Source organism: Rhinopithecus roxellana, chromosome 5 (genome assembly GCF_007565055.1).
Source record: "Rhinopithecus roxellana isolate Shanxi Qingling chromosome 5, ASM756505v1, whole genome shotgun sequence".
Taxonomy (NCBI): Eukaryota; Metazoa; Chordata; class Mammalia; order Primates; family Cercopithecidae; genus Rhinopithecus; species Rhinopithecus roxellana.
In genome coordinates this window covers 106883323-107027501 of record NC_044553.1, presented here as the reverse complement: position 1 = coordinate 107027501, position 144179 = coordinate 106883323, and the positions used below count along the sequence as shown (strand labels likewise).

Genomic DNA, 144179 nt, shown 5'->3' with positions numbered 1-144179 from the left:
TAGGCAAACAATGCTCTTAATTCAGTGCCCCACATCATCAGCCAAGATCCCATGGTCGTGAAATCTTTAGGCCTCAGATGGCAAGTATGTGTTGCATGTGCTACCATTTTGTCTTTGGTACCCAAGACAGACATTGCTAACTGATCATAGAATCTTTCCCACTGATCCCTGGATGCAGTTTCAGAATGCATTCTCCTCTACAGGGTTCCAGATCACCATTACTAATAGTCTGGAATTAGCACAGTTAATGAAACCTATTTGCCATTCCTGGTCTAAAGCTGGGTCAGTTTTTGTGATAAGTATTAGGCATATGTGAGTGAATAAAATAGCCTCTCCTCTAGAGAAGTTCAAATCTTATTGGTATGTGGCCTTTAATGATCTGGATGATATTCTATACATCTTCTAAGAAGTATCTCCCATTCCTGAAGTCACTCTGAAAGCCAGAAATCTCCTTCGTCCTTTAGGAATTTATTCAAGGAAAGAAACATTAGACATAAAAGCACTTAAATGGTGTTGATTTCAAAAATTTTAAGCCATAGTCCAAAACATATTTTTATTTTGAAATATTTATTCAAGTATAACAATTACAAAGATGTGAAAAAAATCTTATGTGCAGCTTGATGAATTAAAGTGAAGACACCTGTGTAAAACACTCCCCAGATGGAGAAATAGAGCATTGCCAGCATCTAAAAGTCCCCTGTGCCCTTTCTCAATCATCTCCATCTTCCTTACTATAGGTAACCACTCCCTGACTTCTAATACCATAGATAAATTTTGAACTTTTTGTAAGTGGCGTCACACAAAATTTATTCTTTTATGTGCCTGGCTTCTTTTGCCCAACATTATAGTTATAAGATTAATCCTCGCCGGGCATGGTGGCTCACGCCTGTAATCCCAACACTTTGGGAGGCCAAGGTGGACGGATCACGAGGTCAGGAGATCCAGGCCATCCTGGCTAACACTATGAAACCCCGTCTCTACTAAAAATACAAAACATTAGCCGGGTGTGGTGGTGGGCGCCTCTAGTCCCAGCTACTCGGGAGGCTGAGGCAGGAGAATGGCGTGAACCTGGGAGGTGGAGCTTGCAGTGAGCTGAGATCGCGCCACTGCACTCCAGCCTGGGTGACAGAGCAAGACTCTGTCTCAAAAAAAAAAAAAAAAAAAAGATTAATCCATGTTATTGCATTTGGTAGTAGTTTACCTATTTTTGTTCCCATAAAATATTCTATTATGTGACTATGCCACAATATATTTATCCATTCTAGTGTTGATGAACATCTGGATTGTTTCCAGGTTTTGACTATTGTGAATAATGCTTCTAAGAAAACTCTTCTACATGATTTTGGTGCACATATTTCATTTTACATACCTAAGTGGTAAATCATTTTATCTCCAGCCTTAGTGGATAGCATCTTCAACTTTAGTAAATAATGACATTATTTTCCAAATTGGTTGTACCAATTTACACTTCCACCAGCAATGGTTGAGAGTTTCAGTTGCTCCGTATCCTTACCAATAGTTGGTATTGTTACTACTTTTAATTTTAGTCATTCTAGTAAGTGTATAGCAGTAACTTGATTGTAATCCTAATTTGCATTTCCTTGACAACTTATGATCTCAGAACATTTCCATTTGTTTCTTTGCCATATGTCTAACGTTTTTTATGAAGTACCCATTCAAGGTTTTTGCCCATCTTTCTTTTGGGTTGTTTTTCTTATTGATTTGTAAGAATTATTTCTATTGAATATATCTTGCAAATATTCTCTTATACTCGTGGTTTGTCTTTTTACTCACACAATGTCGTCTGAATCCCTAATTTTAGTGTACTTCAATTTATCAATCCTTTCCCTTGTGGTCAGTGGTGGGGATTTAGGGGAAGGGGTGGGATATCTTATTTAAGAAAGTTTTGCCTTCCCCAAATTCCTCATGAACTTGTTATACTTTGCTATTTAAAATCATACTCTAACTGGACCTAATTTTTGCCTATGAGCTAAAAATCAAAATTCAGGAGGGGGCTGGGTGTGGTGGCTCATGCCTGTAATCCCAGCACTTTGGGAAGCCAAGGTGGCAGGATCACCCAAGGTCAGAAATTCAAGACCAGCCTGGCCAACATGGTGAAACCCCGTCTCTACTAAAAATACAAAAATTAGCCAGGCGTGGTGGTACATGCCTGTAGTCCCAGCTACCCTGGTGGCTGAAGCAGAAGAATCACTTGAACCTGGGAGGCAGAGGTTGCAGTGAGCCAAGATTGCACCACTACACTACAGCCTGGGCAATACAGCAAGACTCTGTCACTCACACACACACACACACACACACACACACACACACATATCAGGAGGGTAGGTATGAATATCTTATTGACTCAGGCCAATTTATTTAAGATATAGGACTGGGCCAAGTGTGGGGGCTCATGCCTATAATCCCAGCACTGTGGGAGGCCAAGACAGAAGGATCACCTGAGATCAGGAGTTCAAGACCAGCCTGGCCAACATGGTGAAACCCTGTCTCTACTAAATAATATAAAAATCAGCCAGGTGTGGTGGTGGGTAGGCCTGTAGTCCCAGCTACTTGGGAGGCTAGGGCAGGGAGAATTGCTTGAACCTGGGAGGCAGAGGTTGCAGTGAGCCAAGATTGCGCCATTGCACTCCAGCCTCAGCAACAGAGCAGACTCTGTCTCAAAAAAAAAAAAAAAAAAAAAAAAAAAAAGAGACAGGACTTTTCCTAAAGTGCTATCTTTGCCATAAGTCAAATATCCATATATGTGTGAACTGGTTTCTGATCTTCCAATTCTGTCTCACTGTTTATTTGTCTATCTTTATGTTAAATCTTCACTGTTTTCACCATTGTACTTTGACAAATATTGATATCTGGTAGAGTGAATCCTCCAACTTTGTTTTTCTTTAATAGTGTCTTGGCTATTCTTGGCTCTTTGCATTTCACATAAGTTTTAGAATCAGCTTGTCAATTTCCACACCAAAAAAAAAGTTGTTGGGACTTGAATTTGGTTTAACTGAAATCCACAGATCAGCTTGGGGAGGAATAACATATTTATAATATTGAGTCTTCCAATCTATGAAAATTATATATCTCTTACTTATTTAGGTCATCTTTAGTTTCTCCAAATTATATTTTATAGTTTCCTGTGTAAAGTTCTTACAATCTTTCATTAGATTTATTCCTAGGTAGTTGCATGATTTATAATCCTTTGGGTATATACCCAGTAGTGGGATGGCTGGGTCATATGGTACATCTAGTTCTAGATCCTTGAGGAATCGCCATACTGTTTTCCATAATGGTTGAACTAGTTTACAATCCCACCAACAGTGTAAAAGTGTTCCTATTTCTCCACATCCTCTCCAGCACCTGTTGTTGCCTGACTTTTTAATGATTGCCATTCTAACTGGTGTGAGATGGTATCTCATTGTGGTTTTGATTTGCATTTCTCTGATGGCCAGTGATGATGAGCATTTTTTCATGTGTCTGTTGGCTGTATGAACGTCTTCTTTTGAGAAATGTCTGTTCATATCCTTTGCCCACTTTTGGATGGGGTTGTTTGTTTTTTTCTTGTAAATTTGTTTGAGTTCTTTGTAGATTCTGGATATTAGCCCTTTGTCAGATGAGTAGATTGCAAAAATTTTCTCCCATTCTGTAGGTTGCCTGTTCACTCTGATGGTAGTTTCTTTTGCTGTGCAGAAGCTCTTTAGTTAAATCATATCCCATTTGTCAATTTTGGCTTTTGCTGCCGTTGCTTTTGGTGTTTTAGACATGAAGTCCTTGCCCATGCCTATATCCTGAATGGTACTACCTAGGTTTTCTTCTAGGGTTTTTATGCTGTTAGGTCTAACATTTAAGTCTCTAATCCATCTTGAATTAATTTTCGTATAAGGAGTAAGGAAAGGATCCAGTTTCAGCTTTCTACTTATGGTTAGCCAATTTTCCCAGCACCATTTATTAAATAGGGAATCCTTTCCCCATTTCTTGTTTCTCTCAGGTTTGTCAAAGATCAGATGGCTGTAGATGTGTGGTATTATTTCTGAGGACTCTGTTCTGTTCCATTGGTCTATATTTCTGTTTTGGTACCAGTACCATGCTGTTTTGGTTACTGTAGCCTTGTAGTATAGTTTGAATTCAGGTAGCGTGATGCCTCCAGCTTTGTTCTTTTGACTTAGAATTGTCTTGGCAATGCGGGCTCTTTTTTGGTTCCATATGAACTTTAAAGCCGTTTTTTCCAGTTCTGTGAAGAAACTCATTGGTAGCTTGATGGGGATGGCATTGAATCTATAAATAACCTTGGGCAGTATGGCCATTTTCACGATATTGATTCTTCCTATCCATGAGCATGGTATGTTCTTCCATTTGTTAGTGTCCTCTTTTATTTCACTGAGCAGTGGTTTGTAGTTCTCCTTGAAGAGGTCCTTTACATCCCTTGTAAGTTGGATTCCTAGGTATTTTATTCTCTTTGAAGCAATTGTGAATGGAAGTTCATTCATGATTTGGCTCTCTGTTTGTCTGTTACTGGTGTATAAGAATGCTTGTGATTTTTGCACATTAATTTTGTATCCTGAGACTTTGCTGAAGTTGCTTATCAGCTTAAGGAGATTTTGGGCTGAGATAATGGGGTTTTCTAAATATACAATCATGTCATCTGCAAACAGGGACAATTTGACTTCTTCTTTTCCTAACTGAATACCCTTGATTTCTTTCTCTTGCCTGATTGCCCTAGCCAGAACTTCCAAGACTATGTTGAATAGAAGTGGTGAGAGAGGGCATCCCTGTCTTGTGCCAGTTTTCAAAGGGAATTTTTCCAGTTTTTGCCCATTCAGTATGATATTGGCTGTGGGTTTGTCATAAATAGCTCTTATTATTTTGAGGTACGTTCCATCAATACCGAATTTATTGAGCGTTTTTAGCATGAAGGGCTGTTGAATTTTGTCAAAAGCCTTTTCTGCATCTATTGAGATAATCATGTGGTTCTTGTCTTTGGTTCTGTTTATATGCTGGATTACGTTTATTGATTTGCGAATGTTGAACCAGCCTTGCATCCCAGGGATGAAGCCCACTTGATCATGGTGGATGAGCTTTTTGATGTGCTGCTGAATCCGGTTTGTCAGTATTTTATTGAGGATTTTTGCATCTATGTTCATCAGGGATATTGGTCTAAAATTTTCTTTTTTTGTTGTGTCTCTGCCAGGCTTTGGTATCAGGATGATGTTGGCCTCATAAAATGAGTTAGGGAGGATTCCCTCTTTTTCTATTGATTGGAATAGTTTCAGAAGGAGTGGTACCAGCTCCTCTTTGTACCTCTGGTAGAATTCAGCTGTGAATCCATCTGGTCCTGGACTTTTTTTGGTTGGTAGGCTATTAATTATTGCCTCAATTTCAGAGCCTGCTATTGGTCTATTCAGGGATTCAACTTCTTCCTGGTTTAGTCTTGGAAGAGTGTAAGTGTCCAGGAAATTATCCATTTCTTCTAGATTTTCTAGTTGATTTGCGTAGAGGTGTTTATAGTATTCTCTGATGGTAGTTTGTATTTCTGTGGGGTCCGTGGTGATATCCCCTTTATCATTTTTTATTGCATCTATTTGATTCTTCTCTTTTCTTCTTTATTAGTCTTGCTAGCGGTCTGTCAATTTTGTTGATTTTTTCAAAACACCAACTCCTGGATTCATTGATTTTTTTGGAGGGTTTTTTGTGTCTCTATCTCCTTCAGTTCTGCTCTGATCTTAGTTATTTCTTGCCTTCTGCTAGCTTTTGAATGTGTTTGCTCTTGCTTCTCCAGTTCTTTTAATTGTGAATGTTAGAGTGTCAATTTTAGATCTTTCCAGCTTTCTCTTGTGGGCATTTAGTGCTATAAATTTCCCTCTACACACCGCTTTAAATGTGTCCCAGAGATTCTGGTATGTTGTGTCTTTGTTCTCATTGGTTTCAAAGAACATCTTTATTTCTGCATTCATTTCGTTATGTACCCAGTAGTCATTCAGGAGCAGGTTGTTCAGTTTCCATGTAGTTGAGTGGTTTTGATTGAGTTTCTTAGTCCTGAGTTCTAGTTTCATTGCACTGTGGTCTGAGAGAGTTTGTTATAATTTCTGTTCTTTTACATTTGCTAAGGAGTGCTTTACTTCCAATTATGTGGTCAATTTTGGAATAAGTGCGATGTGGTGCTGAGAAGAATGTATATTCTGTTGATTTGGGGTGGAGAGTTCTATAGATGTCTATTAGGTCCGCTCGGTGCAGAGATGAGTTCAATTCCTGGATATCGTTGTTAACTTTCTGTCTCGTTGATCTGTCTAATGTTGACAGTGGAGTGTTGAAGTCTCCCATTATTATTGTATGGGAGTCTAAGTCTCTTTGTAAGTCTCTAAGGACTTGCTTTATGAATTTGGGTGCTCCTGTATTGGGTGCATATATATTTAGGATAGTTAGCTCTTCCTGTTGAATTGATCCCTTTACCATTATGTAATGGCCTTCTTTGTCTCTTTTGATCTTTGACGGTTTAAAGTCTATTTTATCAGAGACTAGGATTGCAACCCCTGCTTTTTTTTGTTCTCCATTTGCTTGGTAGATCTTCCTCCATCTCTTTATTTTGAGCCTATGTATGTCTCTGCATGTGAGATGGGTCTCCTGAATACAGCAGACTGATGGGTCTTGACTCTTTATCCAGTTTGCCAGTCTGTGTCTTTTAATTGGAGCATTTAGTCCATTTACATTTAAGGTTAATATGGTTATATGTGAACTTGATCCTGCCATTATGATATTAACTGGCTTTTTTTGCTCATTAGTTGATGCAGTTTCTTCCTAGCCTCGATGGTCTTTACATTTTGGCATGTTTTTGCAATGGCTGGTACCGGTTGTTCCTTTCCATGTTTAGGGCTTCCTTCAGGGTCTCTTGTAAGGCAGGCCTGGTGGTGACAAAATCTCTAAGCATTTGCTTATCTGTAAAGGATTTTATTTCTCCTTCACTGATGAAACTTAGTTTGGCTGGATATGAAATTCTGGGTTGAAAATTCTTTTCTTTAAGAATGTTGAATATTGGCCCCCACTCTCTTCTGGCTTGTAGAGTTTCTGCTGAGAGGTCTGCTGTTAGTCTGATGGGCTTCCCTTTGTGGGTAACCCGACCTTTCTCTCTGGCTGCCCTTAAGATTTTTTCCTTCATTTCAACTTTGGTGAATCTGGCAATTATGTGTCTTGGAGTTGTTCTTCTCAAGGAGTATCTTTGTGGTGTTCTCTGTATTTCCTGAATTTGAATGTTGGCCTGCCCTACTAGGTTGGGGAAGTTCTCCTGGATGATATCCTGAAGACTGTTTTCCAACTTGGTTCCATTTTCCCCCTCACTTTCAGGCATCCCAATCAGACGTAGATTTGGTCTTTTTACATAATCCCATACTTCTTGCAGGCTTTGTTCATTTCTTTTTCTTCTTTTTTCTTTTGGTTTCTCTTCTCGCTTCATTTCATTCATTTGATCCTCAATCGCTGATACTCTTTCTTCCAGTTGATCAAGTCGGTTACTGAAGCTTGTGGATTTGTCACGTATTTCTAGTGTCATGGTTTTCATCTCTGTCATTTCATTTATGACCTTCTCTGCATTAATTATTCTAGCTATCAATTCTTCCACTCTTTTTTCAAGATTTTTAGTTTCTTTGTGCTGGGTACGTAATTCCTCCTTTAGCTCTGAGAAGTTTGATGGACTGGAGACTTCTTCTCTCATCTCGTCAAAGTCATTCTCTGACCAGCTTTGATCTGTTGCTGGCGATGAGCTGCGCTCCTTTGCAGGGGGAGATGTGCTCTTATTTTTTGAATTTCCAGCTTTTCTGCCCTGCTTCTTCCCCATCTTTGTGGTTTTATCTGCCTCTGGTCTTTGATGATGGTGACGTACTGATGGGGTTTTGGTATAGGTGTTCTTCCTGTTTGATAGTTTTCCTTCTAATAGTCAGGACCCTCAGCTGTAGGTCTGTTGGAGATTGCTTGAGGTCCACTCCCGACCCTGTTTGCCTGGGTATCAGCAGCAGAGGTTGCAGAAGATAGAATACTGCTGAACAGCGAGTGTACCTGTCTGATTCTTACTTTGGGAGCTTCCTCTCAGGGGTGTACTCCACCCTGTGAGGTGTGGGGTGTCAGACTGCCCCTAGTGGGGGATGTCTCCCAGTTAGGCTACTCAGGGGTCAGGGACCCACTTGAGCAGGCAGTCTGTCCATTCTCAGATCTCAACCTCCGTGTTGGGAGATCCACTGCTCTCTTCAAAGCTGTCAGACAGAGTCGTTCGGGTCTGCACAGGCCTCTGCTGCTTTCCCTGTTGTTTTTTTAGCTGCGCCCTGTCCCCAGAGGTGGAGTCTACAGAGATAGGCAGGTTTCCTTGAGCTGCTGTGAGCTCCACCCAGTTCGAGCTTCCCAGCGGCTTTGTTTACCTACTTAAGCCTCAGCAATGGGGGCGCCCCCCCCCAGTCTCGCTGTTGCCTTGCGGTTAGATTACAGACTGCTGTGCTGTAATGCCCAGACCCGCGATGACCCAAAAGCAACCACCAGAGTTCAGAGACAAAGCCAAGCGGCAGGGATCGCTTTATTTCGAGTTCGAACTCGGTTCCCTCCAGCTAGGTATCAGATCCTAGGCAGAGACCCCGAGCTCAGTGTTCAGCCGTCTTTTATAGTCAGACACAAACGAGTTACAGCAAGTTACAGAGTCACTGGGGATTTTTACAGTTGTAGGTTTATAATTGGCTGACATTTAAAGTTAAACATTAGTCAGTTGTTCATTGGTTCCCGCCCTTTGACCAAACCACAAACGGCCGCTTGCCCTGCTAGGGACTTTCCAGATAACCTTGTTGTTTTAGCATTAAGGGGAGTTTCCTGACTTTTCTGACCTCTGATATTCAGTATTTTTCCACTCCTCATTCCCCCCCTCTCTAGTATCTTGAGAGCCAATCTTGGGTCTTTTATGTCTGACTCGGAAGTCTCGGTGAGTACAGGTTGGTACTGGACTCTCAGGACCATAAGCTGGACAGTGTTGAGTCTTTCTTTTACAAAGTTTGTTAATCTGTTTATTATATATGGTCCTATAGTGAGTAAGAGAATTATACTTATGAATGGTCCTATGAGGGGCACTAGAAGGGAGTACATGGAGGAATTCCACCAGCTGTTGGCCACAGAGGTGAATTGTTGTTTCTGCAATTCTAGGCTGAGTTTATGTAGCTGTTGAACTCGCATTTCTACGAGTCCAGATTCATTATGTAGAAACAACAATCTTCTCTGAGGAAAAGACAGGTCCCTCCTTTTTCGGCCATTAACAGGTCTAGTGCACAGTGGTTTTGTAAAGTAACTTGGGCAAGGGAAGTCAATTGTCTCTGCAATGAGGCAAGGGATTCGGTGGAAGCTTCCATAGCTATGGAGAATTGATGAGAGAGTTTTGCAGTGCTGATAAGGGAGTGACCTAAAGCTCCCCCGGCTAGTCCTGCAGCAACTAAGGACGTGGTGAGTGAGACTCCGGCTACTAGGGGGAGGAATATAGCTCGTTTTGGTCTAGGGAAAGGGACAGAGTCCCACCTGGAAAATTCTGCAGGGGTGCGCAAGGTTAGTTGGGGGACTAGCGTGACAGGGAGACACAGTAGGGTTATAGTGGCCTGAGTGGAAAGGTTCTTGTATAGGGTCCCATTGCACCAGAAGAAAGAACCGGAAGGGGCAAAGAGGGTTGAGTTGGGAGTGGAAGTTGTATTACAGAGGGTAGTGCCGGCATTGGAATAACAAAAGGAAACTTGTGTCTGTCCAGGGTTTAGGAACAAGGGGACGTCAGTGATCAGGGGTGGTATGTGGCTATTGTTAGGCTTTAGGCTGAGAGAAGCGTTAGACGGGCCTGGAAGTGGAACTGCGGTTAACGGCGGTCGCCCTAGAGCCACGCAGAAGAAGCATGCAGAGAGATTGCCTAGGCCAGTGGCGTTTGCGATTTCTAACCCTTCTCTTAATAGGGATAACCAGGAAAAGGGGCGGGTAGGAGTTAAAGTTGAAAGCTGGACATTTAATTCCCTTTCCTGGTTCTGTATAGCTGCGTGTAGGGTGGTCTGTATCTGAACAAGGGAACGCCAGAGAAAGAGATGGCTACTAGGCCAGGTAGTTCCTCAAGTCAAGTACATAGCCCCTTTATGCTGGGAAGTCCAGCGGGGGTCCCAGGGGTCCCAGATAACCCAGGTGTAGCCTGATGTAGTTTTAAAGAAATTGTGTGACTGCCACGTTTGACGGGATAGGGACTCAGAAGTTTTTAGGATTTTAACAGTGTGGATTTTGCAGGACCTATATGGACAGCCGACACTTTGTTCTACCCATGAGTTATTACAATAAGAGAGTGTTTGGTCAAAGAGGAAACAAATTGCGGGTGCTGCTTTTCCTGGCTGGTGTTTAAAATCAGTGAAATTTAGATGGATGGGAGTGCTACAACCCCCAGGGTGACAGTCAGCAGTGCCTAATACATAGCCCTTTTGTTCTGTCTGAGCATAATTGGTCCAGTTCTCAGTCAGGAAGAAACGCCAAGCGAAAGGGGATGTTGCCGGGTTCGCCTGGGTCTCCCCACAAGGCATCCATAAGAGTAGAAAAGTTATAAAAGAGGTAGGTGTCATAGTTACAGTTTAGGTTGCTGATGGCGTAGAACAAGTTTTAGAGGGTTTTCTTTGGTCCGGTCAACTGTCCAGGTTGCTGCCTCTCCCATCGAGGATGTAACAAGGTCCGAGAGCAGGTCTATAGGCTTGGCGTGGGTGTGATGAATCCAGGCGGCAATGCCTTCCACTTTGAGGGCTGTAGGCATAGTCAGGATCACCTGGAATGGTCCTTTCCACCGGGGTTCTAGGGTTTCTTGTCGGTGGCGCTTGACGAGGACCCAGTCTCCCGGTTTGTATTGATGTGGAATGGGTGGAGGCCCAGCTTCATATAGTTCTTTTAGCTTCGGCCAGACTTCCTCATGAACTCTCTGTAGGGCTTGTAAGGAGAACAAAAGTTCAAGACCATTATCTGTGTCAGCTTTGAGGAGATTGTCTTTAAGGTTAGGGATGATAGGGGGTGGTTTGCCATACATTATTTCATAAGGGGTAAGTCCTAGTTTATAAGGAGAGTTACGTGCCCGGAACAGAGCATAGGGGAGGAGGACTACCCAGTTAGCGCCAGTCTCCATGGTCAATTTAGTTAGGGTCTCTTTTAATGTCCTATTCATTCTTTCTACCTGACCTGAGCTTTGGGGTCGATAAGCACAATGTAGTTTCCAATTAGCCCCAAGGATGGAAGCCAGTCCCTGACTTACCTTTGCGGTGAAGGCCGGCCCATTATCCGACCCTATCATGACTGGAAAGCCGTACCTGGGCAGGATTTCTTCTAGGATCTTTTTGGCCACAATCTGTGCAGTTTCTTTCTTTGTCGGAAAAGCTTCTGCCCATCCTGAGAATGTATCTATTAAAAACTAGTAAATATTTGTATCCATATTTTCCTGGCTTTATTTCAGTAAAGTCAATTTCCCAATATATACCAGGTCTATCTCTCCTGTGTCTTTTTCCTGTGGTCTGGGTCCCGTGACTGGCGTTATTGAGTTGACATACTACACAGTTTTTAACCGTGGCGTCTACTTTTTCAGGGGCGTTTTTAATTTTTAGTCCAGTGTGTTGAATCAAATCTAACATCCGCCGCGGGCCCAGATGAGTGCTTCGGTGGATTTGTGCTATTATTCGCTGCCCCAACCTGTCTGGGAGAATGGTATTGTTGTTAGAATCTTTCCACCACTGATTACTGACCTGTGTTCCGGGGAGTTTACTTATCCACTGGAGGTCTTCTTCTGAGTATTCTGGGTGAAAGGGCAACTCTCTGGGCCCAGAATCAGGCAGCTGGAGGGTCAGCAGCTGAAGAGTGGTTTTAGCCACGTCTTTTGCAGTCTGATCAGCCAGGTTGTTACCTCGAGTGACTGGGTTAGTGGCCTTTTGATGTCCCAGACAGTGGACGATAGCCAGCTTTCTGGGTTCCCAAAGGGCAGCCAGAAGATTTAAGATTTCTTCTTTATTTTTAATGTCTTTTCCTTCAGCTGTGAGAAGCCCCCTCTCTCTGTATATAGCCCCATGTATGTGGGCGGTGGCAAATGCATACCGGCTGTCAGTATATACTGTCAGTTTACGGTCTTTGCCTAGTTTTAGGGCTTGTGCCAAGGCTATTAACTCAGCTTTTTGAGCCGATGTTCCTGGAGGTAAAGGCTCAGCCCAAATTATCTCAGCCTCTGAGGTTACCGCCGCCCCCGCATACCTCTGTCCTTGGTGAACGAAGCTGCTTCCATCAGTGAACCAGGTGAGATCTGCATCTGGCAGCAGTCGGTCCTGGAGGTCTTCTCTGACTCCATGCACCTGGGCTAGTATTTCAGCACAGTTGTGGAGCGGCTTACTTAAGTCTGGGTCTGGCAGCAACGATGCTGGGTTTAGGGTTGTCAGGGGCTTAAATGTTATTCTGAGGGGGTTTAGCAACAGCCCTTGATAATGGGTAAGCCAAGCATTGCTGAGCCATCGGTCAGGGGGTTGTTGGAGGATGCCTTCGACAGCATGAGGGGTGGTGACTTGTAATTCTTGGCCCATGGCCAGTTTGTTAGCGTCTTTGACCATCAGGGCCGTTGCAGCAATCATCCAGAGGCAAGGAGGCCATCCTGCAGCTACCGGGTCCAGTCTCTTTGAGAGGTATGCAACCGGTCTGCACCAGGGACCTAAATTTTGAGTTAATACTGCTTTCGCTATGCCCCGGCTTTCATCCACGTATAAGTGGAAAGGCTTAGAGACATCCAGAAGACCCAGCACGGGGGCCGAGAGCAGAGCAGTTTTGATTTGCTGGAAAGCTTGCTCAGCCTCTTCAGTCCAATTGAAGGGCTGCTGCTCTTTGGTAGCCTGATAGAGGGGTTTTGCCAGTTCAGCGAAGCCAGGTATCCAGAGTCTGCAGAACCCTGCAGATCCCAGGAACTCTCTTACCTGTCGTGTTGACTGCAGTCTGGGGATCTGTAGGACAGTCTCTTTTCGAGCATTTGTTAGCCAGCGCTGTCCCCCTCTAAGTAGATACCCCAAGTAGGTTACCTCTGGCCTGCAGATCTGGGCCTTTTTAGCTGAGGCTCGATAACCCAGGTTTCCCAAGGTTTTCAGGAGGTCTTTGGTTCCTTGGATGCAGGCCTCTGGGGACGTTGCCGCTATTAAGAGATCATCAACATACTGCAAGAGAGTTATACTGGGGTGTTGGTGTCGGTACTCACCCAAGTCTTCGTGGAGGGCTTCATCAAACAGAGTTGGGGAGTTTTGAATCCTTGTGGCAGTCTGGTCCACGTCAGTTGGCCACTTATGTCTCTCTCAGAGTCTGTCCACTCAAAGGCAAAAATTTCCTGGCTTTTAGGGGCTAAAGGCAGGGTTAAAAAAAGCATCTTTTAGGTCTAGAACAGTATACCATTGATTTTCAGGACTCAAGGTACTCAGGAGGGTGTATGGATTTGGCACCGTCGGGTGTATGTCCATTACCCTTTTATTGACTTCTCTTAAGTCTTGTACCGGCCTATATTCTTTACTGTTGGGTTTTTGTATTGGTAGCAGTGGAGTGTTCCATGGTGAGCGGCAGGGGCATAGGACTCCATGATCTAGGAGTCGGCGGATGTGTGGTATAATTCCCTCTCTGGCTTCCAGGGCCATTGGGTATTGGCGCACGCGAACAGGGTCCATCCCGGGCTTAAGCTCAACAAAAATGGCGGGACAGTGCTTTGCCAGCCCTAGCCCTCCTGTTTCTGCCCAAGCCTCCGGGAAGTTCTGGAGCCAGGAGTCTATATTTTGGTTAGGAGGCGTTAACTCTTGGTGAAGCCGGTACTCATCCTCTAGAGTTACGGTAAGAACAGATAGTGGCCTGTTTTGGGAGTCAGTCACTTTGGGCCCTTCTGGTTGAAAATGGATTTGTGCCCCCATTTTTGTCAACAGATATCTCCCCAACAGGTGACAAGGGCTGTCAGGGATGACCAGGAAGCTATGGGACACTTTCCCGGTTCCCAAGTTTACTGCTCTCTGGGTTGTCCATGGATATTTCTTGGTTCCTGTGGCCCCTTGAACCCAGGAGGAGTTGGAAGATAACTTTCCATAGGGCTTGACTAAGACCGAATGTTGTGCCCCGGTATCGACCAGGAACTGGACCAGGGACCCCTCCACTTGTAAAGTTACCCTAGGTTCGGGGAGGGGATCCGAACCCCGTCTCCCCAGTCTGTATCTTGGGTAACTAGTATCGGCATAGATTTGGGCTGCCATTGTCCTTGGCCTGGCTGGCGCTGTTTCTTTTTGGGGCAGTCTTTTATCCAGTGACCAATTTCTTTACAGTATGACATTGGTCTTTACTCAGATTGCGCCTAGGGGCACGCGTGGATTGGGTGCTTCCTGGTGGTGCTTGTTCTTTTTGGACGACCGCTGCCAGGACTTTGGTCATTTTCTCAGTGGCCCTAATTTGTCTTTCCTCTGGAGCATCTCTGTTGTTATAAACTCTCTGTGCTATGCGAAGGAGGTCCTGGACCTGTTTTCCCTCCAAATCTTCTAATTTTTGTAGCTTTTTCTTAATATCTGGGGCCGCCTGGTTGACAAAGGACATAACGACTGCTGCCTGATTTTCAGGTGCCTCTGGATCTATAGGTGTATACTGTCTAAAGGCTTCCATTAGTCTTTCTAGATAAACAGCGGGGCTTTCTGTCTTTCCCTGTAAAACAGAATATACCTTAGCCAAATTAGTGGGCTTGCAAGCTGCAGCCCGGAGACGTGCCATTAGAGTCTGGCGATAAACGAGTAGCTTTCCCCTACCTTCTGCTGTATTGTAGTCTCACGTTGGCCTGGTCAAGGGAAATGCTGCACTAATGAGGTCGGGGTTTGCAGTCAGTTGACCGTCATCTCCAGGAACCAACTTTCTAGCCTCTACCTGGATTCTCTCCCGTTCCTCCGTTGTGAACAGAATGCGGAGGAGCTGTTGGCAGTCATCCCAGGTGGGCTGATGAGTGAACATGACACTATCTAGAAGGGCTGTTAGGTCCTTGGGGTTATCAGAGAACTGGGCATTCTGAGTCTTCCAGTTGTACAGGTCACTGGTAGAGAATGGCCAATACTGGAGTCTAGGGTTACCTGTGTCATCGGGGGGTCCTATTTCCCTTAAGGGGAGCGCTACAGTGGAATCGGGAACTCGCGGAGTTGCCTCACACTGGACACACCCGCGCGTTCGCCCTGCTGGCCCTCCCGAGCCATGTTCACTTTCAGTTTCTCCTGGCACTGCAGCCGCTTCTCGGCCCTCATGGCTTCCTGGGAGTGCAGCCAGTTGGGCTTGGGCATGGGGTCCGGGAGGGGGAGGTTAAGGCAGGGCTTCCAAGGATGCGAGGTCCTGGCTGTCAGGCAACACAGGGGGCAAGTGGGCAGTTGGAGTTTTTGGTCTTTTGGTGGTCCCAGTTGGTTGCGCGACTAGGGTTTTACAGGGTTCAGAGGTCAGCAGAAAGGGAGCTAGCCACGGGGGCGGATTTTCCACCAGATCTTGCCAGACTAAAATGTAGGGGATCTGATCTGGGTGTCCCGAACGACCTGGCAGGAAAACCCTTGATTTTACCTGGAGGATAATGGGGAGGCAAAGAGTTCCCTCGGCTGGCCAGCCTACGCCGAAGGTGGGCCACTCAGAGCGGCAGAGGGTTATTAATTTTCCCTTTTTAAGTTCTATACTGAGATCATGTCCCCTTGCTCTCACATCTTTAAAATTATTGACAAGGAGAGAAAGTGGTGTGGTCTGGGAGTTGTCCATTCCAAGGAAGTCCTGTTGATAGAAGATGGGTGGTAAGGGATATTAGTGCCTGGTACAGGACTGGCTCTGAAGCTCCTGTAAATCAAGGTAAATTAGTAGCAACAGATAACTTCCAACAACCAAGATATATTGATCGCTAGCGCGTCTCGGGCTTAGGACCTGACCAGAAGCAGATGGGCCACAGAATACAGAGCCCCAGATGAGTACCGGAGGACGTCTCCCACCGGCCTCCACTGACTGTCCTATAGCACGTCCGCCAGGACTAGATCAGTCTCATATACAGACCCCACGGGATTATTCAGAGGCAGACAGACAACATATAAACAGAGCCGGCTTACTCACTTTTGCGATGACCCGTTGGCCTGGGGTCTGGTGGGCTTAGGGGCAATCCCGGACGAGCCCCCAAGATGTAATGCCCAGACCCGCGATGACCCAAAAGCAACCACCAGAGTCCAGAGACAAAGCCAAGCAGCAGGGATCGCTTTATTTCGAGTTCGAACTCGGTTCCCTCCAGCTAGGTATCAGATCCTAGGCAGAGACCCCGAGCTCAGTGTTCAGCCGTCTTTTAGAGTCAGACACAAATGAGTTACAGCAAGTTACAGAGTCACTGGGGATTTTTACAGTTGTAGGTTAACAATTGGCTGACATTTAAAGTTAAACATTAGTCAGTTGTTCATTGGTTCCCACCCTTTGACCAAACCACAAACGGCCGCTTGCTCTGCTAGGGACTTTCCAGATAACCTTGTTGTTTTAGCATTAAGGGGAGTTTCCTGACTTTTCTGACCTCTGATATTCAGTATTTTTCCACTCCTCAGTGCTAGCAATAAGGGAGGCTCCGTGGCCGTGGGCCCCTCCCGGCCAGGTGTGGGTATAATCTCCTGGTGTGCCCATTTACTTAAAGCACAGTATTGGGGTGGGAATTACCCGATTTTCCAGGTGTTGTGTGTCTCAGTTTGCCTGGCTAGGAAAAGGGATTCCCTTCCCCCTTGCGCTTCCCAGGTGAGGCAATGCCTCGCCCTGCTTCAGCTCTCGCTGGTCGGGCTGCAGCAGCTGACCAGCACCGATTGTCCGGCACTCCCCAGTGAGATGACCCCAGTACCTCAGTTGAAAATGCAGAAATCACCGGTCTTCTGTGTCGCTCACGCCGGGAGTTGGAGACTGGAGCTGTTCCTATTCAGCCATCTTGCTCCGCCTCCTATTTATTTCTTTTTAAGAGAGCAGGTCTCACTCACTGCAGCCTCAAACTCCTGAGCTCAAGTGATCCTTCTGCCTCAGTTTCCCAAGTAGCTGTGAACAGAGGCATACACCACCACACCTGGTTTTTTTATTTTTTTGTAGAGACAGGGTCTCACTATGTTGCCCAGGATGTTCTCAAACTCCTAGTTCCCACCTTGGCCTCCCAGGGTGCTGGGACTACAGATGTGAGCCACTGCACCCAGCTGAAATCTATCTCTTTAGAAGCTTTAGGACTGTTTACATTTCTCTTTCTTCTTGTGTCAGTTAAGATGTGTTTTCTTGGGATACTGTGTATTTTCAAATGAAACTTAAAATTTTTAATGAAACTCAAAACTTAAAATTATCCACAATAGCCTTTTTGTTATTTTAAATATCTGTAAGATTTGAAACGATGTGCCCTTTTTCAACCTTCATATTTGTTATGTGTGCTTTCTGTACTTCTTTTGATCAGACTTGACAGAGGCTTGTCCAGTTTATTATTTTTTAATAAACCAACTTTGGGCATTTTTTATTCTCTCTGAAATATTTTTATTGTTTGTTAATTTCTGCTCTTCATTCTTTCCTTCTCTTCTGTGAGGTTTAACTTTCTGTTCTTCATCCTTTTTTTCTAATATATGTATTTATCACTCCCTAAACAGCTTTAGCTCATCCCCCATTCAGATACATTGTGATCCAAATATTATTCATTTTTTAAAACCACACACTAATTGTATTTAAGATTAATTTATTATGTTTTCCTTTTTTTAATTTTAGTTTTAGGGGTACCTGAGCAGGTTTTTTTTACATGGATATACTGTATGATTCTGAAGTTTGGGATTCAATTGAACCTGATACCCACATAGTGAACACAGTACCCAATAGGTAGTTTTTCAACCCTTGCCCTGTTCCCTCCCTTCCCCCTTTTTCAGTCCCCAGTATCTATTGTTCCCATCTTTATGCCTTGTGTGTACCCAGTGTTTAGCTCCTACTTATAAGTGAGAATTTATGGTATTTGATTTTCTGTTTATGCATTAATTCACTTAGGATAACGGACTCCAGCTACATTTATGTTGCTGTAAAAGACATGATTTTGTTCTTTTTTATGGCTCCATAGTATTCTGTGTATATGTACCATATTTTCTTTATCCAGTCTACTGTTGATGGTGACCTAGGTTGATTCTATGCCTTTACTGTTGTGTATACTACTGTGATAAACATGAGAGTGCAGGTATCCTTTTGGTAGAATGATTTATTTTCCTTTGGGTATATACCCAGTGAAGAGATTGCTGAAGTAAATGGTAGTTCTATTTTTAGTTATTTGAGGAATCTCCAAATTGCTTTCCACAGGGGATGGACGAATTTACAGTCCCACCAGCAGTGTATAAGCATTCCCTTTTCTCTGCAGCGTTGCCAATATCTATTATTTTTTGACTTTTTAATAACAGCCAGTCTGACTGGTGTGATATGGTGTCTCACTGTGGTTGTGGTTTGCATTTCTCTGATGATTAGTGATGATAAGCATTGTTTCATATGTTTCTGGCCTGTCTTTTTTTAAGACATGTCCTTTCCCCATTTTTTAATGGGTTGTTTTTTTTTCTTGTTGAATTGTTGAAGTTCCCTATAGATTCTGGATATTAGACCTTTGTCAGATGCATAGTTCATGAACATTTTCTCCATTCTATAGGTGTCTGTTTACTCTATTGATAGCTTATCTTCCTGTGCAGAAGCTCTTTAGTTTAATTAGATCCCACTTGTCAAAATTTTTGTTTTTACTGCTTTTGAGGACTTAGTTATAAATTATTTGCCAAGGTCAATGTCCAGAATGGTAGTTCCTAGGTTTTCTTCTAGGATTTTTATAGTTTTAGGTCTTACATTTAAGTCTTTAATCCATCTTGAATTAATTTTTGTATGTAATGAGAGGGAGGGGTCGAGTTTCATTCTTCTGCATATGGTTAGCCAGTTTCCCCAGTACCATTTATTGAATAGGGTGTCCTTTCCCCATTGTTTATTTTTGTTAACTTTGTCAAAGATCAGTTGGTTGTAGGTGTGTGGCCTTATTTCTATGTTCTCTGTTCTGTTCTACTGGTGTATGTGTCTATTTTTGTACCAGCACCATGCTGCTTTGGTTACTGTAGACTTGTAGCATTGTTTGAAGTCAGGTAATGTGATGCCTCTGGCTTTGTTCTTTTTCTTTTCTTTTCTTTTGGTCACCAGGCTGGAGTGCAGTGGCACAATCTCAGCTCACTGCAACCTCTGCCTCCTGAGTTCAAGCGATTCTCCTGCCTCTGCCTCCCAAGTAGCTGGGACTACAGGCGCACACCACCATGCCCGGCTAATTTTTTTTGTATTTTTAGTAGAGACGGGGTTTCACCGTGTTAGCCAGGATGGTCTCAAACTCCTGACCTTGTAATCTGCCCACCTCAGCCTACCAAAGTTCTGGGATTACAGGTGTGAGCCACCGTGCCCGGCCTTGTTCTTTTTTCTTAGGATTGCTTTGGCTGCAATATTATTTAATTCAAAATATATTTTAATTCCCATTGTGATTTCTTCCTTGACTCATAGGTTATCTTAAGTTAGGCAATAAATATATTGTTTAATTTCCAAATATTTGGGAATTTCCTAGTTTTCTTTTTTCTTTCTTTCTATTTATCTTATTTACTTATCTATTTTTTGAGATGGAGTGTCGCTCTGCTGCCCAGGCTGGAGTGCAGTGGCACGATCTCAGTTCACTGCAACCTCCGCCTCCTGGATTCAAACGATTCTCCTGCCTCAACCTCCCGAGTTAGCTAGGATTACAAGCACATGCCACCACGCCTGGCTAATTTTTGTAGTTTTAGTAGAAATGGGGTTTCACCATATTGGCCAAGCTGGTCACAAACTCCTGACCTAAAGTGATCTGTTTGCCTTGGTCTCCCAAAGGGCTGGGATTACAGGCATGAGCCACCGCACCAGGACCTAGTTTTCTTTCTGTTATTGATTTTCAGCTTGATTCCACTGTGGTCAGAGAATATACTATGTCTAATTTTAATAATTTGGAAGCTACTAGGACTTACTCTATGGCCCAGCATATGATCAATTTTGGTAAATGTTCCACGTGTATTTGAAAATAATGTGTATTCTGTAGATGTTTAGTACTTTATTCTAAATATATCGATAAGATTGTATTTATTATTTGTGTTGAGTCATCTATATTCTTACTGATTTTTTTAATCTACTTGTTCTATCAGTTCCTGAGAGAACTGTATTGAAACCTCCCGCCATAATTGTGAATTTTTCTGTTTCCCTTTTAATTCTGTCAGGTTTTTTGCTTTATATATTTTGAGATAATGTTATTAATGTATATAAATTATTTTATTTTTTCTGGTGAATTGACCCTTTTATTTTTATGTAGTGTTTCTTCATCTATAGCAGCAATTCTCAACTGTGCACTATTGACATTTAAGGCATGGGCAGGAGAATTCTTTGTTGGGTGGGAGGTGTTGTCCTGTGCAGTGCAGAATGTTTAGCAGCAATTTTGTCCTCTACCCATTAGATGGTAGTAGCATCATCACCCCAAGTCGTGACAATCAAAAATATCTCTAGATATTGCCAAATGTCCATTGGGGGGCAAAATCGCTGCTGGTTGCGAACCACTGATTTATAGTAATGTTTTATACCATAAAGTCTGCTTTATCTGATTTAGCAGAGCCACTTTCTATCAGTATTTCCAAAGTTTTTCTTTTTCCATCATTTTACTTTCAACCTTTCAATATTGTTACTCAAGATATGTCTCTTATAAACAGTATAAAGTTAATTGTCTTTTTAATCAGCCTGACAACCTTTTAATTGTAATTGGATTATATGTTCCTTTTACCTATAATGTAGCCACTGATTTACCTGGGTTTAACCTTATCATGTGACTATTTCACATTTAATTAATTATTCCATGTTCTTTCTTCTCCCCTTTCATGCCACTTTTGATTATGTGTTTTTTTCTTATTTTGTTATCACTCCATTAGTTGAGCATTCTTTTATTATTCTTTCACTGGTTATCTTAGAGACCACAACATACATCTTTAACTTATTAAAATGTAATATTCAGTAACCAAAACATCATGGTACTGGCACAAAAACAGACGCATACACGAATGGAATGGGATAGAAAATCCATAAATAAAGCTGCACACCTATTAATACAACCATCTGATATTTGACGAAGTCAACAATAACAATAACAAGCAATGGGGAAAGGACACTCTAATCAATAAATGGTGCTGGAATAACTGGCTAACCACATGCAGAAGACTGAAACAACCCGTTCCTTTTGCCATATAACTTTTATAAGTTTTAGATCCTTTTGCCATACACAAAACCCAAGAGTTAGTTTTGTCTATAGCAAAAGGATCTAAAACTTATAAAAATCCTAGGAAAAAACCTAGGAACCTAAATGTAAGACCTAAAACTATACAAATCCTAAAAGAAAACCTGGGAAGTACCATTCTAGCCATTGGCCTACACAAATAATTTATGACTAAGTCCTCAAAAACAAATGCAATAAAAACAAAAATTGACAAATGAGACCTAATTAAACTAAAGAGCTTCTGCACAGCGAAAGAAACTATCCACAGAGTAAGCAGACAACCTACAGAATGGAGAAAATACAAACTACGCATCTGACAGAGGTCTAATATCAGAATCTATATGGAACTTAATTCAACAAGAAAAAACAACAACCCCATTAAAAAATGTGCCAAGGACATGAACAGACACTTCTCAAAAGAAGGCATATATGTGGCCAACAAAAATATTTTAAAATGTTCAATATCACTAATCATTAGAGAAATGCAAATCAAAACCACAATGAGATACCGTATCACACCAGTCAAAACGGCTATTACTAAATGGTCAAAAAACAACAGACGTTGGCAATGTTGAAGAGAAAAGGGAATGCTTATACACTGTAGGGAGGAATGTAAATTAGTTCAGTTTGGGGATTTCTCAAATAATTTAGAACTACCACTCAACCCAGCAATCCCCTTACTGGGTATATACCCAAAGAAAAATAATTTGTTCTACCAGAAAGACAAATGTACTGGTATGTTCATTGCATCACTGTTCACAATAATAAAGACAGTGAATCAACTTAGATGCCCAGCAGCGGTGGACTGGATAAAGAAAATGTGGCACCTATATACCATGGAATACTATGCAGCCATAAAAAAGAACAAAATCATGTCCTTCCAGCAACATGAATGCCACTGTGGACAATTATCCTAAGCAAATTAACACAGAAACAGAAACAGAAAACCAAATACTGCATGTTCTCACTTATAAGAGGGAGTTAAACATTGAGTACATGTGGACACAAAGATGGGAACAATAGACACTGGGACTCCAAAAGAGAAGGCGGAAGGAAGCAATGATGGCTGAAAACTACCTACCATGTACTATAGTCACTACTTGGGTGACGAGATCATTCATACACCAAACTTTAGCAACACACAACTTACCCATGTAACCAACCCACACATAAAAACTCTGAACCTAAAACAAAAGTTGAAAATAATAAAAACTAAAATGTAGTATGTTCATATTTGTGTCACTTTCTGTATTATTCTGGGACCTTAGACCTTTTTATTTCACTTACCTCAATCTCACTACTTGAGCCGGGACAGGCTGTAATCCCAGCACTTTGGGAGGCCAAGGTGGGCGGATCACCTGAGGTCAGGAGTTCGAGACCACCCTGGCCAACATGGCGAAATCCCATCTCTACTAAAAATACAAAAATTAGCTGGGCATGGTGGCATGTGCCTGTATTGCCAGCTACTCGGGAGGCTGAGGCAGGAGATTTGCTTGAACCCAGGAGGCAAAGGTTGCAGTGAGTCAAGATGATGCCACTGCACTCCAGCCTGGGTGACAGAGTGAGACTCTGTCTCAAACAACAACAACAACAACAACAACATCCACCCTATCTGTGAATTTTTAATTCCCCATATATACAACCGAAGTAAGTGATCACCATGTAATTTTATAGTTTATTTTTCTTTAGATTTTCTCAAATATTTATTCTATTGTTTTTCATTTTGACCTGCATCTTGCTGTTTATCTGGGATCATTTTCTTCCCACCTAACTAGTTCCTTTCAGTATTTCATTTAGTGCAAGTCTGCTGCTGATAAATTCTCTAGGTTTATATTTGTCTAAAGATTCTTTCTTTTATTTGAAAGATAGTTTGCTTTCGAATTTTATGTTGCTAGTTTTCTTTCTGCTGATTAATCAGCTATCATTCTTTTTGCTGCACCTTTGAAGATAATGTGTTTTTGCCTTTGTCTTCTTTTTATATATTCTCATTGTCTATGGGTTTCAACAATTTTACTATTATGGCTGCTGTGTTTTTTTTTTTTTTTTTTTTTTTTTTTGAGACAGGGTCTCACTCTTGTCACCTAAGCTGAAGTGCAGTAGCACAATCACAGCTCACTGCAGCCTCAACCTCCCAGGCTGAAGTGATCCTCCTACCTTAGCCTCCCAAGTAGCTGGGACTACAGGTGCATGCCACCACTCCTGGCTTTTTTTTTTTTTTTTTTTTTTGTTAGAGACAGGGGCCCATTATGTTGCCCAGACTGGTCTCAAACTCCTGGATTCAAGTGATCTTCCTGCCTTGGCCTCCCAAAATGCTGGGATTATACGCACGAGCCACCACATCCAGCCTCCTATTATTTTCTTAGGAGTGATTTTTAAAAATATGTCATGATTGATCTTCAAAATACTATTTAATCTATGGCTTGATATATCTCATTTAATTTGGTTTGCTATAACAAAAATACCATAGACTGGGTGGTTTAAACAGGCATTTATTTCTAACAGTTCTGGAAGCTGGGAAATCCAAGATCAATGCACCAGCAGAGCTGGTGTCTGGTGAGGGCACATTTCCTGGTTTGCACCATCTTCTCACTGTATCCTCATAAGGTAGAAGCAGAGAAAAGAAGCAAGCTCTTGGCCCAGCACAGTGACTCATGCCTGTAATCCCAGCACTTCAGGAGGCCAAGGCGGGCGGATCACCTGAGGTCAGGAGTTTGAGACCAGCCTGGCCAACAAGGTGAAACCTCGTCTCTACTAAAAATACAAAATTAGCTGGGCGTGGTGGTGCGTGCCTGTAATCCCGGCTACTCAGGAGGCTGAGGCAGGAGAATCACTTGAACCCAGGAGGCAGAGGTTGCAGTGAGCCAAGATCATGCCATTGCTCTCTAGCCTGGGCAAAAAAAAGTGAAACTGCATCTAAAAAAAAAAAAGAAAAAGAAAAAGAAAAAAAAAGAAAGAAAGAAAAGAAAAGAAGCAAGCTCTTTTGTATCTCTTCTTATGAAGGCACTAACCTTATCATGAGAACTCTATTTTCATGACTTAATTACCTCCCAAAGGCCCCACCTCCAAATACCATCACATTGGGGATTAGAGTTTCAATGAATGAATTGGGGGTGGGAGGATACAAACATTCAATCCATAGCTGTATTGTTAATCAGTTTTGGCAAATTCTTGACCATCACTGCTTCAAATACTGCTTCTATTCCATTCTCTCCCTCTCATCATCATTTGGGACTTCATATCAGATTTTTCACCAAATCTCACAGAAAAATAATACTAACTTACAAATACTAGCTAATAGAAAGTTGGTGTGAGTATACTGTTATTTTCTGTTTTTTCCTCCCTTTTTTTTTCCTCTGAGCTTCTGTCTGAATATTTTTCCTTTTGATCCATCTTCCAGGTCACTGGCTCACTTCAGCTATATCTAATCTGCTATTCAACCCTGCTTCTGTTATTTGTTTCTACATAACAAAACAGACCCAAATTTTGTGGCTTAAAACAGCTGCCATTATTTACTTGCTCATGGTCTGTGATTTGGGTAAGGCTCAATGATGATAGTTTGTCTCTGCCACATAGTGTTGGCCAGGATAGCTTAACTGAGGTTGGAGAATCCAACATGGTTTTGCTCACAAGTCTGGCTTCCAGTCAACAAAGAGACTGGAAGAGTTGGGGACTGGTTGGGCCTCTCTCTCCTCTCTTTCATTTTTTATTCTCCAGGACCTACCTCTCTCCATGTGCCCCACTCTTCCTCCATACTAGCAAGGTATTTATGATTCTTTACATGGTAGGTCAGCACTTCGAGAGGGTGAAATAAAAGCTACTAGGCCTCTTCATGTCTAGGCCTCGAACTATCAAAATGTCATGTCTCCCACATTCTTCACTCTATATGGTGGCTCTTCAGATGGTTAGATATAGATACCCTAGCCTCCTGTAACACTACTTCATTTGGCATAGTTTTGATTCCTTCATTACTCCCCATGGGTCCTAGATCTAGAACACTATGATACATAACAGTACTCAACAAATATTTATTCAATAAATGAATGAATGCTAACGAATAATGTAATTGTAATCTAATGCTCCCTTCAGCAGCATATACACTACTACTGAAACAATACTAGCACAAATGGTAGGCAAACTTGCAAAAATCTTCAAACCTTCAATATCTTCCACATCTTGAACCCCTTCTCTCCAATTAGCTAGTAATTCAGTCAAATCACCCAGTTTGCTCCTCAGCCTGCTACACAACAGTGAAGAGGTGAGAATGAAAACAACCTCAAAGAAATAGTCCTTAGGCTCACAGTCTCAGAACTCCTAGGACCTAAAGCAATCCCTTTTTCAGTCCCCAAATAAGGTCCCAGGTAGCTCAAGCAGTGCCTTCCAAGACCATTAATATTTCTGGGGTTATGATTCAGGTGCCATCTGTATCTCTACTTAGTAGCCTAAATGCAGTTGCTGCTGTTACCCATCCCTACTCAGGCAATTCTGGCTGACCCCAACATTTAACCCCAGCCCTCTCCCTTCATGGCCCACATTGACTCTACGGTGCCTTTTATCAACTTAGAACTGCCCCTGATGCTCACACCAACATGGGAGTTGTCTCTGTCACTACAGGTAGTATATTACAGTTCTTTTATTTGACTCTCAAGAGTTAATATCTTACAGCCCTTTCTCTTTCAATATCTTACAGCCCTTTCTCTTTCAAGGAATGTGAGACCAGTCCCCTGGGATTGGGTTGAAAGACATTTAAGAGATACCTCTAGTGGCAAAAGTAATGGAAATGGACTCTGATGCAAGACCCAGGGAGCTCTCTTCTAACATGCTGAGTGAGTGTGTGTGTGTGTGTGTGTGTGTGTGTAACACCAAATGTTCCTGAATCCCTTTCCACAGTTCTTTTCACCACACCATGTAAGTAACAAAGATAACAATATCAACTAACATTTAGTGAGCATTTACTATGTGCCAGACACTGTTCTAAGTATCTTATATGTATCACCTCATACATAACTTGGACAAAGGAATAGATTTGAGGCAATTGAAGTATTATGGAATGGGTGAATTTGGGGGCAAGATTTGAAGGAACTATTAGAGTTTTACTAGGAAGCTAAGTGAAGATATGAAAGGAGAAAGTGACAACAGGATCACATCAACAATATACATATATGTGCATGATTGAGAAGAGGATGGCAAAAATAGATCAAGAAGCCAACGGCAGGGAGAAGTACTAGCCCACAGGGATTTGAGGATGCTGAAATAAAAAGTGATCAAAGAAAGCTGATATTATCACCATTTGTGAATGGATTTCCTTCTATGTTTCAGAAGTAAAATTAATGTATGCTATTTTGATACAGCAAATAGAGCAGCTCCAATTTTAGCCACATTGACTAAAATAAATCAGACTCTTCTAATGGTCCTAATCATATCTTTAAAGAGTTACATATTATCTGTTAAATATTTGAATAGAGCATTGTTCTGGAATAGCCACAGCTTAGTCCTTTTCATAAAGTGGAAGAACCAGTCTGAAAGCTCTGTCTGCAGTGAAAGCCACAGGGCAATGCTTCATCCCCAGTAGCAATGTGTTGACAAGGTGGTCTGCATCCATCCTGGCTGCAGAGACAGATGGGCTCTTAGCCAAGAGCATTAGGAGATTCCTGATGACGAGCCAGAGGGAGACCATGTGGGTGTATTATTAAGTCTGACTTGGTTAGATGAGAGATTGAGAGTCAGGCAAATGACGTGTGCTGAGCAAACCCGAAACCAAAGCCTAGATTGGGAGAAATTTTCACCTTCTCAAAATTACCAAACTCCATCAATTATGCACTCTGCTGGCTGCTTCTCCTCATTACAAACTAAAATTTCTCCTAGCCTCCACATTTTCACCTCTTACTCACATCTCAATCCACCACTCTTTGGTGTCTTCCCAATACCATTCAGTGAAAGTTCCCAACTCTTTCATCAGTGATTTCTCAATCACCAGGTTCAACATACTTATCTCCTTCCATATCACACCTGACCTCCTTGTGGCATCTACCCAGACATGTCCTTCCTTCTGGAAATTCTTTTACTCCTTGGCTCCTATGACACTACATTCTTCTTTTTTTTTTTTTTTTTTTTTTTTTGAGACGGAGTCTTGCTCTGCCACCAAGGCTGGAGTGCAGTGGCCGGCTCTCAGCTCACTGCAAGCTCCGCCTCCCGGGTTCACGCCATTCTCCTGTCTCAGCCTCCCGAGTAGTTGGGACTACAGGTGCCCGCCTCGTCGCCCGGCTAGTTTTTTGTATTTTTTAGTAGAGACGGGGTTTCACCGTGTTAGCCAGGATGGTCTCGATCTCCTGACCTCGTGATCCGCCCGTCTCGGCCTCCCAAAGTGCTGGGATTACAGGCTTGAGCCACCGCGCCCGGCCCATTCTTCTTTTATCTGACCCTTAGATGTTGGTGTTACCTGGTTCCAAAGTTGGGCACTGCTTTTCTCATTCTACAGTTTCCAGGGCATCCTCTGTTATGGTTTCAGTGACCACTTATATACTGCTATCACTCAAAAGTCTATATTCTGTCTTGACCACTTTCTCTAAGCTGTGTATTTAGCTGCCCACTAACTATCTCTCTGGATGGCCCATGGAAATCTCAACACATCCCAAACCACTCAAGATCTCATCTCCAAACTTGCCCATTCTTCATGGATTTCTGCACCCTGGTGAGTGTCAAAACTAATCATCCTGCTGCTCCAGCCAGAAACCAGGGAATCAGTTTCTACTCTTCCTCCTTCCTACCCACCTGCCACCCAAAGAATCAGCAAGCTTTATCTCAGCCCTTGTTTTATCTCTCCTGGTGAGAGAATATCAATGGAGGTCCTGCCCCCAGCCTCTCACCCTCAAGTCTAGTCCCATGCTGGCCACCAAAGTAATGTCTAAACCTGAACTGTGATCATGTCCCTCCATTGCTTATTGCCCTCCTCTGGTTGGCTTCCAACTGACAACCTTTCCCGTCTCATTTCTCTCCTCTTCCCTATATCCACCCCGTGCCCACAGGGAGGCTGGACTATAGATGCAAGCAGGCAACAGCTAGGGCTTTGGCGGCTAGTCAGAGGGATCTGAGTTTGATATATGAGGATACAGAAATCATTCTACAGCTTCACGAGCAATGTGTGACATTATGGCAGCTGCACACGGTAGGTTCTAGAAGACAGATGTTAGCAGATTATTACAACTGAGGCAAAGAGGACCTAGACTCATCTTCCACAGTGAGAAAAGAGGAAAAAAATGAATCTGTAGGACAGGTGAGTACAGGTCAATACCAAAAAAAGAAAAACAACAAAAAAGGAAAATCATGAGATGCAAGTAGCAAGGAAATGCATTGGTAAAGTAATGTAAAAGCACTACTCACAAAGTAAACAATCCACAGGAAATCTAGAGACTTTAAAGCCCCATCATAGGAAGCCCAGCACCACAGAACAAGAGCAGGGGTTAAAACACACACACCATTCTACAGGGCCAGCGAGGGAGGCTGATGGTGGGGAAAACTTTAGCTTCTGTAAAAAGGAGAGAGGACAGACACAACTAGCAGAGAATACAGACACAAATGAGAACTGTCCTTGTGACAAGGTGAGGGCCACAGAAAGTCAGCAGCATTTAGGAGGTATGCCAGCTGACCCCTTAAAGAAGGTGGGCTACAGCATGATTAAAGAAGCAGCATTCATTCATTGGGCAGACTCCAAACGACTTATTCATCCTACTTACTCCTCACAAAGAGGGTGTTAGGAAGATTCTTACTCTCAAAATGTCTTTGAAAGCAGCCAGCTAGAAACTTTAGAGTAAAATAGTGGTAAATGAACATGTTGTTCTAGAGCTAATGAACTGTATACGTACATAAATCTTCAGAAAGGGATGCTAATTTCAAAAACGTTGTCCAAAAGGTTGCCAGGATTGGAAACAAGTGACTGGCCAGAGCAAGTCCTTTTCACAACACTGCAGGCCTATGAAACGCACACAGAGAGAAACATAACCGCTTATGGACTTTGGACTCATGTAGTTCCAGGTTCGAATCCCCGTCTGTGCCATTCAGCAAATGAGAAAACCTCCCAGGACTCCATTTAAATAGCTTGCCCTAGGTGGGTAACTCTGCACTGTTAAGGGCAGACCCGGGGCAAGAACCCAACAAGGTCGCTGACTCCGGAGCGGTGCTCTTTCCGGCAGCTTGGTGCCCAGCAGAGGGTCCCCGGGCCTGGAGCGCCTTTGTCCCCCATTCACCAGAGAGCAGCCCGCGGAAGTGGCTGACTGGGGGTAGCCAGGCGGCGGTCGAGTCAGCAGGAGGTGTGCGTGGGACCGGGGGGCGCGAGTGGGGAGAACCCCCAGAGTGGCGCGGACGGGAGGGGAAGGGGGCGGCCGGGTGGTGATTGGCTGGGCTGCGGCAGGCAGCTCCGGGCCAAGAACAAAAGAGAGCAGGCGGCTGGCGTCCTCCGGAGTAGGCGCTCCCGCCCGCCCGGCGCGGGCTTCCGTGCTAGGGAAGGACGCGCCCACCGCCCGCCCGCCGAGCAGCCGGGCTGCCGCGCTCGGTTTCTCCGCGAAAGCCGGCCGTGTACCTAGGAATTAACCGGCCGGCGCGGGAGGGGAGGGGAGCGGGAAGCGGGGCGGGGGGGGGGGATGCTGAGCGCGCGCGAGAACAATAATAAGATCGTGTTTGCGGTCGCTGCCCGAGGAGGAATTCGGAGCAGACGCGAGGCCCGGCGCTCGCGCCGCGCCCGGGAGCCCGGGAGGGAGGCCGGCGGCGGCGACATGAGGCAGGCGACGCGGCGCTGGTAAGCAGCGCGCGGCGGCGGCGGCGGCGGCGGGGACCTTGGCGCGGCCGGACGCGGGCGAGCGCCGAACGGCCGGGGGCTCCCCTCCCCCGCTGCCGGGCCGTGATTTGCCGGGCCTGCTGCGCCCCCCGCCCACCCCTTGCCTCAGCCGCCGCCTCGCCGCTTCCCCTCGTCGGAGCGGCCGCTCGTCCGTCCGGCTTGAGGCCCGCGGGGAGTGCGGCGCAGTCCGTCGGCCCGCGGGGGGGCGGCCTCCCGGCATCTTCGCGGCGACCAAGGACTACCAGGAAGGGGAGCGGCTGGGATGGCGCGTCCGCGTCCCCGCGAGTACAAAGCGGGCGACCTGGTCTTCGCCAAGATGAAGGGCTACCCGCACTGGCCGGCCCGGGTGAGTACCGCGGCCGCGCGCGGGCCCGCCCGCCCACCATTTTCCCCTTCATGATGGCGCGCCCACCCCCTTTCCCCATCGCCTCAGCCCCGAGCCCGCAGCTCGCGGCCGGCAGTGGTGAGGGCTGAGGGCGGCGCGGCACCGAGAAGACTGGGCCGGGGCTGAGGCAAGGGCTCCCGGCCGCGCCCGCACTCAGCCAGGGCGGCCATCCTTCCGCCCACTTTCGAAGGCGGGTCCGGCCCCCGCAGGCCCGACGCTGCCTTTCTCCTGGAAAGCCGGTGCCTACCGGGAAGCCACGCCGCCGGGCAGCGGGCCTGAGATGGAGGCTTCGGCTTCTGACAGGGTCGTTGGTGGATACCCTGGGTCCCGGGCGAACGTCGGGGCGGATACGGCAGCGGGGTGAACGGCTGTCCGCGAGCCGGCGAGTGCCGGCGGGCAGTAAATCCTGGAAAGGGGTAGTGGTCATCCAGAGGCCAGCAGGAGCCTCTTGGCAGTCATTCATTCATCTCTTTGGTTTCCAGACTTGTTGAGTTTTCCCTGAGCGCGATTCCAGGTGCCCCGCCTGCCCTATCATTGTCCCGGGGTACGTGCCTCTCTGGTGCCTATCATTCTTTTAAGCCGACCTCTGATAGCCGAGAGCTAGCAGCCTAGCTCTGACTGGTGGGTCCACAGCAAGCTTCTTGTGCCTTTCCACCTCCATATTTATTTTAGGTAGACTCTCAAACCTTATTCTTGGCCTTCTATTACAGTCCACAATAGCTCTCTCTTCCTACATAACAAGGTTGTCGTTGGGTTCTTTTTCTAGAAAGCATCTGCATGTAATACATAGCATTCACAATTTTTATTGAGCCCTTTGAGGAAGACACGCAAGACTGCCATGTATGCTTTGTGTTTTAGAATAAATCCCATTTATTTTTATTTTTGTATGGTTGGCAGTTGATTGCTTGAAATAAATCTTGTAAAAGGAGGGTCAAGGCATTCTAGGGATTATATTGGTATCCTTTAGGAACGGAAACAGGCATGGAGAAATTTGGCATAAATATAGAGTGTGAGCTCTAAGATGTTGTATTGTAGTCAAGTGAAGATAGCAAGACCAAGGAAAAAAAAATACACCCATTCATAAAAGGAAGTGACATCACGAGTGGCCAGACTGAAATTTAGTGAAGTTGAAGTAATGGATGGATATAATCACTTTTTAAATATTTGGTTTGGCACGGTTGTCAAATGGAAAGAACACTAGGCCAGGAATTGGGGGACCTGGTGTCTGGTTCAGGCTCTGTTATGGACTAATCATTTCAACTGTCTGCATATCTATTTCTGCAACTGTAAAATCATCTCTAGGATCCATTCCAACACTAACAACCTCAGATATCAAGAGGAAAAAACAGTCTTATTCAGGTTCCAGTAGACTGAAAATAACTTCACATCTGAACTGTAGGTTGTCCTTAAAATAAGACAAAGTTTTTAAGGTAGAGTAACTGGTTATTTTTTATGCTGTAATACAGTATTGCTTAGAGAGGCAAGATTTGTGACTTTAGGAGTCCCTGAATATATTTGTGACTTTAGAAAATCCCAGAATCTATTTGCCAAGTAAGAAATGTATAGCTTTAGGGCGTATGTATATAAACACAGCCAAAGCCAATTAAAGGTTACCATTACCAGTTGGTCATTTCCTAGTAACATAATGACTTTTTAAATTTTTCCTTTGAAAAATATCTTCTGAGAGTCAAAAAGAAAATAGACTTAAAATTTCATTAACATGTTGCTTGCACAGGTTGGCCACCTGTAGTAATTTGTGAAACAGAAAAATCCTATAGAAGTGGTCCTAGTTGTATATCTAATTGTATTTAAAATCCCTCTAAGTGATAATTCCAAATCAAGGCAAAATGGAAAATAAAATGAGGAAACAAAATTTTTAGATAAAATAAGTACACAGAAGAAAAATCTGTATCTATTCACATTTAACGAGCTCTTCAAGAAACAACCTAAGACTCAAAAAAAAAAAAGTATTTTCTTGTGAGTGACATGCTGCAATTTCCAAAGAAAGGTAAAGGTTAGAAAAAGAAAAAGATTTGAGTCCCCTTTTTTTACAGTGCATATACTTCACATATGTTTTCATTTTTTTCATCCCAATTCTATGAGGCATTATTCCCATTTTACACCTAGTTATAGCTGTGGAGGTGATAGTGTTATAAAATACTAACTGGGAAAAAAAAGTCTTGCTTACTGAAATTTCAAATTCTATCACTTGATATGAAGGCCAGTTATGTGGGGATTAGATACTCTGGGGCCCCAAGGACTCAAACTTAGGAGGAAAACCAGGAGGAGACAAATTTCAGAGTACATGTTGTAGGAAGGAACTTTGTGTTAGAGCTGGTTCATGCAGGAATGGAGAAGCAACTTCCCTGCTCTAGGGAAGATGTTTGGTCCTCCGCAGCCCTTTGTGAGGAATGTAGGTCAAGAGGATTCAGAATTCCTACAAGTTGGATTCAGCTCTTGGCTCGGCTTCACACTGTGACCTTGTGCATGTTCTGTAATCTTTCTAAGTTTCCATTTACTCCTCTGTAAAATAAGGATAATTCTCACCTACACTATTTTAAATTATTATTTGTCAACTTTCAACTCAGATTTATTTTTTCCAATTTTTATCCTGAAAAATTTCAAATACATAGATAAGCTTTAAAAATTGTACTGTGAAGACCCATTTATCTACCACCTAGATTCTACAATTAAATTTCATTCTACTTGCTCTTTCATGCATCTGTTTGTATATTCATCCCTCTATCTACATAATAGTTCCTCTTATTTTATGCATTTCAAGGTAAGTTGCAGACATCACCATAATTTACTCCTAGACACGTGCATACTGTTACCTAGTGGTTAATACTTTGAATGGATCCTTTTCTCTTTTGAGGTAAAACTTACATAGACTGGAATGTACTTACCATTCGATGAATTTAACAAATGTATACATTGGTATAATATAAATATACCTCTATATAATATGTGTCTGATACATGTAAGTATATGTGATACATATCATATGTAATATAAATACATGTAGATATACATTGGCATAATACCTACCAAGGTATAGAACGGTACCTACGAAAGTACTCTCATGCCTCTTTCTAGTAGATTCCTGTCCTCCTCCTTCCTTCTCCCCCACTGTTCAGATGTATTATTCTAACATTAAATAGCAGCTGGGCTGTTTCTCATTTAGTATGCCTAATTTTGTATGGCTTTAAAAATTAGAAGTTCCTCTATGTTATGGATTAGCTAGCTTAAAACTAAAAAATGCTGAGGCTAAAACAAGAGTCTCTGAACTCTTCTGTTTGTGTACCCTGTTGGTAAAATAATTTGAGCATACATCCCTAATATATGTAAATTGTCTTTATATATACATGTGCTTTCTGTTACTACTATATACAGCATAAAATAAACACAAACTAAAAGGGATGACTTGATGAAAACGATGTTTTACAATTTTCATTGCACAATATCTTTAATAATACTTGTTACTTATAAGTTCATATTTTTTAAAGTCTTAATTTTTGGAATATTTTCTGCCTGCTGCTTGTGAGATTTGACTAGATGGATGGTCATAGTTCTTCTGAAGAGATTTTCTAGAATAGAAGTGTCAGTTTAGACATTTCCTTGTTGTTTGCTTGCATCTACATTACTAATATTATTTTTGTGTAGGAATCTTTCTTTTTTTTTAGCCACCTGTTCCTTTGGTGAGAGCTAGTTCAGTTAGAAGTAGATATTCCATAATCCTGCTCAACCGGGCACACACCAAATGGCAGTAAATCACAGTATACCCAATGTGAATAAACATAACCATCTGAATAAGAATACTATTAGTAGTGTCAACTTGCATATAAAATATTAGTAAAATTTACTTTTTAGCTAAAAGAGTAAGAAACTGAAATCGAAATTCTATTTTCTTCCCATACCCCGCCCAAAGCATTCCCTGAGATGTGAGCACTCTGTTTATGTTACCCCCTACTCTAAAAGGTCAGAAAACGGTATAAACAAAAAGCCTCAAAATTCTTGTGCCTCAACTAAAGCACTTTTTTATATTTAAAACTTTATATGAGAATTCTCAAACATTGCTAGTAGAGTGTATTGATACAGTTACTTTAGAAAACTGACTTTATCTACATATGCTTACCTTGTGACATAGCAGTCTGTTCTAGGTACATACCCAAGAGAAATGAGTGTTTATATTCACCAAAATACTGTATAAGAATGTTCATACATAACAACTTTCTTCATAATAGAACAGGAAACAACCCAAATGTCCATCAACAAGAGAATGAGTAAACAGATTTGTAGTGTAATTCACACAGTGGAGTACTATTTGACAATAAACAGTAATAAATACACAGTGGTCACTGGTTTGCGGTGGGTAGAAAGGAGTTATTGAACAGGAGAAGGCACTGGAAATGTTCCCTGTCTTGATCTGCATGGTGTTACATGGATGTACATATGTAAAAATGTATCAAGCTGTACATTTAAGATTTGTGCACTATACTGTATGAAAGTTATACCTCAATTTAAAAAACACATTTTATATGAGTTAGGGAGAAAGAGAACTAATACTTTTACATGGATTAAATTTCACTATTTTTAGCTTTCAATGAGTTTTTTTTTGTTTCCTTTGAGTCCTCACTCCTACCAAGTGGCATCTTCCTATTCCCTTTTGACTTATGATAGAAACTTCATTTTCTACTTTAGAGTGTTCTCTTTGGACTTTGAGTTCTGGTTTCAGCCTGTCTGATTTGTTTACCTGCATCAGTGTCTTCCTCTTCCTTTAATACTAAATGACTGCTTATCATGTTTTTGATCTAGCTTTCTTCAAACTCTCACTTTGTAAAACATGAGAATAAAGCATTTGACCTTCCTATTTATACAGCTTCAAGAGCTGAACTCTTACTGAACTTTTGTTGAGCACCTACTCTGTGTGAGGCATAGAGATATAGTTTTTTCATATCTCTAGCAATAGATTAAATTTGCAGCAATTCTAAAACATGATTATGAAGTGTTTCCATACCCTTTCTTAATATAAATATTTGTTGGGAATCCGGTTTCTGATCCATAGCACTTTCAGGTTTTTGGCATTTGACAATGATCTGTTAGAAGGTGATAAATTTAATTCTGGAGACCAGGCCACATTATTTTCAGAGAATCATTTGGGACTTAAGTTCTTTTTAATCTCAACATAAAGTAAGGTGTTTATAATCTTCATTACTTTGGCCTAAGAAGTACCTCAGTGGTTCAGTCCTGGCACAAGCTCACTCAGTCTTTTTCCCAGGGACTACTTTCACTTTGCCAAGGAATTGGCAAATTGTCTCATTTTCTCCCTCAATCTGGGAACTAATAGGTACTTTAAACTTTTGATACCAATATGTACATTTTCCAATGCTCCCGTTTCAACCAGATGAGTCTCTATTCCTGGCACATCCCCTTTGGAATGCTCTAATGACTACTGTTCCTCCATAATTTGGAAAATAATATTAATTCTCTGAAGTAAAGTTTCTACTATTAGAGATTGTATTTGATTCTTTTTTTTTTTTTTTTTTTGAGACGGAGTCTCGCTCTGTTGCCCGAGCTGGAGTGCAGTGGCCGGATCTCAGCTCACTGCAAGCTCCGCCTCCCGGGTTTATGCCATTCTCCTGCCTCAGCCTCCCGAGTAGCTGGGACTACAGGTGCCCGCCACCTCGCCCAGCTAGTTTTTTGTATTTTTTAGTAGAGACGGGGTTTCACCATGTTAGCCAGGATGGTCTCGATCTCCTGACCTCGTGATCCACCCGTCTCGGCCTCCCAAAGTGCTGGGATTACAGGCTTGAGCCACCGCGCCCGGCCTGTATGTGATTCTTTTGGAAAATAACTGATGGTTTAAGATTATGTACGACTTCATTGAAAAGCCTGTTTGCATTAGAAAGGCGTTATAGGCTAGTAAGTACAATAAATATGAGTATAGAAAAGCATTATAGGCTAGTTAGTATAATAAATATAATAATATATTATTATATAATATAAATTACATAATAAATATAATTTGAGCTAGTCAAATATCTTTATTTATTGGAGAACGTTTTCTGTTTCAAAAGTCTCAGATGTTAGATCGGAATCCAACCCACTTGATGTAGTTATTCATCCACTACAAAAAGATGTCCTAATCACTTGCAGTGCTACTGAAAGCATGTCCTGTGAATGTTACTTGTCAGCGACAAAATAGGTATAGAAACTGAAATAAGAGTTTAGAAATTTTTTAGAGCAGTTTGATGGAGTAGCTTTGTTTGTGAATCTAATAATTGAGGCTTACATTTTGAATGTCTTTTTATTTTTCTCATAATTTATTTTTATTTTATAAACATGTCCGTTTGCAACTCATTAGAACTTTAAAAAGAAAAAAAAAACAACTAGTCATTCATTACAGGTACAGTAGAAGTACTGACTATAAAGGATCTTTACAGGTCAATAGTGGTCCTAGTACCTAAAACAATTTGCTCGTATGGTATATTTAAACTACTGGCAACTATGTAAAAGGGGGAATGGGTTGACCTTCATGTTATAAATATTAATTTCTCCTGCATAAAAATACCCTCATTAAAATAGAAGATAGAGATTGTAAATTATTTTTTTCTGTCTTCTTTTTACCTAGATAAGAATTTACCACAATTAGTCTGGTAAATAGCTATCTGTATGGTCACAGAGAGCCACACAGAAGTGAAAAAAAAAATAAAATAAAGTAATCTAATGATTGGTGAGCACAAGCCTTCAGAATGACATCCTCCAAATTTCTGAGGAAGCCCTGCAATGAAGAGAAAGAGAATCAGACCAGGGGTTAAAAGACAAGTACTTCATTCCACCACTATCTTGGTTTGTTAGGCTGGGCATCTTTTTTATTGTGAACCTCTTTGTACAATAGGATGGATAATTCTTACTCTTTCCCTTCTTTTTCCTAAGGATCAAGGGTTAAAATGTATATGAAAGAACTGTTTGCTAATTAAGTTCCAATTAAGTTGCTAAATAATTGTCTCCCAAGAACACAAAGCTTCTTATTTATACAATGAGGGAATGTAGTCAAGTCTCTAACTGCTTCTGTGACTTGGAAGGTATGTTTTTCAGGAGCTGCTTTGTGGCTTTATAATAGTGAGTTGGCTCCAGACTGGGAATTTGGGGACTTCCCATTGTTACCCATCCTATAGATTACTGAATGTGATAGGCCATTTCTTTTATTTCTTTCTTTTTTTCTTGAGATGGAGTCTCGCTCTGTCACCGAGGCTGGAGTGCAGTGGCACAATCTCCGCTCATTTTAACCTCCGCCTCGCGGGTTCCTGCCTTAGCCTCCCAAGTAGCTGGGACTACAGGTGCCTGCCACCACACCAGGCTAATTTTTTTATTTTTTTTTTTAGTAGAAACAGGGTTTCACTGTGTTAGCCAGGATGGTCTCCATCTCCTGACCTCATGATCCACCCGCCTTGACCTCCCAAAGTGCTGGGATTACAGGCATGAGCCACCACACCTGGCGTTGTTTTTTTTTTTTTTTTTTTTTTTGAGGTGGAGTTTCTCTCTTTTGCCCAGGCTGGAGTACAGTGGGGCGATCTCAGCTCACTGCATCCTCTGCCTCCTGGGTTTAAGCAGTTCTCTGCCTCAGCCTCCCGAGTAGCTGGGATTACAGGTGCCCACCACCATGCCTAGCAAATTTTTTTTTTTTTTTTTTTCTGTAGAGACCAGGTTTTACCATCTTGACCAGGCTGATCTTGAACTTCTGACCTCATGATCTACCCACCTCGGCCTCCCAAAGTGCTGGGATTACAGGTGTGAGCCCCTGCACCCGGCCTGTGATAGGCCATTTCTAGAAGTTCCACAGGGCTTCAGGATTTGGGGGCAAGATAAATTGGACCACATTAACATAGAAAAAGGGTCTAAGAATAAGCTACTCTTCTCGTCCGATCATTGAAACTCATATTCTGAGTAGATTCTCTAAGTCTGAAGATAGAATCTATACAGCTGCCCAGAAGTAGAGGTGTCAGTGTAGGGGAGTCAGTGGTAACTGCCAGGTTGCGTGTATGGGGACTGGAAGATTTCTGATCACATAGTAGTGACTTCTCAGTTTCTATTGCAAAATACGAGATGAGAGTGGTTTTAAGTGATAGTTTCAGTAGTGGTTAGCACACATAAAAATAAGTTTCACAGAAGATTAAGGACTTTTTATAATGTAGACAGATCAGAAAATAAACTCAACTTCAGATCTCTATTTCCTTTTCCTTTGATACTGAAGTAGTACTTTAGTATTAATGACATGTTTGATTTTGGAGGAAATGCTTGTTCAGAGGGAGTAGTATAAATTCTCAGTTAGATTTTAGAGTTATATGTTGAATGGTTTGAAAATTAATTCGCTCTAGACCACTATTTGACGTTCAAAATGAAACCAAATATTTTATTTTATTCTATTTATTTATTTATTTATTTATTTGAGACGGAGTCTCGCTCTGTCGCCCAGGTTGGAGTGCGGTGGCCAGATCTCAGCTCACTGCAAGCTCTGCCTCCCGGGTTTACGCCATCCTCCTGCCTCAGCCTACCAAGTAGCTGGGACTAAAGGCGCCCGCCACCTCGCCCAGCTAGTCTTTTGTATTTTTTTAGTAGAGACGGGGTTTCACCGTGTTAGCCAGGATGGTCTCGATCTCCTGACCTCGTGATCCACCCGTCTCAGCCTCCCAAAGTGCTGGGATTACAGGCTTGAGCCACCGCGCCCGGCCCGAAACCAACTATTTTAAAACAAGTTATAACTTTTCTTATCTCCTTCACTGGACTCTACTACATGATGATGAAGTCAGTAATTTTGAAAAAAATATTTAGACTTTGGAAATGAGTTGTTGTTGCTGATTAATTGCAGTCTAATGGCTTTCAGGTTTTTTGACTATAACCTACAGTGAGAAATAAATATTAATTCCCGTTCCAGTATGTGCACATGCATGCACACACACATTCTCTGAGATTTTTATATGATCCGTTTGGCCTCACCAAAACTCGTGTTGAAATTTTATCCCCAGTGTGAAGTGTTGGGAGGTGGGGCCTAGCAAGAGGTGTTTGGGTACTGTTGCTGGTCCTGTGGTAGTGAGTTCTTCCTCTCTGAAGACGAGATTAGTTCTCTGGGAATAGATTCGTTCTTGCAAGAGTGAGTTATAAAGCAAGTTTCTTCCTCCTGTTTGGTTGCTTTTCACGTGTCCACTTTCCCTTTGACCTTTGCCATGTTTTGACTTAGCATGTGGCCCTTACCAGAAGCTGAGCAGATGCTGGCACAATACTTAGACTTTCCAGCCTGCAGAACCATGAGCTAAATAAGAGTTTTTTTTAGCTCATGTAAAGAAAACTCATGGTAGAGTTTTCTTTATAAATTACCCAGCCTCTGTTATTCTGTTACAGCAACCCAAAATGGACTAAGATGCACCTATAACAAAAAAATTTTCAAGTTGTAGTTACTATATGTGATACATTCTGATATTTTTATATTTCATTTTATATAAAGTCAGATTGCAACCTACTAGACCAGTTTCATTACCTACAATTTGAAAAACACTGGTCTGGTCAGTAGGCCAAAGGGAAAGTAATCTATGTGAGTTGTATGCGTTTATATAGAACAGAAGTTGGATTTTTGAGATGACAATTTGTTAACAGTCCTGAGCTTTTTATTCTGCTATAGCCACAGTCTTACATGAAGGTCACACGAACATAAATTAAAGCAATAGTGTATTGGGTCATTGAACTATCCAGGCCAGTATTTCCTCTGATCCCAAAAACTTATATAGATTTTCATTCTCATCTTCCTTTTAATCTTTGAACTGCAAATGTATCAACAACTAAATATATAATTAATTGGCTTCTTTTTTTTTTTTTTTGAGACGGAGTCTCTCTCACCCCAGGCTGGAGTGCAGCAGTGTGTTCTTGGCTCAGTGCAAGCTCTGCCACCCTCCTCATGCCCGCCGACCCCCGCCCCACAGGTTCTCCTGCCTCAGCCTCCCAAGTAACTGGGATTACAGGTGCCCGCCACCATGCCTGGCTTATTTTTTATATGTTTAGTAGAGATGGGGTTTTGCCATGTTGGGCAGGCTGGTCTCGAACTTCTGACAGGTGATCCACCCTCCTTGGCCTCCCAGAGTGCTGGGATTACAGGCTTGAGCCACCGCACCCAGCCTATAATTGACTACTTAAAGGTAATAAGTTCCACACATTTGCTGACTACCCAGTTATATACACTGTTTGACAAACTAGTGTTCCCTGGCTGATGATATTGAGGCTGTGGGGTTTTCCTGGTTTGTGGGACTAGACAGTGGAGGTGTCAAGCTATCTATGACTGAAGATGATGAGCTTTTATGAAGGTCAGAAACTTGAAGATAGGACAGGTTCGTGGTACCCTTTAAAGTGGATGTACAGTTTTTGCGATTAACACATTTCTAACGGTTTTGTATTTCCTTTTTAATTATTTTGTCCCATCAGAAAGAGATTTCCTTGCTACTAGGAGATACAGCAATCTGAGTAGAGAGAACCTGGTATTGATGATAGGAAGGCATTCTTCAATTTTTTAAAAGATACATTTCTGAGAAGTTATTGTAAGCACAGTTTTATGTCTTATATCTGGCTCACTGACTCTTGTAAAATATGTAACATTTTATTAGAAAACAGACCCACTGTACTATTATAAATGAAAATATTTTGAGGTAAAAAAAATAAGATTAGATTAAATTTTATGACATGCCAGGTGTTCAAGAACTCTGACTGTTCTGCAGCCCAGCACTGACCCTATCTTATGCTATGTGTGATGTCAGGGGAAGGACAAAGCCTTTGGTAGAGTTATGAAACATCATGGTCTCCATTCTTTGTTTTGAGTAAGCTCCTGGGACAAAGATTTATTTAGCTACAAGCGATCAGGTAACCCAGAACAAGCGTGTCCCTTATTTTTATATTGTAAAAGCAAATGACAAAAGTAGTGCAGCTTAACAAGAGTGGGCATTCCCTAGGTCAGTTCCTTGTACATCTTCCTCAGATGTTAGTAGATACGTGTACTATTATTTTCCAGCCTTTTCCCCTCATTTTCAGCAAATTGTTTTACCTTCATACTTCACAGAGAAAATAGATGCCAACAGGCTTGAACTACTACACCTTCCTATGCTTTGCTTATAAATGAAAATCACCTCTCTCTAACCCTCCCTCCCTCCCTTCCCCTTTCTCTCTCTCTGCTTTTCTTTTCTCTGGCTGTAGATCACATTTGTACCCCTCTTCTGGAAGACAGTAAGGTAGGGGAACAAAAGCCTTGTGGGCAGATGAAGCCATTTCTGCATATTGCCTCTACCCCTCAGCAGATGAGTGACGTTGGTCAGATTACCTAATCTCTTAGTCTCTGTGGACTCACCTGTAAAATGGAGACAATAATGCCTTCCTTTCAGGATCTTTTCAAGAATTATGAAGATAAAGAGCCTGGAGATAGACAATTGATCAGATGTTAGTTTTCCTCCCCTTTACCCCTTTCCTATCCTCCTTACTGAAACCCTCTTCCTGTTGTTTGATGCCACCCTTTTCCTTCTTTTATTCAACATTTTATGAATATTTTTTGAATGTTTGATATGTTCCAAGCACTCTAATAGGTGTTGGGGTAGAAAAGTGACTCAAAGTCTGTTCTCATATAATTTAAGCCTCTTCCCCTCTACTAGCTCTTTCTCTTCAGACTGGAAATAATTTATCTCCTCTTTCAAGCACTGCTCTCTCTGCTTCCCTTGATAGCGAAGCTTCATAAAGGACTGTCCTTACTGTCTCTTTCTCACCCCTCTCCCAGAGGTCATCATGACCTACCAAGCCAAATAACACATTTCGCTCATTTTTGCCTGTGTGGAATTTAATACCCTGTTAAAAAAATTCTCTTCCTTTGGCTTCCCTCATGTGTTTCTTTTTTTAATGAAAAGATTATTCCATTTCTCAGATGGTGCTTTTTCAGGTTCTTTGGCTTCTGCCACCACTCTTTAGGATGGTATCTTTCCAGATCTGTGTTTCTGGCCCAGACTTGCAATTTTTGAGCTTCAGATCTGTGATTTCTTGCAATAGACAGTTCCATCCAGCTGTCCTTCAGGTATCCCAAGTTTATTGTCAAAAGTAATCTAACTGCCCCTCCCCACCCAAGTATTCCTGCTTTAAAAGATAACTATCTAACCAGTCACTGTAAAAAACAAACACCTCAAATCATCCTGGATGTTCCTTTTACTATACCTCCCATATCGTATTGACTGCCTAATGATCTCATGATTCCCATACCCTTGGAGGCCTAGTGGTAGTTCTGGTGGAGAAAAGTGGTGTGAGGATTGTTTTATTGTATAGCTCAGGACAGCGTAAGGATGCTAAACTCAAAAGAACCTGAGGCATATTTATGTTTTAAACAATATAATTTCAGAAGAACAAAATTAAATTAATAGTATTAATTTGAATTTTATTGGTGTTATAATTTTGTTTCTATTTAATATAGATTTTTGTCTTGGTTTTATAGTGTGTGGTTATACTATTAGGTTAGTGCAAAGTAATTGCACTGTAACATAAGAAGTTTACATCTTTTGTTATATTTGTGCATATTTTCGAACATTATGGAACCTGTATGTATCACATGACACATTTTGGTTATCCTTTTATCAGTTGATAGGTGTTTGAGTTGTTTCTACTTTGTCATTATTTGGTTGAATAATGCTGCAGTGAACATTCATGTATAACTTTTTATGTAGACTTAGGTTTTCAGTTATTTGGGTATATACCTAAGAATAGAATTGCTGGGTTATATGGTAACTCTGTGTTTAACTGGTTGAGGACTTGCCTGACTCTTTCTCAAAGTGGCTACACCATTTTATGTTCCCAACAGCCTAATTGCCCTGGGTAGAATCACCAGTACAATGTTGAATACAAGTGATAAGAGTAGGTATCTTTGTCTTGTTCTTAAGGGAAAACTTTCAGTTTTCACCATTAAATACGATGTTTTCAACATTAAATATGATGTTAGCTGTGAGTTTTACATAGATGTCTTTTATCAGTTTGAGAATATTTCATTTTATTCCTCGTTTGTTGAGTTTTTTTTTTTTTAATCATGAAAGGGCATTTGTTATTATTAAATGTTTTCCTACATCTATTGAGATGATTGGTTTTTGTCTTTTGTCCTGTTAATATGGCATATTGCATTGATTGATTTTCATGTGTTAAACCAACTTATATTCCTGGGATAAAACCTCTTGGTCATTGTGTATAATCCTTTTTCTGTGTTGCTGGATTTAGTTTGCTTGTATTATTTTGGAGATTTTACATCTATAGTCATAAAGCTTATTGGTCTATATTTTTCTTATGATGTCTTAGTATCTGATTTTGGTAATAGGGTAATACTGACTTGAAAAAATGAGTTGGGGAATGTTTCTTCCTCTTCCATTTTTTGAAATAATTTGTGAAAGACTGGTTTTAATTCTTCTTTAAGTATTTGGTATAATTCACCAAGGAAGCCATCTGGTCCTGGGCTTTGCTTCGTGGGTAGTTTTTTGATTACTTGTGGTAAGTTTTTTGATTACTAATTCTCCCTCTGTACTTGTTGTAGTTCTTCGGATTTTCTGTTTCTTCAGTCAGTTTCAGTAGTGTGTGCCTTTCTAGGAATTTGTTCATTTCATTTAGGTTACCTAATAGTTTGGCATACAGTTGTTCATAGTATTCCTTTATAACCTTTATTTCTGAAAGGTTGGTAATAATGTTTCCCACTCTGATTCCTGATTTTTGTTTATTTGAATCTTCTCTTTCTCTCTCTTTTTTTTTTTTTTTTTTTTTTTTTGGCGAGGGGATCAGTCTAGCTCAAGGTTTGTCAATTTTGTTGTTCTTTTCAAAAAAACTTTTGATCTTATTTCCTCTACTTTTCTCTTTTATTTATTTCCATTCTAAGCTTTATTCTTTTGTTCCTTCTACTTGTTTTAAGTTAGTTTGATCTTTCTCTAGTTTCTTAAGGTAGAAGATTAGGTTATTGATTTGTGATCTTTCTTCTTTTTAAATATCAATGTTTCCAGCCATAACTTAAGCACCTCTATAAGCACCTCTTTCACCACATCCCAAAAGTTTTGGTAAGTTGTGTTTTTGTTTTCATTCACCTAGAAATATTTTCCAGTTTCCCTTATGATTTCTTCCTGCCAGCGGTTATTTAGAAGCATGCTGTTTAATTTCTACATATTTGACTTTCCCAAATTTCTTTCCATTGTATTGATTTCTAATTTGATTCTGTTGTGGTCAGAGAACATACTTTAAATTTATTGAAACATGTTTTATGACCTAACGTATAGTCTCTCCTGGAGATTGTTCCATCCTGCACTTGACAAGAATGTGTATTCTGTTGGGTGGAGTGTTCTGTAGATTTTATTTGTTAGATCTATTAGGTTTATAGTGTTTGTCTTATGTTTGTTTGTTTGTTTTTTGTTTTGATCTTCTGTCTAGCTGTTCTATTCATTATTTAAAGTGAGTTATTGAAGTCTCCACCTATTATTGTTGAATTGTCTATTCTCTCTTCAGTTCTGTCACTTAAGGTAACTCTTTTTGTTTGATTTTGTTGTTGCAGCTTTGGTAAGCTTTCCAAGTTTTAAATGCTCTAAAATGGTTAATACGTAGCAAGCAGTTATCAATGACTTCAAAGTTTAAGAACTCACTTTAAAACCACTTTAGGCCTGGGAACTTTTTGAGATTGCCTTGGGTATCCCTCCAGTTAATTTCATGACTGTTGCCCTGTTTACATTTCATTCTTCTTAGATCAATTCTAGCCATTTTCATTTTCCTAGAAAAGTGTTTATTTCATGTGCATTGTAAAACATCTAGCATAGAGTAAAAAATATAGTATTCTAATTTTTAAGCCTCAATAATCATACAGCTTTTCAGTACTAATTTTCTATGTGTTTCTGTTTTTCTATTTAATTCGATTTGCCAAAAGTTTGTCAACTTTAATGGTATTTTTTCGTCCAAAATTGTAGCTCTTGGATTTTTGTTTCCCCCTTTTTTGTTAGTCAATTCTTTTTTTTCTCTAAATCATTACTTTCTGATCTCATCTTCACTACCTTTCCCCAAGTATATATTTTTTTCTTCTATTTCAAGCATAGTGAAATAAAGTCTTACTTAATTTCTTTGAAATCTTTTTGAAAATGAAAACTTTTAAAGGTAGTTTTCCTCAGGTCATATTTGGCTTCATGATGTAGATTTGAATAATTGGTGTTTTATAGTCATTTTCAAAATAGGTTTTGTGATTTTCATTTCTAAATTGGCCCAAGAAATGTTTAGGAGAGAATTTTAGGAATTATAACTGGCTAAAGAGTTTTTATGTAATGCTTTATTGTTGTTTAATATGGTTACCTTGTAGTCAGATTATGTATCCTTTTTAACTGTTTTTTAATTCATTTAGTTTCTTTTCATATATGATCAACTTTTAAAAAATGGTTTTTGTATTCCTGAAAAGAAAGCTTTTCTTTTTTTTGAGACGGAGTCTCGTTCTGTCGCCCAGGCTGGAGTGCAGTGGCGCGATCTCGGCTCACTGCAAGCTCCGCCTCCTGGGTTTACGCCATTCTCCTGCCTCAGCTTCCTGTGTAGCTGGGACTACAGGTGCCCACCACCTCGCCCGGCTAGTTTTTTGTATTTTTTTTTAGTAGAGACGGGGTTTCACCGTGTAGGCCAGGATGGGCTCGATCTCCTGACCTTGTGATCCACCCGTTTCGGCCTCCCAAAGTGCTGGGATTACAGGCTTGGGCCACCGCGCCCGGCCAAGAAAACTTCTTTAGGAGTCAATAAGTATACTGACTTAATAAATCAGCCAATAAATATAATGGACAAATGTAAATATATTGATATTTACTAACATTTAAAAAAATTTTTAATGTTTATTTTTTGTCAACTACTCTCTATAATGAAGAGGTATATAAATCTAACATAGCTATTATATTTCTACATATCTGTCCCCTTTTTTAACTGTTTATTTAATAAATGTCAGGGCTTTATTTGGCACATAAATGTGTGTAACTTGTAACTTCAGGATGGAGTCAAAATATAGTGATCTGCTATTTCATACTTTGTAACACATAAGTTATAGTACTTCGTTGGATCTTAGTCATATAACCTGTTTTCATTTTTGTTTATATTTCACTAATACATCTTTATCCAGCATTTTACTCATAACTTTTCTGTTTTGTTTTAAAATATAAGTATATGTAACTTAATTTTTTTTAACCATTCCTAGGAGATTTTTTTCTCTTTTTTCATTCTTTGCCAAATTTTGTAAGAACCTGGTTTTAAGCAGGTTCTTTTTTTTTTTTTTTTTTTTTTTTTTTTGAGGCAGAGTCTCGCTCTGTCACCCGGACTGGAGTGCAGTGGCCGGATCTCAGCTCACTGCAAGCTCCGCCTCCCGGGTTTACGCCATTCTCCTGCCTCAGCCTCCCGAGTAGCTGGGACTACAGGCGCCCGCCACCTCGCCCGGCTAGTTTTTGTATTTTTAGTAGAGACGGGGTTTCACTGTGTTAGCCAGGATGGTCTCGATCTCCTGACCTCGTGATCCGCCCGTCTTGGCCTCCCAAAGTGCTGGGATTACAGGCTTGAGCCACCGCGCCCGGCCTAAGCAGGTTCTTATATAACTTCTTAATTTCTGTCATTGAAACTTTTACTTTTTGAATTTTCAGTTATTTCCATGTGATGGTAGAGCTGTGTGAATTGGGTAACATTAATGTTCTACCATTATAATCTCATTAGGTATTTATTGAGTATCTCTTCTGGGTTAGTAACTGTGATAGACTTAGCATTATAAAAATTAGTAAGACATGATTTTACCATTAAAGAGCTTGAGATAGATTAAGGAACAGAAACATGTACATAGAGGAATAAAAGTGCAATATATGTAGATCGTGATGACAATATTTTTATTTTTATTTTTTTAAAAAGACATTTATTCAACATCATGATCAGACTATTATATTTAACAATCAACAGCACGGGTGCAAAAAAAAAAAAAAGAAGTCTACATTAAAAACCCTTTGTTGGAATGTTTTACACTTTCCACAGAACAGAAATGAAAGTAACCTGTTATACAGTTAGTCACAAATACAGTCCTCAAGTTTTTTGCCCAATATTTGTCTGAAACATGATGACAAGATTTTTCTATCTTTGCAATTAGACTAAATGAACAAGAATGAACTAAACTGACTAAGAAAGAACATGGAAAAGAGAATACATGGAGACATTTTTATTTGGCAATTTATTACAAAAAGACTGGGTTTCAGCTTTTTTTTGTCATAAGACATTGAAATGTAGTTTTTAGAACTGTCTACATTATTTGTAATACAACTATATAGTCTTACCATTAGAAAGAGATAACACTGCATCCTGAATGAACCCTCCTTTACATTTTGTTCTATTGCTTTTTCCTTCCCTGCAGACAATTTCAAAGTCTTTAATGAAAATTTAAATGTTAGTACCTTCTGAGACATAAGATGTAAGATAATTTTCATTGTTATTTTGGAAGGGATGAGAAAGCTAAAATGCATTAATCTCTTTTACCAACTGACTTGCTCAGTTACAGGGCAAGTAAGTGGAAGGGAACTGCACTAAAATTCATTGGCGTCTGCACCCACCTCCATAGGATGCCAGGAGGAAGTAAAAGGAAAATAAGGAATTCACGCTAACCAGTATGTAGCTAGAAGTGGAATTGCTGGTTCATATTGATACAGGACAGGTGAGCCCCCAAATTGGGGCTTAGCTTGGGAGGGTTCTTGGCTTTGCCCAGGAAAGAATTCATGGGTGGGGTGGTGGTGGTGTGAGTCAGCAGTTTTTATTAACATGGCAGTGTATAGCAGCAGCAGAGGTACTGCCCCTTGGAGAGTGCAGCTACCCTATAGGCAGTGTACCCAGAGTCAGGGGCAGTTCCGCAGTCATATTTATATCCACTTTTAATTACATAGAAATTAAGGGACAGATTATGCAGAAATTCCTAGAAAAAGGATTGTAACTTCTGGGTCATTGTGTTGTTGCCATGGAAAGGGGCAATAACTTCCAGATGTTGTGCTGGCAATGGTAAATTGACATGGCACTGGTAGGTGTGTCCTACGGAGAGTTGCTTTCGTATTTTTCCTGTTTCTGCTAGTCTTCAGTCTGGTCCAGGGTCCAAGCCCTGCCTTCTACTTTAATATGGTAATTATATTTTTAATATTTTGAGGAAAAACCATACTGTTTTCCATAGGGACTGCACCATTTTACATCCTCACCAGCAATACACAATTGCTTTACTTCCTCACCAATGCTTATTTTCTGTTTTTTTCAACAGTAGGAATCCTAATGGGTCTGAGGTGGTGTCTCATAGTTTTGACTTGCATTTCCTTAATGAGCAGTAATGTTGGGCATCTTTTCGTGTGCTTATTGGTCATTTGTATATCTTCTTTGGAATAATGTATATTGTCCTTTGCCCATTTTTTAATCAGCAAAAAAATGGTGGTGGTTGTTGAGTTGTAGGACTTAGTCATATGTTTTGGATGTTAGCTTCTTATGAGATCTATGATTTGCAAATAATTTTCTCCATTGCACAGATTGCGTTTTTTCAGTCTTGATTTTTGTGCTTATTGTAATTTATTTAAGCAAAGAACGGGACACTGGGAGATGTCCCAGGATAGTGAGTTTTTATGGAAGTCCATATGTGGTAAAGGCAGGAGCAATGAATTAAAGTCCTGTGGGTACATTGTGATACATGGAATAGAACAAGAGAGGAAGTTACTGGAAGATAAAGAGCTAAGACTGAAGACAAACCTCAGAAGTTTGCCCAGGCCTGTCCTTAAATGAGGCAGCTGGTTGGAATTGAGAACAAGGAAAGTAAGATAGTGTTCAGAAAATGCCTGTGTTTGATTATTTAAATGATTGAATCAGTTGTTGTACATATGAGGTGGTCAGATGGATTGGTTGAGCTACCACTTTTATTTGTTTAAAACAGGCATATCTTAAGACTTAAAAGACCCAAAACTTAAGATTTTGTTTTATGCCTAGAATTTTTCAGATTTTCCTGTGATGAATTTTGTCCCTGAGACATAAACTGAAGGAGATTATTTCAGAAAAAATTATCCAGAAATTACTGTCTTTTTCGGACATTTTGGTTCCCAAAACCAAGTCTTAACCTATACTTACGGAAATATTACAATTAGCTCATTCATTGTGCCTGTTTTCTTATTTTATTGGGAACTACATTGACTCATCAAAAATTAATATTAGCTTCCTAATCAAAGTACTCACCATGTCTGCTCTCTTAACTGTGGCATATTTTTGGTGTTTTCTTCCTACTGTTTACTTTCCATTATTAAATGTTTGTTTAGCAACCCTGTCAGGAGTGCATGTCTGTCAAAATTTGTTTTGTTTTGTTTTTTATTTTGTTTATTTTTAGATTGGAACTTTTGGCAGACAGACAAAACTATCTTCATATCTATATCCTTAGGAAGAGATAAGTTACAGGCCAGGCACTGTGGCTTATGCCTGTAATCCCAGCACTTTGGGAGGCTGAGGCAGGTGAATCACCTGAGGTCAAGGAGGTTGAGACCAGCCTGGCCAACATGGTGAAACCCTGCCTCTACAAAAAATTAGCCGGGCATAGTGGCAGCCACCTCTGAGCCCAGCTACTTGGGAGACTGAGGCAGGAGAATTGCTTGAACCTGGGAGGCAGAGGTTGCAGTGATCCAGGATCGCACTATTGCATTCCAGCCTAGGTGACAAGAGCGAAACTCTGTCTCAAAAAAAAAAAAAAAAAAAAAAGAGAGAGAGAGAGAGATAAGTTACAATAGGATGCATTTAACAGATGGTTCTAAATCCTTACAGTGTTATTAATGCTACCATAGGTTAAGTTTTTGAGATATTTGATGGATTATCATACTTGTGCTTTGATTCAGTGATTTTTGCCTTTTGTCTGGTATCAGTCTAGGGTATACATCGAAGGGAGGGTAACAAGCAGAAGAATCAATGTTACTGAAAATAAATTAGCCAAATAAATGACAGACTTTGAGGAACATATCCAGAGTATAATAAAAGAAAGTTTTTCTTACCTTAATAACAGACATGGTTGGAAATTGACAAGGCTTATAACATGTTAGATTCCAAGACATACTTTGGTTAAAGTTTTAAACTTACAGTTTTATATGTTTCCAATCAAAAATTGGGACAAACAGAAGTAGCTTGTTGAGATTCACAATTAACTGTTGGAATTTGGATTATATCTTTGGATTAGTATGGGAAGAATTGACATCTTACAATATTGAGGCTTCTAATCCATGACTGTGGCTTATTTTTATATTTATTTAGGCCTTCTTAAATGTTTTAAAATTGTTTTGTAATTTTCTGTACATATATTTTAGATATATTCTTAGGTATCTTTTAGTCCTTGCTGATTTTATAAATGTGTGTTTAATTATCTTTTCTTTTTATTTCTGTTCTTTCAAATGCATTTATAAAGACAGCCAAAACAAGACATTTCTGAACAAGGAGAATAAGGTGGTGAGACTTGTCCTATCAGTTATCAAAACACAGAATTGTTCAAATAGTAATTAACAGTAAATTAAGACCGCTTTTGGCTCAGGGAGAGATGTATTAACCAGCAGAATAGAAAGTGAATTCAGAAACCGGCCCACAGATAGATGGAATTCCTGATAGGGAATTCAAGATCAAGGGGAGGAAAGGAGAAACTTTTTTAAAAACACTGGTATGATTAGTTATCCATATAGGTTAAATATTCATATGGGTTAACTTTCAGAGTATCCATATGAAATTAGATCCCTAATTCACACCATGTACAGAAATCATTTCTACATAGATAAAAGTGTGGAAAGCTTTTAGGGCCTATGGGAAAATGTCATTGTGTCCCTGGAGTAAGGAAGAATTTCCTGACAAGACATAGAAAGAACTAGCCATAAAAGGAAAGATTAATAAAATTGTGTACATTAAAATCAAGTGCTTTTGTTCACTGAAAAACTCTATAATGAAATTGAAAAGATAAGCCACAAAATGGGAGAGGATGCTTACCATACATAGAACCAATAAAGCTTTAGTATACAGAATGAATCAGTAAGAAAAAACAGAAGCTCAGTAGGAAAATGGGCAAAAGACATGAACAGCCATTTCATAGAAAAAATACATAAGGCCTATAAATATATGAAAAGATGCTCCACCTCGTAAGTAATCAGGAAATGCAAAGTAAGATCAATATGAGACTGCCAATAATTAAAAGGTTTGCCAGTATCATATGTTGAAGAGGATATGGGTGAACAGAACTCTTACACAATACTGAAGAAGTATATATTGGTCCAACCCCTTTGGAAAACAATTTCACTTTATGTTGTAAAGTTGAATTTTGCATACTTTCTGACTTAGCATCTCTAATCCTAGTTTTACACTGTAGAGAAATATATATAGCAGAAGATATGTACAAGAATTACAACAACAGGATTCATAATGGTGAACAAAATTTGGAAATGACCAAGTTTTTTTTTTTTTTTTTTTTTTTTTTTTGAGACAGGGTACAGTTCTGTTGCCCAGGCTGGAGTATAGTGGCACAATCATGGCTCACTGCAGCCTCAAACTCCCAAGCTTAAGCAATCCTCTTACCTCAGACTCCTGTGCCTAAGTAGCTAGGACTACAGGCACACACCACCACACCCAGCTAATTTTTCTGTTTTGTAGAGATGAGGTCTTACTGTGTTCAGCCCAGGCTTGTCTTGAACTCCTGGGCTCAAGCAGTCATCCCACATTGGCCTCCCAAAGTGCTGGAATCATAGAACCCAAGCTTTTTGATGGAGAATAAAAAGTTAAATTGTAGTGTATTGACATAACAGGATATTACACTGCATTAAATATGAATGAGCTACAGCTATACATTGGTTGCTTTCAATGTAGTTAATCAGAGTGCCTTTGCAATTATCAGTGTCAAAAAAATAATAAAGCAATATTTACCCATTATTAAAAAAAATTATTGAATTCCCGCTGTATGCCAGATTACTGTTCTGAGTGCCAGGGATTTAACAGTGAACAAGATGGACATATCTTCTGTCTTCATGAAGCTTACATTTTAGTTTAGAGGGGGAGATATGAATTAGTAAGCAAGCAGAGTAATATGTAATTTTAATGTAGCCAGGAGAGGTATGGAAAAAGATGAAGCAAAGTAAGAGGCTAGCATATATGTGATGTGTGTATGTTTCTGTATAATAAAGGAAGACTTTTGTGAAAATGTGACACTTAGCAGAGTTGGATGTTCTGAGGGAAAAGAAGGAATGAGCTCAACATAATCAAGGAAGAGCAAGAAGGCAAATAAGGCTCAGAGAGAGTGAGCTAGGACCTGGGGGAGAAGGACAGAAGATGAATTCAGGGAGGTAGACAAAGCCATATCATGTAAGGCCTTATAGTTTAGTAACAAGTTTAGAATTTTTAAAGTATGATGAAAAGTCATAGGAGAGTTTTAAGCAGGGGAATTACATGATCTGATTTATATTCAGGGACTGAAGAATTGATTGTTGGGGGCAAAGGGAGGGGTGGGGTAGGGGAAGGTAGATTCAGAGGTCCCAGTTGTGAGGTTTTCATAGAAGTTTGGATGATAGTGGAATAGACAGGGATGGGGTAGAGTAGCAGTGGATGTAGAAAGAAGTGGTTAGTTTGGTGACATGTGTTGGGGTATTACTGAAGGACTTAGTGATGAATGAGATATGTCTGTGAGGGGGAGGAATAAATCAATAATGACTTCCAGGTTCTGGTAAGGGCAGCTGGATGGATGGTAATGCCCTTTACTCACATGGAGAATCTTGAAAGATAAGTAGATTAGATCACAAGATATTAAGAGTCCATTTTAGAAATGCCAATGAGACACCCAGTGTGTGAGTGTGAGGTCTGGAATTTGAAGATAGAAATATGAGACTCATCAACATACAGGTGGCATTTAAAACCATAGAACCAGATGAAATCACCAAGGGAGTAAGTGTAGGTAGGTGAAGAGGGGCTATGAAAGGAGACTCATAAGAATTAGATGGTAAGATAGGGAAAAAAATATATTAGGAGAGTATGGCATCCTGGAACTCGAGAAGAAAATATGTCAATGAATACATTACATAAAGAATAAATATGTATGCAGTGGAAATTGTACATATCAGATGAGTATATTATAAATTAATAGTTGTTTTTAAAAAATATTGTGATGCCAGCATTTTGGGAGGCCCAAGGCAGGTGAATCATCTGAGGTGAGGAGTTCAACCTGGACAACAATGGTGAAACCCCATCTCTACCAAAACGTACAAAAATGAGCTGGGCATAGTGTTGCACACCTGTAGTCCCAGCTAGTCAGGAGGCTGAGGCACGAGAATTGCTTGAACCAGCAGGTAGAGGTTGCAGTGCGCTGAGATCACATCACTGTCCTCCAGCCTGAGTGACAGAATGAAACCCTTTCTCAAAGAATAAAAATAAAAATAAATAACCCTCTAGGGAAATACAAAAATGATATTAATAGGCAGTTTACTGAAAGGCAAATCCTAATGGCCAGTAAACTTATGAAAAGATGCTTAACCTCACCATTAATCAGAGAAATGCAAATTTAAAAGAGCAATAATGTCTAATGCTGTCAAAGATTGGAAGGGAAGTCATTTTCATACTTTGGTTGAAATGTAAATGATGATAGCCTTTTAAAAATGTACTCTGGTAATATCTGCTAAAATGGAAAATACCTCTAATCTGTGATCCAACAGTCTCCTAAAAGTCTATCTCATGTAAATAGAAGCACCAGTGCATAAAAATGTAAGTGTGTTTACTGCAGCCTTTTCTTTTCTTTTCTTTTCTTTTTTGAGATGGACTTTCGCTCTTGTTGCCCAGGCCAGAGTGCAGTGGCACATCTTGGCTCACCGCACCCTCCGCCTCCCGGGTTCAAGCAATTCTCCTGCCTCAGCCTCCTGAGTAGCTGGAATTACAGGCATGCGCCACCACGCCCAGCTAATTTTGTATTTTTATTAGAGACGGGGTTTCTCTGTGTTGGTCAGGCTGGTCTCGAACTCCCAACCTTATGTGATCTGCCCACCTCAGTCTCCCAAAGTGCTGGGATTACAGGTGTGAGCCACTGTGCCCGGCCACTGCAGCCTTTTTCTAAGGGGAAAAGCACTGAAAACAAGGTAAATGCCCATCCCTGGGGAAAGGTTAAATAAATTATAGGTTATCCAATCACTGTATTAAAAACAAATTAATTAGATTTATGGCAATTGACTCCAAGGACTTTTCATGTTGCAGAGAATTTTATAAAGTATGATTCCTGTGTGTATATTTGTAGTAGTGTGTTTGTGAGAGAGAGGCACACACAGAGAGTAGTCCTCCCCCTCACAAAAAAAAAAAAAAAACTGTGCCAGTGTAACATCTGTATATGATTATGTATACGAACATACAGAAAAGCATACTTTGTTTTATAACAAAGTAGTGATTACCTGGGGAAGAGTAAGTCTGGGGGAAGATACAGAGGTAAGCCTCCACTTACTCAATTAACAAACAAACAATGTCTCTGTTTAAAAAAAAAAAAAAAATTCCCAAGATAAGTAGCTTCTGTGACATAAAGCTCATTTATGTGAAATATATGTATGTATATATATGACATGAAAAGATAGTCACCAAAATGAGAATCCTAAAGTATAATTTTTAAAAGTAAAATGCTAAATTGGGATATACTCATTACCATTTTTTTTTTCTCCTTTCAATGCTGGTTCAGATGGAGAATGCTAATATTGATCAGATAAATCCAATTTACAGATAGAATAAAGATAATTTTGTTTTTAAAAATGTATTTACTTATTTTTCAGTAGCTTTATGGGGTACAAGTGATTGTTCGTTACATGGGTGCATTATATTGTGGTGAAGTCTAGGATTTTAGTATACCATCACCTGAGTATGCATTGTACCCAGTAGGTGGTTTTTCATTCCTCACCCCCCTTCCACTCTCTTCCCTTCTGAACCTCTGGCGTCCATTATACCATTCTGTATGCCTTTGTGTACCCATAGTTTAGCTTTCACTCATAAGTAAGAACATGTAGTATTTGGTTTTTGATTCTTGAGTTACTTCACTTAAAATAATGGCCTTCAGTTTCATCCAGGTTGCTGTAGAAGATAGTATTTCAGAATACAGAAAATTTTGAAATAAATTTACAGGATTACTATTTTATGGTCTTCATTAACTTTTATTTGGACATCTATGTTCTTTTGCTGTCTTAACTTTCCATCTTCAACCAATAGTTTGAGTATAAACTAAATGAGACTTAGAATGGAAATTAGAATAGGTTAATATCAAATCCATAAGCAGCTAGTAGTGTTCAGTTGAGTGATAATCTTAACTGAATATCTGAATCATGAACACACTTGTCTGGTATCTGCTACTTTCTTCATGAACTCTTTTTGTAATTTCTTCAGAGCTACTCCATATTAATTATATTTTGCTATATAACATGTTGCTCTAAAACTTCGTGGCTTAAAACAATACACATTTAGTCAACGATTTCTGTGGTTCTGGAATCCAGGCATGGCTGACCTGGATCCTCTGGCTCTGGGTCTCCCACAAGGGCATTCATCTTAAGGCTTGACTAGAGGGTAGATCCACCTCCAAGCTCACTTAAGTAGTTGTTGATGGGATTCAGTTCCTCATAGGTTGTTGGCTTAAGGGCCTCATTTCTTCATGAGATGTTGGCCAGAGTCTACCTTAGGCTCCTTGCCATGTAGGCTTCATAGAATAACTGACAACCTGGCAGCTGGCTTCCTCAGAGCAGACAAGCAAGAGAGCAAGAGTCAGCAAGATAGAAGTCATAGTTTTTGTAACCTAATCTTAGAAGTGGCATCCAATCCCCTTTGCTATGTTCCATTCATTATAAGTAACTAGATCCAGCGCATACTCAGGGAGAGGGGATTTTATGGAAGGACATCAATATCAAGAGTGAGGATCACTGGGAGCCATTTTAGAAACAACCTGCCACCTCCATCGCCAGTGTTCCTGGGATTATCTCATCTTCACTTCTCAATACAGGCAAATGCATCTCTCTTGAAGTGGTCACTTATAACTCCCTCTTCCCAGGACATCTCATGGTATTTTTTCTGCTATGGTCCCCTCACCTCTAGGTGGCCTCTTTGACAGGATTTAAGATAACTTCACACTGTGTCTAGCTGATGGTCTGTGAAAAACTTACATTCTTTACCACAAGAAACTCTCAGAGTGCAGGCCAATCCCAGAGTCACCCATTTCACTCTGCCATCAGACCAACTAACCAGAAAGTTCTGTGCTCTTAAGATTTCTTGGGCTTGAGTCAGACACCAGCGTTCTATGATTTCTAGGCTCTTGAAGACTTATCTTAAGCTCTCCAAGCAGTTTTCTTAAAGTTTCTAGGCCGGGCGCACTTTGGGAGGCTGAGGCGGGTGGATTGCCTGAGGTTAGGAGTTTGAGACCAGCCTGACCAACATGGTGAAACCCTGTTTCTACTAAAAATACAAAAATTAGCTGGGCATGGTGGTGGGCGCCTGTAATCCCAGCTACTCAGGAGGCTGAGGCAGGAGAATTGCTTGAGCCCGGGAGGCAGAGGTTGCAGTGAGCCGAGATCGTGCCACTGCACTCCAGCCTGGGCAACAGAGTGAGACTCTGTCTCAAAAAAAAATTTTAAAAAGGGTGCTGAGACCCACAGCATATACATAGCTTTTCCAAAAATTATTTCCTAATAACTTCCAACTCTCCTCTTACCTTCTCCGAAAACCTTTGTTGTTGTTGTAAGAGAGTGAAAGTTTACAAGGGTCTTGACCACATTCTTTGCAAGTCTGGCAATGGTTACCCACCTCTTATTGGAAATGTATTATCTGTTGTCTTGGATTTTCCCCTGCAACTGATGCTCGAGTAGTTCCAAATTGACATCCCATTTCATCTGCCATTTGCCTTCTTCCTGCTCTTTTTTTTGAAGACATCTGTCCTGGGTAGTTTCCTGAAGTTATTGTAGCAATAAAAGTGATTACAGGCTGGGCACGGTGGCTCACGCCTGTAATCCCAGCACTTTGGGAGGCTGAGGTGGGCAGATCGCGAGGTCAGGAGATCGAGACCATCCTGGCTAACACGGTGAAGCCGCATCTCTACTAAAAATACAAAAAATTAGCCGGGCATGGTGGCAGGCGCCTGTAGTCCCAGCTACACAGGAAGCTGAGGCAGGAGAATGGCGTGAACCCGGGAGCCCGAGCTTGCAGTGAGCCGAGATCGCGCCACTGCACTCCAGCCTGGGTGACAGAGCGAGACTCTGTCTCAAAAAAAAAAAAAAAAAAAAAAAGATTACAGCACTACCTAATTTATTAAACAAAACAGTGGAACCTAGTAGAGAAGATGGAGGAAAGATTCATAAAGAATGGGAAAGGGAAGGGAAGAGAGGAAAGCACTGAGTACCTTATTTCAGATTGGAATAGATAAAATATTTTATAATAGCAATTATATTAATATTGATTATATTGTATAGGTTGTTATAATAGTGTTCTTGAAATATCTAATTATAGAATTAAGAATGAGGTGTCTGTCATGGATAGGAAGAATCAATATCGTGAAAATGGCCATACTGCCCAAGGTTATTTATAGATTCAGTGCCATCCCCATCAAGCTACCAATGAGTTTCTTCACAGAATTGGAAAAAAACTGCTTTAAAGTTCATATGGAACCAAAAAAGAGCCCGCATTGCCAAGACAATCCTGGGTCAAAAGAATAAAGCTGGAGGCATCACGCTACCTGACTTCAAACTAGACTACATGGCTACAGTAACCAAAACAGCATGGTACTGGTACCAAAACAGTGATATAGACCAATGGAACAGAACAGAGTCCTCAGAAATAATACCACACATCTACAGCCATCTGATCTTTGACAAACCTGAGAGAAACAAGAAATGGGGAAAGGATTCCCTATTTAATAAATGGTGCTGGGAAAATTGGCTAGCCATAAGTAGAAAGCTGAAACTGGATCCTTTCCTTACTCCTTATACGAAAATTAATTCAAGATGGATTAGAGACTTAAATGTTAGACCTAATACCATAAAAACCCTAGAAGAAAACCTAGGTAGTACCATTCAGGACATAGGCATGGGCAAGGACTTCATGTCTAAAACACCAAAAGCAATGGCAGCAAAGCCATAATTGACAAGTGGGATCTGATTAAACTAAAGAGCTTCTGCACAGCAAAAGAAACTACCATCAGAGTGAACAGGCAACCTACAGAATGGGAGAAAATTTTTGCAATCTACTCATCTGACAAAGGGCTAATATCCAGAATCTACAAAGAACTCAAACAAATTTACAAGAAAAAAACAAACAACCCCATCCAAAAGTGGGCAAAGGATATGAACAGACATTTCTCAAAAGAAGACATTCATACAGCCAACAGTCACATGAAAAAATGCTCATCATCACTGGCCATCAGAGAAATGCAAATCAAAACCACAATGAGATACCATCTCACACCAGTTAGAATGGCAATCATTAAAAAGTCAGGCAACAACAGGTGCTGGAGAGGATGTGGAGAAATAGGAACACTTTTACACTGTTGGTGGGATTGTAAACTAGTTCAACCATTATGGAAAATAGTATGGCAGTTCCTCAAGGATCTAGAACTAGATGTACCATATGACCCAGCCATCCCACTACTGGGTATATACCCAAAGGATTATAAATCATGCTGCTGTAAAGACACATGCACATGTATGTTTATTGCGGCACTATTCACAATAGCAAAGACTTGGAATCAACCCAAATGTCCATCTGTGACAGACTGGATTAAGAAAATGTGGCACATATACACCATGGAATATTATGCAGCCATAAAAAACGATGAGTTTGCGTCCTTTGTAGGGACATGGATGCAGCTGGAAACCATCATTCTTAGCAAACTATCACAAGAACAGAAAACCAAACACCGCATGTTCTCACTCATAGGTGGGAACTGAACAGTGAGATCACTTGGACTCGGGAAAGGGAACATCACACACCGGGGCCTATCATGGGGAGAGGGGAGGGGGGAGGGATTGCATTGGGAGTTATACCTGATATAAATGACGAATTGATGGGTGCTGACGAGTTGATGGGTGCAGCACACCAACATGGCACAAGTATACATATGTAACAAACCTGCACGTTATGCACATGTACCCTAGAACTTAAAGTATAATAATAAAATAAAATAAAAAGAATGAGGTGTCTGAATACCTTATTCATAGAATAAAGATAAACATGAAGAGAGAAAAGCATAAAAAGTCAGACATCATAGTACAAGCATAAATGGATTCCATTTGGACTGATAAAATCCAACAATATGTTGCTTATAAAACACTGACTTAACACAGATAGTAGAAGACAAAAATTACCTCCACATTGGAAAACCCTGTTTATCAGACTTGAATAAAACAAAGAGTTGAATAAAACAAAAAGTATTTAAGAGAAAACAATTCAAGGGTAAAAAAGTTGATATTGCATATCATTTCTGTGTTAACAACTTAAAGCTCTCTGAAATTGACACCAAAAATAAAAGATGTGCCCAAATTGGCACAACTGTTATGAACTGGATTTACAAGTATCTGAATTTAGCTTTCTGTACATGATTATCTTTCTTTAAATTTTTTGGTGGGAGAGGCAAGGCTTGGAAGATCTGAGTAAAGCAGTGAATTCTTTTCCCATTAAAATGAAATAATATAAAATCTTGCTTATAACTAGGGAAATTTTGCTGGAGGAGGGCCAGCTAAGAGTCATTATTGGGGAGATGGCAAAGGTAAGGTTAAAGTTCTGCAAATAAAGGTTCCTAGAAATTTAAACCAGGTTTAGAACTGGAAACCCCTACTGAACTCCCTTTGCAGTGGGAAAGGGCACTTTTTTTTTTTTTGAGATGGAGTCTCACTATGTCGCCCAGGCTGTAGTGTACTGGCGTGATCTCTCCTGACTGCAACCTCCGCCTCCTGGGTTCAGGCAATTCTCCTGTCTCAACCTCTGGTTATAGGTGCATGCCACCACGACCAGCTGATTTTTGTATTTTTAGTGGAGATGAGGTTTCACCATGTTGGCCAGGCTGTTCTTGAACTCCTGACCTCTAGTGATCCGCCTGCCTTGGCCTCCCGAAGTGCTGGGATTACGGGCATGAGCCACCATGCCCGGCCAAGGTGCTCTTTATATTCAATCAGACAAGGTTTTCATTGGTTCAGTTTTTTGAGGGCCTGTTTAAAGGAGAAGTTGTAGACAGCAGGGCACAATAAATTTAGTTGTCCAATTATTTAACAAGAATTTCACTCTACAATTTTTGTTTTTTTGAATGCCACTTTTTCGGGAGCAGGCCCTATGTATGTATATTATTGGTTTCTTTTTAATGATTTTTATTTTTATTTTTAATTTCAGAAGAAAATGTAGTTTTATAACACTACCATTTATCTCCACTGTGGTAACTGGTATTAATAATCTGATGTGTACCCTTCCTGTTTTTCTATGCTTGTATAAACATCCATCCATCCATACACGGTTTTATGGAATTACCGTTTTTTATTCTGCTGTTTGCTGTTTTTATTTGTCCTTGATTTTTTTTATTATGATTATTACTATTTTGAGATGGAGTTTTGCCCTTTTTGCCCAGGCTGGAATGCAATGGTGCAATCTTGGCTTACTGCAACCTCCGCCTCCCAGGTTCAAGCAGTTCTCCTGCCTCAGCCTCCTGAGTAACTGGGATTACACCACGCCTGGCTAATTTTGTATTTTTAGTAGAGACGGGGTTTCACCATGTTGGACAGGCTTGTCTCCAACCCCAGACCTCAGGTGATCCACCTGCCTTATCCTCCCAAAGTGCTGAGATTACAGGCCTGAGGCACTGCGCCCGGCCTGTCCTTGATACATTACTAGCTTTCCATGTCAGTACATGTAGATTTTGGCTGTGTGATATGCCATAGTATGCACCATAATTTAGTTAACCATTTCTACACTGATGGCCCTTGGGTTGTTTCTTCTTTTGGCAAGAGAGCTTCAGTGAACATCTTGGTTTGTTTATCTTTATATACTCATGCTTTTATGCAGGATAGATTTTTCCCCTAGAAATATAATTATTAGGCCCTGTGGCATGTATGTTTTACATTGTATAATATATGCAGTCATATCAACTTCTTAAATGTTTATGGCAATTTACCAGTAATCATTTATGTGGGTGCCCATTTCCCTCCACCCATTATTAGACACATTTATATCTTAAGAATTTATTAAAACTACAGATGCTAAGAAAGATATGGGAGAAGTATTTGATAATCTTGGAATAGGAAAGGTTTTTTAAAGCAAGATACAAACCTGTAAGCCACAAAGGGGAAAAATTGCTGTTATAACTTCACAGACAAAACAATTTCTGTTGACCAAAAATTTACAAATGAAGTCAAGATAAATAAAAAACATTTGTACCATATGAAAAAAGGGCTGATCTATATATATGTGTGTGTGTGTATATAATATACATATATGAGTGTGTGTATGTGTATGCTTTTTCTAGACACATAAAAGACCACAACCCAATAGAAAAATGGATATTGGATGTGAAAAAGCAGTTTATAGAAAACAATACAAATAACTTATTAACGTATTAAAAGATGTTCAATATCTATAATTAAGAAATGTAAATTAAAACATTTTCACATAGTGAATTTAGATAAGATTTTCAAAATTGGGCCAGGCGTAGGAGCTCACACCTGTAATCCCAGCACTTTGGGAGGCCGAGAGGCAGGTGGATCATTTGAGCCCTGGAGTTTGAGACCAGCCTGGGCAACATGACGAAACCCTGTCTCTATAAAAAATGCAAAAATTAGCTGGGCATGGTGGCATGTGCTTCTAGTCCTTTCTGCTCTGGAGGCTGGAGCCTGAGAGAATTGCTGGAGCCCAAGAGATTGAGGATGCAGTGAGCTGTGATCATGCCATTGCACTCCATCCTGGGTAGAGTGAGACCCTGTCTCAAAAAAAAAAAAAAAAAAGCTGGTGTGACTATAGTTCCAGCTACTCAGGAGGCTGAGGCAGGAGGATCCGTTGACCTCAGGAGTTTGAGGCGGCAGCCTAGGCAACAGAGCAAGACCCTGCCTCTAAGTAAAAAATTAATAAGAAGATGTTATGAGTTAAGATACAGGAAGATAGGGATTCACACATTATGTTTTGGAGTATAATTGGTGCATTCCCAGTAATTGGCAATTTGACAGTTTAAAAAAATTTTTAACATTTAGGTTCAGAGTGCACGTGCAGGTTGGTTACATGGATAAATTGCATGTCATGGGGGTTTGGTGTGCAGATTGTTTTGTCACCCAGATAATAAACATAGTACCCAGTAGCTACTGTGGTTTCAATCGGTACAGGATTTTAAAAATCAACCTCAGCTTATAATGAAGCATAATAGTCTCCTGTCTCATGTTGATTTATTGACTAGATGATATCTGTTGACTTTACATTTTAAGAGAAAAGGATATAGCCAATTCGTTACACTACTCTCATCCTCTCTTCCCTCTCTATTTGTATCAACGTATTATTTTGAAAATACTCAAATATGCACAAAAGTTGAATATGACAGTGAACACCCATACACCCAAGACCTAGATTCTTTAGTTAGCATTTTGCTAAATTTGTTTTGTCACATTTCTGTCCATCTAACAATCTCTGTTCATCCATCAAGCTATCTTATTTTTTATGTATTTTAAAGTGTAAATTGGCATACATTAATTTACTTCATCCCTAAATACTTCAGCATGCATATAATTAACTAGAGTTTAATATTTATTTAAACTTTTGAGGTAAAATTTACATACAGTTAATGCACAGATCTTAAGTGTTAAATTTCATGAGACCTGTATAAAATGTTACCATTACCCCAGAAAATTCTCTAATACCCTTTCCAATCTCCAGAGGTAATCAGATTTTTTTCACCATAGATTTGCTTTTCCTTTTCTAGAACTTAATGTAAGTGGAATCATCCAATATGTACTCTTGTGTAAGACTTCTTTCATTTAGCATAGTGTTCTAAAGATTCATTCATGTTATTGTATATATTAGTAGTATTCCGTTGTATGAATATGCCATAGTTGATTTGGCCACTTTCATTAGGACACCTGGTCTATTTCCAGATTTAGGCTATTATGAATAAAGTTGTTATGAACATCCTTGTACAAATCTTTGTGTGGACACACCCTTTCATTTATTTTGAGTAAATACATAAAGCACTGTAACACTTTAGTTTGCTAAAAGATATCCACAGAAGATACTACTTCACACCTACAAGAATGACTAAAATTTAAAAGACTGGCCATAAAAAGCCATAAAAAGACTGTGAGAAATGGGAAATAATCTGGTAGAGAGTACGGGGAAACTGTCTGAGATGACTTAAATATTCTGTACTTGATTAGGTATTGGTTATATAGGTATATGCATTTATCACATTACCAAATAATGAAATATACATTTATTTCAGTGTATTTTACTGCATTTAAGTTTTACCTCAACAAAAGTAAAAGTAAACCTTAAAAGCAAGTGTTTTATTTTATGCCTGTTCAAAATAGAATCTACGTGGACAATTGCTTTGAAGACCAAAGGGGATTGTGGAGGAGGGGGGTGCAGCATTGGGAGAATAAGCCAGATCAGACAACTCAATTTAAAATGTGACTCTAAGGGCCGGGCATGGTGGCTTATGCCTGTAATCCCAGTACTTCAGGAGACTGAGGCAGGCAGATCAATTGGGGTCAGGCGTTCAAGACCAGCCTGGCCAACATGGGAAACCCTGTCTCTACTAAAGATACAAAAATTAGCTGGGCGTGGTGGCACATGTCTGTAATCCCAGCTACTCAGAAGGCTGAGGCAGGAGAACCACTTGACCCCGGGAGGCGGAGGCTGCAGTAAGCCAAGATCACACCACTGCACTCCAGCCTGGGCAACATAGTGAGACTCCATCTCAAAAAAAAAAAAAATGACTACAAGAATTAAGAAAAATGATAAACCCTGGAGGTTTAAATGAAGATCATAAATCAAAATGCCTCACTTTTAACTATTTGAGCTGTGTTTTTTCAGTTGTCAGAGACCACACCTCTCCCCAGGTATACTGTGAGACTGAGTTAATGCCCCACATATATTCTTCCTCCAGAATCAGCAATGTAACATGTTAATGAGAGACCTCAATAAATCATCTGGCCCATCCCCTTTATACAACCTGCATACGTCCCCTGTACATCCCCTATATACAACTTAGTTAAAAGCACTAAGTTCTAAGTGTATCATGACCTCTCAAAATTATTTATAGTTATTTTAAAGATTAAAATGACAATGTTTTTCAAGGTTTTATTGAGTGAAAAAATGTCTGTAGCTATAAAATTGTTCTATCACTAGTAAATGGTCGTTTTTATATATTTGAAGATAATTCAGCCTGATATTTCATACATTTTTTCAAACTAGTATTTTGGAAGGTGTTTCCATATCATCATGATTGCAGTTCTTCTAACAGTGTTCTTTTCAAATATTAAATTACCAGGCGTGGTGATTCATGCCTGTAATCCCAGCACTCTGGGAGGCCAAGGTGGGTGGATCACTTGAGGTCAGGAGTTCGAGACTAGCCTAGCCAACATGGCAAAACCCTGTCTGTACTAAAATTAGCTGGGCATGGTGGTGTGCGCCTGTAGGCCCAGCTACTCAGGATGTTAAAGCAGGAGAATCACTTGAACCTGGGAAGTAGAGGTTGCAGTGAGCTGAGACCGTGCCACTCCATTCCAGCCTGGGCAGCAGAGTGGGACCCCGTCTCAAAAAAAAAAAAAAAAAAAAAATTGATAAGTTGCATGTTTATTAAACCAAACAGACTCATATTTTTAAAATTCTTTCCCCTTTCTCCTGTATGCATTTCCTTTTTCATACTGTGCTTTCCCCTTCTGCCCCTATGGTAAATTTGTTGACTGATTTGAAGACTTCTCTTTATCCAAGTCCATTTTTATAACAACATCACAAGTTTGGGGTTTTTTCCCCTTTTCTGATATACCACACCTCATAAACTTTTCAATAGCTAAAATGTTTTTTCTCTGCATTTTTTGTCAGCTAGCCCAAAAAATTCTTCTCATTGGCATGCTCAGAGACAAGTTTGCTTGCCCTTCTCATACTCTTTTTTTTATGCATAGAGACTCCTTTATTCTATAACCTCATAATAATTTCTTAGTAATTTGTTATTGAACGTTATTCCACAACTCTCCTTTCTGTTCCCCACCACAGCAGGGATTATGGATTCCCTCTATGTGTAAATGTGGGCATCGTCATATCCAGAGGCAATCAGGACACTTTGGTCTTCCTTACTTTTTTTTTCTCCTTTTCCACTACTGAATCCTGAAACAAATTCCTGAGGCTAGGTTTGGCATCTACTGTTTCAACTGTAGTCTTGAATTTCCACCCACCACCTCCCTCTGCCCCCCTGCCACACACACCCCAAGTGACAATCCTTATGCTTCACTACTTACTTTCTCCCTTTCTCTGTTTTCCTTCACACACAAAGAGTTGGCCAGGTCCATAGGACTAGACTTATAATATCATGCATTCAAGAAATATTATGCACCTGCCATTTTGACAGGTACTGCTTTAGGCAGTAGTGCTACAGTGATGAACAAAGCAAGTCTTCCCCTCATGGAGATTAATGTCAAGAGACAAACATATACTGAATGTTAGAGAAATGCTAAAAATAAAAATCCATTAGAATAAGGAAATAGTGAATAACAGAGGAAGAGGTGCTACTTCAAGTTAGGTTATAAAGGAAGTCTCTCTGATGAGATGATATTTAAGCAGAGATTTGATTGGACTAAGGAAGCAGGCCATGAGAGCTTTTGAGAGAAGAGGCTTTGCCTATGGAGTGCCTTGGTATCCTTGCCTAGCCCTCTGGCTCTTAGGACTTCTCACCTCCAACTACCATCTGGGCTCCTACAATGAACAAAACCACTAAACTACCACACATAGAAGTTTGAGCCATGTGGAATTTCCTTGCCTCTGTTTCCTAGATTATCGTCATGTTGGTACCTATCTGTTTTAATCACCTCCTATTTATTAGTAAAGGAGGAATTCCCACCCTATGGTTATGGGATGGCTGAATACACAACACCCAACACTGGACAGATGAGACAGACAACAGTTTATTAGTTACATATACTCACAACTCAGGAGAAGAGGACACTGCATGCTACACAGGCCACATGGGAATTGCACTCCAAAACAAAATGCCCCACCAGGGGCTGTGGGAAGCAGGTTTTGTAGTGTCAAGAGGGTAGGGTACCACCTGGTTCCTACAGGAGAATGTGATTGGCTTATTTGAATAATTCTACAGGCTGGCAGGAAACTGAAGCCTGCTACTTGGGGATAAGTAGGAACTGTGCCTGTTCTCTTTGATAAGGAGGGCTTTTTGCTAGGGGTCTTTATCTATGGGAGATAGATAAGAGTAGGGAGGAGAACTTGCAAATAGGCTTTCCTAACAAGGCAAAACTAGTATCAAGCTTTAGGTCTTACACCACAGTCTTAAGCCTGATCCATTTCCCAATGAATATTGTGAACTCAGTGACACAGGAAGAATTATCAGAGAAGATATGATCACTGATTTAAGGTAGGAGCATAGACATCTGAGAATAATAAATAATGAATTAATTGAAACAACAATATAATGTTTTAAATAGACATAGAAAATGGTAACCCGATTTTTCTCAAAGAAACCTAGCTCTGTCAGAAGTGAGGAACTTACTGTTTTACTTTTTTGTTTTTTGAGACAGGGTCTTACTCTGTCACCCAGGCTGGAATGCAGTCATGGCTCACTGCAGCCTCGACCTCCTGGGCTCAAACAACCCTCCCACCAAAGCCTCCTATGTACCTGGGACCACAGGCATGCAACACCACACCTGGCTAATTTTGTTGTTGTTGTTACAGAGATGGGGTCTGCCTATGTTGCCTGGGCTAGAAGTGAGGAACTTTTGTTTATTTAAAAACAAACTTAAGAGTATGACAAGAGTCAGCACAAAAGTTCAGGAGGTTATTCTGGTGAAATATATCATCTCTGCTACTTAGATTATTTAGAGGGTGAAGAGTAACCCTTACTATATCTTTTTAAGATCAGACAGTTCTCCAAGGCCAATTTGTTATTTTAACACAGAAAACAAAATTCTAGCTTTGTATTAACAAATATTTGACATTAATAGATTCAGAAGCTTTCCCTTTTTAATCTTACGAAGAAATTAATTAAAACTGAGCCAACTTCAGCAATTTACTATTTCATTGTGTGTTTTCAGACTGTTATTTGTAGTTATTATAGTTCAAAGCAAATAAATTTTCCTTTTCACAAACCTTCACAGCTTTCAGTATTCATCCAGGTTTTGTCCTTCATTATCCTTTTGCACATTTTGAAAGAAACCCAGATAGTTTATGAACAAAACTAATCTTTTCCCATTAATAAACAAAAATATATCCTTCATCTTGCATATACAGTTGTACTTCTGTACCACTATTGTTATTAATATTGTCTCAATCTTCATGTTAATTGTAATAACCAAAGCAACTAGTTTCTGTTTCACAGATTTAAGTAACTGAGAAATTATGTCATATGAAATTGTTGCAGCAAACCAGTAAAGTTCATGGACACGCATAATACACATATTACACGTCCTTTCTGTATCTTCCTAAAGTGCAAAAATAGCCACTACATAACATAAAAATTAAAAGTAGATATACGCAGACGACCAATGTTTTTATATTTCTATCTTAAAACTTCAAATATGCAAAGATTATCTGTTAATTAACATGACTTAATGTTAGTGTAGGGTCTTAAAGTTAACTGGGAATATTAGAAATTATGTTTAACAAACTACAGAACATAGTTACTGTTGAAATTTTTTAAAAGTGTGTCAGAATTTGAAGTTTGTATTTTGTAATTCAAGTTTATATTTTTCATTAAAATATCATTAAATGGAAGTAATACTAGCTTAACAGTGTACCCTATATAAGAAGTTCTAAAATGTTATTTGTGTCTTTATGGGCAAACAACCCAAATCTTATTTTAAAAAATAAAACATTTGCTTATATTACACACTCCATGGCAATTAAATTCAGACAAGGACAAATAGGTGTTTTAAAACCAAAAATTTATCAAACCAGTCTGATTTGTTCAAGAATTCACTTGGATTATTTGAATTTTGATTCTTACATAAAAATGCAAAATGGCTCACACGTGTAATCCCAGCACTTTGGGAGGCCAAGGTGGATGATCACTTGAGGTCAGGAGTTAAAGACCAGCTTGGCCAATATGGTGAAACCCCATTTCTACTAAATATACAAAAAATTAGCCAGGCCTAGTGACATGTGCCTGTAATCCCAACTACACAGGTAGCTGAGGCAGGAGAATCGTTTGGACCCGGGAGCCGGAGGTTGCAGTGAGCTGAGATCACACCACTGCACACTAGCCTGGGCGACAGAGCAAGACTGTGTCTCAAAACAACAACAACAACTTCTAGTAGTTTTTGTGAGAAGGGGTTTTTCTTAAAAGGATACCACATTTAATATAGTTATCCTTTAATAAAAAATAGGACATTTGACATTTTTTACTTTTTTTCAAGATTTGGGGATACCAACTTGCACCGATGCATTTTTGCAGTCTCAGTGCAAAAACCCTGCCGAGTTTGAGGATATGCATGTTAATTACAAGAAATTGAAAGCAACCTATCCACAGGAACCACAGCAAGAGGATGAAACTCTTATAATATGCATCAAAATCACCTGGAGGCTCCTGAAAACACTGATTCTTCCCCAAAGTCTATAAGCCTTTTTTTTGGACTGAGAATAAGCATTTCTAATGAGTCTCAGTGACATTGATGGTGAAGGTCCAGGGATGAAACTCTAAGAATAAGTTTTCTATGGAAAATGAGGCTGCCTCCCCCCAGGCCCCAGTCCATGGGGCTGCAGATTAGCAGGCTATAAGGGAAGAGCCTAAATTTCTAATCTGTATATCCCCTTAATGTCTCTGCAGTGAGCAAAGCAAGCAAACAACAAAAATGCCACCACATTTTAAGTATTCAAAATTCAGTTTTTTATTTCCTGAGGATTCTTACATTCATTTTATGTTAGATTTCTTAAGTCTTACCAGTGTCTATAAACCAATTAGAAACAGCTTTTATTTTATTTTAAGAGATTTATATCTAATTTGTTAATACTCTTTCCAGAGGTAAGACACTGTTTCAAACTCAAAGAGGGGTGAAGGCTTTCTCAAGTACAGTCACACACTGAGGCTTACTTTCAGGTGTGCAACTTCATCTACAAGTGAAGGAAACACAGGATACACATAGCAGTCTAGATCTCAAAGGACTTTTCTTCTTTCCAGCTGTTGAAGCAAGACATATTCCTCTGCAGGCCAAAAGACTAATGTATCAGATTTTTGCCATGCTGCATCCAACAGAGATTAGGTCCCTATCATCCCATTATAGGGAATAAACTTACTGTCTTTGCAGAATTAGAATCAGAACCAAACATGACTAAGAATCTGTCTCATCTTTCCAGTGTTGGGTGTTGTGTGTTCAGCCGTGAATGTTTTAACTTTTGTTTTTGTTTGAGATGGAGTCTTGCTCTGTCGCCAGGCTGGAGTGCAGTGGCGCAATCTCGGCTCACTGCAAGCTCCGCCTCCTGGGTTCACACCTTTCTCCTGCCTCAGCCTCCCGAGTAGCTGGGACTACAGGTGCCCGCCACCACGCCTGGCTAATTTTTTGTATTTTTTAGTAGAGATGGGGTTTCACCGTGTTAGCCAGGAGGGTCTAGATCTCCTGACCTCGTGATCCGCCCACCTCGGCCTTCCAAAGTGCTGGAATTACAGGCATGAGCCACCACACCCGGCCAGCCGTGAATGTTTTGTTACATCAGAACAAAAGTAAAAATACAAAGTCAATAAAACAGAAATAGTAGAGAAACAAAGTCAATAGAAGTTCTGTTGCCACTTGATAATCACTCTAGAAGCCAAGAAAAACTGTGCCTGGGAGGTGCACACTTTAAGTGACTTAGAAAGTCACTTAAAGATGTAGCTACTTGAACATCTTGGTGTATTTCCAAAGTTGTCAAAGTATAATTTTCAAAAAAGTTAAAAACAAGACTCATAAAAATATGAAGTGAGTGCATGTCAAAACATTAAATTCATGAGAGAACCAGCGTAATGGCAAGGCTGGCTTCTGTTTTTTACAATACTTGTTCCGGGGGTACAAACTCAATACTTAAAGGGGCTAAGCAAACCATATAAATAAGGAAAGAAGACACAGTGTTACAGAGAGAGTGGTAGAGAGTGTGACAAATTTGAGAGCACATTCTTTGTCTAAAGTGGGCAACTGTGGTTGACCATGTTCAGCTAATTGTTACCATGTGGGAATGCAAGCTTAGTGTTGCTAGATTTTTTCATTTTCATATTTTTTTCACAGAAGTCATTAAACTGGATTTTAATGTGAACCTTCTAGTTTTTGAGTGTTTGTAACTAATTCAAATGTTTAAAAACACTGTATGAGCCAAACAAAACATATTTTCAGGCCATAAATGGCTTGAGGGCCACCAGTTTGCAACCTCTGTAGTAGATACTATTAGTTACGTAACATTATAGCAGAGGAAGAGCTTAACCAAAAGTTGTTTTTGTTTGAAAGAAGTTTTAAAAGATTATTTTAAAGCTTTCATTTTGTTTCTCACAAGAGTAAAATAAGTACATGATGTGATAATGTTTTATCAACTAGTAATTCAGTGCCTATCACATAACCATGTACATTTACATTTTAAGTTTTATTTTTGGCCATTTAAAACATCATTTTCTGGAGATCTGTTTCACAGTAATGTGAATATACTTAATACTACCAAACTATACATTTAAAAATGGTTAAGTTGATACATTTTATGTCATGTGATTTTTACCACAATTTATATATATTCGGATTCATTTTGAGTTTTTTTTTTTAGGGTGGTACTCAATGTAACACGTACAAGGTTTTTACAGAAGTTTTATAGTAGGTAATGGGAAATCCTGGGAACAAGGAGACAGTTTGAAAAACTGTTACAATAGCCTTGCCAAAAGATAACTTGATGATAGAGAACTAAATTTAGTAATGGGAATGGTGTTCACTTTGAGAGACATTTCAGGGGTTAAATTGACAGGATTCAGGGAACAGCTGAATGTGGAACTCAAGAAAATACTTAGAAGATCAGAGCATGACAATAATTAAAGTAGAAAGAAAAACAGATTCAGATGAAATTAATTCAGTTGTAGACAAGCCATGGAATTTCAGGACTTGAAGGAAATCTAGAGGTTACCTGATCCAGCCATCTAATTTTATAGATTTGAAACTCAAGGCCCAAAGAGATTGAGTGATACCTTTGGTGTCACAATTTAAATCAAAAGTAGGCTTACTTTAATATTAAGTTTCTAGACTCAAAGTCCATCTTTGCTTAGTACACCAGAGCATCTTTGCTCTGTGACAGATGGTTCATTTCAGTTCAAAGATGAATTTGGGATGGTACAGTAATCCTCAGGCTGTTACCGTATGTTACTTAAGAAGGCCTGCAGACTTCAAGAGAATGGATACCAGAGCCTTTTTCTTACTGCTTAAACTGTAAGTGTAAAGGAGATGGTTTGTAGATGTTTCTCATTTCATCCCTAGAGTTCAAAGGAAAATTTGAGGCTAGAGGTAGATTTGGGAGTCCATAAAAATAATGGCAAAGTTAAAATCATTTAAGTAAATGGGGTTTTTTGGAAAGAGAACATAATTTCAGAGTAGATGAGATCCTGGAAATGAAACCTAGAGAAACATTCAAAATCACTAGATTTAGAAGGAGAAAAACCAGAGAAACATATTGGTAAAAGTAGTTAGAAAATAAGAGAACCAGACAAGAGTACACATGTTCCTCAACTTACGAGGGATTATGTCCTGATAAACCCATCTTAAGTTGAAAATATTTTAAGTCAAAAATGCTTTTAATACATCTAAACTACCAAACTTTATAGCTTAGCCTAGCTGGCCTTAAATGTGCTGAGAACACTTAATTAGCCTACAGCTGGGCAAAATCATCTAACACAAAGCCTATTTTATAACAGTGTTGAGTATCTCATGTAATTTATTGAATGCTGTGCTGAAAGCAAGAAATAGAATGGTCGTAAGGGTATTTGAAGTATGGTTTCTACTAAATGTGTACGAATTTAGCAACATTATAAAGTTGAAAAATTTTAAGTCAAACCATTTTAAGTCAGAAACCATCTGTAGTACTGTGGAAACCAAGAGAGGAGAAAGTTGTCCAGAATGATAAGGGTTTGTTTTAGGCTGTTTTGTTTTGCCACGACAAAATACATGAAACAATACAGTTGACTCTTGAACAACATGGGATTGAAGTTAGTGGGTCCACTTTGTGAATTTTCTTCCACCTCTGCCACTCCTGAGACAGCAAGACAACCCCTTCTTTTACTCCTCCTCAGTCTACTCATTGTGAAGACTACAAAGATGAATACCTTTTTCATGATCCTTTCCCGCTTGATGAAGAGTAAATATAGTTTATTTTCTTTTTTTTTTTTTTTTTGAGATGGAGTCTATTACTCTGTCACCCAGGCTGGAGTGCAGTGGTGCAATCTCAGCTCACTGCAACCTCTGCCTCCCAGGTTCAAGCGATTCTCCTGCCTCAGCCTTCTGAGTAGCTGGGATTACAGGCATGAGTTTTTGTATTTTTCGTAGAGACAGAGTTTCATCATGTTGGCCAGGCTGTTGTTAAGCTCCTGACCTCAGGTGATCCACCCACCTCGGCCTCCCAAAGTGCTGGGATTACAGGCGTGAGCCACCACACCTGGCCTGTGATTTTCTTAGTAACATTTATTCTCTAACTTACTTTACTGTAATAATATATAATACATATATAAAATATGTGTTAATATACTGTTTATGTTATTGGTAAGGCTTCGTAGGCTATTAGTAATTAAGTTTTGGGGGAGTAAAAAGTTACATACGATTTTCAACTGTGCAGGAGGTCAGTGCCCCAATCTCTGTTGTTCAAGGATGAATTGTGTAATTTATTTTTTCACAGTGCTAGAGGCTGAGAAGTCCAAGAGAAGGCACTGGCGTCTTGTGAGGGCCTTCTTGGTGTATCATTACATGGCCAAAGGCAAAAGGGCAAGAGAGAACCGACTTCTGTCTGTCTCAGTCCAGCCCCTTTATTTATAAGCATTGAATTTCATTCATGACAGAGGAGCCCTCAAGGCCTAATCACCTCTGAAAAGTCCTACTTCTTAATACTATTACATTAACAACACCTGAAATTTGGAGGGGAGCCCTACAAGCCATAGCAGAGCCATAGAGAGGGCAAGAGGATATAGACTGGGAAGGGGAATGTTACTGGTGACCTTTGAGAGAATTACTTTAGTATTTTGGTGATAAATTTAAATTGCCATGGATGAGGAGAAAACGGGAGATATTTAAAAAGAGGAAACCACCATGTTCATACAGTGTTCTTTTTTTCTTTTAATTTTATTTTCAACTTTTATTTTGGATTCAGGGAAACGTGCAGGTTTGTTATCTGGGTGTATTGTGTTATGCTGAGGTATTAGGTATGAATGATCCCATTACCCAGGGATCCAACCGTTAGTTTTTCAACACTTGTCCCCCTCCCTCCCATCCCCTTTTGGAGTCCACAGTGTTTACTGTTCTCTTTGCATCCATGCATACTCATTACTTAGCTCCCACTTACAAGTAAGAACATGCAGTATTTTGTTTTTCGTTCCTGCATTAATTTGCTTAAGATAATGGCCTCCAGCTGCATCCATGTTGCTGCAGAGGACATGATTTTGTTCTTTTGTATGACTATATAGTATTCCTTGGTGCATATGTACCACATTTTATTCCACCACTGATGGGTATCTAGGTTGATTCCATATCTTTACTATTATAAATAGTGCTGCTATGAACATGCGGGAGCAGGTATCTTTTTGGTAGAACAATTTGTTTTCTTTTGGATATATACACAGTAATGGGATTGCTGGGTCAAATGGTAGTTCTATTCGTAAGTTCTTTGAGAAATCTCCAAACTGCTTTCCACAGTGGCTAAACTAATTTACAGTCCCACTAACAGTGTGTAAACATTGTTTTCTACACAACCTCACCAGCTCCGTTTCTTTTTAATTTTTTAATAGTAGCTATTATGGGGTGGGGGGAGGGGAGGCGTAGCATTAGGAGATATACCTAATATAAATGACAAGTTAATGGGTGCAGCACACCAACATGACACATGTATACATATGTAACAAACCTGCACGTTCTGCACATGTACCCTAGAAGTTAAAGTATAATTTTTAAAAAAAATAGTAGCCATTATGACTGGTGTGAGATAGTTTCTTGTGGTTTTGATTTGCATTTCTCTGATGATTAATGACATTGAGTTTTTTCATGTTTCTTGACTTGTATGTCTTTTGAGAAGTGTTTCTTCATGTATTTTGCCCATTTTTAATGAGATTATTTGTTTTTTTGCTTGTTGAATTGTTTAATTTCCTTATAGATTCTGGATATTACACCTTTGTTAGATGCATAGTTTGCAGATATATTCTCACATTCTGTAGGTTGTCCGTTTGCTCTGTTGATAGTTTCTTTTGCTGTGCAGCTCTTTAGTTTAACTAGGTCCACTGGTCAGTTTTTGTTTGTGTTGCAATTGCTTTTAAGGACTTAGTCATAAATTCTTTCCCAAGGCCTGTGTCCAAAATGGTATTTCTTAGGTTTCCTTCTAGGATTCTTATAGTTTGAGGTCTTACATTTAGAACTTTAATTCATCTTGAGTTAGGTTTTTTTATATGGTGAAAGTTACAGGTCCAGTTTCATTCTTCTGCATTTGGCTAGCCAGCTATCCCAGCACCACGTATCAAATAGGGAGTTCTTTCTCCACTGCTTATTTTTGTCCTCTTTGTCAAAGATCAGATGGCTGTAGGCATATGGCTTTATTTCTGGGTTCTCTTTTCTATTCTATTGGTCCATGTGTCTGTTTTTATACCAGTACCATGCTGTTTTGGTTAATGTGGCCTTATAGTATAGTTTGAAGTCAGGTAATGAGATGCCCGCAGCTTTGTTTTTGCTGAGGATTGCTTTGGCTATTCAGGTTCTTTTTTGGTTCCATATGAATTTTAGAGTAGTTTTTTCTAGTTCTGTGAAAAATGATCTTGGTAGTTTGATAGGAACAGCATTGAATCTTTAGATTGCTTTGGGCAGTCTGGCCATTTGAACAATATTGATTATTCCAGTGCAGAAACATGGAATATTTTTCCATTTGTTTATGTCATCTGTGATTTCTTTTAGCAGTGTTTGTAGTTCTCCTTGTAGAGATCTTTCACCTCCTTGATTAGATGTATTCCTAGGTGTTTTATTTTTTGTGCAGCTGTTGTAAACAGGATTGCATTCTTGATTTGGCTCTCAGCTTGAATGTTATTGGTATATAGAAGTTCTACTGATTTTTGTACATTGATTTTGTATCCAGAAACTTTACTGATGTCACTTATTAATTACCAGGAGCCTTTTGACAGTCTTTGGGGATTTTTGTTTGTTTTGAGATGGACTCTTGCTCTGTTGCCCAGGTTGGAGTGCAGTGGTGCAATCTCAGCTCACTGCAACCTCGCCTCCCGGGTTCAAGCGATTCTCGTGTCTCACCCTCCCAAGTAGCTGGGATTACAGGCACGTGCCACCACTCCCAGCTAAATTTGGTATTTTTAGTAGAGACAGAGTTTCAGCATGTTGACCAGACTGGTCTCTAACTCCTGATCTCAAGTTACATTCCCGCCTCCGCCTCCCAAAGTGCTGGGATTACAGGTGTGAGCCTGGCCTAGGGTTTTTTTTTTTTTTTTTTTTTTTTATTATACTTTAAGTTCTAGGGTACATGTGCATAACGTGCAGGTTTGTTACATATGTATACTTATGCCATGTTGGTGTGCTGCACCCATCAACTCGTCAGCACCCATCAATTCATCATTTATATCATGTATAACTCCCCAATGCAATCCCTCCCTCCTCCCCCCTCCCCCCTCCCCATGATAGACCCCAGTGTGTGATGTTCCCCTTCCCGAGTCCAAGTGATCTCATTGTTCAGTTCCCACCTATGAGTGAGAACATGCGGTGTTTGGTTTTCTCTTCTTGTGATAGTTTGCTAAGAATGATGGTTTCCAGCTGCATCCATGTCCCTACAAAGGACGCAAACTCATCCTTTTTTATGGCTGCATAGTATTCCATGGTGTATATGTGCCACATTTTCTTAATCCAGTCTGTCACAGATGGACATTTGGGTTGATTCCAAGTCTTTGCTATTGTGAATAGTGCCGCAATAAACATACGTGTACATGTGTCTTTGTAGTAGACTAATTTATAATCCTTTGGGTATATACCCAGTAGTGGGATGGCTGGGTCATATGGTACATCTAGTTCTAGATCCTTGAGGAATTGCCATACTGTTTTCCATAATGGTTGAACTAGTTTACAATCCCACCAACAGTGTAAAAGTGTTCCTATTTCTCCACATCCTCTCCAACACCTGTTGTTTCCTGACTTCTTAATGATTGCCATTCTAACTGGTGTGAGATGGTATCTCATTGTGGTTTTGATTTGCATTTCTCTGATGGCCAGTGATGATGAGCATTTTTTCATGTGTCTGTTGGCTGTATGAATATCTTCTTTTGAGAAATGTCTGTTCATATCCTTTCCCCACTTTTTGATGGGGTTGTTTGTTTTTTTCTCGTATATTTGTTTGAGTTCTTTGTAGATTCTGGATATTAGCCCTTTGTCAGATGAGTAGGTTGCAAAAATTTTCTCCCATTCTGTAGGTTGCCTGTTCACTCTGATGGTAGTTTCTTTTGCTGTGCAAAAGCTCTTTAGTTTAATTAGATCCCATTTGTCAATTTTGGCTTTTGCTGCCGTTGCTTTTGGTGTTTTAGACATGAAGTCCTTGCCCATGCCCAAGACAATCCTAAGTCAAAAGGACAAAGCTGGAGGCGTCACGCTACCTGACTTCAAACTATACTACAAGGCTACAGTAACCAAAACAGCATGGTACTGGTACAAAAACAGAGATATAGACCAATGGAACAGAACAGAGTCCTCAGAAATAATACCGCACATCTACAGCCATCTGATCTTTGACAAACCTGAGAGAAACAAGAAATGGGGAAAGGATTCCCTATTTAATAAATGGTGCTGGGAAAATTGGCTAGCCATAAGTAGAAAGCTGAAACTGGATCCTTTCCTTACCCCTTATACGAAGATTAATTCAAGATGGATTAGAGACTTAAATGTTAGACCTAATACCATAAAAACCCTAGAAGAAAATCTAGGTAGTACCATTCAGGACATTGGCCTAGGGTTTTTAAGATACAGACTCTGTCGTCAGTGAAGAGAGATAATTTTGACTTCTTCTTTCTTATTTGCCTTATTTCTTTAATTTCTTTCTCTTGCCTGATTGCTCTGGCTGGCATTCCAGTACTATGTTGAATAGCAGTGGTGAAGGTGGACATCTTCGTCTTGTTCAATTCTCGAGGGGCATGCTTCCAGTTTTTACCTGTTTGGTATGATATTGGCTGTGGGTTTATCATATATGGCTCTTATTTTTTTTTTTTTTTTTTTTTTTTTTTTTTTTTTTTTTGAGGCGGAGTCTCGCTCTGTCGCCCGGACTGGAGTGCAGTGGCCGGATCTCAGCTCACTGCAAGCTCCGCCTCCCCGGGTTTACGCCATTCTCCTGCCTCAGCCTCCCGAGTAGCTGGGACTACAGGCGCCCGCCACCTCGCCCAGCTAGTTTTTGTATTTTTAGTAGAGACGGGGTTTCACCGTGTTAGCCAGGATGGTCTCGATCTCCTGACCTCGTGATCCGCCCATCTCGGCCTCCCAAAGTGCTGGGATTACAGGCTTGAGCCACCGCGCCCGGCCTATGGCTCTTATTTTGAGGTATGTTCCTTCAGTACCTAGTTTCATGAGGGTTTTGATCATGAAGGGATTTTATCAAAAGTGTTTTCTGAGTGTTTTGAGTTGATCACGTGGCTTTTGTTTTTAGTTCTGTTTATGTGGTGAATCACATTTATTGATTTCTCTATGTTGAACCAACCTTGCATCCCAGAAATGAAACCTGCTTGATCGTGGTGGATTAACTTTTTGATGTGCTGTTGAATTCTGTTTGCTAGTATTTTGTTGAGGATTTTTGCATCTGTTTTCATCAGGGATATTGGCCTGTAGTTTTTTCCTTTTGTTGTGTCTTTGCCAGGTTTTGGTATTAGGATGATGCTGGCTTTGTACAATGAGTTGGGGAGGCATCCCTCCTCAATTTCTGTGATTAGTTTCAATAGAATTGGTACAGTTCTTCTCTGTACATCTGGTAGAATTTGACTGTGAATCCATCTGGTCTGAGACTTTTTTGGGGTAGGTTTTTTATTGCTGATTCAACTTAAGGATTCAGTATTGGTCTGTTCAGTGTTTCAATTTCTTCCTGATTGAATCTTTCCAGGAATGTACCTGTTTCTTCTAGATTTTCTTGTTTGTGTGCATAGAGGTGCTCATAATAGTCTGAGGATCTTTTGCATTTCTGTGGAATTGGTTATAATGTCACCTTATTCACTTCTGATTGTGCTTATTTGGGTCTTCTCTTTTCTTTGTTAATCTCGTTAACAATCTGTGGATCTTGTTTATCCTTTCAAAGAACCATCTTTTGGTTTCATTGATCCTTGCATGGATTTTTGGATCCAATTTCGTTCAGTTCCACTCTGATTTTGTTATTTCTTTTCTTATTTTAGCTTTGGGGTTGGTTTGTTCTTGTTTTTCTAGTTCCTCTGGGGAAGGTATTAGATCATTATTTTGAGATCTTTCTGGTATTTTGAGGTTAGTGTTTTGCACTATGAACTTTCCTCTTAACACTGCTTTTGCATCATCCCTGAGATTTTGGTATGTTGCATCTGTTTTTATTTATTTCAAAGAATTATTTTATTTCTGCCTTGATTTCATTGTTTACCTAAAAGTCATTCAGAAGCGAGTTGTTTAATTTCCATGTAATTTTGCGATTTTGAGAGATCTTCTTGGTATTGATTTCTGTTTTTATTCCACTGTGGCCCGAGAGTATGGTTGGTATGATTTTTTTTTTTTTTTTTTGAGACGGAGTCTCGCTCTGTCGCCCAGGCTGGAGTGCAGTGGCTGGATCTCAGCTCACTGCAAGCTCCGCCTCCCGGGTTTATGCCATTCTCCTGCCTCAGCCTTCCGAGTAGCTGGGACTACAGGCGCCTACCACCTCGCCCGGCTAGTTTTTTGTATTTTTTAGTAGAGACAGGGTTTCACCATGTTAGCCAGGATGGTCTCGATCTCCTGACCTCGTGATCCGCCCATCTTGGCCTCGCAAAGTGCTGGGATTACAGGCTTGAGCCACTGCGCCCGGCCAGTATGATTTTTTATCTTTTTTTTTTTAGTTTATTGAGCCTTGCTTTATGGCCAAGAATGTGGTCTATCTTGGAGTATGTTCTGTGTGCAGATGAGAAGAATGAATATTCTGTGGTTGTCTATTGAGTTTAAATCCGGAATTTCTTTGTTAGTTTTCTACCTTGATGATCTGTCTAATGCTGTCATGCTGACAGTGGGGTGTTGAAGTCTCCCACTGTTATTGTGTGGCTATCTTTTCATTGGTCCAGAAGTTCTTATTTTACGAATCTGGGTGCTCCAGTGTTGGGCTTGTACATATTTTGAATGGTTAAACCTTATTGTTGAACTCTTCATGATGTACTGCCCTTCTTTGGACTTTTTTTGTTTTTTTCTTGAGATGGAGTCTTACTTTGCCACCCAGGCCTAGAGGTGCAGTGGTGCAATCTCGGCTCACTGCAACCTCTGCCTCCTGGGCTCAAGCAATTCTCCTGCCTCAGCCTCCCAGATAGCTGGGATTACAGGTGTCTGCCACCACACCAGCTAATTGTTTTGTATTTTTAGTAGAGACAGTGTTTCACCATGTTGGCCAGGCTGGTCTCAAACTCCTGACCTCAGGTGATCCCTCTGCCTCGGCCTGTCAAAGTGTTGAGATTACAGGCGTGAGCCATCGCACTTGGCCTTCTTTGTCCTTTTTTTTTTTTTTTTTTTTTACTGTTGTTGATGTAAAGTCTTTTATATAAGTATATCAACTCCTGCTCTTTTATATTTTCCATTTACATGGTAGATCTTTTTCCAAACCTTTAGTTTGAGCTTATGGGTGTCGTTACATCTAAAATGGGTCTCTTGAAGACAGGTGACAGATAAGTCTTGTTTTCTTATCCAACTTGCCACTCTGTGCCTTTTAAGAGGGGCATTTAGACCATTTACATTCATTGTTAATCTTGATATGCAAGGTTTTGATTATATCATGAAGTTGTTCGTTGCTGATATGGTTTGATTTGTGTCCCTGCCCATATCTCATGTCATATTATAATCCCAGTGTTGGAGGAGGGGCCTGGTGGGAGGTGATTGGATCATGGGGTTAGATTTCCTCTTTGCTGTTCTTGTGATAGTGAGTTCTCATGAGATCTTCTTTAAAAGTGTATAGCACCTTCCCCCTTTTCTCTCTTGCTCCTGCTCTGAACATGTAAGATGTGCCTCCTTCCTCTTCACCTTCCACCATGATCATAAGTTTCCTGAGGCATTGTAAGCCCCCTGCAGCCACGCTTGCTGTACAGCCTGCAGAACCATGAGCTGGTTAAACCACTTTTCTTTATAAATTACCCCGTCTTGGGTGGTTCTTTATAGCAATGTGGGAACAGACTAATATAGTTGTTTTGTACTTTCTATTGTGTGGTTTCTTTTTTTTTTTTTTTTTTTTTTTTTTTGAGACGGAGTCTCGCTCTGTCGCCAGGGCTGGAGTGCAGTGGCCGGATCTCAGCTCACTGCAAGCTCCGCCTCCCGGGTTTACGCCATTCTCCTGCCTCAGCCTCCTGAGTAGCTGGGACTACAGGCGCCCGCCACCTCGCCCGGCTAGATTTTTGTATTTTTTAGGAGAGACGGGGTTTCACCGTGTTAGCCAGGATGGTCTCGATCTCCTGACCTTGTGATCCGCCCGCCTCAACCTCCCAAAGTGCTAGGATTACAGGCGTGAGCCACAACACCCGTCCTCTGGAAAATATTTTATTTCTCCTTTATTTCTGCTCATGAAATTTAGTTTGGGAGGATATGAAATTCTTGTTTGGAATTTATTTTCTTTTTAGAATGCTGGAAATAGGCCACCAGTCTCTCCTGGCTTCTAAGGTTTCTGTTGAGACATCTGCTGTTAGCCTGATGGGGTTCCCTTTTTACATAATCTGCCCTTTTTCTCTAGCTGCCTTCAATGTTTTTCCTTTGAGTTGATGTTGGACAGTTTAATGACTATATGCCTTGGTGATGTTCATTTTGTATAGTATTTCACCAGTATTCTCTGGATTTCTTGCATCTGCATGTCTACTTCTTTACTAATATTTGGGAAATTTTATTGAATTATTTCCTCAAATATATTTTCCTGGTTGTTTCCTTTTTCTTATTCTCTCTTAGGAGTGTCAGTAATTCATAGGTTTAGTCATTTTATATAATTCCGTATTTCTCAAAGACTGTTCATTTTTTATAATTATTTTTTCTTTATTTTTGTCTGCCTGGGCTAGTTCAAAAGACCAGTCTTCAAAGCTCTGAAATTCTTTGGTCTGCTTTGTCAGTCTATTTCTTTTTTTTTTTTTTTGAGACGGATTCTTGCTCTGTCATCCAGGCTGTAGTGCAGTGGCCCGATCTCAGCTCACTGTAAGCTCTGCCTCCCAAGTTCATGCCATTCTCCTGCCTCAGCCTCCCGAGTAGCTGGGACTACAGGTGCCCACCACCACGCCTGGCTAATTTTTTGTATTTTTAGTAGAGACGTGGTTTTACTGTGTTAGCCAGAATGGTTTCGATCTCCTGACCTCATGATCTGCCCACTTTGGCCTCCCAAAGTGCTGGGATTACAGGTGTGAGTCACCGTGCCCAGCTCTAGTCAGTCTGTTTCTAAAGCTTTCAATTGTATTTTGAAATTATTTTTGTTTTAATTCCAGAAGCTCTGATGTGTAAGTTATTTATCTCTTTTTTCATTTCCTGGGTTGTTTTAGAAGTTTCTTTATGTTATTTTCAACCTTGTCTTGGATCTCATTGAGTTTCTTTACAGTCCATGCTTTGAATTCTTTTTCTGTCATTCCTAAGTTTCCATTTTGGTTAGGGACCTTTGTCCTTTGGTAGTATCATTACATTCAGCTTTTTCTCATGGTGCTAGAATTCTTTTTTTTTTTTTATTTTTTTTTTATTTTATTTTATTTTTTTTTTTGAGACGGAGTCTTGCTCTGCCGCCCAGGCTGGAGTGCAGTGGCCGGCTCTCAGCTCACTGCAAGCTCCGCCTCCCGGGTTGACGCCATTCTCCTGTCTCAGCCTCCCGAGTAGCTGGGACTACAGGCGCCCGCCTCGTCGCCCGGCTGGTTTTTTGTATTTTTTAGTAGAGACGGGGTTTCACCGTATTAGCCAGGATGGTCTCGATCTCCTGACGTCGTGATCCGCCCGTCTCGGCCTCCCAAAGTGCTGGGATTACAGGCTTGAGCCACCGCGCCCGGCCTGGTGCTAGAATTCTTGCACTTGTTCTTTCTCATCTGGAGATGCTGGCACTTCTGGTTTTTGTAATTATTTTCGTGTGGGTAGGATTTTTTTCTTTTTCTTTCTTTGTTGATTATGTTATTATTTTCTTTCCCTTTCCATTTTATCCCCTCTCTAAGGAGTATGACTGTAGAGTATGCTGGGTAGGGTTTTTTGGCTTTGCTTTTATAGCCCTATGCACTTCTTTTGGTGGATTTTACATTGGGCTATGCAGTTTGACTTACAAGCCTGTAGATGGCACTTATAAGTAAGAGCCAGCTGCAGTCAACATGGCTGAGTATATACTTGATCCTTGTTTGCTGGTGGAAGCTCTCTGTTGCCTCAGGCAGTGGACTGAGTTGTGGAATCCACAATGGTCTGAGCTCCCTCAGACCACTGTGGGAGGGTCATGAAGGGTGGAGCTGGAGCAGGTAGGTCCCCTAATGGCAGGCACAAGCACCAGTACAGAGGGAGAATCCAGTGGGCAGCCACCAAGCACCCAGAGCAAGCACTGGGTATGCCTAGGCATGGAGCTGGGAAGCCTCCTCAGCCTCAAGTTCTCTAATTGAGGGTGGCCTAAATGCCTAATCCAGGGGAATGGGTGTTACAGATGCCTGGAGATCTGCCTGGGTATGAAACAGAGAGGGCCCCCTGCACCACAATCTCTGCACAGGAGGGATGGGGCAACTCAGGCTGCTGATTCAGGCAAGCTGGTGCTTCGAGTGCCTGGAGATCTCCCTGGGCATGGAACAGAGAGGCCCTCCCTGCACCAGGATCTCTGCTCAGGAATGGTAGGTTGGGTCAGACTGCTAATCCAGGTGAGTGGGTGCTCCCGATACCTGGAGATCTGCCTGGGTGTGGAGTAGAGAAGGCCGTCCTACACCAAAATCTCTGTACAGGAGGGGTGGAGTGACTCAGGCTGGTGATCCAGGCAAGCTGGTACTCTGATTGCCTAGAGATCTGCCTAAGCAGAGAGGCCCACTGCACCAAGATCTCAGGGGAGCAGGGTGGAGCACCCAGCAATGGCACATACAGATCATTTCCAAGTCACCAAGCGTGTGTGTGTGTGTGTGTGTGTGTGTGTGTATAGTATTATAAAAAAATCAGTAAGCTAAGGTTAATTATTTATTCAAGAAGGATTATTTTTTATAAATTTAGCATAAGTCTACGGTGCTTATAAGTCTACAGTGTTATACAGTAATGTTCTAGGCATTCACATCTTCTCACTACTCACGCACTGACTCACCTAGAGCAACTTTTATCATTGTGAAAACAAAGATTAAAAATCACTATGTGCCAGATATTGTGCTAGATAGTAGGGACAGACTTTTTAATAAGACATGGCTCCCACATTCAAGAATTTCATAGTCTAGTGAAGAAGAATAAATTGGAAATAGAGTAGCACTAGGTAAAAAGTTCAACAATAGAAGCATATGCAGAATTCAGCAGTTACGGCAGTGAAACAGTAAGTTCCACAACGGGCAGTGTGGTAAGGCTTCCCAAAAGAAGTGACTTTTAAAATGTGTCTGCACAGAGACATGTCATGTGGCTTCACAGGGCAGACAGGAACAATCGGGGAAAGTCAGAGAAGTCAGTCGATAAGAGGCGGGCAGTGGAGGGTTTTGTAAGCCACATGGGGAGAGCTGCTCTTTCTCTAGGGGCTCTGATAGCTAATAACAACAGTTAACAACTACCTGTCATTTATTAAGCAGCTGGTATGTGCTAGAGATTCTAAACCACCATTCATTTGCTCACAGCAACCCTATATGATGAGTGGCAGTAGTTACATGTGAAGATACAAAGAAACTGCAGTTGAGTGACTGGCCCAAGATCACACAGCCAATAAGTGACAGAGTTGTACCCAGGACTTGTACATAGATCCTGCTTCGAGAGAGTGACATGCAGAGATGGATTTACCATGAAACTAATGAAACTTAAATTTCAGGGTTCCCCACTTGCTAGACGCCTGTGAATGCTGTGAGTTGTCATGATTGAGGTAGAGAGGGGAAGCTGGGGTATAAACCAGAAATCATTTCTATGTAAGCATTTCTGGGAACTTGCCTGATGACATCTCAGAAGAAAAGTTCTGGCAGTTTTTTTGTGGTTTATTTTCTTCTTGTAAATACTCACTTTTAATTGAACATTATATGTCTGAAAGATGAGAAGTTCAACCATCAGAGAAGGCTACATGAAAGAAAATAGCATGCTTATAAACAACTCCATGCAGTTTCACATGCTGAATCATGGCATGAGGAGCGAAAAGTGACAGGAGTTTAGACTGGTCAAAACTGTTTCTTGAAACATTCTAAGGAATAATGTATGTGTAATTATATACTATTCTGAGGAATTTTGACTTTAGCCTATCAGAGATTCTCAACCTCAGCTATAAGTAAGAATTGGTATATCTGAGGAAGGGTTATTTATTTATTTATATATTTATTTATTTTTTGAGATGGAGTCTCACTGTGTTGCCCAGGCTGGAGTGCAGTGGCACGATCTCGGCTCACTGCAAGCTCCACCTCCTGGGTTCACACCATTCTCCTGTCTCAGCCTCTTGAGTAGCTGGGACTACAGGCACTCGCCACCACGCCTGACTAATTTTTTGTATTTGTAGTAGAGATGGGGTTTCACTATGTTGACCAGAATGGTCTTGATCTCCTGACCTCGTGATCCGCCCACCTTGGTCCCCCAAAGTGCTGGGATTACAGGCATGAGCCACCATGCCTGACCATATCTTTATTTTTTTAAAGCTCCATAAGTAAGTCAGATGTGCAGCTAGGAATGCTGTAAGCAATGAGAAGCTGTAGACAGATTTGAAGTAAGGAAGTGACATAATCAGATGTGCATCTTCAAAGGGAATTCCACTTTAAATGGGTGGGAGGAGAGACTTGTAGTAGTCCAGGCAAGAGATGATGTCTTTTAATGACTGCATAATAGTTAGTCAAGTTAAATTTTTATAATTCTGTTATGTATTATTTATGTTTCTAGGGATGTATATGTATTCACCATTACTCAAAAGAAGTACATCTTTTTATGTTCTTTTTGTTGTTGTTGTTACTGTAATTTTTTCACTAGGACAGATTCCCCGGAGTGATTCTGTTGAGTCAAAGGAAATGAGTAGTTTTCACTCCTGCTTGTAAATTATTATAATGGTTGTAATCCATTCCTAGAGTTGACTTCCATGTGGTGGGCCAAATAGGAACTTTAGAATCATTTTTTAAAGTTCTAAAAAACTATTTGAGTTTTGATTGATTTTATTTTGAAATTAGCAGTAAATTATCAGAACAGTGCTCACATTGTATTTATGGTAACCACTCACTCAGTAACTAAATTTATCTTTCATAGATTGATGAACTCCCAGAGGGAGCTGTGAAGCCTCCAGCAAACAAGTATCCTATCTTCTTTTTTGGCACCCATGAAACGTAAGTTAGCAAAAATAGTTTCAACAGCTCTAACTTGACTCTGCTATGCTACATTGTTATGGATGATCTCCGACATCTTACATCTTGTTAAAATCATTATAATCAATTATATAAAATAATAATGTATTTTTCTTAATGTAAATAGTTTTCGTGATAGAAGTCTTTATGACTAAAAGCATATCTTTGCTTTTGAGTATCATTTGTGTTTCTGCTTAAATGTTGGTCATCACCCAGAAGTCTCCTCTAGGACACTTTTAAGTCCTAGAGTGGTTTCTATACCACTCCCAGTAATTTCTTGTGTTGCTCTTATATATTTCCCTTCCAGAGAAATTTTTTCCATTCATGTTTCAGAGAACAAAGTTATGTTCTCTCAGGCTCTTTAACCTTGTTGGGCCCTCAAGGAAATATACCACCTTTTTTAGGTTTTCTAACTGTATTTGTTGGTGTACAGACTACACTGATGTAATAAAGGAACCTAGAAATACAATGTCTCAAATAATATAGAAGTTTATTTCTTTTTTCTTTTTTCTTTTCTTTTTTTTTTTTTTTTGAGACGGAGTCTCGCTCTGTTGCCCGGACTGGAGTGCAGTGGCCAGATCTCAGCTCACTGCAAGCTCCACCTCCCGGGTTCACGCCATTCTCCTGCCTCAGCCTCCCGAATAGCTGGGACTACAGGCGCCCGCCACCTCGCCCGACTAGTTTTTTGTGTTTTTTAGTAGAGACGGGGTTTCACCATGTTAGCCAGGATGGTCTCGATCTCCTGACCTCGTGATCCGCCTGTCTTGGCCTCCCAAAGTGCTGGGATTACAGGCTTGAGCCACCGCGCCCGGCAGAAGTTTATTTCTTTCTTTTGAAATAATTCAGAGGTAGGCAGGTAGATTGGGGTGGGTAGACTACTTTGCTCTAGGGACCCGAGCTGCTTCTGTTTTCTTGTCATGTCATTGCGTGCTAAAACAAACAAACCAAAAAAAAACTGGCTCAGCAACACGTGCATCTTGCAGGCAGTGGGAAGGAGGAAAGAGAAGAGGTGAAGAACAAGTAGTTCCTTGTAAGGAAATGACAAGGAAGTTACATACAGTAGGTCTTCACTTAAGTGGATAGATTCCTGGAAACTGCGACTTTAAAGGAAACATCAGACAGCAGGCTGTCAACTAACATCTTTTTGTTCAGTGTTGTCACAGTTTCCAAAAACCTATTGACGTTAAGTGTGGACTTACTGTATATCATTTACACTTGCATTCATTCCAGTGACAAGAACTTGGTCATGTGGCCACATCTAGCTACAAGGAAAGCTGAGAAATAGTCTCTAGCTGGGCAACTCTGTACCCTGCTTTATCCAGTATAGGAAAACAGAAGAGCATGAATACTGTGGAATAGTTGGCAATCTTTGACACACGGGGAATGGATATGGTTATTTACAACAAGAAAAGAAATGGAACAGAAATTGGAAATGTGGAGAAAAGCTAAAAACTGTCACAAAATTTTAAAGTCTTCAAATTCAAGGTCATCACTTATATTCATCTGAATGTTAGTAGAGCCAGCATGAACTTTCTTAGCTTGTTGTCTCTGCCACCCAATATCTTCCTCATTCTTGTCTTGAAAGAGAGTCAGGAGAAGCCTCTCAAGACAATTTTTTTTCATATGAGAAATAATTGTAGTTTCTTTCAGGAAGTTTTATTTACTTTTATATTATTTTTATGTAATAGACATTATGGACTATGCAATTGATCATGTTTTCCTCCTTAGAGAGGTTTCTAGAAAGCTTAGAAATAAGTTTTACCTATAATAAATGCATAGGGCTCTATGATGCGTATTTTTGCATTTTCCTTATTTCCTCCCTCCCCATTTTGTTTTTGTACCATTGGTTTGATTTTTTTAGAACCCATCTCCACAAGTGATCTGGTTGTACTGTAGTCCATATGTGATTTTTTGCTGGTTTGATCATCCAGAAGCAGATTTAAAAATACCTGGGGGAGAATGAACTTCAAAAAACCTGTCATAACATTGGTTCTGTTGAACTTAGTTTACTAAGTATTGGGTGTCTGTGAACCTGAGATTATGCTTGCCATAGCAAGTATGAATGTTCACCCTCTCCAAAGGCAGAAATTATGTCAGTGTTTCTTCCTCTTACTTACACAGTGCTTAACACAGTGCCTGGCCCATGGTAGGTGTTTAAAAAATAGCTGTTGATTAAATTAAAATTAGTTAAATGATGCAGGGGAGGTATGTGAAAAGTGATATGAGCTTAACAAGAAGGCTATGTTTGGTTCAGCTAAAGGAGTACCCTAGGCAGGACCAGAATTTTCCTCAGAACATGACTTTGAATCCGTTCTAATTCTGAGATAGGTGACTGGAACCCCAAGTTCTTCCGCTTCGTATAACATAAACCCAGTAGTTTTAGTCTAGACAATTTTCAAGGAATCCTTAACATGGAAAAATATATCATCCTCAGTGCATTTAGCTTTGAAAAAATGTATTTTCTTTTCTACGCTTAAAAAATTTTAAAACATATGCAGTTAACCAATTGAGAGAGGATTTGATTTATACAATCATCTGTAATCCAGAAAAGACAGGGTTGTTTATCAAAAAATTACAGCTTGTTTTAGAATAGTTCATTCAGGCTCCCTCTTGCCAGCAGTAGCTAATATGGCCGGTTGTCAGTTAAAGTCATTCCTGTGGAATGCTAGTAAAAATGTATCATTTATTCATAAAAAGAATGCTTTCTGTTCTCTGTAGCAGGAAGACATCCATCTCATACATCCAAAAGTGGTATCCAAAAGTGGGACAAGATAAAAATAAAGAAGGCAAAAATTGTTAACTCTTTCATCAAAAAATAATGACCATTAGCCCTGACTCTTGTGGCATTATTACAGTATAGGCAGCTGAGTGCAGTGGTTCATGCCTGTAATACCAGCACTTTGGGAGGCCAAGGCGGGAGGATGACTTTAGCTCAGGAGTTCGAGACTAGCCTGGGCAATATAGTGAGATCCTGTCTCTACAAAAAATAACATTAGCCAGGCGTGGTGGCTGTAGTCCTAGCTATTCAAGAGGCTGAGGTGGGAGGATCACTTGAGCCTGGAAGCCAAAGCTACAGTGAGAGACCCTTTCTCCCCTGCCCAAAAAAATAAGTATGGGCAAGCTCTGGTTAGCATCAAGTAGCTGATGTGAATACGAGGCAACTTAGCCCACAGTTATTTCTTAAGCATAGTGTCAAAGACTGGGGAAGGTCAAAAGATAGAGTCTAATAATTCATGACAAATTCCTCTAAAAGTGAAGTTGCCATACACAAAGTCCATTTATTGTGTTCAGTTTATCAAGCAAGACTTTGACTTTTTTTATTAAGATGTCCAGTAATGTAATAAATTATTTCTGGGTTCAATGAGGTGGAATCATGCTGACTGAGCAATGAAAAGTGAATAATAAGGAAAAGTTTGGTGCTGCTTAAACCGCTCTGGGGTCAGCAAGCTTACCCAGGTGTTTTAATGAACTTGAAGTTTTTGATCAGCTGGACAATGCGAGGGATAAACACTGAGACCCAGGCAGAAAATGGAATTTACAGAGATCAATAGTAAACTGTTAACGTCTCGTCTGAAAGCTTTCAGTATCTTCTCTTTACTGATAATTTCCAAATTTACATCTCTGGCTTACACCTTTCCCCTCTACTCCAGAGTCCTCTCACCAACTGCCTGACATCTTCACTTGGATGTCTAAACTGGATTTTAAATTTAACATTCAAAACTGAGTTTTTTGCCCCCAAATATTGTTTCCCCCCAAAAATATTTCAATTTTGGTAAATACCAACTCCGTCTTATTTCTCAGTCTAAAACCTTGGAGATGGCCGGGCGCGGTGGCTCATGGCTGTAATGCCAGCACGTTGGGAGGCCGAGGTGGGCGGATCACGAGGTCAGGAGATCAAAACCATCCTGGCCAACATGGTGAAACCCTGTCTCTACTAAAAATACAAAAATTAGCTGGGCATGGTGGCGCATGCCTGTAATCCCAGCTACTCAGGAGGGTGAGGCAGAAGAATCGCTTGAACCAGGGAGTCCGAGGTTGCAGTGAGCCGAGATCGCGCCACTGCACTCCAGCCTGGCGACAAAGTGAGACTCCGTCTCGAAAAAAAAACAAAAACAAAAACAAAAGCAAAAAAACCTTGGAGATATCCTCAACTCCTCCACCCTTTCTCACATATGCCAGCCCATCAACAAATCTTGATGCTCTTTCTTGAGAATGAATTCAGGATCTGACCACTTCTTACCAACAGTACTGTTTACACCCTGGTTCAAGTCACCATCATTACTTAAGAAGCCTTCTAATTAGTCTCCCTGCTTCTACTGTAGCAACTAAGTCTTCAGTCTGTTTTCAGTACAGCAGCCAAAGTTATCCTATTAAAACATAAATTGCCACTTCTCTTCTCAAAACCTTTAATGGCTTCCCATCTCACTCAAAGCCTTTATATTGGCCCTCAAGGCCCTAAATAATCTGTGCCCCCACTCTGTTAACCTCTCTCACACTGGTCCAGAAATGAGTGTGTCACTCATTTCACTCTGGCCACACCGACCTCTTCTGTTTCTCAAACTTATGAGGCACTCTTCCTCTCCCACCTCAGGGACTTTGTACTTGCTCTTTCTTCAACCTGTTCTTTTCCTCTCCAGGTAACTGCATGAGTTGTTCCTTCACTTTCTGTGTTCTGTACTTAGCTATTCCCTTTGCCTTCCTTGATCTGTATATCTATAATAATAAAATCCACCTCCTATTCTTCCCATCCTTCTCTGTTTTTTTTTTTTTTAGCACACATACTATATATTTTATTTATCTTTCTATTGTCCAAGCCCCCACCCCTGCCACTATAACATAAGCTCCAAGAAAACAGAGATGTTTGTCTCTTTGTTTCCTGTGGCTCCTCTGGAATAGTGCCTGACATATTGTATTAACAAATGTTCAATCAGTGTTGTTGAATGAAGGAATATGTGAATCTCAGTTTGAAAAGTAAGCTCTAGGGGTGTCAGCCAGAACTGTGGCCCAAAGACTCTGATTTGAATGCTCAGATCTGTTAGACTCAGAATTTGTTCTAATTTCTTTTTTTTTTTATCTTGGTTATGATTGATTTAGGATATGGTTTAAATGGGATAAGAGTCTATCTGCTTTGTCACTTCTAATTTTTTTCTTACTTAGTGCCTCATTAAACACTAACAAGGCCGGGCGCGGTGGCTCAAGCCTGTAATCCCAGCACTTTGGGAGGCCGAGACGGGCGGATCACAAGGTCAGGAGATCGAGACCATCCTGGCTAACACAGTGAAACACCGTCTCTACTAAAAAATACAAAAAACTAGCCGGGCGAGGTGGCGGGCGCCTGTGGTCCCAGCTACTCCAGAGGCTGAGACAGGAGAATGGCGTAAACCCGAGAGGCGGAGGTTGCAGTGAGCTGAGATCTGGCCACTGCACTCCAGCCCGGGCGACAGAGCGAGACTCCGTCTCAAAAAAAAAAAAAAAAAAAAAAAACACTAACATGATTTTTTAATTTATAGAAATAATAGGCCAGGCACGGTGGCTCATGCCTGTAATCCCAGCACTTTGGGAGGCCAAGGCGGGCGGATCACCTGAAGTCACGAGTTCAACACCAGCCTGACCAATGTGGCAAAACCGCGTCTCTACTAAAAATACAAAATTAGTCAGGTGTGGTGGAGCATGCCTGTAATCCCAGACTTGGAAGGCTGAGGCAGGAAAATCACTTGAACCCGGGAGATGGAGGTTGCAATGAGCTGAGATCACAGCATTGCACTCCAGCCTGGGCAACAAGAGCAAAACTCCATTTCAAAAAAAAAGAAATAATAGTGAATAAATATACTACCGTGATACAGTAGTACCCCCTTTATCTGTAGGGGATACATTCCAAGACCTCCATTGGATGCCTAAAACCATGGATAGTGTGAACCCTATATAGACTATGATTTTTCCATCTGATAACAGAGATAGCTACTAAGTAACTAGTGGGCAGGTAGTGCAAATATGATGGATATGCTGGACAAAGAGATGATTCATGTCCCAGGTGGGATGGAGTGGGTGTGAGATTTTATCGCACTACTCGGGTGTAATATTTAAAACTTAAGAATTGCTTATTTTCCATTGACTATATTTGGACCACAGTTGACCATGGGTAACTAAAACCACAGAAGGCAAAACCACAGTTAAGTGGGGAAGTACTATATAGAGAGTTAAAATCTTTTTTCCATTCTAGTATTTATATTTTTATTGTGAATTTCATAAAACCCTTACCTATGGTAACATTAACATAGATAAATCTTAGTTTAAGATGATGATTTAAGTTGCCAAAGTAGACATATATAATTCTACTTATGTAACTAAAAATTGGTTTTTAAATGAAGATATTGATAATTTAAAATCAAAGTAGCACAATCCAGGTGGCTGTATGCTTAGCTATCCATTTTTTCTGCCTTGAAGTATGTGTCTAAAACACCTTGTAGTATGTGCCTAACTTGAAGGGTTTATATGTACTTTACATTTGTTTGCTATAATATGCTCTGACATCTTCATTGATACTGATAATTAAAATATCTTACCTTTGAAGGTCAGTGTGTCAATTATATTTCTAATATATCTCTGCAGTGCATTTCTAGGTCCCAAAGACCTTTTTCCATATAAGGAGTACAAAGACAAGTTTGGAAAGTCAAACAAACGGAAAGGATTTAATGAAGGATTGTGGGAAATAGAAAATAACCCAGGAGTAAAGTTTACTGGATACCAGGTAATGGTTTACTTCGTTGTCACTTGCTCTATCTCATTTCTTTGGTTTTAATACTTTTTCAGATCTTTCTTACATGTCCTTTCTACTAATAGTAGTTACCTTGAAGTCAGAATTCTTTTTGACTCCAATAGCATTTTGGATTAAATGTAATTCTTAATTAGAAGGGTTCGAATCAAGTGTCCATTGGAAAATTCAGTTTGACAGCCCTCTGTTTTTCACAGTCTTCCAAGTAAGTGGAACCCTTTCAAATTAAAACAGAGTAGTTATTTTCAGTGTTTGTTCTTTGCTATTTTTTCAAAAATGTAATGAGCTAATATTTTATTATTTCTTAGGCAATTCAGCAACAGAGCTCTTCAGAAACTGAGGGAGAAGGTGGAAATACTGCAGATGCAAGCAGTGAGGAAGAAGGTGATAGAGTAGAAGAAGATGGAAAAGGCAAAAGAAAGAATGAAAAAGCAGGCTCAAAACGGAAAAAGTCATATACTTCAAAGGTTACTAAGAAGCTTCCCGTTGTTATTAATGTTACATGCATATTCATTAAGCAGTTTTAGATTATTTTCCATGTGTTTATTGGGTACATAGAAATATACTAAATTCTATGGAGCCTCTGCCTTTAGAGACAAAATACAGCAGAGGGAAGTCAGGTAACCTTAGATATTAGAGCAATCTGACTATTGACTCTTTAGGGCTGATTTGGCCCTGAAAATACCACCTTTTTAGTTGGAGGGGGACTGTTCTTTATTTAAGGATGTATGAGTAGCTTTGCCTCCTACAATAACCTCCGGACAAGCTCTAAAGAATTGAGAAATGTAGGAGACACAATATAATTCAAGACTATGTCTATGTACTATATGTGTAAATGTATCACATGAAACTTAACTATAGAGTTCTAAGAAATGCATCATTAGGCAATTTTGTCATTGTGCAAACAACATAGAGTATACTTACACAAACCTAGGTGGTTCAGCCTATCACACATCTAGGCTTTGTCTATGTGGTCTGTCACTGACCAAAACATTACTGTGTGACATGACTAAAAAGATATATTTTTACTTGTCATTCTGCTTCAAAGAATGTGCTTTGGCTCTTTATTTATTCAGTTCTTTTATTTCCTGATCACCTAGTCTATTCCAGACACCAGACTAGGTATACAGTGGTGAGCAACTCCATTCTTGCCTTCACATAAATTATAGTACAATAGAGAGTGGGGGTAGCACACAGTGATCGTGATCATGTAAATAATAAATTGTGAAAGGGTGTGAAGGAATTCAGTGGGAGCAGGGGGACCTAAAATAGGTCCCCTATTTTAGATAGGGTGACCAGGGCTTTCTGAAAACGTGTAGTTTATGCTGAGACCTGAAAGAAGAGAGTGGGAGAAGAAGCCATATATGGCAGAGGGAAAGGAATGTAGCAGCAAAGCTCTGAGGCAGGGAAGAGTTTAGCATGTTTTTCCTGTATTGAAAGAAGGTGTGGCTGGAAAATCATGACCAAGGGGGAAAGACTGGCAAAGGCCTAATAATGCAGACTTTTAGGCTGTAATGAGAAATTTGGATTTTATTCCAAATCTAACAATACTTGAAGGTTTTAAACAGAGGAATGACATGATCCTAGATTTACAAATTGAAAGTCTAGGTTTTTTCATACGGTAATTCAGAAATACAATTGAAAAAACTCTGAGATTGTGAAAATTATTCACCTTTTAGAAACTGAAAGCAAGATAAATGGATCCTTGAGGACCAGAGATTGGTACAGGTTTCACTATAATTGGTCTGTCACATAACTGAATACCTGGATAAATTACTTCTATTTAAATTCTGGTATTTAATGGGTGAATATCCTTAGGAAACTCTAAAAACAAGTACCTAGAGTTTATTAGACTACCAGCATTTTATTTTGGCAGTATATAAAATCTTACCCAACTACCCAACTGGCATACAGGCAGAATTGTGTGAATGCAGCATTATTTCCTGTGTACCTAATGAAAAACATATGTGATTGCCTTGGATGGGGATAAAGTTTGCAAATGACAACAAAGTAATTAGAATTTTCCTTGTCAGACTTTATCTTCCATTGCAATTATTTTTTAAGCTGAATTTCTTTTAGAATTTTGAACTTCATTTAAACACCTACTTGAATTGATTTTACTTAATTTACGATTTCCTGCTGAGCTTCCACCTAATGTGTTGTGCAACCCTAAATTATTTAAGCTACCTAATGTTGCCTAGGCATTTAATAGTGTGGATATGTGGCTTTTAAATGCCATTATTTTATTGCTTGTTAGAAAGACCAGAAGTAATGGGGCTCCACCTGGGTGGACTTAAAATTTAAAGCAGAGAAAGGGTAAAGACACACTTAGCTTACTAATGTTTGTCTATTTTAAATTAAGGGATCATTTCCTTTGCTTTCCTTGAAGATTACAACTTCATGATCATTTAATAGCCTTTTGGCTGGGCACAGTGGCTCATACCTGTAATCCCAACACTTTGAGTGGCTGAGACAAGTAGCTCTCTTGAGCCCAGGAGTTTGAGACCAGCCTGGGCAATATAGTGAGACCTCATCTCCACAAATAATAAACAAAATTAGCCGAGAGTGATTGCTCACACCTGTAGTCCAGCTACTTGGGAGGCTGAGGTGGAAGGATTGCATGAGTCCAGGAGGTCCAGGCGAGTAGTCAGCCATGATCATGCCAATGCCCTCCAGCCTGGGAAACAGAGTGAGACCCTGTCGCAAAAGGAGAAAAGAAGAATAGCTTTTTATTTTTAATATCAATGAAATAACCTAGCATAATGGTTCTCAAACTGTTACATGTTTTAGAATTACATGGAAGGCTTATAAAGACAAGCTTACATTGTTTGACAAGCTTGCCACTTTTAATAGTTATACTATATTTTTTAGGAGAACAAAAAGTTTTTCACTTTTACTATCATTCTTGATCTTAACTGGAAACACTCCACATTTGTATCATTAAATCCCTGTTTTCCCTTCTTGTAAAAAGTAAAAATCACCACATTTTAACGTGATGACATTTTAGGCTTGGTTGGTAGTTTCAGTTAAGTAAAATAGAAACATTGTTGAACCCCATCCCCAGAATTTCTGTTTCAGAAGGTCTAGGGCGGGGTCTAGGAATCAAATTTCCGGGTGAGGCTGATCCTGCTATCTGGGAACCACATTTAGAGAACCACTCAGCATAACTTCATTGTTCACTTTGGCTTCCCAATTGCTTCCTTTTTAAAAAACAAATACGGTGGCCGGACGCGGTGGCTCAAGCCTGTAATCCCAGAACTTTGGAGGGCCGAGACGGGCGGATCACGAGGTCAGGAGATCGAGACCATTCCTGCCTAACCCGGTGAAACTCCATCTCTACTAAAAAATACAAAACGCTAGCCGGGCGAGGTGGCGGGCGCCTGTAGTCCCAGCTACTCGGGAGGCTGAGGCAGGAGAATGGCGTAAACCTGGGAGGCGGAGCTTGCAGTGAGCTGAGATCCGGCCACTGCACTTCAGCCTGGGAGATGGAGCGAGACTCTGTCTCAAAAAAAAAAAAAAAAAAAAAAACAAATACGGTGATTTTTTTTTTTTTTTGAGACAGTGTCTTGCTCTGTCACCCAGGCTGGAGTGCAGTGGTGCAATCTCAGCTCACTGCAACTTCTGCCCGCTGGGCTCAAGCTACCCTCCCACCTCAGCCTCCCCAGTAGCTGGGACCACAGTCGTGCACCAGCCACCACACACAGCTTTTTTTTTTTTTTTTTTTTTTTTTTTCATTTTTAGTAGAGACCAGATTTTTATCTTGTTGCACAGACTGGTCTCAAACTCCTGAGCTCAAACAGTCTGCCTGCCTCAACCTCCCAGAGTGCTGGGATTACAGGTGTGAGCCACTGTGCCCAGCCAGTTTTTCTTTATGTCTATTACTTAGAGTTGAATAGTCTTCCTTTGCATGGAAAATTAGTGGCTCACAAACTTTTTTTTACTACATTCCAGTTGGGTAGAAGGAAAGGCCCCACACCTGTCTCCTCTACCTCACCTAATTTCAGTTTTCTAAGGAAAACGCTCGGTAATCATAATGAAAAGTCATACTGTAGCAGATTTGAGGGAGATTATATGTCTTCTCTCTTTAGCAGTAAGGCTATGGATTATTCATATTTGAGTCATAACAGATACTGGAGAATTATAGGTCAAAAATATTTTGTGTACAAATTATTTACTATATACAGTAGGACTAATGAGAGCCTCACAACAAACTAAACTGGCGTTGATAAACCACTAGTAATTTTAGTTAAAAAAAAAACAAAGGTAGTGAAAATCAAACACACAACCAATTTAAGACCACACTGATGAAACAGAGTCCTTCTCCAAAATTACAGGAGTTTCAGTAATCTGAAAAACTTTTCAAGGTTACCGAATAGAGCTTGGCGGCCAGATTTCTTCACAGAATACTGAATGTTGTGACTCATTAATAAAACTTCAGTAATGCGCTAATTCTGTTCTGTATATCTCAAATACGTGCCAAATTGTAATACTTATAAACTAATTTATAAGGTTACTCATAAAGATCCTTTATGAGCATTATAAATTTTAGGGAGTTGTTCATTATTATAAGAACTGCTGGGGGCCGGGCACGGTGGCTCACGCCTGTAATCCCAGCACTTTGGGAGGCCGAGGCGGGCAGATCACGAGGTCAGGAGATGGAGACCATCCTGGCTAACACAGTGAAACCCCGTCTCTACTAAAAATACAAAAAACTTAGCCAGGCATGGTGGCGGGTGCCTGTAGTCCCAGCTACTCAGGAGGCTGAGGCAGGAGAATGTCGTGAACCTGGGAGGTGGAGTTTGCAGTAAGCCAAGATAGCGCCACTGCACTCCAGCCTGGGCAACAGAGTGAGACTAATTCTCAAAAAAAAGAACTGCCTGTGGAGGACTATTATTTGAAAACTACTATATAAAGCAGTTGCTACATTTTAACAATTATACTATAAGGAGAAAGCGTTTCACTTTTACTGTTGTCATTCTTGGTCTTCACTTGAAATACTCCACATTTGTATTATTAAATCCCTGTTTCCCTTCATGTAAAAAGTAAAAATCACATTTTAAACTGACATTTTGGGCTTGGCTGGTAGTTTCAGTTAAGTAAAATAGAAACAGTTTAATTATATATTCTGCCACACAGCTAGATGATGTTTTCTCTTTTTTTGTTTTTTTTTTTGAAATAGTCTCACTGTGTCACCCAGGCTTGAGTGTAGTGAGGCAATCTCCACTCACTGCAACCTCCACCTCCCAGGTTCAAGTGATTCTCCTGCCTCAGCCTCCCAAGAAGCTGGGATTACAGGCTGCCCACCACCACACCCAGCTAATTTTGTATTTTTAGTAGAGACGGGGTTTCACCAATGTTGGCCAGGATGGTCTGAAACTCCTGACCTCAGATGATCTGCTCACCTCGGCTTCCCAAAGTGCTGAGATGAAAGGCATGAGCCACCGTGCCTGACTCCAGTTAATTTTTGAAGTTTTAGTAGAGGCAGGGTTTTGCCATGTTGGCCAGGCTGATCTCGAATTCCTGACCTTAGGTGATCCACCCACCTCGGCCTCCCAAAGTGCTGGGTTTACAGGCATGAGCCACCATGTTTTCTCTTTGAAAATTGCATTTAAAAAAATTGATTATCTGAAGAAGCTTCAGTTTGCTCATTCGTTTCTGGAAGACCAAAAGTAACTTGGCAAAATCAGTTTTGCCTTACCTCTTACTTACAATGTGCCTGAAGATTCTTAAAATGTCTCAAAGAGGAAGTGTAGAAAAACACTATATTTTACTTTCTTAAGGTGCATAATTGGGGCCGGCTTTCTATAATTTTAATGCTATGCTGCCAAGCAACTCTTGAGGCAAACTAATTGTATTTTCATCTTCCTCTAGAGTTCATCTTGTTTTCGAATGCAAAATGACGAGGAGAAAGGACTGGTTCACCATTATAGCCTTGAGTTCTTAAATAACTCTCCATAATTGAAAAGAATAGTTCATATCATTTTTTTTTTTTTTTTTTTTTGTCAAGATGATTCTGGGTATCCCACTAGCCAAACAACTTCAAGAGGTGTTCAGCATGAATATCTGTATATTCTCTTGGATAGTTCACCTCACTTCTTTCAGTTTCCACTACTATAAAATGATGGGGAGGATAAGGTGACCTTTAGGGTACCTTCCAGTTCTGTAGCCTTCTTAAGGTGATGTCCTTCCAGCTGTATTTATTCATTGACAGTATTCTGGGTACATTAATCTTCATTTTCTGCTTTTAATGTCACATTGCTGGAAATAACTAAGAAGTCATCTAGCCCACTTCTGCTTCCTTTCCAGCTAGTTAAACTGAGGCACAATGAGGTGAAATGATTTGTCCAGTGTCACCTAGCTGAGCCTCGGCATACTGCATGTTGTGTCAGTATATCCTCTATCAACCACTAAGACTAGATGCAAGTCAGCTATTTCTGCATCTCTTGTACATTTGGATTTCTGTGTTTGACTATAATATTTAACTTATCTGAACATTTAGAAATCCTCTAAACAGTCCCGGAAATCTCCAGGAGATGAAGATGACAAAGACTGCAAAGAAGAGGAAAACAAAAGCAGCTCTGAGGGTGGAGATGCGGGCAATGACACAAGAAACACAACTTCAGACTTGCAGAAAACGAGTGAAGGGGTAAGGTTTCTCTTACCTTCTATTAGAAGACATTTTGCTTCAGATTCAGCATCCATATGTCAACATTAGTAAACATTGTGTTAATAAATGGAGAAGTGTTCTCAGCCTATTATATGCATCCACTCAGCTCTTTAGTATAATCAATTTAATTCTTAGAGTCTGAGAACAAAAGAGCCAAGTAAGAATTACACCTGCCTGTCAATTTGGAAATCTATGAACAGGTCTATTATTCTTTATACTAATTTTTAGCAACTTTAGAGTCTTTTTAAAGTACAATGTGAAATACTGAAATTATGAAATGCCACCTCAAAATTCAACAGTTGTATTTCTTTTATCACAAAATCAATGGCATGTTCAAAATAGAGTATTACGTACTGCTGCTTCTTTCCCAGAAGCAATGTGTAATTCAGTGTACCCATGAGGACTTTAAAAATGCAAACAATGTTTGAATATTGATATTTAAAATACCCCTAGGGACAAATTTGTCTACGTTGACTCTTCATAACTTTTGTTAACCTTTGTTAACTTCAAAGCACAGGTAAGTCCACCTTTGGAAAAAACTGTTAGTGAAGGCAAATTTTGCCCCCATTGCATTTTATCCTCTGTGAAGACTGGTTAGACAATGTTAAATCATTTAAAAATAATGACCTAAGAAATTTATCTGGTTTCAGCTGAGTTCTTGCCTATTCATATCAGTCCTGTTTACCTCTCAACTCTTTTCTTCCTTCATCCCAGTTATCTATAATTACTCCCAAAGTATTATGATTCTGATTGTCCTCTTATTCCTCTCACCCAGGTCAGCCCTACTCTGTCCTCTGCTTATCTTCATCCTCTTGACTTTTCTCTAATAAGTAGTCCTCTATCACTGCTTTTGCCAGCAGCCTTCCCAGGGACATATACCTGCTAACAGTCACTGAGAACTTGAACACCTGGCTCACTTGATTTTCTCTTTATTCCACCTGCTACTCCTGTATGTCAGGTAGCTTCAATATGCAAATAGCAACAATTCCAACAATTTCTCTTCCCTTTACCACCAAACTTATTTCTAGATGCACTTCTCATGACAAAGGAAGAGTTGTCCTACCCCCTTAATACAAGGAGTGTGGTCAGTGAACCAGTAGCATCAACATTATGTGGGAGCTTGTAGAAATGCAGAATCTCAGACCTGCCCCAGACTCCAGATTCTGAATCAGAATCTGCATTTTAACTCAGCCCCAAGTAATTCATATGCACATGAAAGTCTGAGAAGCACTAATTTACATCTGTCTATTGTCATGGTTCAGAATATTATCTCCTCCTATTTTCTCCAAAGCACACCCAGTCATTTGTCCCCTTCTTCTGTACTACATCTTCTTTTCCACTGGCTCCTTCCCCTCTGCCTATAAACGGCCGAAGGTCTCCCTTAATCTTGACAATACCTCCCTTCAATCTTATATTCTACCCTTTTCATGTTTCCCTTCATCTCTAAACTTCGTAAAAAGAATGATCTTTTCTCCCAGTCTCCATTTCCTCTCCTCCTCCTCATGACTTAACCCATTGCACTCTTATTTCTTCTTTGACCACTTCATTGAAATTGCTCTTGTAAAGGTTCCTAGTGATCCTCTTCTTGCCCAATCCAATGTCTCGTTTAGTCTTCATTTTCACCTCTGCAAAATTTAATTCCATTAGACATTTCTCCTCCTGACTTTTCTTCCAGGTTACCAATCTCTTCTGCTTCCTCTCCCTGTTCCTTCTTAGTCTCTTTCTAGAGCTCCTTTCTTCAGTCTGACTTGGCACACTTCTACTCCACAACTTCTTGTGTTCATCTTATCCATTCACATGATTTCAACTTTACTGATGACGTTTTCATTCTGTATATCCTATGCATTGTAGATTCATTGTTCTAACCACTAATAAAACCATTTCTTTTTGAAAGCACCTTAGAACATAATAGCTGCTACTAGCTAGCACCAGTAACCTGCGTGGCACATATTGTGCGTGCTCTGCATGCATTATCTCATTTAATCTTCACACAAACTTCAGGAGGTAGGTGCAGGTATTGCTTTTGCTTTTTAGTTGGAGAAATTGAGGCTGAAAGAATTGGCCTAGGATCACACAGCTAGTAAGAGCTTAAGTGGGAAGCAAGAGCCTATTTTTAATGATATATTTGTTATATACTAAATAATATATATAAATATAAGGTTATAAAGCTATAAAGTGACCCTACCGCTGAACCTAAAAACTAGAACATCACAATTAACTTGTATATATTTACGTATTCTTTCCAGTCCCTCTTCCTACCCAGAGATGAGCACTAATGTTGTATTATTTCCTTTTCTTTTTAAAATGTTAGCCCATATGTAACATACAGGTGTATACTTAACAGTGTATTGTTTAATTTTGCTTATTTTTAGCTTTTTAAAAACTTACGACATTCACTCAGCACTGTTTTCCTAAGATTCCTTCATGTGGTTATGTGTAGCAGTAGTCTATTTATTTTGACTACTGTATTCAGTTTTGTGGGTATACCACAACTTATTTATCCAGTCTCTTGGGTTGTTTCCAGCTTTTTGCAATTTTTTTTCTTTTTTCAAAATGGAGTCTTGCTTTGTTGCCCAGGCTGGAGTGCAGTGGCGCTATCTTGGCTTACTGCAAACTCTGCCTCCCAGGTTCACGCCATTCTCCTGCCTCAGCCTCCCGAGTAGCTGGGACTACAGGCACCCGCCACCATGCCTGGCTAAGTTTTTTGTATTTTTAGTAGAGACGGGGTTTCACTGTGTTAGCCAGGATGGTCTCCATCTCCTGACCTCGTGATCTGCCCGCCTCGGCCTCCCAAAGTGCTGGGATTACAGGCGTGAGCCACCATGCCCGGCCCCCAGCAGTTCTTATAATAATGAACAACTCCCTAAAATGTATAATGCTCATAAAGGATCTTTATGAGTAACCTTATAAATTAGTTGTAAGTATTACAATTTGGCTTTTTGCAATTATTACGAACTGTGTGACTCTGAGCATTCTCATGCCTGTCTCCTAGTATACATGTACATGAGTTTATTTAGCATATGTAACTAGAATTGAAAATACTGACTTGTGAGTTTATGGATTTTAACTTTATAAGATAATGCCAAATTATTTTCCTTAGTAGTTGGACATTCTCACCAGAGATACAGAAGAGTTCCCTGTGATTAACTTGGCATAGTCAGGCTTTTTAATTCTTGCCAATATAGTGAGTATAAAATGGTCATTATAGTGTTAAGTTATAATTCCCTGATTAATGATAAGGTTGAGCTGCCTTTCATGTTTATTGATCACCTGTGTTTTCTCTTCTGTACAGTGCTTATTTTGGGTTTTGCCCATTTTCCTACTGGATTTCATTTCTTACTGATTTGTAGGACTTCTCTACATATTCTGGCTTCTAACTAACATGGATCATCACATTTCTTGCTGATATCCTCTCCAAGTTTATGGCTTGTCTATTCAATTTCTTTATGATTTTTTAGTGAACTGACTTTTTAAATTTTATTGTATTGTAGTCAACTTTATCAAACTTTCCTTTTTATGGCTAGCATTTTTCTGTCTTGTTTAAGCATAACGACTTGAACCAGCACCATTTATTGCATAGTCCTTCCTTTTCTCTCTGATCTGCAGTGCATCTGTCATAAATTCATAGGTCTCTCTCTAGGTTCTCTATTCTGTTCCATTGGTCAATACCACACTCTCTTAATTATAGTAGCTTTATAATGAGTCCTGATATCATGTAGGGCTAATTGCCTACTTTTAGTTTTCAAATATTTAATAGTCATGATCTGGGTTAGAAGTTCAAGGAAGGTCTTTTTTTCTTGATGGGAGAATTTACATATGCTAGTAAGAGTGATGCAAGTCGGAAATGATCACAAAATGATAACGTAAGAAAGAATTGCTGAAGCAGTGTCCTTTAGAAAGCAAGAAGGTAGGGCCAGGCGCAGTGGCTCACACCTGTAATCCCAGCGCTTTAGGAGACCGAGGCGGGTGGATCATGAGTTCAAGAGATCGAGACCATCCTGGCCAACATGGTGAAAATACACCATACTAAAAATACAAAAATTGGCTGGGTGTGGTGGTGCGCTCCTGTAGTCCCAACTACTCGGGAGGCTGAGGCACTAGAGTCGCTTGAACCCGGGAAGTAGAGGTTGCAGTGAGCCGAGGTTATGTCACTGCACTCCAGCCTGGCAACAGAGCGAGACTCTGTCTCAAAAAAAAAGAAAGAAAGAAAGAAGGTATAAGATCTGGTGCACATCTGGAGGGGTTACCTTGGTTCATCCATTAAATTGGAAGGAAAGGCAGAGTATTTGGGCACAGATACAGGTAAGTAGATACTTGGGGTGAAAGCTTGTAGAAATTCTTACCTGATTGCTTCTATTTTCTTACGGAACAAGGTTAGCATTTGAGGCTGAGAATAGGAAAAAATGTTGGAAGATTCAAGAGGAGGAAAAGGTACAAAATAGTCATTTAGAAGAATAAGAGAATGAATGAACTTGGGAAATGAAGTTGAATTGCCAGGCAATACTAAAGGCTTGCTTGAGGCCATTGGTCTTGAATATGAAGAGAGAGCAGTCACAATGGCTGTGTTTTTCTCCAGGCATATCCAATTATGCAGTCACAGAGAGGACAGATAATTGAATTTAACTAGAATTAAGGTTTTCCCAGAGAGTAGGGTAAAGAGGATGAGAAGCCAGGTAATCAAGGATGTATACAAGGATTATAACAATGGACCATGGAATCCAACATGTGTTAAGAGGAAAGATGTAAATGAGGAAGGGATAGAGTCAACAAATTTTAAGTATGACCTGGAAATATAAATGGTGATAGAAGAGTGAGGTATTTGAATAGTATCGTGGAAAGGTTGCAGTAGTTGCCGATGACAGTGCAGGTGCTACTAGTATTTCCAGTGGGACACTTAATTCTTCGTTGTACGAGCACTATCTACATCACAAGACATTTAGTATCCGTGACCCCCGTGCATTAAATGCCAGTAGAACCCCAGATTTCTTAATAATAACCTAAAATGCCTACATAATTTTACTTTCAAAACAGTGGCTTACGACAGTATTTCCAGTTACTCCCAGTGGTTGTGAATCACTTGTCTTCAGAAAGAACCATGGACTCTGGGAGGCTGAGGTGGGCAGACCACCTGAGGTCAGGAGTTTGAGACCAGCCTGGCCAATATGGTGAAACCCTGTCTCTACTAAAAATGCAAAAATTAGCTGGGCATGGTGGTACACACCTGTAGTCCCAGGTACTTGGGAGGCTGAGACATGAAAATCGCTTGAATCTAGGAGGCAGAGGTTGCAGTGAGCCAAGATCGAGCCACTGCACTCCAACCTGGGCCACAGAGTGAGACTCCATCTCAAAAAAAAAAAAAGAAAGAAAGAAGAAGAAAGGGGGAGAGAGAGGAAAAAAAGAGAAAGAACAAACCATGGGAGCGAGTGACTGAGGTAGGGGTAGGGTCTTAGAAGACAGGATCTTTGGCAGAGAGGACACCAAGGAACTGAGATACTTAGATAATTAGAAATTGTAAGTCCCAATTTACCGATACTGCACGATTCTCAGATTTTCCCCTCCACTGACTGCCAGGCAATCGTCAGCACCAGACAAGGCTGCCCACCACTAGTATCTTTCACTGCAGCCCTCCTGGGCTCAAGCAATTCTCCCGCCTCAGCCCTAGTTGGGACTACAGGTGGATGCCATAGCTGTGTGGTAGTCTTATGATTTGGGGACCTGAATCCAGCTCCAGGGGTGTGGAGAACCTGAATGGTGTGAGCCAGTTCTAATTCTCTTGTATCAGTAGTTGGTTTAGGGATCGGTAGCCTTCTGATATAGTCTCCAATGATTCCTGCCTCCAGTATCTCTACATCACATTCTTGTGTAATCGTTGCCCCTTGAGTGGCATGAGGGATGATAGCTACAATGTTTACCCTATTTACCATGTGGCCATGCCTTTATTCTTCTGACCCTGAACCAGTTCTTTCTACAATATAGTGTCTGCCCCCTTATATCTCCTCAGTGCCCCACAAGATCTAACTGAGATGTTAGAAAGATAATCTATGTGGATGTTGCAATCACAGGAATTATGATGAATGACAGAGGGCCAGAAGTGAAATCTTTAAAGAGTAAGGAGAATAATCCAGGGAGACTATAGATGATTGCAGTAAGGAGGGGAGTAGCTTACACTGAGATTCAAAACTGGGAGGCTTTTATTTTCAGGAAATGTGGGGCACAACGGAGAGAACGAATAGCTTATAAATAGTAAGGAGGAGCAAGAAGGACACCTTCTCCACCTCCAGGGCAAGTAGTAGTACAAGAGCTGTGGGAGAGAACAAAGCTACCATTTGAGAGGGTTAAAGGGAAAGAGGCAGCACTGCCCTTAGAAGAAAACAGGTGTTAGTTAAAACAAGTTGTTGAGTGGAATATCTTGGAAATCCAAATTGGGAATATAGGAGTTTTGCTAATGGCTAACTGTGGTTTTCAGGGGGCCCAGTAGAAGAGATTAAAGAATGGGGTGGGGAGGTTCTGTTAAGAAATAAGGCCATAAAAGGATCTGTGCAAAGCTGACTGAGGATGTATGTCCAGGAAGTGATGGGTTCTCTGGAGCCCATCTTGTAGTATCCAAAGTAAGCGAGGATAAAGGGCATAATAATAAAAAGCCTGATGGTCTCAAAGCATATGATGGGTTTGATGTTACGTGTATTGTTAAGTGAAGGAAAGAAGTGATTTTTATGAGGTTCCCTTTTTGCTCCCAGAGGCTCTCTGAGTACTTCTTCCCTCCTGCCACTAGCAGCAGGAGGCAGAAAGGAGCAGGCACCCTTATCTAGAATACTTGGAGTTCCTTTGATTCATATGGATAGAAGGTGGAAGTTACTCATCTGTGGCCAGGAGGACACCATGCACTGATTGGCTTACACCTGCTGTATTAGTTATCTGTTGCCATGTAGCTGAAACCTAGTGACTTAAAGCAGCATTTATTATCTCATCTTTTCAAAACTCATCAAGAGTCCATGCAGGTGCAACTTGCAAAATCCTCTGTCTCTGGGTCTCTTGCAAAAGAAAGTGAGATACCAAAATGCAGTCCAGGTGTCAGCAGGGACTCAAATCATCTTAAGGCTCAACTGGGGATGGATCCTCTTCTAAGATCACTCAAATTGTTCCCGGCAGGATTCAGCTCCTCACAGTTGTTGGACTGGAGGCCTCAGTTCCTCATGAGTTGTTTCCCAGGGGCCTCCTTTGATGCCTTGCCCCACGGATCTCACCATGGGGCAGCTCATAACATGGCAGCTGGCTTCATCAGAGTAAGCAGTAAAGTGTCAGCAAGAGAGAGTGCTGGCAAACAGAAGTCAGTCTTTTGTAACCTAATCTCAGAAGTGATATTCCATTACTTTTGCTTCATTCTGTTTATTACAAGCAAGTCACTAGGTCCAGCCCACACTCAAGGGGCAGCGATTACACAAGAATGTGATGTAGAGATACTGGAGGCAGGAATCCAACTACTGATACAAGAGAATTAGAACTGGCTCACACCATTCAGGTTCTCCACACCCCTGGAGCTGGATTCAGGTCCCCAAATCATAAGACTACCACACAGCTATGGCATCCACCTGTAGTCCCAACTAGGGCTGAGGCGGGAGAATTGCTTGAGCCCAGGAGGGCTGCAGTGAAAGATACTAGTGGTGGGCAGCCTTGTCTGGTGCTGACGATTGCCTGGCAGTCAGTGGAGGGGAAAATCTGAGAATCGTGCAGTATCGGTAAATTGGGACTTACAATTTCTAATTATTCCAATATATTTACTAGAGATTATTTGGAAAACAGACCCTCAAATGACAATAAAGTGTTAAATCATTTAAAAAAAAAAAAAAAAAGCTCCCCACAATTGGAGGGAGGGACAGAGGATAGAATAAACATTGGGATGATAGCTACAATGTGTACCCTATTTACCATGTGGCCATGCCTTTATTCTTCTGACCCTGAACCAGTTCTTTCTACAATAGTAGTGTCTGCCCCCTTATATCTCCTCAGTGCCCCACAAGATTAAGTCTGAGTTCCTTATTCCATCGTATAATGCCTTTCACAACTGACCCCAGTTTATCTTTGCAGTCTTACCTCTCACCGTTTACTCTCATTTATTCTTGGTCTCAGGACCTCTTTAATACCATTAAAAGTTTGTTTGTTTGTTTGTTTGAGATGGAGTCTCCCTCTGTCGCCCAGGCTGGAGTGCAGTGGCTGGATCTCAGCTCATTGCAAGCTCCACCTCCTGGGTTTACGCCATTCTCCTGCCTTAGCCTCCCGAGTAGCTGGGACTACAGGCGCGCGCCACCTCGCCTGGCTAGTTTTTTGTATTTTTTAGTAGAGACGGGGTTTCACCATGTTAGCCAGGATGGTCTCGATCTCCTGACCTCGTGATCCACCCGTCTCGGCCTCCCAAAGTGCTGGGATTACAGGGTTGAGCCACCCCGCCCAGCTGACTTTTTAGTAATAGCCATTGAGTTGTGTGAGATGGTGTGTCACTGCAGTTTTGACTTGCGTTTCTCTAATGATCAGCGATACTGAGCTTTTCTTCATATGCCTGTTTGTCTAGCACTTTGAATAGCTTTCCCCCATTTAGAAAATATAGAGTCTCTGAATTACTTGGGTCTTCCAAATATTAACCCATTTCAGTATGAAATATTTTTAATCACATTTTTAATATCACTACCTATCTCATCAGAAAAGTCTTTAAGTATTGGGGCCAAGTTTGGTGGCTCACACCTGTAACCCCAGCACTTTGGTAAACTGAGGCAGGAGGATAGCTTGAGGCCAGGAGTTCAAGGCTGCAGTGAGCTGTGATCACACTGCTACACTCCAGCATGGGCACCAGAGCAAGGCCCTGTCTCTAAAAAAAAAAAAGTCTTTAAATATTGGAAAACTTTCAGTCATGGAGGATTTGAAATTCTAGTTTTCACTAAACACTCAAATTTTATCATTGGCAAAAAATAGTTGTTTTTCTGGAAGTAATAAGTTACTTATTATAACATGCCAAATTGCTGAGTCTGCATAGCCATATTGAATATCATCATTCCTTCATATCAAAATGTTACTCCTTGAAAAGATCCTTATGGCTTCTATTGCTTCATAGCTTCTGCTAATAGTATTCTGGGTATCCATCAGCTTTGCTGCCACCCTACAGCCTCTCAGTGTGCCTCACATTTAGATACCTCCAGAGAGAATCTGATTGGATTCTCCAGCCATTATCTAATGTAGGGATGCATGGCAACCAGTGCATAAGGAACCACTTGTGGCTACTTAACTCAGAGCAGAGTTCAGATCTAGGAGACAGTCAGAGTACCATGTCCAGAATGTACACCATGATGAATTAGCAAGATGTAGTTTTCAATACATGGATGCAAAGTGATTATGGTATGAGAATTTTTTAATCTCAGATTTTGTAATTTGCTTTTACAAAGCACCCATTTGACAGCACCTTGTTTAAAGACCAAAAAAAAAAAACATGTCCTTAAAACTGTAGTCACATTCTTGGTGCTCCCTTCACTTTGTTTGGGTATTAATACTACTCTGAGATTGCCATGGGACCACCTGTTCCAAAAATATTCTTTGATGTGGATTGAGTAGTTTTTACTGTGAGTGTTCTACCAAGATAAACATAGAATTTATTGCCTTTCACAGTAATAATAAGATAACATTGTTAAAGAAGGTTTCGGCCAGGCATGGCAGCTCATGCCTGTAATCCCAGCACTTTGAGAGGTTGAGCAAGGCGTATCACGAGGTCAGGAGTTCGAGACCAGCCTGACCAACATGGTGAAACCCCATCTCTACTAAAAATACAAAATTAGCCGGGCGTGGTGGCACACACCTGTAATCCCAGCTATTCGGGAGGCTGAGGCAGGAGAATCACTTGAAACGGGGAGGGCTCACTTGCAGTGAGCCGACATCGTGCCATTGTACTCCAGCCTAGGTGACAGAGCAAGACTCTGTCTCAAAAAAAAAGAGACTTCTTTGGTTGACTAACAATTTTTCATTGTTCTAATGGGTGTCTTCCTCCTTCACAAGGGAGGAAGATCCTCCAAAGTTTCTGTGAGTATAATATTATAACTGGTGTTTTTGTTAACAAATAATTAGGAGTCACCAGGCACTCCATTGTTTAAGTTCACAAATTTTAAACATTTTTTTTTTAAGATTTACTTCCTCATTTTGATAGGGACAGAAGGCTAAAAAGTGTATTTCTGCCATCTTAGGGGGATGGAAGGTTTGGCAACTCTCTCTCCTTTGAAGGTCCTGGAATCATTTATTATAATATATACCATTTAGTATACATGTTGGCTGTCTGAATGAGAACATACCCATGAGCATGCACATGAGCTTACAAACATGTTCATTCATTTAGTAAAATTAAGAATGGAAGCAGGCTGTTTTTAGAAAAAAATATTTGAGGGCTGAGTTCCCTCTTTCATTCATCCATCCCATGAGGGTATTACTAGGGGGTTTAATATATTTGGGTTAATGATGAGGGGAAAAAAATAGCATCCTTTTGGGGAAATAGAACCAGACACAATTTAAAGTGGGACCCAAATCGAAACATAATTCTTTTATGAAATGAATGTTTTATTTTCTGTTTGTCACACGGATGCCATCTAAATTTTAAAAGAAATCTAGGCTTCCTCTTATCCTTTATGTTTTTTTTTTAAAGCAAGAAGTCAGAGACTTTGTACATCTTGATTAACTCTTATGTTTGAGCCATGTGTCACAAGTAATTAAATTATAAATATTCTAAAGAGTAATTCGTGCACACTCTAACACTCTAAGGGCTTTTTAAATTTTACACAGCTTATCTTTCTTTCTGAAGAAAGTCTTCACAAAGATAGATTATATCAGTTTCTCCATTGATGATGTATTCCAGCAATAAACATAGTCCTAGAATTGTAGAATGTGCACTGCTGCACTCTGTCCTGACAGACAGTAGACAAAGTTTATAATTTTTTTCTATGGGGCACTAAAAATACCCTAGTATTTCCTTTAACTTTTTGCACTGACGGGTCTAAAGCAAAGCCACAGAAGCTGCTTTTGCTCAGTAAGTATTGTTAATGCTGCAGTGCATATTAAAATTTCAGAAAACCCAATTATATACTGTCTAGGTGTGGATAGCTCTCATTGTTAGTATCCTAAATCATCTAAAGGCTTGTTTTCTTTCTTTTTTTTTTTTTTTTACAGACCTAACTACCATAATGAATGCTGCATATTAAGAAAAACCACAAGAAGGTTATATGTTTGGTTGTCTAATATTCTTGGATTTGATATGAACCAACACATAGTCCTTGTTGTCATTGACAGAACCCCAGTTTGTATGTACATTATTCATATTCCTCTGTTGTGTTTTGGGGGGGAAAAGACATTTCAGCCTTTTTTAAAAGTTATTGATTTAATTTCATGTTATTTGGTTGCATGAGGTTGCCCTTAACCACTAAGGATTATCAAGATTTTTGCGCAGACTTAATACATGTCTAGGATCCTTTTATCAAGGCAGTTATGATCATCATTTTCCTGCCTTGACCCCACCATCACCAAACACTCAGTTAAATATAAATTAACATTTTTTAGATGACCACTCAACATAATGCTTAAGAATGGAATTTCCTCTCTTTGACAGACCCAGGAATTAATTCCTAAATACATAATGTTGGTATATTGAAGACGAAATTAAAATTGTCCTTCAGTTTTGAGGCCATGTGTAAAGTTTAACCATATTGTAAAATATCTATTCCGTATTAGAAATAGCTAGTTGACAGCTTATACTTCTCAAAATTCATATTGTTACGTACACAAACTAAGTTTCTATATGTGAAGTTAGTGAGTCTTTTTGTGTTACTCCAAAATAAAGGCAATGATTTATTTTTTCCCAGTGCCAATACAATTTTGAGCTAAGCACTCAAGGTGGATACTTCACATTTTAAAGCTGGAATCAGCAACAGCCCTATGGGAAACCAGACAAAACATTGACTTTTAAATGTAGACTTTTAAAATAAACTGTTTTCTTTTGGAACTACAATTAGAATAGTTAATATTCATCCATAAACCATTATTATGTGTACATTATTGTTGCTATTGTGAAAATAGAGAATTTTATTTATTTTTATGCCAGCTTATATTGTGAGAACACATTTAGTCAGTTTGGGTTTTATCAATCCTGTTAATGCTTGTCCTTGGAACATCTTTTGCATATTCAAGGTTTGTAGTTGAAAAGTTTACTGTAAAAAAATCAAAAACAAAAAAATGTATTGTTTTTACAGAATAAATTTATTGGAATGTGTACTGGGAGTAAGATTTGAGGTTGTAAGCAAACTAAGTTAGTGTAATTTGGCTTCATATATGTAATGTGAGGTATTAATGTAATTCATATATTAAAGCAAAAATTGTTCACAGCAAGCTGACAATAGAATCAAGTGCAGGTGAGGGTTTTTTCTTTCTTTTTTTTTTTAAACACTCGCTGGGTTTTAGATTATTTGAAAACACTGTAGGGGATGAAGGGGAGATGACTACATGATTTGCTTACACATGCATATTTACCAGCCCTGTGGACCCTAGATTTTGTAACCTGATATTATCCATGCATTGATTTGTATCCCATTTTCTTTTGGTTTTCTTTGTGAGAGCTAATAAAAACATGAGAAAATGTGAGCAGACCTAAAAGCCTAGGGCCATTAATGATGATGATGATGATGGCAGCTAAGGGTATGAAAGCACCAGTCCATTTATCATTCCAGGGCACAGTGAGGAGGTGGCTGTTGGTATTTTTGGTGTGTTTCTTTCATTTAGTAAATACTGATTTTCTCTAATATATTCAACATACAATCCCAAACATGGAAAGTTCATAAAAAGATAGTAGGGATGTCAATCTAATACTTTTTCTTTAAAAGATACTTTTTAATTTTGAATATTTGAATGTATTTTTAAATTAATAAAATTTAATTAATTCATCAAAAGGCCTCTTCATTGCTCACACTGAAACATAAGGGGAATGTAGATGACGTTTTGAATTGGAATATACAACTCACAAATTTTGTTTAAAAGCAATTTTATGTGTATATATGAAATGTTTCAAATTTAGTAAGATTTGTCTTCATAAGAGGCCGAAAATAATTTTATTAAAAATATACACAGAAATACAATAGAAATATTTTCAGCCACCACTAAAACAAGTGTTCATTAAGGGTAGAGAGAGTTATTGATCCCTATTTAGCTATTTAAATTCACACAAAAAAATTTAGTAAAAGTAATTTTCTTAAAACAGCAGCAAATAATGAACTTTCCTTGGGAAAACATTTTTCAAACAACATTTACAAATATTCTGATGATTTGCCTTTTATATTGAGGTTAATAATGAAGCATATTCATCTTATTTGCAAAAGTTATTTCTCCAGTCTGCATTCACTGTTTTGAATTTTTTAATACGCACAGGCCATATTCTCTATATTCTCTTTTGAACAGTTTCATGCTCACTACTGTTGACATTAAATTGTAATTTTTTACACTTATAATTATTTCATATGTCAAACAGAATATTGAGATGGATGATCAAGTTTATTCACAAATGATTTTGAATATATTTCTTTAAACAGACTTCCTTAAGAATTTCCATTTTCCTTCAGAAATTTACACAATATTATATAGCTCACACATACAGTGCAGAGCAAGAATGTACATATTCTTAAGTATTCATGTATGAGAAGAGAATGAAATGGGACATAATATCAGTACCAGTATAACAAAAGTTAGTAATTTAGAAAGGAACATGAAGTAATATTTTTATTCCACTTTTTCTTCTGCCTTTGCTTTTATGAAGAACTCTGGTTTGTAGATACAGCGATAGGCCAAGAGCTGAGGAAGAACTCCATATGCTATGTTTAATGCTAAAAAAAGGATTTTTGCTTCTTCGGGGACTCTGTAGACATAAGCAGTTCTAGCATGAAGAGAAGCACCAATGTGAGAAAACTGAGCCTGTTGCATAAAAAAAAAAAAATGGGGTAAGCATGAAACATGTTCAGTTGGATGCACAATGAGTTCTGAATAGTTCATTCAGACTACGTTTCTGTGCCGTCAAAACCAGTCTCACCTGCAGGCAAAATACCTTCAAACAATCCAGAGTCTTTAATGTGAGAGTCTTTCATTGAATTTAGTCTTTGAATAAATTTAGGGCCATTCTTGATATGACTGTTCAAATAAAGTAGATATTATTTCGTGTAGTTTTATCATGCCAGTTGTGTTTTTAACCATCAAGTGCCCCTTACCAAACATTAGTGGCGCAATCTAGTAGAAAAATCTGAATAAAATCTCAAATTTTTTTCTGATTTGCATTCTGGAGATCCTACATAGAGACTCAGTTGTGGTTCACAAATTGAGTTCCAATAAAAATGAAGAAAGTGCAGAGTTTTTAAAAACTAAAATATTTTTAGCATAACAAACTATTGAAAGGGAAGCACTGGGGAAGCACCTCAGCTTCATTTATCAGTCTTTTATCTACTCCTTGGAGCAAGAGCTTCTACCCTTTCCCTATGTGTTTTTTGTTTATTCATTTATTCATGTATTTGTTTTTTCTGCAGCTTTTAAAATATTAAGGGTTGTTTGTAAGATAAGGTTGTTACCAATTTGGGTGGAGGTAGGAGTACAGTTGCTCTTTGTAAAATGGCAAATGTACATGAAGGCAACCTTTTTAAATCAAATTATAATTTATTTAGAAGTATGACTTGTCAGCATTATCTGCATTTGCAAAATGGCCTCCCTCTCTACTTATATACTTGTTCAGAAAACACATTCAGAATGTGCCAATTGGTCTTTTTTGATATTTTTTGCAAGCACAGAGGAAAACCATATTGGAAAGGGTAAAACAGACCACAGCAGGATTAAAAGCTCCTGTCAGAAAATTTCCTCAGAAGGCTTGTATCATTACAAAATGTACCCCTGGAGTCTGCATTTTCATATCTTGCTGAAATTCAAGATATACATGAATACAGGATTGGGAATATAAATGTATTAAGTAGTAAATTATCAGTTCATCAGGATCAAAGAGACAAAAGACTGCACTGTAGAGAAGGCATAGAAGTAACAAGAATGAAGAATTAAATAATTTGCTTTAAATACATATAAGTTATTTTACATTTCTTTCCATATGAAACCAATGTATTCTGCTGAGTGATTCACAGATAAAGGTGTTTACTCATCACTTGACTTCACCATGGCAAGAAAAGGACAAGTTTTTTACTTAAAAAATGTCTTTATGAATTTTTTATCAGTGGCAAATATTTTAATGGGCTGCATTTTTGCAAATTCCTGGTATATTCTGGAGACCTGTGGTACATGTTTGCTACTCTGGAAATAGAAATTAGCATGATGTATTGCCAAGGACCAACACGTGGATTGTCTACATTGTGATCCATGAGGCACTGAGAGGACTCGGCCCTCAGATACACCTCCCCTGGGTAGATGCCCAGGCAGAACCCAGCAAATGTATTTACATCTCCGGGCTCCAAGGACAAAAAACCTTGAGTAAAGGGCACTTTCAGGGCTGCCCTAAGGAGGTGCTTTCTGGACATTCTAGGAACTCTCAGCAGGAGCATGGCTCCTGTACTATTTTTCCTTAGGGCCTGTTTTGAATAGTAGTGTTTTTCTGAATATATAACCAAGCATTTTCTTCTGGATTAGAAGCCAAATTCGATCCCTGGTTTTCAGAAATGTGGGTTTGGTGGTTCTATCTTTATAGATACTTATACACATCACAAAATCACCAGATTTGGGGAAATGCCAACCATACTTTGAGAGAATAAAGATGAGCAGTTGTGCCTACTTGCATAGGGAAGCCTGCATAAAAAGTCAGTGATTCCTTAGGCTCTTTTCCTGCACTAACCAGTGCAGTTAATACCTCATTTTCATGAACAGCAAACTCATGGCAACATTAAATGAATCATGGCCAGGCACAGTGGCTCATGCCTATAATCCCAGCACTCTTGGAGGCCGAGGCGGGTGGATCACCTGAGGTCAGGAGTTCAGGACCAGCCTGGCCAACATAGTGAAACCCCATCTCTACTAAAAATAAAAAAAATTAGCCGGGCGTGGTGGTGGGCGCCTGTAATCTCAGCTACTCGGAAGGCTGAGGCAGGAAAATTGCTTGAACCTGGGAGTGGAGGTTGCATTGAGCCAAGATTGCGCCATTGCACTCCAGCCTGGGTGACAGAGCAAGACTCTGTCTTAAAAAAAAAAAAAGATTCATGTCCTTAGATTAGATTGTAAGCCCACTGGGCAGGTACTGTGTCTAATGTTTTGTGTGGCACCTATCACATTGTTAGAGCTCAATAAACGTTCAACAACAATGGACTTGTGACTGTCAAAATACAAAAAAGGTCTACAAAGCTTTTCTCTATTTTTGTATGTATTTTAGTAGGCCTCTTTATTTAGAATTATTAAGGCACAAAAATTTTAACATTCATAATCAAAAGAGGCATTTGTATGTGAGAGAACTCTAAGGCCAGTTGTGTGCAGTTCCCAGTACTGCTCATAGTCCTAATGGATGTACTTATGGTAGCCACACTTCTAGCTAAGTGAGCACCTGACCATAGCTTTCTCCTAAGGCATAGGATGTTAAGTGTTCAGGAGGAAGTTCAGAAAAACCTCAGTCTCACCTGAGGAGGTTTCTCTTCCCAAGCACATAGCTAATAAGGGGCTGCAGGTTGTCTCCTGGGTGTTGTTCCCAGCAGCACGAGACTTCTCATGGCAGGACCTGAAGAGCTCAGCCTGAGCCTGTGCTGGGGTCAGGTGGCTCAGTGAACTCAGTGCTGCTGAATTAACAGGAGGCCCAGGATTACAGATATGAGTTGTTGATCCTAGAAATTTATCCAGAATTTAGCAATGTGAGGTTGAGTCCCTAATAATATTTCTTCTACTTCATTCTAAATCATTTTCACCTTACAGAAATAATTAAGAGATGTACTCTGATTTTTTTTTAAAGGATGGAGTGGCAAATGAGATAATAAGGTGAACAGAGGCTAAATTTTAAGAGCTGTTTTCTTACATGTATAGCGACAATCTGTAAAGGATAACTAAAAAAGTTAATGCTTTTTCCAGAAAGAAGAACTGAAAGAGTGTTATATGTCCATGTGAATGTTATAGGCAGAAAACTTAGGTGACCATTGGGATGATAGCCAGGGTCTTTTGCTAATACAGTATAAATAGCTAATCCAGAACTGTATTATCTTTTCTTAGAGTTTTCTGAGCAACATAGTTTATTGGTTCACAACACTGACTTTGGAACTAGACATCCAGAGTCAAATCACAACTCCACCACAAACCAGCCGTATGGCCTTGGGTGAGGTGTGGAACCCACCTCATAGGTTGTTTTGAGGGTTCAGTGAATTGATGTTTGTGATATGCTTAGACAGTGCCAAGCACTTGGGGCTATTCTGTAGACACAAATACAGAACTGAAATACCTATTCATGATCTGGTGCTTGACTCTGTAGAAAACCTGGGCCCTTTGTTTTTAGATCCTCTTGACCTTTTGACCTTTTTACTGTTGTCTCCATGAAAGGATAAGCACATAAAGATATTAAATCCAGTATTAATTTAATACTAAATAAAGATGTTTAGCAATGAATCACACCAGAAGCAAATGAAGAAAACAAGATTTGCCTTAGTATCCCAACTTATCCGTGTTCTTCCTAAACCTTTACTTTCAGATTTTTCTTAACGTCTCCATGAGGGAAAAACTGTATGAAATTTACTTCCAGGCTGAGCATGGTGGCTCATACCTGTAATCCCAGCACTTTGGTAGGCCAAAGCAGGAGGGTCACTTGAGTCCAGAAGTTTGAGACCAACCTGGGCAACATAGCAAGACCCTGTCTCAATTTAAAAAAATAATAAATTTACTTCAGTAGAGTTAACGCTTCACAACCAAATTATTCACACATAAGCTTCCATATCTCTTTGTGAGAAAAAGACATGGCATAGCACCTACATAGCCAGGGAGTTAGAGAGTCTGAGGGCCGCACCTGACTGAAGTAACTGAACCTGCTTTGCTGGCTGTGGGATGGCAGGCTCCTTACCAAGCCCATGGTGAGTCTGTCCCAAAGCTTTCCCCCAGTTTCTTTGTTTTCTTGATAATTATATACAATACACATAATTTAATTAGTTTGTCTAATTTGTAACAGGTTACAATATAAGGCATTTCTCCAAACTCTTACTGGGAATCTTCTACTGGTAATAATAGCAACAAAGAGTTTACGTAGCTGTTATGTGCCGGGCACTGCTTTAAGCCTTTTACATACATTACCTCATCCAGCCCTCACAGCAATTTCATGAGAAAGCTACTGTTAATTATCCTCACTTTACAGAATAGGAAACTGAGGATCAGAGAGGTAAAGTAGCCAAGGTCATTGTGCTCATCAGCAACAGGTTAGAGTCTGAACCAGTCCACCTCCAGAGCTTATGCTTCTAACTATATGAACTCTTCTGGCTCTGACTTTTTTTCATTTTCATTGATATTTTAGCAGAGAAAATGCTTCAACTGAGGAAATGCTAATAAGTGGATATAAGCAGCCTCTAATGCCTTTCAGATTACACTTGCAGCTTTAATCCTATAGTTAGCATTTTATATGAAAAGATACCTGGGTTATGAGTAAGTCCCCAGTGGAACTCCTTGGTCTAAAATGTGTCCTGGTTTCATTTTATTCAGTCTTCTTTTACTCTTTCCTTGCTCTTCTGATTTCTTAAGGCAGCAGATTTGGCAGACTCCTACATGGTCTGAAATCAAGGCCCCAGTAACTACTCCTTTTTTTTTTTTTTTGAGACAGTCTCGCTCTGTCATCCAGGCTGGAGTGCAGTGGTGTGATCTCGGCTCACTGCAACCTCCACCTTGCGGGTTCAAGCGATTCTCCTGCCTCAGCCTCCCAAGTAGCTGGGATTATAGACGCCCACCACCATGCCCAGCTAATTTTTTGTATTTTTAGTAGAGATGGGGTTTCATCATGTTGGCCAGCCTGGTCTCAAACTCCTGATCTCAGGTGATCCACCTGCCTCGTCCTCCCAAAGTGCTGAGATTATAGGTGTGAGCCACCACGCCCGGCTCCTACTCAGTATTTCTTGCATTGGCCTATACTGATCAAGAATGAATTCAACGTGTGTTTTTTTCCTTACCAAGTTGCATAGATTCTTGAGAGTTTACTAGATGTTTCAATAAAGTAAGTTTTAGTAAAGTTAGTGGGATCATGAATGCATAAGGCTTCTAAATAAGAATGGCAATTTTAGCAAGCAAAGATGCTGATTAAAGTTACAGAAAAATGCTTTTTTTTTTTTTTTTTTTTTTTGAGTAGTGGTGGAGAGACTGTCTCTCTCTGTCGCTGCCCAGGCTGGAGAGTGCAGTGATGCAATCTCGGTTCACTGCAACCTCTGCTGCCTGGATTCAGCGATCCTCCCACCTCAGCCTTCCTATTAGCTGGGACTACAAGCACATGCCATCATGCCAGCCTAATTTTTGTATTTTTTTGTAGAGACGGGGTTTTACCATGTTACCCAGGCTGGTTTCAAACTCCTGACTTCAAGCAGTCCACCCACCTTGGGCTCCCAAAGTGCTGGGATTACAGGCATGAGCCACCATGCCTGGCTGGAGAGTGCTTTCTGTGATGAATGTGTAAGGTACTCCCATAAGATGAGACTCCATTTCATAAGCAAGTACTTTTGCTAAGTGAAAAACAAATCACATAACTAATTCATTATTCTGGTCGTATACATTGTTTTGTTGCAGCATAGTTTCTAATTTTTCCTTAGTCTACACACTATAAGTAGGTAGATATTAAAGCCCAGCCAAGAGCTATGGGAATTAGACCCATAATTCTTTACTCAATCTGTCTTCACCTGCTGGGCTGGGAGAAACATCCTGACATTTACAGGATCTGGTCCTTAGCCTTAGGCTCTGGATCTGGGCATTCACCATCAAGAGGGGCTTCAGGCTGCCTTAACAAACTGGGCAGTGATGGATAAGCCCCAGGATGCCTGATGTCTGACATGAATGGGGTAATGCCCCTGCAGCTGCCAGTTGCTCTGTAGTCCACACTGCCCTTCTCAGAACCACTTGGCTGGAGTAATAAGTGCCCATCTGCAAGCTTAGCTTCACCAACAAATTAGGGTTTGTCTTACAAGCTCACCACACCCATTTTCCTCCAAGCTATGACCTTCCTAAGCTTTCTGACTGTTGACCCTGGCCATGTGACTAGGCTGTTGTCTAGGTTTTCCTGCCGTTTCCATTTGTCTCCTGAGACTTGACCAAGTCCAACATCTGGTCTCTTTAACCAGCCTGCTGGCTGATGACACTTAGTGTTCCTGCCTCAGGGACTGGTACCAGGCTGACCAAGGCACATGGCAGGTACAGGAGGCCTGATTGTGCAGGCAAAACACAAGGTGATAGGTGTCAAACAGAACAGCTATCAAACTGAACAGTCGAATCCTCTAAAGAAAGGGCTGGCAAGAGTGAAGTGGGTATGCGGCCATCTGTCCTGAAGGATACAGGAGAATAAGGCAGGGGAACCAGGCCAAAAAAAGCCAAGACTTACTCTGCCATCAGACCTGCTGCATATGCCCACAACTCAGTGTTTCCCTGGGTTATTCCCTGGAGAGGTTCAGCCTACTAAAGCCCCATTTGGCCCTCAGAGTCCAACTCAGAATGTCACTGCCTTCCACCCACAAGGTTCTCCAACACTTCATACTACGTACAGTCTTTTGTGCTGTAGGACTCTGTGCCATAGTTCATTGTTTGCATGGGGTGGGCGAGATAACACAATAAAGAAGAATATGAGCTTTGGAGTCAGACAGGATTTCATAACCCTATTCTGCCATTTAATAACTGTAATCTAAGGCAAATAATTTCAGGTGTCCTGAGCCTCAGCTTCCTCATCTTTAAATTGGGATTTTTTTTTCAAAGCTATTACAAAAGATAATATTATGTGTCCATTGTGCTGTTTATTATGAGGCAGGCAGGAAGACCACAGTAACCAGCCTCCCCTGCAGTTGACCTGGTGCCAGGCCTGGACCCTGAAAATATCCCACATGATCTTTGCATAAACAGGAAATGAAGTTTTACTGTGTTAAGCTACACTGAGTATTTGTTACAGCAGCAGAGCACATAGCCTATCCTTAGACAAATAGGTAAGTAAAACTTTTAACGTGGTTTGCCTGGCACGAAGTAAGGTGATGAGAGCTCAGACTAGTGTAGGGGCAGCGGAGCTGGAAAAAAAAAATGGGTTGGAGAATCACTGGAGTAAAACTAACTGGACCTGGTTGGGTGTGGTGGCTCACACCTGTAATCCCACCACTTTGGGAGGCTGAGGCAGGAGGATTACTTGAAGCAGGCATTTGAGAATAACCTGGGCAACAAAATAAGATCCCGTCTCTTAAAAAAATTTTAAAATTAGCTGTGTGCAGTGGTGTATGTCTGTAGTCCCAGCTACTGTGGAGACTGAGGCAGGAGGATTGCTTGAGCCTAGGAGTCTGAGATTGCGGTGAGCTATGACTATGCCATCACACTCCAGCCTGGGAGATGGAGCAAGACCCTGTCTCTTTTTAAAAAAATAAAAAAATAAAAAATAAAAAAAAAAAAAACAGGACTTAGTGATGGTCTAGATGTAGAGGATGAGGAGTGTAAATAATTACTCCAAGTTCCTGGCTTGAGTTGCTGGATGCAATTGGGCTATTTACACACATAATGAAAAAAATGGAAGAGAAGTTGTGGGAAGGATCAGGTCCTATTTTATATATTAAATCTGAGGTGCTAGTGAGGCATGCAAGTAAAAAGACTTGAGTTTGGAATACAGGAGTCTGGGAACAGTTTGGGCTGAAGGTAGAAAATTGGAAGTCATTAGCTTATAGTTGGTATTGAAAGATACAAAGATAAAGACCTAAAATACAGAAATAAAGCCCAAGGACTGAGGAATCGAGTATTTAGAGGTCTGCAAAGGAAAAACAACCAGCAAAGAGCAATAAATGTTAATTCTCTTCCTTCTTAAGCCCCTCGAGGAAAGGACAGGAACCATTACTTCTGGATGCTACATCAACTTTTTTGATATTACTATGCTAATTTTGTAATTAAGAATTACCTCAAACTGAAAGGATTTAATGCATTGACCCCTTAAATACTATATTTTTCAACCCTGTGAATTCTAGTATGTCTTGCGATCGTGGTTATTATACCATGCATATAATTGACTGTACAAGCCTACAGTTTCTGGATGAACCTCATTCTTTTAACTGCTTGAAAAGAACAAGATGGAGCTAATGTTTTTAAACGATAAGTTCATTTGTTTTATTTCTAGTAAGAAAAAACAATGAAATTAATTTTCTTCCTTGTTCAGATTGGTTTGTTTTGCTAATTATCTTGTAAAAATGTGCTTTATGTTATATATGAAGTTCTCTGTAGATAATTTCATTTTCAGTCAAATGCAGTAAGCATTCACTGAACACCTACTCTAGGCCAAATATTTGGCAAGGTGGCAGTGGAAAAGGAATCAACTGATAGGCCCAGAACATTTTTTAAACCAGTTTCCCCGGTTCTGTATAACATAGTGTAGTGGAATTCTGAAGTCTTACATTTGGATGGACATTTTGAAGGTAACAGCTCTCAATCCTTTTTTAGTAGCCATGGTATTCAGAGATTGTGAAACAGTCCTATAAAACAATGCCACATGCTGGGTGTGTAACGGGCAAATCATTTAACTTCACTGGACCTCAGTTTCCTCATCTGTGTAACTGGGTTGGCACATCTACCATATAGTTACTGTGAGATTTAAATAAAATGTACTTGCAGAAATGTCTTCCGAAGAACTGCAAAACCAAAGGTGACATGTCTAATAGCTATCTCCTACTCTAAAACACTGAGAAGTTTTTCATGTATTCAACAATGACACCTAGACCACAAGTAAACCTTCTCAACAGAATATTCTTAGTACCTGAGCCAGACCTCCAGCATGTATCAATGTGATGTCAGGCATCCAGGAACATCCAGGAACCACTAAGCCATACAGTGCAGTCACAAAGTAAGGAACAGAATAGAACATATATGCCAGCATCTGTATTGAACAGAGAAATAATATCAGCAAATCAGCAGTTAACTTGGCCTGACTAAAAAGTACAAAAAAATAAACATTTTCATCTTTGAAAATATTAATTCCTATTTCCTATATGGGGCCCATTTTTTTTAACTTTTATTTTTATTTATTTATTTATTTTGAGATGGAGTCTTGCTCTCTCCCCCAGGCTGGAGTGCAGTGGCGCGATCTCGGCTCACTGCAACCTCCACCTCCCAGGTTCAAGCAATTATCCTGCCTCAGCCTCCTGAGTAGCTGGGATTACAGGCATGTGCCACCATGCCCGGATAGTTGTTTGTATTTTTTCAGTAGAGATGGGATTTCACCGTGCTGGCCAGGCTGGTTTCAAACTCCTGACCTTATGGTCAACCTGCCTCAGCCTCCCAAAGTGCTGGGATTACAGGCATGAGCCACCGCACCCAGCTGGAACCCATTTTTTAAAAGAAAATTAATGTTAGAAAAATGTTAGGCCTCATAACTACTTGACCTGAATTTTAGGATAAGCAGCAGGATCCTTTAGATAGGGCTCTTGAAATTGCGTATATAATCGGCAGAGCTCAGATGGGCAATCCAAAGCAATCTAAGAACAAAAATAAACTCATTATAAAAATACAATCACATCTGGTTCTTAGGTTTGCTGATAAGGCTAAATGTGCCAGGTTTAGTCACAAGCTGCTTTGCTATTTAACAAAACGTATGCATTGTAGAGGCTCATCAGTGATGGAAATATTTTGCACATTTGTTCTAAGGAGATTAAGCAAAGGTTAATTATGGTGCAGGAAATGGTAACTAATGCCCTATTCTTGGGTACCTTTCAGATATTCAGAGTTTTAAGTATCTAGGTTTGGCTAGCCAAAGCACAGCTTGCTAAGTTATGAGTTTCACTTTTCCTGGAAATAACTAGCCCGCTATTCCCTACAGGAAGAATAGTATATTTCTACACCAAATTCATCTTACTATGCATTGCAAGATTTGAAAATAGCACCTCCTGTCTCTAGTGCCTCACAGAGTATATAGCCTTTGGAGGCACTAAAAGATAATGATTTGAAAGCAGGGTCCTCTGGCCGGAAACTCTCTTTGGCACCTTACTAGGTCCCCTCTGAGTCACCTTCCTCCCCTCAGGCACCATTCCTCATGTCTTTGGCCATAAATGTTGTCCTACCTAGATGACATATATGAACACAGGCCAGTGGCAGAGTTGGTAAAAATGGCCCCAATCCAAAAGCCCTGCCCACCTTGCATACACACCCACACATGCACACATTTTTCTCATGTGCATAAGGAAGGGGATATGTCTATGCAAGAATACAGGTGGGGCCCACTCTTTTTTTGTTGTTTGAACCTACAACAAAGTAACCAAAGAATGGTTTCAGTGGCCCTGTGGTCCAAGCAAAGCTATGGCCTTGCCTTCTCTTCTCCATGCCCCTCCTCCTGTTAGCCAACCCAACTCTCCTCCAGAAAGTTTCTGACATTCTACAGATAAAGATAACTCTTAAAACAGCTTCTCGCCCTGAACCCAGCCTGCTGCACAGACCCCCAGTAGCCCAAGACCCTGAAATGATAAAAGTCACCCACATGGGCTTACACTTGCCACTCTACCCTCCAACTGTTATGCACGCCAACAGGCTTAGAAGAGAAATTGTCACTGAAGCTGAATATAATTCACAATATAATTCTAATTTTCCCAAATGTATTTCTACTAAGAAGAAACCATCAAACTGGGCCATTGTGAAGGATCACTGATCAATAAAAATCCTAACAGTAATCATTTACTATGTATAAGAACCTCTACCAAGTGTTTGGTGTACATTATTTAATCTCCAAAACAATACTGTTAAGGTAGGTAGTGTTATTTTACAGAGAGGAAAACAGAGTCAAAGAGGTTAAGTAGTTTTTCCAAGGCCACACAGCTAGTAAATGGCCAGGATTCTAACTCCAAAGCCTGTGAGTCTTTTTCCTAACCTCTGCAGTAAAATATTTAAAAGAGAAATAGAAAATATGAAATGCCCGTCTGCCCTTAATGTATTTCAGTCACATCAATACAATACTCCAGGCCTCAGCTGAATTTACTCAGCACTACTCTTACCAGTGAGACATTCCCATGACCCTACATACACGTGAGTTGTTGAGCTCATACGCCTTCCTCAACCCCATCGCCCCATCCCGAGAACGCAGGGATGCTCTGTGCCACAGTTGTGTTGCAGTCCTAGGGTGTCACCCATCCTTACCAAAGATATTTACATTTAAATCCGAAACATCGAAAGAATAATAAAGACAGACTCCAGTGGCAGATTTTTGAGAAGCCCTAAAATGGGGAAGAAGATGCTTCTGAGTAGAGCTTGATCTAAGGACAGGAGGAGGTGACAGCAGGAGGCTGGGGTCGGGAGCAGCAGGAAGTAGGTCCAGGGCTCCAGGCTTTGATGGGAGGAATGGTTTGTTAGTTTGCTAAGAAGTCTGATGGAAAAACAAAAACATATTTCTAAGATTTTTCCATTTGGAAATATGAGTAGTATCACAATGTTACATTATTATGATCTGTTATGCTTACCAAGCCTCTGAACAGGCAAAATCCAGTTGCCAGGAGGAGACACACGACCAACATTAAATCAAATGGTCTTCTCAGCAGGTCTTTTGCTTGGGCTTCTTGAATAACCTAAAATAGAGTTTGTACCTAAAGAGCGGGCCCAAAGTGCCAAAGAAGAATCTGAAATCTGAAACATTAAATGTCATGGTGATGGATAAGAGAATTTTGAAGATTCACAATTTATATCATAAGTCACTGGCCATGGAACTTTAGGAAAATCATTCCTTCCTCAAGTCTCAGTTTCCTTATCTGTGAAATGAAGAATTTGGGCTAAATGATCTCTCGAAGGGCCCTTATAGCTCTATGAGTCCACATTTTTTCTTGAAATGACATTTTAATGATAAGAAATTTTAAAAGCAAACCATAAACCTGCCATACCGCTATTAACCATTGGTATAGTTTTCTAGTAATACATGTAGATACATACACACACACACACACTACATACATATATACACACATATATCTATATTTTTCACAAAATTAGGACTTAGTATAAACAATTCTGTATTTGTTCTTTTTGCCCTCAACACTGCCTATATTGTAAACACTTTCTTAGATGATTAAAAATATTCTAAAACTGAATACCATATGGAAACAGCACACTTCAGCCATTCTCCCACTGTTGGATATTTAGGCATTTTTCACTGTTATACTTAATGTAATGATGAACAACTTTGTATGTAAATCTTTGGTGGTATCAATGTGGTGATTTCCTGAGGATAGGGATCTAGGAGCAGAATTATTGGGTTCCAGAATTATTAAGGTTGATAACATTGCCAAATTGCTTTGCAGAACAATTCTGAATGTATGTTCCTGTCAGCACTGTATGACAATGCTGCTTGGCCCTGGCTGTCACTGTGTTTTCACATTAAAAATGATGATAAGCAATTCTGCATGCCTCATGGCATACCTACTCTGTTGACACACTGACATGAAAACTTTAAAAGCAGTGGAGGCCGGGCGCGGTGGCTCAAGCCTGTAATCCCAGCACTTTGGGAGGCCGAGATGGGCGGATCACGAGGTCAGGAGATCGAGACCATCCTGGCTAACACAGTGAAACCCCGTCTCTACTAAAAACTACAAAAAACTAGCCGGGCGAGGTGGCGGCGCCTGTAGTCCCAGCTACTCGGGAGGCTGAGGCAGGAGAATGGCGTGAACCCGGGAAGCGGAGCTTGCAGTGAGCTGAGATCCGGCCACAGCACTCCAGCCTGGGTGACAGAGCGAGACTCCGTCTCAAAAAAAAAAAAGCAGTGGAGCTGGGACTGAGCGTGGACTGACTATTTGCTTTTTCTTTTTAACAGCCACCTCTTTCCTCAGAGGGATGTAAGAGAGTACCAGCTGTCAGTGTGCCAGCCTGAGTTTACATAGCAGCTGTCTAAATGTTTACACATGAAGTATTTGTCAACTAAAATGTATTTTAACGAATTATATTGAAAATATTTTGTAAAATGAATAGTCGTATTCTGATTATCTCTGGTAATTCATATTTTCATATATCAGTTTTGCTTAAAAGATCTTGCTAAATAATCTAATGTCTAGAAAAGGGAAAGAAACAGAGAAACTAGCTTAGAAATGAAGGCCTTAACAGAGTATCTGCCAGGCCAGTGTTGTTTCACCTTGACCACCTTGGCTGTGAATGGAAGGGGAGGTGTCTCAGATGTCCTGTAGCCAGTCGCCATGGCCCTGGATCTCTGGAGTCGAGATTGTATGACTGTGTAGACTACCTTGAGGAGCAGTATCCCTCCAGTGTCCTCTTGGGGTAGTAAATGCATAGGTGTCACAGAGGAACCCAGGTGCTCAAAATCCAGGCCATTAATAACCCTAGATGAACCACATACTATGGACTTCACTTGACATACTAATGCAGAATCTGATGGTTAGAGCCAGTGTGACCACTGGCACAGGAAGCTCCCCAAAGTATGGCCTTGCCAACAGAAGCAGATGTATTCAGACAGAAACAGACCTTCTTGCCCACATTAACTAAGATGTAAGCTAATGCTACATAATCAAAACAGTCACACTGTTTGGCTACCCCAAATGCTCCAGTCCACAGAGGCACAGTTCAATTCAGCAGCCAGTGGATGCGAATGAACCCTATGAGTTTGAGAACAGGGTACATCAAAACTTAATAAAATCACCTTTGAGGGGTAATTATAATTTTCTGATGGCTGATTATAGATTCTGAAACCAGCCCAGACAGGAAGACAAGTATATGGTATGCTTAAGAAAAAAGCAGGGCAAATTCGTGTTCCATACTTCCCTATTTAAAAGAGAGAAAGAGAAAGAAGTTACCAAAAGCATATCTAACACAAGTAATATTTAGGATACCTCCCCATCTCAGGTCATCTAAAATTTTGCTGTGGCCCAGACAATATTTTTAATGAGGCCAAATTAGAAAGGTCAATTTAAAATACTAGATGTATATTAACAGGCATGTCCTACCTACAGTAATCTGCTTGAGCCCAGGAGGTCAAGGCTGCAGTAAGCTATGGCTGTACCACTGCAACCCAGCCTGGGCAACAGAGTGAGATCCTGTCTTAAAAAAATACATCTAGATAGATATCTATATATGTTTGTATATAGCGATCTCTCTCTATATATAATATCCTGATTTCCTGCATACATTAATCATGTACTTATAATTTCCAAGTACATTTTTGGAGTTCTCATCAAGTGTCAGGAGTTACATATTTGCACACTAAATATAGCCATAAACACCATACTCACTCCCTCGAGATCCTTCTAAAAAAATAGGAATCCCTGATACTTGACTGCCAAATTGTTCAATGCACACGTCTGAAAATTGCTCAAAAGCAGTTCTTAAAAGGTGTTTTTTTAAAGGTGAGAAAAAGGAATTATTCTGCAAAACAGGTTTTTAGTAAGCTTGGAATCACCTGGTTCTATTATAACTAAAAGAGCTTCTCTATTTAAAAACAAGCCCAATTGTTTTAGAAAAGGAAAGTGAACTTTAAGATAAAGTTTCTTACCTACAATGTTTCCTGGCACAAAAACAACAACACTCATAATAATAGATCCAACCCAATATAGGCCAATGGTTCTATATGTTTCCCTGTAACAACAAAAAAATCTTGACTTGGTATGTTTGTCTTAGAATACTAAGCAAAAAATGATCCTCAATATTATTTTTTATTCAAACTAGTAAAGTACATGAATCAAAACATTGAATCGAGAGGAATAAATCAAATACAGGGAGCCCTGGTTATCTAACTTCATTGCCACGTGATATACTATAGAACCTTCTTCGTGTCCTTTTAAATAGGAAATTATGCCTGCTATGTATTCTGTTAAACTACAACATGATCATCCCTGCCACAGGACTCCTGCATTTCCCTGTTGTGTGTGAAACTCAACAGCATGAAAGGAAAAAAGCAAGTTGAAAGAAGAAAGGAAATTGGATCCATATTTTTTTTTTTTTTTTTTTTTTGAGGCGGAGTCTCGCTCTGTCGCCCAGGCTGGAGTGCAGTGGCCGGATCTCGGCTCACTGCAAGCTCCGCCTCCCGGGTTCACGCCATTCTCCTGCCTCAGCTTCCCGAGTAGCTGGGACTACAGGCGCCCGCCACCTCGCCCGGCTAGTTTTTTGTATTTTTAGTAGAGACGGGGTTTCACCGTGTTAGCCAGGATGGTCTCGATCTCCTGACCTCGTGATCCGCCCGTCTCGGCCTCCCAAAGTGCTGGGATTACAGGCTTGAGCCACCGCGCCCGGCCTGGATCCATATTTTTAATCATTGTAAGTATGAGTTATACTTACAATGATAATGTTAAATGGACTTTTCCTGGGGTCACAGAATATTGGCCAAAGCCCCCAAAGGTGAAGACAAGTGACATGTACCCCATGTTGCAAAGGAGCTGCTAGATATATACCTCTAATCTTCAATGCTGACAAAAAGTTCGTTCAGGCAGGGCATGGTGACTCATGCCTGTAAATCCAGCGCTTTGAGAAGCTGAGGTGGGTGGGTCACTTGAGGTTAGGAGTTTGAGACCAGCCTGGCCAACATGGTGAACCACCGTCTCTACTAAAAATACACACACACACACACAAAAATTAGCTGGGCATGGTGGCATACACCTGTAATTCCAGCTACTCCGGAGGCTGAGGCAGGAGAAATGGTTGAACTCGGGAGGCATAGGTTGCGGTGAAGCTGAGATCGCGCCACTGCACTCCAGCCTGGGCAACAGAGCGAGAGACTGTCTCAAAAAAAAAAAAAAGTTCCTTCAATTGATAACCCCAATAACCCAACTCCACACTAAGTAACAGGCTATGAGAAATTCAAAAGGAAATCCTCTGAAGGGAAACAAGGAGAATACTGTGTGGGTCCTGCCCCACCCTAGCCCTCAAGCCAAATGTAACCTGACCCCAAGAGGCCATTCACAATGACTGGGATTGTAAAGAGGACAGATAAGAATGAGCTGGAGCCAGGAGCAGTGGTTCACGCCTGTAATCCCAGCACTTTGGAAGGCTGAGGTGGGCAGATCACCGGAAGTCAGAAGTTTGAGACTGGCCTGGCAAACATGGTGAAAAAAATTTTTAGATTGTTGTACTAAAAATACAATATTTGCGGGTGTAGTGGCACATGTCTGTAGTCCCAGCTGAGGCATGAGAATCGCCTGAACCCGGGAGGCAGAGGTTGCAGTGAGCCGAGATTGTGCCATTGTACTCCAGCCTGAGAGACGAGCAAAACTCTGTCTCAAAAAAAAAAAAAAAATTAGCTGGAGCTGACCTTGAGTGCATGTTGGGAGTGAGGGAAATAGTTGGTTAAACTGCATTTCAACCTTGTATGGGGCAAGAATGCATGACTTTCTGTAACCCGAAAGCAAGTGGAGGCCTAAGAAGAAACCTGGACTTGAAACGTTTTGAAAGGATCCCTCCCTAAAGGGTGCACCTTCTGGGTTACAGGGGCCCCAGCAGAAAAAAGCTGTGGGTGGGCCACCATGGGCAGAAATTCAGCCCAAGAGCATGTCGTTCACTTCAGGGATTAGTGCAATGCAGAAGCTCCTGTGGTTGGGGTCTCTAAAGAACTCACACGTGTGCCTCCCAAGACCAACCTCGCATATCATGATGGGGGTACTGCTACCCAAAAACAGCACCTTTCACATAAGACTCTTCCCCTGTTCCTTTAATCCCTTGTACATAGACATCCACTCCCAAGGGGCCAGCTGCAGAGTGAGATGAGAGGAGTGAACGGACAGGCCATGTAGCCAAGCCTTAGTGCAAGCCAAGCCGCAGAGCTGTGCCTGATCTGCGGAAGGACAGAAGCTTTGAACCAAAATGAGATTGCAGTTTAGAAATTCTGAAGTTTTGGAATGAAGTTTAAGATGTGCTTGGCTTTAATTGCTGAAAATAAAAATTATTCTTGTAAGACAACATAATCAGAAAGCTTAAAGGGTCTGTCCAAGCTATCACCATGCTGGGGAGCAATTCAGAGGGACATATTCAAAAGGCAGTGGTACAAGGAGGATAAAGCCACGTCTGACGTGCACCCATGGAACTTATATTCATGTCCAGTATACTTGCTTGCGTATTTGCCTCTATGCATAACGTTTCCTTACATACCCGCTTATCGGTTGCTAAGGTGGCAAAGGCACACACCAGGTGAACTGACTTACTCCCATGCTATGGCTGCCACCATCACCAGGTACATCAGATAATGAGCAGAGCCATCCCAGTAGCAGATCATGTGCCCATATGCAGTGTTCAGATACGGTTCACCCTAAAGAAAGCATTAAAAAGAAGTCAACTTTAAATAAGACCTGTAAATGCAGAACATCAGACCTGTATTGCAAGTAAAATAAAACAGCAGAAATAACTTGTGTTCATCTGCTAAGATGAAACTATTTCTTCAAAATTGGTAGGAACGTGAAAATACAACTTTATGCTGGAGCTGCCAAAACCAGGGTCTGGCCACAGAGGATGGAATTAGAGAATGCCTGGCCAATTGGCCCATGATGCGTCAACATAGGTTTGTACTGTGATGCGAAGGCAGATGGCATGATAGGCAATCCCAGCTGTACGGCAAACTCATGGAGACCAAGCCAAATCTTTGACAAAAGGTGCTTGGCAGCGATCAGAGAGGTGATCAGGGATGACCCCGCTTTCCAGAGCCAGTGGCTGGCCTTAATAATTCATGCTGATCCCGTGGCTTGCTGGACTGGGCATGGCACAGCACGCGTTCTCCACATACCGACACATAGGCAGGCAGGCACTGAACTCGGAGTTTCATACCCAACCCCTCCTTCTACCTTCCCAACAACCCAGTGGGATGGACAGGATTGAGTCCATTTTACAGATGAGGAAACAGAGGCTCTGAGAGATTACAAGACTTACCTAAGGTCACGTAGCTAGTATACCTAGCAGAGAACAAGAAGAGCCATACTTCTCCTGGGCAAATGTTAATGTTATGAACACAAGATTATATGATGAACTACGGTTCCCTTTTCTAGGTGGTTACATTTCCAGGTGGCTTCTGGAAAGTCACTGGCAATTTTCCATGCATTTTTACTGTTGTTTTGGCCCCACCTTGTTTTCCTTTCTTCTTTCTCCCACGCTCATGCTGTCCTGGCTTGTTTCACACTGTAAGATGCCTTAAGCCCTTTCTACAACAAGGAAGAGTGCAGATCAACCAGCCCACCAATCAGCCAAGCAAGCAGGGCTTTCTCTCAAGTTTCATGCTCCCCTGGGGCAAGGACTGCTTTGTTATCTCTCCCACAGATCAAATCAAATTAAAATCAGAGGAGCAGGAAACAGAATCAAGGTTCTGCTTCTACACCCATGTCAGGCCCACGTCCTTTCTCTCGGACTTGCTGTGACTGAGGAATACATCCAATTTATGGTTTCAGACTTCCATTGCTAACACACCTGGCCCTCTGAGCCAGTGGTGGTCTCTCCTGGTAGCTTAATGAGCATCTTTAACTGCATGGTCCACAGGCCACAGGTCCTTTGAACTCGCCTGAACTCTTAATTCATCCGTGTCTCCCCTCAACCAGCCTCTCTCTCTCTTGCTCTCTCTGTACGTGTGTGTGTGTGTGTGTGTGTGTGTGTGTGTAGAGACAGGGTCTCACTCTGCCACCCAGTCTGGAGTGCAGTGGCGCAATCATTGCTCACTGCAGTCTCAACTCCTGGCCTCAAGCGATCCTCCCACCTTTGTCTACCAAAGCACTGAGATTACAGGCATGAGCCACCAGGCCAGCCATGGCCTCTCTATATTAATGATGATACCATTCAACTTCCCAAGGTCAAAACCACATGGTCATTTTTTCATTCCTCATTCTCCTATGCAGTCTTTCAGCAAATCTATCAACTTTATCGCTACAATGTCACCCTGGCAATCCTCCCTCTTCTTCACAGCATTAGGTCTAGCCCTCAGTGTCCCTCACTGGGCCACGGCTACATTCCCAAATGGTCTCCCTACCTCTGTCCCCTCCTTCCAGCCCATGACACTCTCCTGCCAGATGAAGATTCTCAAGGCCTGGCTCTTGGCATGTTGCTCCTCTACTCTAAAACTCCCCAAAACTTGTCACAGCCTGCTGAACCAAGCCCCATCTCTCTATCACAGCTGGGTCCCCAGAGCCTGGCCCTGCAGACCTTGCCACCACAGTTACACCCCAGTCCCCGTTCTGGTACCCCATCTGCCCCAATGCTTACCACCCTTGCCAGCTCAGCCTCCAGCCCTCTCGTCAGCCGCCTCCTTCCTAAAACCTCCCTCCTCTGGGCGCCATGGCCCCCACTCTCCAGGTTTTCCTTCTGCCTCTTGGCCTGCCCCCAAGGTCCACTTCAGGGGCTTCTCTTCTTCTGGCCATGGTCTCTAAAGTCCCAAGCTCAGCCCTTTTGTCTCTCTACCTTCTCATAGGCAAGCCCGTCTCCTCTCAGACCTTCAGGTACCAACCGCACTCAGATGGCCCCTGACTCTCTCTGCCAGGACTGCTCCTCAGAGCTCAAGACCTGCAAAGCCCTGCCAGCATCTGAAACTCTACCTCCCCATAAAAATTCAGCCTCATCCCTGCGGATTGGTGCCCCAGTGGGAGGCACATGCTCTTTCTCCTCTCCAGTCCTCTCCAAGCCTTTGTCCAAGCTGTCCTTTCTCTCCAGAATTTCTCCTACCTCCCTGGTCCATCTGGAAATATCTATCTTCCACTGCCATGACCATTTTTTAAATGCTACAGCAGTGTCACCAACTCAATAAGCCTTCCCCGACTGCGCCCAGACTTAATTCCTCCTCCGTGTACTTCTGTGCCTGGAGTAAGTCTCTGTCACTGCACCTGGGACAATGCCATCTCCCCACCACATCAGGCAGGGAGCTCCTCGGGGGCAAGGAGCAGGTCTTCTGACCACAAAGTCCCCTTCAACAAATGTCTGCAGAAATAAATTCCTCCTCTCATCCCTCTCTGGTGTAATGTTTTTACATTACATGTTTGCAGCATTCTTCCAAATTCCAAAGCAGGAATCAGGACACTGTCTTAGGCCTCACACTTCCCATCATTCCCAATTTGTCCCCAAGTCTTACTCATTCTAGCCACTCTGATTCTCTAAATTTCATCCCTCTCTCTACTTCCCATGTGCTGCCTCTGCCCAGCCACATTTATGCCCCTGCTGGTCCTGAGGAATCCTCCTGACTGGTGCCCCAGCTCATGGCACGGACCCTTCCCTGCAAGCCCATCCTTCCCAGAGTTACCTATATTCTTCACTGACTTAAAATCTTCCCTCACAGACAGGATAAAACCTAAACTCCCACACAGTACATACAAAGCTCCCCATTATTTGAACATGGATGAAGAATCTGCTTTGAGCCCTGTTCCTCATTTCCTGTGTAACCTTGAGTGAGTCACTTAACCTCTCTGGGGCTGGGTTCAGCCCACCATAAAATAAGAAAATAGGACTAGCTCTCTTGAGTACCAGACAGCTATCTAAAGCTATGATTTGGGCAGTGTGGTGGGGAGTGCCAGCCATCACAATCAAATGACTTCATCAAGTGCTTCTGTGTTTGGTACTTTACAAATTTAAGACTGACTTGGGGTTTCTGAGATAGTCATGTATTAACAGACACACAAATACTAAATCCATTTAAGGTACCTTATTTATATTAAATACAAATAAAGAGGAAAAGCAGGCCATGTGTGGGGTCATGAGAGAGAAGCCATGAGAGCTGAACGTTGGAGAGAATTGCCTCCCGTGATCTAACCATCCTTTCTGCTCCACTTTCCATGTGAATAAGTGACCTAAGGCTATTATAGGAAATCAAAGCCTGCCTATCGTACCTGTTCACCCTAAATGAGAGGACTTCTGGCTCTGAGTAATGTGATCTGGGTTGTGGTCTTTTGGTTGAAGCCTCATAATCACTAAGTGATCCCATACCTCTCTCAAGTAGTGTGTCATGAACCCATCAATGATTCCATCTTGCTCCAGTCCTATGATGAGGTTCACCACGCTGGTAAATCCAAAAACTGCATACACTAGAGCAAAGAAAGCAGCAGTTTAAAAAGCAATAGCTCAGGAGGCAATTACACAAGCTTAGCAACAGCTAATAATAATGGGAATGTTTTTCATGTTTTCCAGAAGATGCTGTGGACAATTATCGAGATAGACTAACAGAATACCCCTTCTACACACCCAGCTGGACCTCCACCTGTGTTTACAGCTCTCCCCATCCCTGCCTAACTACTCTCATCAAGGTAACACTCATCACAGGAGTGGAGAATGATGGTCATCGCCGACTCAGTCACAGAAGATTCTAGCAGGCCAACTCCACCCATCCTCCACTCTCCTACAAGTGGCTGCCCAGAGCCAAACCCACATCCCACCTGGGCAGTAGGAGCAAAGCCAGTAACCGAGTGGCCAAGGAAGCATAGAAGTGACCACTAAGTTTAAGACAATGACTCAGGCTAGGCGCAGTGGCTCGAGCCTGCATTCCCAGCACTTTGGGAAGCTGAAGCAGGCAGATCACCTGAGGTCAGGAGTTCAAGACCAGCCTGGCCAACATAGTGAAAGCCCGTCTCTACTAAAAATACCAAAATTAGCTGGGTGTGGTGGCACACACCTGCAATCCCAACTACTCCGAAGGCTGAGACAAGAGAATCGCTTGAACCCAGGAGGTGGAGGTTGCAGTGAGCCGAGATCGCGCCGCTGCACTCCAGACTGAGCGATAGAACAAGACTGTCTCAAAAAAAAAAAGACAATGACTTGACAAAGTGATTCATCTCAATGATTCCCAAGCAGGCCACCTCACAGCGTGTCCAGTGTGGTTACCCTATTCCACACGGCGTATCCTAGAGACAGACAGGTGGCGATGTGCAAGTGACAATGGCTTTCAGAAATAAGACTAGTGATGTTAAAAATGAATACAAGAGGGTATAATTGAATATGACAGAAGGAAATCTGTACCTGTCAGAGAATCTTACTAGAGTTGTGAGCATCTCCTAAATGGGCTTAAAGCTACTAGCAACAAGAAATAATACTTTTTAAACAGCAGGTGATCAAATTTAGTGCATGTTAGTTTGTCAAAGCTGCATTTTCAAGTTGTAACAAATTGGTGCCTTAGACTATGGGATGGGTATGAACAGTAGAAAAATCTGATGGTGAATATAAGAAAAGCTGTGAAAAAAGAAATGGAGAGGAGTGTGGGGATGGTTAATTCACAGAGAAGGGAAGGTGGCCTTGCCTGGAGTCAGCAGCCAGGAGTCCAGCACTCACCTTCTCCCCAGAAGGAACAAAAGGCCACATGTATGTGAGGAGTGTGGCCTTGGGCCTGACCCTGGCCCTGAAGCTGCAGTATGCTCAAAGCTGTAACAGACCAGGACAGAGGGCTGAGGGTACAGGAGAGAGGGTGCCCAGCCTTGAAGAGTCGGAGGGGCCAGAGCACAGGCCAGTGGAGAGAGCCAAGAAAAGGGATGTGGGCCTTGAAATCAGACCCAGCTCATCTACTGACTGGCTGTAAAACCTTAGGCAAGTTACATCATTTCTGTAAGCTTCAGAGTTTCTTATATGTGGATTGGAGAAACTAGTTACTCACAATTCTTCTTTCCCACCTCACCTTTCCTAAGGCCCACTGTGGGCAGAGAATGCTCCCTATGCTGTTGCTGATGGGCTCGGCCCTATGCCTCATCTCAGCCAGTGGAATATGGGTGGGAGTAAGAGGGGGCAGCTCCACGCCAAGGTCTTAAGAGCCACCACTTTCTTCCTACTGGCCCCACTGTGCCTCTGTATCTGCCATGAGAAGGGCATGCCTGGGAGCTGCTGGTCCAAGAACAAGGAGTCAGAGAACAGCCCTGAAATCAACCCACAGCCTGATGCAGAGTGTCCCCAGCCCACAGACCTGTGAGCAAGAAAAATAAATGTTTGTTGCTGTAGGACTTGGGGTGCATTTGATATGGAGCATTACTGAAGCAGAAACTATAGAACAAAATGCCCAGCAAGGTGCCTGGCACAGGAAGTGCTCAAAGGCCAGTAGTAGCTTGGCTGGGGCAGCATGCATGATGGAAGGGCATGGGCTTTAGGGGTCAAAAGCCACGTGACCTTTGCCACATTTCTTAGCATCTCCAAGCCAGCTGCTTCACTTTCAAGTGGAGGGATGGTGAGGATTAGGTAAAAGCCTGCTGCTAAAGTGCTCAGGGCCATACAAGGTGCACTATAGGTGCTTGTCTCTATGGCAGGTTCCATTATTTTCCTCTTCATGCATATGTGCAGACCCAGGCACCACACAGTTAAGTTCTGCACTAAGTCGGGGGGACTGCAAGTAGCAGGCTGAAGACAGGAAGCCCAGGAAGGAGCTGGCATGAGAGTTGAGGTCAGAGGTCAAAGCATGCTGGGGTTGGCAGGGTGCCTACCTTGCCAACAGTAACAGGGTTACTTGCCTGGCAGTAACCCTCCACCAGGATGCCACCTGGGAGAGGGTGGAGTCCACAGCCTGAGAGGCAATAGCCTGAGGCGAGGGGCCACATTATCCTGAAACACTCCTACACTTGCAGCCACTGTTACCAAAGGGCTCAGAGTATTCACAACCAAGGAGGAATATGTGACTGAGGCCAAAAGTATTGTGTTATTAATCAGATACAAAAGATTTCCCTTTGTGAGGCATACCATAGAACAGCGGGTCCCGGGGTGGTTTTCTTTTGACGAGGACACGAGCCAGCAGTGCTACCAGGAACAGGATGAGGGCAGCAACCCCTACAATAGTCCAGGAACTGCAACAACCAGAACAGGGAGGTGGTCACTATCAAAATAAACACATTGGTGCCTGGAATTTCCTGACTATTGAATGCATTCACTCCTAGTCCTGCATAATTCATCCATAATTCTGCCTCTGCCTGCAGCTCCCAGCACTGTAGAGTTAGTGAAGTTTATCTGCAGCTCTTTGGCCCATCTGGGCTGCAGCCCATGACTTTCAGGGACCGAAGCCATCAGGTTCTCCTCATTCTCCTCTTATCCTGTCTCATGTGCACAGATGACAAGTCTGGAGCTCCCTCTGCCTTACCCCACCCTGATGCACAGATGACCACTGCCCCAGTGCCTCCACCTACCCATTCCTCTAACCCCGGCTCCCTAGCAGCTGACAGGTCTCACCACTGACTCTGCCACCTCCCTCAGGGCCAGTCAAAAACCCTCAGACTGAGCAACAAGGAATATACAGGCATTACAACTAAACATGCCTTCCAGGGGACAAGAAAGAAGTGACCTTATGTTTTGTGTATAATCAAATGGGCCAGAGAATGAGGCCAGGAAATCCATGGAGGAGGAGTCTGGACTAGACCTGAGGCCAGAATGAAGATAGCCCAACACCCCAGAACCAGGACCAACAGACCAGCATCCAACCCCAAACCACAGAAACCAAAGTGAAGCTTGGTTGAGCACATCCTCTGGACGTTCTACAGGAAACGGAATGGCACCAAGGACAGCAGGGGTCAAAGACACTACGCAGTGGGGCAGCGCTAGGGCACGAGGCTTGGTAGAGTTATCAGTCAGGAAACCAGGATCCTGGTACCCATTCTGTTGCTAACTGTGTCACCCTAGGAAAGTCACATCATTGCATCCGTCTGTTTATTAATTAATTCAAAAACATATCAAGGAAAAAAATGTATTGTGCACCCCTATGTGGTAGCCATTGTTGCAGGCCCTACGAGACTGGATAAAAAAGAGAAGTCCTTGCCTACAGGGAGGAACCTATCTCAATGGACTCTGAGCTCTACCACCTAGGAGTTTTCCTGTAGTCCAACAGCAATACTCTCCCTCTCACACCTCCAGCACTGACAGGGTTTCCAATTCTAGACAAAATACTACCTGGCCCACTCCGATGGCTTGCTACACCAGGACCTCTTCAGCTTGGAGCAGCTGCAAGCACCACTCCTCAGCTGAGACCCCTCCACACCACCACAGCCCAACATTGAGACCTTTGGATAACTTTCACCACTCCTAAGAGAGAGAAAGAGAAGAATAGAAGGAGGGAGGGAAGGGGGGAACAAATAGATGATGAGTGGATGGATAGGTGGATGGATGATAGATGAATGGATGGATGGATGATGGATGGATGAATGGATAGATAATGGATGAATGGATGGATGGATGATGGATGAATGGATAGATGATGGATGAATGGATGGATGATGGGTAAATGGGTGGATGATGGGTGGATGGATGGATGGATGATGGATGAATTGACGGATGATGGAGGATGATGGATAAATGGATGGATGGATGACGGATGGATGAATGGATAGATGATAGATGAGTGGATGGATGGATTATGGGTGAATGTATGGAGGATGGATGGATAGATGATAGGTGGATCAGTTCTATGATAAGAATGAGAAGGCCAGGCACAGTGGCTCACACCTGTAATCCCAGCACTTTGGGAGGTTGAGGCAGGTGGATCACCTGAGGTCAGGAGTTTGGGACCAGTCTGGCCAACATGGCGAAACCCCATCTCTACTAAAAATACAAAAATTAGCCAGGCGAGGTGGCAGATGCCTGTAATCCCAGCTACTCGGGAGGCTGAGGCAGTAGAATTGCTTAAACCTGGAGGTTGGAGGCTGCAGTGAGCTGAGATTGAGCCATTACCCTCCAGCTTGGGCAACAGAGCAAGAGTCTGTCTCAAAAAATAATAATAATTAATTAATTAAATTTTTAAAAAAGAATGAGGGTGGCTGTTTCAATGTCCAGGTGAGAAACTGAAAAATAGGAGGTTTCTGGTGATTGCACATCGGTGGTTGCTCCAGGATCCTCCTGTGGGGATGAGCTGAAGAAGGAGGAAGCCAATATGGGTCAAGAGTGTAATGCTGGGCTGAAGAATCCTGTGAGGAGGGAAGAGGTGGGTGTGCTGGGTCAGCTGACAGGCATTTTAATGGTGAACAGCCTGAGACAGGTGGTGGTCGGGTGACAACTCCAGTCCTCACTCCTACCAAGGGCCTGCGCTCACTGCCAGCAGGGTCGCGTGGCTGGTGCTCTTCTGGAGCAGGAGAGAGCAGTGTAAAGTGGTTCACAGCATCCTCTCATGCTCTTAGCTCCAGGAGAGGAGGGAAAAATGAAGGGAAAATAGGGCAGCAGGTCATCTCTGACTCTTGGCACTGTCCCCAGAGACCCTCCTACAACAGCCAAGTGCAGGACGTGCTCACCACAGGAGAAAGAGGTCCTGCAGGGACTCGGGGACAGGTAAGGGCTGCGACTAACCCCAGGATGAGAAAGTTGCTAGTCTTGGGGGCTGTGAGGGCCTGCTGATGTCCTTTTATGGACAAACACCTACTGAGAGGGGACATGCATGGATGAGTGTGAGCAGTGTGTGTCTCAGTGAGAGAGGGAGACAGAACACGTTCAATCCTTTCCTGGCCTCTCAATCTAATTTTCTTTTTCTGGTTTTCAGAGTTGCAAAAAAGGTTTGGTGGGAAGGAAACTCGATTTAACAAAGTCAAACATACCTGAGTGCCTACAATGCACACGGCTCTGGCCTGGGCAGGACAGTACAGAGGGGTGAGATATAGCCGGGGCAGGTAAGTTCTGACCACAAGAAAGTAACTCTCGGGAGAAAGGTGCAAACAAGGGACTGAGGGAGCTCAAAGGAGAGAGAGGGAGAGTCTGCAAAAGGTAGAAATGGCCATAAAGTCTAGGTGCGGCTTCAACAGTCTGCGATAGGAGGAAGGCAGCATCCCGGTCAGGGAGCAGCAGAAGTCTGGGCAAGAGGCTGGAGAGGAGGAGGAGTGGTCAAGGGGCAAAGGCAGGCTGGTGTGGCGGGAGCACTCGTGCGTGGGCTGGGACTGGGAACAGAGGCTGAGAAACACGCGGTGGGGCTGGGCAGGGGGACTTGCACGGGAGCTTCTGCCACAGTCCAGGTCAGAAAGGGCCAGTGACAGTGAGAACTGAAAGGAGAGAACAGACACTAGAGCCCCAGGACTTGTGGGGAAGGAGACAGTAGGAGGAAGGTAGTGGAGAAAGAAGAGAGAGGAATCAAAGGCCACTGGGGTTTTAACCTGCAAGAGGACAAGAAGAATGGCTGACACTAATTATTCAAAACGCTGTGCTTGCCAATGCGCTCCACCATGCACAGCAATACATAATTCAGTCTGTATTCAGTAAATGCCATCACCATCTTCCCAGTGGCTGAGGCCAAAACCTAGGGCTCATCCTCAAATCCTCTCTTTGCTGCCATGCAGCCCTCTTCAGTAAGCCCCATCTGTTCACCTTCCAAAATACTGACTATGCCCCTCCAATTCCTTCCCCTGCACTGCTCCATTTTCCTGCCTGACAGGCTCCATTCCCAGATCTTCCCATAGCTCAAGTGTTACCTCCTCCTAGAAGCCTTCTCCGGGCACCGGCCCCCTCCCCAGTCACCCTATTTTATTATCTTCATAGTATGTCACTATCTATGTATTATCTGTCTGTCTCATTACCTGCCTCCACAACCTCTTCTGGCTTGTTCATAGCTGTGTCACCAACACTTGGAACAGTGCCAAACACACAGTAGGCACTCAATATATCTTCACTGAACTGCCCATAATGCTGTTTTTTGAGGGTCCCCCATGCCCTATACTGACAGGCATGTAATATTCGGTGGCCTGGAGCAGCTGCCTCTAGGGGACGCCTCCAGAGACTGGGTCAGACCAAGGGCAGACACTGCTGGTGCCTGGTGAGCACTCAGTGTGGGTGCTGCCTAGATCAGGCGGCCCAGCAGCTAGAGAAGAGGAAGTTACCACCCTATGTACAGACACTCCAAGGCTTGACCAGCTGAAGGGGGTTTGCAGCCTACAGACTGATGCAATTTCCTTCGCACCAACAGCTGAGAAGCATAGGTTACTTCCTCCTCCCTCCAGACAGCAACCAACTTCAGCAGGCACAGAGGCTGGCGCCTATCCCAACACCCGGCGACCCTCAAGCCTTCAGCTGCCCGCTGCAAGTTGGTTAGTCAGTGATCCCTGCAGTGGAGTGGGAGGCAGGGCTTCGAACCCAAGCCCTGTCCCCCTCCGTCGGCCTCACCCATTTCCTTCGCATTGAAGTGTTCTGCCTCTGCTGCCGGTCCCCATCCTACCCCAGCTCAGGCACTGGGAAGCATTTCTCCATTCACAACGCCCCTTCACAAAAAGGTCTCCGTGGAACCTTACAATAGGACGCACACAAAGACCACTTGACAGGAAGACCGAGGCCAGACCACACCGTCAGTGCCAAAGCCAGGCCTAGAACCCACGTCTCTGCCTGTTGGTTCCGGTCTATTTCTGCTAGTCATTCACAACAGTTTCTAAAATTAATAAGAAATGATAAGTATGCGAAAGTCCATACATGGAAACGTTCCCGTGAGATGCAAAAAGAACAAGGCACACACGAGCTGACACGGCCAGGCTCATAGTGTCCGTGTTTGTTCCGCTCCCCACCGGCCCCTGGGCCCCTCCAGGGCAGGGGTATTGACCCCTGTGTCCCCGGGCACCTGGCGCGGTTCTGGCACCACATCCCGAAATGCGCCAGCCTGGGCACTTCAGGGCCTGGCTCCACGACCGGGCCCGTGCGACCCCTGGGACGCCCCTCTCTGTCCCGCGGCGGACGATCCCAGCCCCCTCGGAAAAGTTGCGAAGCTCCCGCCGCGCCGAACCAACTCCCGCTGCCCCTCGGCGCGACCCCCGCCGCCTCCGCTCACTCACTCGTGCTGGGCAGCCAGGTGGTTGAAGACATAGGTGACCGGGATGGCCGAGAGGGACAGCACGAAGACCCCGGTGGCCGCAGAGGCACTCATCGCAGCCGCCGCGCCGCTCGCCCTTCACCGCATCCCGCTGGGCGCCCCGCCCCAGCTTCCGGCGGCGCCCCCTCGGCGCTTGCCCTTCGAGGCGCCCCAGCCGCGCTCCCCGCGCCGCGCCCTCAGCGGCGTCCCCTCAGCGGTGTCCCCTCCGCGCGCCCTCCCAGCCCGCAGCCGCCCCCCGCGCCCGGCCTCGCCTCCCTGAGTGCGCAGGGCCGCGCTGCAGTCCCGAGAGGCGTCCTCGCAGTGCTTCTGCCAGGGGCGCCAGGGCTCAGCGGCGAGCGCCCGGCGGCGCCGAGGGGCGGCGACACCCTCGCAGGGGGACAGGTGCCCCTGGTTGCGCGCGCTCCCAGGGAGGGCCCGGGGCATGGCGGGAACCGGTCATCGACGAGCTGGAGAGGCGCGGGGTTGAGCTGCGGGCCCGGGGTGTCAGAGCAGGAAGGGCCCGCGGGATCGTCTATGGGGGAGCCCACGGCCCAGAAGTGGGAAAGGACAAAATGCCCCTGAAACCTCGGAACCTCTCCGCTCCAGCAGCCATCCGCGGGCAGCAGGCACAGCCCCTGCACGGAGCCGGAATCCGGTTTTTAAACCCTGGCTCTCCACTCACCAGCTGTTGACTTTGGTCAAATTACTTAACCTCTCTGTCTTTTCCCTTATCTGGGACATGGGGATAACCCACTTCATAGTGTGACCGTGGGGTTAACTGAGTTCATACCTACAAAGCGCGTTATCCTCCGCTGCTCACTATATACCATCTCCTGCAATTCTTTTTTTTTTTTCTTTTCTCTCTCTCTCTCTTTTTTTTTTTTTAATTGAAATGGACATAAATGCCGAGACTTTCTAAGCGACTACAGCGTCATTCATTGCTACTCCAGGATGCATTCCTGGAGGCCAGGTTGCCACCAGCCAGCCTGCACTGGGCCTTGCAGGATACAAAGACTGGAAGATAAGCCTCTCCCTCTGAATGATAGATGCCTACTGGTATGGAAAATATTGTGTGTCAAGTGTTGTGCTGACTACTCGAGCTGGCTTTCTGAAGGGCAGTGAGTTCCAGGAGGAGAACAGCTCAAGCAACCGAGGGAGGTACTGGCATGTACTTACTGTCCTTACAATTTCCAGGGAATTTAAGAGACCATTTAGGTGTTTTTGCTGTTGCCATTTGAGGGGTTTATTTTTATTTTTATTTTATTTATTTATTTTTGAGACGGAG

General features: G+C 41.2%; 2 protein-coding genes across 15 annotated transcripts; one reads left to right on the top strand and one right to left on the bottom strand.

The window, feature by feature from the left end:
• The first annotated feature begins 29837 nt into the window (after positions 1-29837).
• Positions 29838-112722, top strand: HDGFL3 (HDGF like 3). The gene is made up of 6 exons (XM_010360820.2): positions 29838-30510; positions 86535-86611; positions 93239-93377; positions 93710-93868; positions 99901-100047; positions 111262-112722. Exons 1-6 carry the CDS (start codon positions 30427-30429, stop codon positions 111265-111267), a joined length of 612 nt encoding a protein of 203 aa, XP_010359122.1. The 5' UTR covers positions 29838-30426; the 3' UTR covers positions 111268-112722.
• On the bottom strand, positions 94909-143316 carry TM6SF1 (transmembrane 6 superfamily member 1). 14 transcript variants are annotated; one of them, XM_030930190.1, is made up of 10 exons: positions 142347-142456; positions 137842-137945; positions 135121-135218; positions 131379-131482; positions 128741-128823; positions 127892-128013; positions 125715-125819; positions 123654-123746; positions 123029-123148; positions 94980-96098 (listed from the first exon to the last, which is right to left on the bottom strand). In XM_030930190.1, the coding sequence occupies exons 3-10, from the start codon at positions 135139-135141 to the stop codon at positions 95754-95756; spliced, it is 993 nt and encodes a 330-aa protein (XP_030786050.1). In that variant the 5' UTR covers positions 135142-135218; positions 137842-137945; positions 142347-142456; the 3' UTR covers positions 94980-95753. The 14 variants fall into 14 exon arrangements, with proteins under 14 accessions (XP_030786055.1, XP_030786059.1, XP_030786060.1 ...); XM_030930191.1 differs by having other exon boundaries at positions 142359-142411; XM_030930194.1 differs by having other exon boundaries at positions 142274-142367.
• Between the last annotated feature and the right edge of the window lie 863 nt (positions 143317-144179).

Coding starts and splice junctions, on each gene's coding strand:
- HDGFL3 (XM_010360820.2), top strand. CDS start 30,427: ATGGCGCGTCCGCGTCCCCGCGAGTACAAAGCGGGCGACCTGGTCTTC. Junction 30,511..86,534: donor ACCCGCACTGGCCGGCCCGG/GTGAGTACCGCG, acceptor TATCTTTCATAG/ATTGATGAACTCCCAGAGGG. Junction 93,378..93,709: donor TAAAGTTTACTGGATACCAG/GTAATGGTTTAC, acceptor ATTATTTCTTAG/GCAATTCAGCAACAGAGCTC.
- TM6SF1 (XM_030930192.1), bottom strand. CDS start 142,969: ATGAGTGCCTCTGCGGCCACCGGGGTCTTCGTGCTGTCCCTCTCGGCC. Junction 135,219..137,841: donor CCGGGACCCGCTGTTCTATG/GTATGCCTCACA, acceptor TCTTTGCTCTAG/TGTATGCAGTTTTTGGATTT. Junction 123,149..123,653: donor CTGCTTATCCTAAAATTCAG/GTCAAGTAGTTA, acceptor TGTTCAATACAG/ATGCTGGCATATATGTTCTA.